Source organism: Carcharhinus amblyrhynchos, chromosome 30 (assembly GCF_965287045.1).
Source record: "Carcharhinus amblyrhynchos chromosome 30, sCarAmb.v2.hapA, whole genome shotgun sequence".
NCBI lineage: Eukaryota > Metazoa > Chordata > Chondrichthyes > Carcharhiniformes > Carcharhinidae > Carcharhinus > Carcharhinus amblyrhynchos.
The window spans coordinates 33,828,429-33,972,607 of record NC_137353.1 but is presented as its reverse complement, the minus strand read 5'-3'; the positions used below and the strand labels follow the sequence as shown (position 1 = coordinate 33,972,607).

At 48.5% G+C, this 144,179-nt stretch overlaps 1 protein-coding gene and 1 pseudogene across 1 annotated transcript; both read right to left on the bottom strand.

Annotated features, from left to right (window-relative positions):
• Positions 1-32,348: 32,348 nt before the first annotated feature.
• On the bottom strand, positions 32,349-32,483 carry LOC145360359 (U1 spliceosomal RNA; annotated as a pseudogene).
• A 7,002-nt stretch (positions 32,484-39,485) lies between these two features.
• Positions 39,486-139,347, bottom strand: alpl (alkaline phosphatase, biomineralization associated). The gene is made up of 13 exons (XM_080215506.1): positions 139,236-139,347; positions 126,457-126,568; positions 100,261-100,392; positions 92,574-92,693; positions 89,296-89,411; positions 88,616-88,790; positions 84,543-84,718; positions 71,406-71,546; positions 68,160-68,229; positions 64,870-65,004; positions 49,986-50,177; positions 41,370-41,489; positions 39,486-39,803 (listed from the first exon to the last, which is right to left on the bottom strand). The coding sequence occupies exons 3-13, from the start codon at positions 100,319-100,321 to the stop codon at positions 39,520-39,522; spliced, it is 1,590 nt and encodes a 529-aa protein (XP_080071632.1). The 5' UTR covers positions 100,322-100,392; positions 126,457-126,568; positions 139,236-139,347; the 3' UTR covers positions 39,486-39,519.
• Positions 139,348-144,179: the final 4,832 nt, after the last annotated feature.

The window sequence follows — 144,179 nt, the reverse complement described above, 5'->3', positions numbered from 1 at the left end:
TCAAATTATTTCTTCCATCCATTGACCCTGTCCACACTATCTGCTGCCTCAGAAAAGCAGCCAGCATAATCAAGGATCCCACACACCCCAAACATTCTCTCTTCCACCTTCTTCCATCGGGAAAAAGATACAAAAGCCTGAGGTCACCTACCAACCAATTCAAGAACAGCCTCTTCCCTGCGGCTATCAGACTTTTGAAGGGACCTACCTCACATTAAGTTGCATTTCTCTACATCCTAGCTATGACTGTAACACTACATTCTTCACCCCGTTCTTTCCTCCTCTGTATAAGGTTTGCTTTGTCTGTATGCAATGCTTTTCACTGTATACTGATACATGAGACAATAATAAATCAAATCAAAAAAATTAAGGCACGAACTGTGACGAAGGAGAAGGGAAAATGTGGGATCAGTCAGAAAAACATTGGCACATTCAAGTCTGGAGATAGCAATAGTACAGTCAAGGCGAAGGCAGTGGTTCAGTGGTATTGTCACTGGATCCAGAGACCTAGGATAGTGCTCTGGGGATCTGGGTTCAAATCTCACTGTAGCAGATAATGAAATTTGAATTCAATAAAAATCTGGAATTAAATATCGTAAAAGCCCACCTGGTTCACTAATGTCTTTTAGTGAAGGAAATCTGCCATCCTTACCTGGTCTGGCCTAAGTGTGCGCCCAGACCAACAGCAATGTAATGACATTTAATTGTCATTGAATCATAGAACCCTACAGTGTAGGAAGAGGCCCTTTGAGTCTGCACCGAACACAATCCCACCCAGGCCCTACCCCCATATCCCTACATATTATACCCATTCATCTACAAATCCCTGGACACTAAGGGGCAATTTCTTAGCATGGCCAATCAACCTAACCCGCACATCTTTGGACTGTGGGAGGAAACCGGAGCACCCGGAGGAAACCCATGCAGACACGAGGAGAATGTGCAAACTCCACACACAGACAGTGACCCGAACCAGGAATCGAACCCAGGACCCTGGAGCTGTGAAGCAGCAGCGCTAACCACTGTGCCACCGTGCCGCTCAGTAAACAGAGTCACATGCAGGCCAGACCAGGCAAGGAGGGCAGATTTCCTTCCCTAAAGGACATTAGCGAGGCAGATTTTCTTTCCTTCTGACAATCAACAATGGTTTCACGATTGTCACCATTAGACTTTCAATTAATTTATTTTATTTACACTGAATTCAAATTTCACCATCTGCCCCGGTGGGATTCAAGCCCGAGTCCTCACGGCATCACCCCGGGGTCTCTGGATTACTGGTCCAGTGACAATGCCACAATGCCACCATCTCCCCAGGGGTCAGCAAGTCTGACAAATTACTTGCACGATTCAGTTACCACAATCATTCCAGGATTAAAGTACTTCGTTTTGTTAATAAATCTGCTTCATTTAATATGAGGTTGGCCTTTGAAGTTTTCAATCAGTAATTGGGGCAGAAGTGAAGTTTTTTTTGGAAAGAGACCACAGCTACTTCGACATCAATCAGACCCTTCATTTAAAACCCCCAAATCAGAGCGAACGCTTTCAAAATGAGTTAAACAGCAATAAACCATTCCTAATGAATACTAACAGAGAGATCTTTCAGAGTTTCTTCGCATCAGCCCCCCTACTGATGGGAGTCCCCCCGGAGTTTTGGCAGGCAATGATTTTGACAGCGTATACCTTAGCTAATGACAAGAGGAGAGTAAAGATTGTGGTTATAAAGTACAGCGGGCGTTAGTGGTTCCTCATGTTGAACTTGGCAGCGACTTCATAGCCAGGACAAGTCCTCAGTGCATCAGTTGCGCAATGGCGAAACCCCTGCCAAGAAAACACATACAGCCTTTATACCTTCAGCACAACTTGTGAGGCAAATGGGGTTATCAAAGAGATATTGCCGGTCAAAATCTGCTGCGGGGAAGGATCGTTTTGATTTGCAGCGAGGGGTGGGGAATATTCGCTGTCCTCCTGTTGTACAACTCTCTGCTGATGTTCACCTCAACAGCGACCAATTTGCGACCTTGGCTGCCTCATGAACTGACACCGTCTGGACCACGATGGTGGGTGAGGCGAAAGTGCTTCTCAGATGGTTTAGAAATATTTCGACACGGACGTTTGAAAATCGTTGTCAACTGGACGGCGCCGGGGGCACAGCAGTTGGCACCGCTGCCTCACAGCGCCAGGGAGCCGGCTCGATTCGCAGCCTGGGGTCACTGTCTGCGTGGAGTTTGCACATTCTCCTCGTGTCTGCCTGGGTTTCCCCCCACACGCCAAAGATGTGCGGGTTAGGTGGACTGGCCACGCTGAATTGCCCCTTAGTGTCAAGGGGGTTGTTGTTGGTGCAGACTCGATGGGCTGAATGGCCTCCTTCTACACTCTATGATTCCCCAACAACCTCTGGAAATTCCATTAATTAAATCAATCAGGGAGTTACGCCATCACATGGAATCCATGTCTCTTCTGAATACATCGGGTAGACAGTAACACAGGTGATAGCAAACCAACAGTAGGCCATTCAGCCCCTTGAGCCTGCACTGACTGCATTCCCACCCAGCCCCTATCTCCACAACCCCCCGGATACTAAGGGGAAATTTAGAAAACATTCAAAGTCTCTTCTTCCACTGCCATTTCAGGAAGAGAATTCCAAAGACTCACAACCCTTTGAGAGAAAAATATTCTCCACACTCTGGTGGTGCTGGATTCTGGGGGTCTGGGGGAGAGCCACCAACCCCTCAACAGAGAAGGGTGCCGTCCCCCACCGCCCAAATAATGGGTCAACCGCCCCCCCCCCCCCCCCAACTCAATTGTGCATCAACAAGGCATCAACTCACTCTCAAGCCAGTTTCAGTCATGTGATGACAGTATCCATTGTCCACACAACAGATTGGCAGCAGAGGTAATTTCCAGACAACAGGGGATGAAGTTTATCCCATCCGCAGGCTAGCTATTCTGAAACGTCAATTTGAAATCCCATCTTGATGGGGCCAGCCCATCTGGCAGCGGTTGTTAGTCTCTGCCATTGAAATGGTGTGAAGGAATAAATCAGTCATTTGTATTTGAAGCAACTTCCCAGAGATATGTTCAGAACATGCCTGTCTCTGTAGGTACTGAAACCAGAAAAGTGGTCGTTTGACTCTCCGGAGTCCGTTTAATGAACGTTTAGTGTCCATTTTCCATGCTGCTTTTTTAAAAGTGAAGTGGCCTTCTCCCAGTAAGCATGTGTGTTAGCTTTTATTGGGAGAGGGATTGAATTTTGGAGCCCTGAGGTCATGTTGCAACTGTACAAAACTCTGGTGCGGCCGCACTTGGAGTATTGCGTACCGTTCTGGTCGCCGCATTATAAGAAAGATGTGGAAGCATTGGAAAAGGGTGCAGAGGAGGTTTACCAGGATGTTGCCTGGTACGGTGGGAAGGTCTTATGAGGAAAGGCTGAGGGACTTGAGGTTATTTTCGTTTGAGAGAAGAAGGTTAAGAGGTGACCTGATTGAGGCATACAAGATGATCAGAGGGTTAGATAGGGTGGACAGCGAGAGCCTTTTTCCTCGGATGGTGATGGCTAACACGAGGGGACATAGCTTTAAATTGAGGGGTGATAATTATAGGAGGGATGTCAGAGGTAGGTTCTTTACTCAGAGGGTAGTAAGGGCGTGGAATGCCCTGCCTGCAGCAGTTGTGGACTCGCCAACTTTAAGGGCGTTCAAATGGTCAGTGGATAGGCATATGGATAACATTGGAATAGTTTAGGTTAGAGGGTCATTAGATTGGTTCCACTGGTCGGCGCAACATCGAGGGCCTGTACTGCGCTGGAATGTTCTATGGTCAGTTCTATGTTCTAGGACAATGGTGCCAACCTGACAGGGGTGTTATTCCTCTGCCTTCTATCCTGTCCCATTATCTTATAACAAGATTGAAAATTGCAATTAAAAATAATCACATATAAGTAGTAAAGCAATGAATTCTGCAACATTTACAAATATACAACAGCTGAGGATTATTGAAAATAAGCACAGGAAACTAGGGCAATAGATGGATCACTACAGAAGAAGTCTTACAACAGGAAGATAAAGCAATTAACTGGTATCTTCGATAGTGAAATGAAACCCTCTCTGATTTCCTTTTCCCATACCCAAGCCACGTATTACATACGGAATGTTTTTTTTTCATAATTGCACCAAACTCCCGCAATATCTGACACAGAAGTCATCATTAATTTACAACACCCATGAATATTTAACTTACTGACCAAAGGAACTAACAGCCTAATCAAAAGCAAATACATCAAAAAACATCATCCCGAGGAACATCTCTGTCTTATCAATTAAGGATTTGCGGCTCGTGCGAAACTTCACGTCCTGCCGATGCGGAAAGGCCTCGCTTACTTTTTTAAGATTAATTTACGGGTTGTGGGCGTTGCTGGCTGTGTCAGCATTTATTGCCCATCCCTGGTTACCCAAGGGCAGTTGAGTTAACCACATTGCTGTGGCTCTGGAGTCACATGTAGGCCAGACCGGGTAAGGACGGCAGATTTCCTTCCCTAAAGGACATTAGTGAACCAGATGGATTTTTCCAACAATCAACAATAATTTCATGGTCATCATTAAACTTTTTACGTAACTTAAGAACTAGGAGCAGGAGTAGGCCATCTAGCCCCTCGAGCCTGCTCCGCCATTCAATAAGATCATGGCTGACCTTTTTGTAGACAGCTCCACTTACCCGCCCGCTCACCATCACCCTTAATTCCTTTACTGTTCAAAAATCTATCTATCCCCGCCTCAAAAAGGTAGCCTCAACTGCTTCCCAACCCTTTGAGTGAAGAAATTTCCAGATTTTTATTGAATCCAAATATCACCATCCGCCATGGTGCGATTTGAAGCTGGGTCCCCAGATCTTGCTCTCTGGATTACTAATCCGGTGAGGATACCACTACGCCACCGCCTCCCCATAATGCCCAATTTTCACCCCTGCCAATACCGCTGCTCCATCACTGGCAGTTCTGTGTGTTTAAGGTGGCACATTGTCTCATTGTGGGCAAGCCATTACAGGTATCACTTCCCCTTTATGTGTGTGTGCCAACTTATGGGCCCAATTATTTGCCCCGTCGCAAACCCTACCCTTGTCCTTGCCATCCTTTGGTTTTTGCCTGTTTGAGAAATGGGACGCTCTGTTACAGTAAGAAGTCTCACAAGACCAGGTTAGAGTCCAACCAGCTTATCTGATAGTAATCTCACAAGCTTTTGGAAAAGGTGTTCCTTCATCGGGTGTGTGGAAGGTTCTGATCAGAGAAGGGCATATAAAGTCACACACAGTTTACAGAATACCGATTAGAATGCAAGTCTTCACAGCTAACCTGCTATTCAAGTCTTAAAGATACAGACAATGTGAGTGGAGATAGCATTAGCACAGGTTAAAGAGATGTGTATTGTCTCCAGCCAAGACAGTAAGTGAGAATTTACAAACCCAGGCAAGTCATGGGGGATAGATTCTGATGAAGGGTCGGCAAGGCTCGACAGATGCTGAGATTCTCCAGCATTGTTTCAGGTTCCAACAACTGCTGCATTTTGCCTTCATCGGGATGGATTCTTGATCAACACGGGGTGAAAGGTTATAATTAGCAGATGGGAATGTGGATTAAGGTCACATAAGAACATAAGAACATAAGAAATAGGAGCAGGAGTAGGCCATCTAGCCCTTCGAGCCTGCCCCGCCATTCAGTAAGATCATGGCTGATCTGTTGTGGCTCAGTTCCACTTTCCCGCCCTCTTCCCATAACCCTTAATCCCCTCGCTTATCAAAAACCCATCAACCCGCGTCTTAAAAATATTTAGCGAGGCAGCCTCCACCACTTCAACGGGCAGAGAATTCCAGAGATTCACCACCCTTTGAGTGAAGAAGTTCCACCTCAACTCCGTTCTAAACCGCCCCCCTTTTATCTTGAGGCTGTGCCCCCTAGTCCTACTGTCTTTTTTGAGCGGGAAGAGTCTTTCCACCTCTATCCTATCCATCCCATTCATCATCTTATACGTCTCAATGAGATCTCCTCTCATTCTTCTAAACTCTAACGAGTACAAGCCCAGTTTATTCAGCCTCTCCTCATAGCTCAACCCCTTCAACTCCGGTATCAGCCTAGTAAACCTCCTCTGCACTCCCTCCAAGGCCAAAATATCTTTGCGCAGGTGCGGCGCCCAAAACTGCACACAGTACTCCAGTTGCGGCCTCACCAATGCCCTATACAGCTGCAGCAAGACCTCCCTACTTTTATATTCAATCCCCCTCGCTATGAAGGCCAGCATCCCATTCGCCTTCCTGACCACCTGCTGCACCTGCAAGCTGGGTTTTTGCGACTCATGCACAAGGACCCCGAGGTCCCTCTGCACCGTCGCCTGCTGCAGTTTTTCGCCTCGTAAGTAATAGTCCTTCCTACCATTTTTCCTACCAAAGTGGACCACCTCACACTTGCCAACATTAAATTCCATTTGCCATTTCCTGGCCCATTCGCCCAGCCTATCTAGATCCTTCTGCAGACTCTCCACACCCTCCGCACAATTTGCCGTTCCCCAATCTTGGTGTCATCAGCAAATTTCGACACTCTACACTCGGTTCCCTCCTCAATCAGAAAGTCACAATCAGAAAGTTGTGATCTTATCCAATGGTGGTGCAGGCTAGATGGGCTGAGTGGCCTACTCCTGCTCCTAACTCCTATGTGCCCCGGCGCTATCGTTAATGGGATTTCCTGGATGGAGTGAGGAATCCAGCCCAATGAACCTCACAGCCTGACTGCACTGGCATTCAGTTTGATGGCAGGTGGACTTTCAATATGCAGTGCGCGTAACCCAGTAGCTCTGCGACTTGTACCCTTTGAGGACGTCAGCCTACATTCTTGTGCCACACAAAGAACTGTGGGCAGCACGGTGGCAGAATGGTTAGTGCCGTTGCCTCACAGCGCCAGGGAGCCGGGTTCGATTCCAACCTAAGATGACTGCCTGTGTGGAGTCTGCACATTCTCCCCGTGTCTGCATGGGTTTCCTCTGGGTGCTCAAGTTTCCTCCCATAGTCCTAAGAAGTGTTGGTTAGGTGAATTGGCCGTGCTAAATTGCCCCTTAGTGTCAGGGAGATTAGCAGGGTAAATACTTGGGGTTACAGGGATAGGATCTGGGTGGGACTTTTGGTGGTGCAGGGTCGAATGGCCTCCTTCCGCACTGTATGGTTCTATGAGAGCCATCAGCAGCCTAATACAGCTGTATATCCCTCCTGGTTACTCTCTGCTGTGTAAGCGCCTGCAGAGTTAACAGCTGCTCCATATGACTCTGACCTGAGCTGCTCTGTCAGATCACTTTCTCTGCAGCCCCTACACCAGATGTCTTCATTCTGCACAAGAAGCCAACTATATCAGGGGTTTCAACGTAATAATCCAGAGATTAACCTCCAACAATCGCAATTTCTAACATTTATTACCCAATATCACTCAAAATGGATTAGCCAAGAATTTACCCATTGATGGATTTTTACTGCCCCTTATTCCAACTAATCCATTCACATGCAGAACACTGAGAAGTTCCTCAAAGATGTGTGATACTATAATACCTAGAATCATAAAATCCCGACTATCTGTGTGGAGTCTGCACATTCTCCCCATGTCTGCGTGGGTTTCCTCCAGATGCTCGTTTTCCCCCCTCAGTCCAAAAGATGTGCGGGTTAGTTGGGTTGGCCATGCTAAATTGCCTCTTAGTGTCCCAAAATGCAGAACAAAGGTGCAGAAGGAAGCCATTCAGCCCATCAAGTCTGTACCTAACTCTCTGAAAGAGTATTCCCCCCCCAAGCCCCTCACCTCTATCCCCGTACCCTCGTACATTCAGCTTGGCCAATCCATCCAACTTGCACATCTTGGGATTATGCGAGGAAACCAGAGCACCCAGGGAAAACCCACGCAGACATGGGGAGATTGTGCAGACTCCTCACAGACAGTGACCTCAGTTGGGAATCAAACCCGGGTCCCTGGCGCCGTGGGGCAGCAGTGCTAACCACAATGCCACCGTGCCGTCCTTATAAATTTTTCTTTATCACACAATGTACAATGGAAAGTAATCAGTCCCTGCGCTACAATGATATTCATCAAAAAAGACAGCGGGGATTTTCCCCAAGGACTCTTCACCGAAACCAACAATCCAAGAATTTCCTACATTTTAAATTCCCAGATCTGAATTTGCCTGAATCCTGAAGACATCTATTAAAAACCACGAGAATAGAACTTGTCGCTGTGATTCCAACACCCGCTTTTTGCTCTGTCTCAGGCGATTTTCATTCCTCCCAACACTGCGTCTTCAACTACCGAGATCACAAACTTCAGAATTCCCTCCCTACACCTTTCTGTCTAGCTCCCTCCCTCGCTCTCTCGTCTTTTAAGACGGTCCACCACCTTGAAGAAGCTTTTGGTGAGCGCTGCTAATGTCTCCTCGTTTATCCCAATGTCAATTCTCTTATCTCATTGCAACATGTCGGTGTGAATTTAGGATGTTGCTGTTAAGTGGTTTGTCACCCTACAGGGTCTGACTGGGGATTTCCTGCGTGGCTACCAGTGCAGAGGCAGCAGTCTCGGTCTGAGCGGACGGTGCAGTTCTTTGCAGCAATTAAATCAGACGCTGGGTCCACTCTGGAAGGTAGTCTGCTTACGGAGGGAAGTTGTGGTCTTCAGCAGGGGAAGGCTTGGCAGGAGCGAGGAATGTTGCTCAGTCTGGCCTCGGCCAAATTAAAAGCAGCATTCAAAAAGCTGGCTGGCCAACTTTTGCAATGTCTAGCACCAAGCTCGCCAGGATACTTGAGGTCAGCTAACCAATGTGCCCAAGTCGACACAGCTCCCGGACTTCCCTCTCTTTGGACAATGCTCCTTCCCTTCCTGAAGACGATGGCCTCTTCATTGAGGCAGCCTGAATCCACCTTCCCCGTAACAGCAAGACAGTCCCTCCCTCCTCTCCCAGACCCAGTACTGTCCAGTACTGCGGACAATGGACCCTGTGCTGCACAGTACACAGTCCCACCCTGTTAGAAGGAAGGCTTGCGTTGACATGCAGTCTTTCCTCAAGACCTCCTGGTGAATTTGACAACTGATGGAGTATTTTTTGCAGTGTAGTCGCTGTTAGAACGAGGCAGCCAATTCGTGCAGAGCAAGCTCCCACAAAGAGCCAACATGATCTTGAGGCTGGAAGACTCCCTCCAGAAACAGAAAAAGGGATTTTTTTTGGAGGGAGGCAGTTCCGGGTTTCTACTGATGCAGTCGCTGGAATTGGGCGAGAGGCGGACGATGGCGAAGCTCTTAGACTGATTGGTGTAACAAATTGTCCCTAAATTAGTCTCCCCTCAATGTGGAGTGCCATAAGCATAGACAAGGGTCATGGGTGGAGGGGGGACTCATAATATTAAAATGGCAGCGTGGGCTCGTTGGGCCGAAGGGCCTGTTTCCCGTGCTGTGTTGTTCTTTGTTCACGCTGAACTTAAAAGTCTGCACCGCCCATTCCGCTAACCCATCCAATGAAAGGTGATAGTGTCCCAAAGCGTGGCACGGTAGCACAGTGGGTTAGCACTGCTGCCTCACAGCGCCGGGGACCCGGGTTCAATTCCGGCCTTGGGTCACTGTCTGTGTGGAGTTTGCACATTCTCCTCGTGTCTGCGTGGGTTTCTTCAGGTGCTCCGGTTTCCTCCCACAGTCCAAAGAAGTGCGGGTTAGGTTGATTGGCCATGCTAAATTCTCCCTCAGTGTGCCCAAAGAGGCACCGGAGCGTGGGAATTAGGGGGTTTTCACAGCAACTCCATTGCAATGTGAATGTAAGCCTACTTGTGACATTAATAAATAAACAAATTCCACTGTGGAAATAAATGGTAAGATCACAGCCATACGAATCAACACTGGCCAAGTGTGGTTAACCTGTCACAGGGCGAATCCTCCAGTCCCCGCTGTAACCTGGAAATACTCGGCTTGGGTAATCATGCGGAGTTTGCATGTTCTCCCCATGTCTGCGTGGGTTTCCTCCGGGTACTCCGGTTTCCTCCCACAATCCAAAAGATGTGCTGGTTAGGGTGCATTGGCCATGCTAATTTCTCCCTCTGTGTCCCCAAACAGGTGCCGGAGTGTGGCGACTAGGGGACTTTCACAGTAACTTCATTGCGGTGTTAATGTAAGCCTACTTGTGACACTAATAAATAAACTTTAAACTCCTGGACCGACCAAACTTACTACAAGCAGGGTCAGGCAGCGGGCGATCGAAGGGATTGTCCGACCCAACTGTCTGCCCCTGTACCGCAGTTACACTTGCGGTCAGATGTCCCTAGAGAGGGAACATGCAGTGTCCAGTCGAAGCATTCCCTGACCGATGAGTACTGCTGGGCCTAGTGTGTATTATTGACCCTTTTAATCACATTTCAGTTTGGCCATGCTAAATTCTCCCTCAGTGTACCCGAACAGGTGCCGGACTGTGGCAAGTACGGGATTTTCACAATAACTTCATTGCGGTGTTAATATGAGCATATTTAAGAACAAAGAACAGCACCGCACGGGAAACAGGCCCTTGGGCCCAATGACCCTGCGCCGCCATTTTAACATTGTGAGTGCCCTCCTCGACCTATGACCTTTGTCTACGCCTACTGGACTCCACAATAAAGGAACCATAACCAGATTGAGGGACGACTAATTTAGGGACAATTTGTGACTAAAAAATAAACTTTAAGCTTCAGGGAAGGAAATCTGCCATCCTTATTTGGCCTGGCCTACATGTGACTCCAGACCAACAGCCATTGAGTCTCAACTGCTCTCTAAAACGGCCGAACAAACCAGTCAGTTGTATCAAACAGAAAAAAAATGACTGACTAACCGAAGCAGAACATTTAGCGAGTCAGCGGCATGTGGAAAGAAAAAGAAAATATTGGTGTTTCCAACATAGCTCTTGAATATAATCTAGATTCCAAGCCTGAAATATTAAATATTCTGCTTTCCTGATACAAGCTGCCAATTTGCCGAGCGTTTCCAGCGTGTTTATGTTTTACAGCCGGAGTAAGGGTCGCCGGCGCTGTGCCTTTTGGAAAAGTGGCAGCCAAGTCGAACACAGCAAGATCCCACAGATGATCACCATGAGATGGTGCCCAGATCATCTGTTCTAAAAGGTAAGTACGTGCTCAAACTGTCGACGGGATTTTACAGCCCCGCTCGTCCCGAAACTGCAAAATCCCACCCGAGGTCATCAGACATAAGGACATAAGAAATAGGAGCAGGAGTAGGCCATCTAGCCCTTCAAGCCTGCCCCACCATTCAATAAGATCACGGCTGATCTGAAGTGGATCAGTTCCACTTTCCCGCTTTCTCCCCATAACCCTTAATTCCCCTGTCTATCAGAAACCTATCTACCCGTGACTTAAATATATTTAGCGAGGTAGCCTCCACCACTTCAACGGGCAGAGAATTCCAGAGATTCACCACCCTTTGAGTGAAGAAGTTCCTCCTCAACTCCGATCTAAACTGCGCCCCCCCCCCCCTTATCTTGAGTCTGTGCCCTCTAATCCTGCTATCCTTTCTAAGCGGGAAGAATCTCTCTACCTCTACCCTATCCATCCCCTTCATTATCTGATCCACTTCAGATCAGCCACGATCTTATTGAATGGCGGGGCAGGCTCGAAGGGCTAGATGGCCTACTCCTGCTCCTATTTCTTATGTCATTATGTCTCTATAAGATCTCCCCGGTCGGGGGTGAGGTGGAGTCTTGAGGATCTGGGGCAGAGAGGCTGGGGGGTTGGGACTGGTTAGGGGTGCGGTGGGCTGGGTAAGAGTCTCCATAGCCCACGGCAGGGTAAGGGAAGGGGGGGGCAGATAGCCAGGGAATGAGGACAGGCCCCTGAAGGTGTTCATCAGGTGGAGATGCTGGCGTTGGACTAGGGTAAACACAGTAAGAAGTTGTGAGACTTCTTACTGAGCTCAGTAAGAAGCTCACCGGGGGGATGGACAGTGTGGGTCTGTACTGTAGAGAACCTGAAGTTAGAAGCAGTTTTAACTCAGCTCACTTCTTCTGGCCAACTCTTGCCAGAAGTTAAGGGTTTAAATCACATTTTCGGATGGATTCTGGATGAAGGGCCTGTCGGAAGTTTGCGTTCACCAGGCAATTGCCATGCAAACCTTACTTCCAAAGCAGGGGGCTGTTCCCCAACATCCCTCAATTGCACTGCCCTGGAACTCAGAAGCTACAGCCCAATATTACCTCGCCCGTGATCCGATAACATGCCACCTCGATTCACAAGTGAAGAATGGACCTGAGTAGGTCCCTGAAGATAATGAAGCCAGTGAGCGTTAGAATGGTATCTCAGCAAGCTTGATGATGGAGACAGTGAATTGTGAATCCCAGGATTCCCCGGCCTCTCCCGTGACCGGGATTGTCCGATCTCGCTTGCGGCTGGGATTCCCCAGTCTCGTTGCAGTGAAGGGAAATCTGGCTGAGCGCCTGGTTCTTGTTGGCAGAGGTGGCCGGCATTGGAGAATCTAGATTCCGAGCCCTTGCGTCCCAGCCCATTTCTCCATTCTTACCGGGGAGGAACATTTCAAAGCCTCTCAGACTCTGCAGATCCAAACATTCTGAATGCCTCAGCTAACTTCCTGCTTGTTACATTACCAAGCACATGCTGGGCAAACGGCAAGCAAACCACATCAATAAGGAACGAGCAACTAGCAGCAAGACAAACAATCAAAGATTTGACCAATTAGGAAACAGCACAAAAAGTCACCAATCAAATATTCCTTCACACTGTTCCTAAAGACCATTTTCTCCCTCAATGAGATTTGTCAATAAAGCTAAAAACACAACAAACACATCAAAATGCAAACCATATTGAAAATTCTCAAAAGTTTCGCTTAACTTACCAGGAAAATTTGAGGGTTTGAGATGCCTCTGGGCTTTTTCTCCAGTATTGTCCTGTATTTATATCTGACTTTGAGATAGAACCATAGAACCCTACAGCGCAGAAGGAGGCCCTTCGGCCCATTGAGTCTGCACCGAACACAATCCCACCCAGGCCCTACCCCCATATCCCTACATATTATACCCACTAATCCCTCTAACCTACACATCCCAGGACACTAAGGGGCAATTTCTTAGCACGGCCAATCAACCTAACCCGCACATCTTTGGACTGGATAGGAATAGAATTTCAGTTGAATATGTGTACGTGTCTGTGTGCATGTATGTCAGTATGTGTGTGTGTGTGTATGTGTGCATGTTTCCATGTCTGTCTGTGCGTATGTGTTTCTATGTCTGTGCATGTGTGTCAATGCCTATATGTGTGCATGTGTGTGTGTGCGTGTGTATGTTTCTATATCTATGTGTGTGTCAGTGTCTGTGTGTGTGCGTGTGTGTGTGTGTGTGTGTATGCATGTTTCCATGTTTGTCTGTGCGTGTGTGTTTCTATGTCTGTGTACGTGTGTCAATGTCTATATGTGTGCTTGTGTCCGTGTGTATGTTTCAATATTTATGAGTGTGTCAGTGTCAATGTCTATATGCGTGTGTTTTCCAAGTCTGTGCTTGTGTGTGTGTGTGTGTGTGTGTGTATGTTTCTATGTGTGTGAGTGTGGATGTGTGTGTGGATGTGTGTGTGTGTGTGTGTGTGTGTGTGTGTGTTCCTATGTGTGCGTGTGTGTGTGTGTGTGGATGTTCCTATGTGTGTGTGTGTGTGTGTGTGTGTGTATGTTCCTATGTGTGTGTGTGTGTGTGTGGATGTTCCTGTGTGTGTGTGTGTGTGTGTGTGTGTGTGTGTGGATGTTCCTATGTGTGTGTGTGTGTGTGTGTGGATGTTCCTATGTGTGTGTGTGTGTGTGTGTGTGTGTGTGGATGTTCCTGTGTGTGTGTGTGTGTGTGTGTGTGTGTGTGTGGATGTTCCTGTGTGTGTGTGTGTGTGTGTGTGTGTGTGTGTGTGTGTGTGGATGTTCCTGTGTGTGTGTGTGTGTGTGTGTGTGTGTGTGTGTGTGGATGTTCCTGTGTGTGTGTGTGTGTGTGTGTGTGTGTGTGTGGATGTTCCTGTGTGTGTGTGTGTGTGTGTGTGTGTGTGTGTGTGGATGTTCCTGTGTGTGTGTGTGTGTGTGTGTGTGTGGATGTTCCTGTGTGTGTGTGTGGATGTTCCTATGTGTGTGTGTGTGTGTGTGTGTGTGTGTGTGTGTTCCTATGTGTGCGTGTGTGTGTGTGTGTGTGTGTGGATGTTCCTGTGTGTGTGTGTGGATGTTCCTATGTGTGTGTGTGTGTGTGTGTGTGTGTGTAGATGTTCCTATGTGTGTGTGTGTGTGTGTGTGTGTGTGTGTGGATGTTCCTATGTGTGTGTGTGTGTGTGTGTGTGTAGATGTTCCTATGTGTGTGTGTGTGTGTGTGTGTAGATGTTCCTATGTGTGTGTGTGTGTGTGTGTGTGTGGATGTTCCTATATGTGTGTGTGTGTGTGTGTGTGTGTGTGTAGATGTTCCTATGTGTGTGTGTGTGTGTGTGTGTAGATGTTCCTATGTGTGTGTGTGTGTGTGTGTGTGTAGATGTTCCTATGTGTGTGTGTGTGTGGATGTTCCTATGTGTGTGTGTGTGTGTATGTTCCTATGTGTGTGTGTGTGTGTGTGTGTATGTTCCTATGTGTGTGTGTGTATGTGTGTGTGTGTGTGTGTATGTTCCTATGTGTGTGTGTGTGTGTGTGTGTATGTTCCTATGTGTGTGTGTGTGTGTGTGTATGTTCCTATGTGTGTGTGTGTATGTGTGTGTGTGTGTGTATGTTCCTATGTGTGTGTGTGTGTGTGTGTATGTTCCTATGTGTGTGTGTGTGTGTGTGTATGTTCCTATGTGTGTGTGTGTGTGTGTGTATGTTCCTATGTGTGTGTGTGTATGTGTGTGTGTGTGTGTATGTTCCTATGTGTGTGTGTGTGTGTGTGTGTGTGTGTATGTTCCTATGTGTGTGTGTGTGTGTGTGTGTGGATGTTCCTATGTGTGTGTGTGTGTGTGTGTGTGTGTGTATGTTCCTATGTGTGTGTGTGTGTGTGTGTGTGGATGTTCCTATGTGTGTGTGTGTGTGTGTGTGTGGATGTTCCTATGTGTGTGTGTGTGTGTGTATGTTCCTATGTGTGTGTGTGTGTGTGTGTGTGTGTATGTTCCTATGTGTGTGTGTGTGTGTGTGGATGTTCCTATGTGTGTGTGTGTGTGTGTGTGTGGATGTTCCTATGTGTGTGTGTGTGTGTGTGTGGATGTTCCTATGTGTGTGTGTGTGTGTGTGTGTGTGTGTGTGGATGTTCCTATGTGTGTGTGTGTGTGTGTGTGTGTGTATGTTCCTATGTGTGTGTGTGTGTGTGTGGATGTTCCTATGTGTGTGTGTGTGTGTGTGTGTGTGTGTGTGTGTGTGTGTGGATGTTCCTATGTGTGTGTGTGTGTGTGTGTGTGTGTGTGTGTGTGTGTGGATGTTCCTATGTGTGTGTGTGTGTGTGTGTGTGTGTGTGGATGTTCCTATGTGTGTGTGTGTGTGTGTGTGTGTGTGTGGATGTTCCTATGTGTGTGTGTGTGTGTGTGTGTGTGTGTGTGGATGTTCCTATGTGTGTGTGTGTGTGTTTGTGTGTGTGTGTTTGAGTGGTGCAGACTCAATGAGCCAAATGACCTCCCTCTGTACTGTAGGGATTCTATGGTTCTCTAATGTCAGAAGCTACACCGTATTTACATTTAGCTTCCAGTGCACAGTAACTTTGTCACATTCAATAAATCCAATTAGAAATCTACTCTCTCACATCTTCTCATATTTTTTTAGAATCACCTGAACATTATGGTAATACCGTCTGCCCATTTCCCTGAGCCACAAGCTCTGAATCCCAAAGCTACTGAAACATCTGTTCTACACATTGGTTTGAAGTGAAATAAATTTTGTGTCAGTGTTGTAGGAATCACTGCATAAGTAAGGAGACATTCCAGCCTAGCTCCATCCCAATTAACATTGAAAAGATACAATGCCATTAGCATACCACATCTAGCACCAGGTTAGAGTCATTCTTTTATTTCAAGCAACAAAATCATATCAAAGACAGACTATTTCTTCACGAGTGCTATGTTTGCAAGAGAAAAAGTTTTAAAGTTTATTTATTAGTGTCACGAATAGGTTTACATTAACACTGCAATGAAGTTACTGTGAAAATCCCCTAGTCACCACACTCTGGTGCCTGTTCAGGTACACCAAGGGAGAATTTAGCATGGTTAGTGCACCTAACCAGCACATCTTTGGATTATGGAAGAGGACTGGACCACCCATAGGAAACTCACATAGACATGGGACGAATATGCAGACTCTGCACACATCCTCTTCCCTGCGGCCATCGGACTTTTGAATGGGCCTACCTCGCATGAAGTTGATCTTTCTCTACACCCTAGCTATGACTGTAACGCTACATTCTGCACCCTCTCCTTTCCTTCTCTGCGAACAGTATGCTTTGTCTGTATAACGCACAATTCTTCACTGTATACTAATACAAGTGACAATAATAAATCAAATCAGAATCAATGACCCAAGCTGGGAATCGAACGCAGATCGATGGTGTAGTGAGGCAGCAGTGCTAACCCACCATAAAAAGTCTGGGTGGGATTTGAACCAGCAATCTTCCAGAGCACTGGGCTGCTAGTTCAGGGACATTACTACTAGACCGCCACCTCTTGCTATGGGGGTATGGAGACAAAACCAATATTCACTGTTTGCAATGGTGGTACAAACTGCTAACGTTTCTTTTTGAGTGTTATGATGTGCTGTTGTCAGAAAGACAAGAAATGCAGAGCATCGTGATGTTGTGAAATAATAAAGAAGGAAGCTCCGTTAAATTGGGAATAGCCAACGGCTGCACCAAGACGTCTACATCTTGCTCATCAGAAAGTTACTTCGCCATATGCTCAGAAACATCTTACTCCCACATTTCCTCTTCTCAATCTCTTTCTCATTAATCACCGTCTTTAAAATTCAACTCACAGTATCTCCGTCTTTGGCATTTTTTGCCTAATTACTCTTTCTGAGGGTCCCAACAAAATAACTTACATTTAAATAGCACCAGTAATGTAATAAAACAGAACCTGCTGGAAAATCTCAGCAGGTCTGACAGTATCTGTGGAGAGAGAGAATAGAGACAACATTTTGAGTCTGGATAACCCTTTGTCATAGCTTAAGACAAGGAAAATAGGATAAGATTTATACTTTAGGGATTGCAGGGGGGGGATGTGGCTGTAATTAATAGGGATGGTATAGGTAAAATGAGAAAAGGGAGATAAATGGTGGTGATAAAGACTAGGAATGGTGCTAACAGCATCCATTATGAGCTCATTCCAATCTCTTAATGGATGCTATTAGCACCATTCCTAACCTTTATCATCACCATTTACATTCCCTTTGTCTTTTTCTCAATGCCATCCCTCTCAATTATACCTCCCTCCCCACCCTTACAGGATAAATCTCATCCTATATTCATTGTCTTTAGTTCTGACGAAGGGTGCCCACTTTGATTTTCTTTGGGTAGGGGGGGTTTTTAGTTCAGATGGGCAACATGGTCGGTACAGGCTTGGAGGGTCTGTAATTTCTGTGCCGTAATTTTCTTTGTTCGTTGTTGTTTTTAGCTCTGACAAAGGATCATCCTGACTCCAAACATTGGCTCCATTCCCTCTCCAAGGTTATCCAGCATCTCCTGTTTCCAATTCCAGCATTAACAATATTTTGCTTTCATTCCAATGTAAGGAAACACTCTGTGGGACTTCACAGAGGAATTAACATGATATAAAAATGACACCAAACCGCATAGGGAGATGTTGGTTCAGATGATCAAATGCTTTGTCAAAGAGGCAGATCTTTAAAAGAAGCAGAGTGGCTTGCAGAGAGGTGTTTGGGACCTGGGTAGCGGAAGGCATGGCCAAAAACGTTGGAGTAGCTAAACATGTGGCCATTCAAGAAGCCAAAATTCAAGGAGAGCAGATATCTCGAGGTTTACGGGCTATTGGGAGAGTAAGGTGACAGAAAGGATAGATGGGCGGCACGGTAGCACAGTGGGTTAGCACTGCTGCTTCACAGCTCCAGGGTCCTGGGTTCGATTCCCGGCTCGGCTCACTGTCTGTGTGTGGAGTTTGCACATTCTCCTCATGTCTGCGTGGGTTTCCTCCGCATGCTCCGGTTTCCTCCCACAGTCCAAAGATGTGCGGGTTAGGTTGATTGGCTGTGCTAAAGAATTGCCCCTTAGTGTCCAGGGATGCGTAGGTTAGTGGGTATAATATGTAGGGGTATGGGGGTAGGGCCTGAGTGGGATTGTATTTGGTGCTGACTCGATGGGCCAAAGGGCCTCTTTCTGTGCTGTAGGGTTCTATGAAAAGCGTGGAAGGATTTGAAAACAAGTTTCTACATTGAAGCCACTTAATATTCCCAATCCAAATGCAATCTGAATGAGGTCCACATCTAAACCAACCCTGACCCAAATGTTTTATCCTGATGATTGATCAGGTGATGGTTGGTTAAGTAAGGGGGCTGAAAAAGTGGGGAAATATGGAGCTGTTCATTTTGGAAGGGAGAACAAAAGAACAGAATATTATTCAAATGGAGAAAAACTGCAGAAAGCTGCAGCACTAAGGGAAGTGTGGGGGGAACTCGTGCCCGAAACACAGAAAGCTATCACAGGTACAGCAGGTAATCGGGAAGGGTAATGGAATGTTGGCCCTTATTTCAAGAGGGCTGGGGTGTAAGGGTAAGGGAGTTTTTTTTGCAACTCTACAGGGTACTAGTGAGACCACATCTGGAATACTGTGAGAGGTTTTGGTCCCCTTATTCAAGGAAATATTTTATGGGAAGCAGTACAGAGAATGTTCACGAGGATGATCCCGGTATGGAGGGTTTATCTTATGAGGAACGGTTAAACAGGCCAGGACTCATTGGAATTCAGAAGAATGAGAGGCGATTTCATTGAAATGTACAGGATTCTTAAGGGGCTTGACAGGGTAAACGCTGAGAGATTGTTTCCTCTCATGGGAGAGTCTAGGACCAGAGGGCAGAGTCTCTGAACAAAGGGACACCAATTTAAGACTGGTGAGGAGGAAATTTCTTCTCTCTGAGGGTTTGTGAGTTGTTGGAACTCCTCGCCACAGAGAGCTGCGCGACAGGTTCATCAAATCACAGAATCGCTACAGTGCTGAAGGAGGCCATTCAGCCCATCAAGCCTGCACCAACAACAATCCCACCCTAGCCTTAACCCCGTAACCTCACTTATTTACCCTACTAGTCCCCCTAACATTAAATGACAATTTAGCACGGCCAATCAACCTAATCCGCACATCTTTGGACTATGAGAGGAAAGTGGAGCACCTGGAGGAAACCCACGCAGGCACGGGGAGAACATGCAAACTCCACACTAAGGCTGAGATAGAGTTTTGATCAATAAGGAAATCAAGGCTTTCAAGGAAAGGGCAAGGAAGTGGATATGAGGGATGTTGGGATCAGCCATGATCCTTTTGGATGGTGAAGCAGGCTTGAGGAGCTGACTGGCCTACTTTTGTGCCTCTTTCTTATGGACCTTATGATCCCTTCACTGGGAGTGTAGATCACCGATAGCATCTCAGACAATGCAGCAGTTCCTCAGCACTGCACTGGGGCGTCAGCCAGGATTGTGTAATCTGATATTATCGGGAGTTAAAACTCAGAAACTTCAAAGTGTTCATTTTGTGTGACCCAGAGACGAGGCCAAACAAACTCTGGCACGTAGGGTGAACTGTATTCAGTAAATTTCCGAGAGATATACAATGCAACGTTAACCTGATCTTACATATCATGAAAATAGTTCAAATGTCTACCCATTTATTGTCATTAAACAAAAAGGCCGACTTGCATTTTTGTAGCACCTCTCCTGGCCTCAGGACATCCCAAAGTAATTCACGGGCATCCAAGTACTTTTGAAGTGTAATGAATGGTGTAATGTGGGAAACACAGCAACATGTCTGTGTACAGCGAGCTCCCATAAATAGCAATATGATATTAGAATTATCGATGCCCTACCCTGCAGAAGGAGGCCATTTGGCCCATTGAGCCTTCCCCAACAGAAACCCCACCCAGGCCCTATCCCCATGTATTTACCTTGCATCCCTCTGACGCTAGGGTCAATTTTAGCACGGCCAATCCACCTAATCTGCACATCTTTGGGCTGTGGGGGGAAACCGGAGCACCCGGTGGAAACCCATGCAGACACAAGGGGAATGTGTAGACTCCACACAGTAAGAAGCCTGACAACACCAGGTTTATTGTGTTTACCCCAGTCCGACGCCAGCATCTCCACATCTAGACTCCACACAGGCAGTGACCCGAAGTCAGAATCAAACACGAATGCTGTGCAGGCGGCAATGCTGACCAGCTGTGCGAGGGTTAAATATTGGCCAAGCCATTTGAAGAACCTCACTGTAGGATTGCTTATATCCACCTGAGAGGAGGTAGGACCCTTAACACCCCAACCGAGAGGAAGCGTTCCCAATAGAGTGGCACTGGAGGATTTATCAAGCGCAGCACGGTGGCACAGTGGGTTAGCACTGCTGCCTCACAACACCAAGGACCTGGTTTGATTCCTGGCTCGGGCGACTATCTTTGCGGGATCTGCATGTTCTCCCCGTGTCTGTGTGGGTTTCCTCCCACAGTCCAAAAGTTAGATGCATCGGCCGTGCTAAATTCTCCCCCCGTGTTCCCGAACAGGTGCCAGAGGGGATTTTCACAGCAACTTCATTGCAATGTTAATGTAAGCCTCCTTGTGACGCTAATAGATTAATTTTATAAGATCAGGTCAAGTCTCCGCAGTGGGACTTGAACCAAATGACTGTCTAACCCCGGGGCAACGGCACTGCCATTTGACCTACCGCTGATAATACAGCTGGCTCGGGAGGCAGCATGGTTTATTTTGCATGGCGAATGACTCACACAAGATCCACAATGTGTTGTAAGATCGTATCGTTTTATGGCAGCGAGGAAGGTGAGAAATAAAACAGTAATTTTATCTAATACTTTCCCCTGTCTGTTCTGTGTTCCTGATGGAAGGAATCCATCATACTCTGCACCCACACACTAACAGCAACACAATGTGGGATCACACAGCTCCGACGGGGACTCGCAACCCATTGTACCTCTTATCAGATCTTTGCTCGCCAACCACTCTCAGTCCCCTGCTGTATCCCCCTCAGTCGGGCAGTATTTCCCTCTTTTGAAAGTTATTATTGACTCTATATTTTTGTCCCAGCGTATTCCAGATCTCAACTCATCGTGCAAAGAAATCCCCCTCATTTTCCCTCTGGGTCTTCAGCCAGTTACCTTAAATCTCTGGTTACCAACCTGCCTGCCAGCAGAAACAATTTCTCCCTATTTACCTTCAAACTGTCAAGGAAAATTCGTTCCGAAGCCCACTTTCGCACATTCTGAATTCTAATTAATCTTACCAAGTTTCATTTTCCATCCGCTAACAATCGTTTCCTTTATCAGTTCATTCTTCCCCCTCTCCCCTCGTCAAGACGGCTGTCTTTAACTTGGCCTTCTTGGGTCTTTTTGCTGTTTTTCTTTCCCCCTCCTCCCCCCACCTCTATTTGGTTTGCTCACTCTTCCTTCCACTCCCTGGGCCAGACCTTCAACACAACAAGAAGAAAAGTGACCGTGTGACGTGTTCGAGTTTACGCTCTGAGACGGTCAGATCAGGATGCGGCAAACTGGGCCCCACTTCCTCTCGTTAATCCGTGCAGTGGCCAGCTCTGCAAATGGCTAGATTTGGTCGCCGGCCTCGCTGGGGCCAGTTGCAAACCGGTGACTCAAAAGAGCCTCAAACGTGGCAAGGAGAAGCCACAAATATTGGAAATCCAGAATAACAATGTAGGTTGGGATATTCTGGCCTGGTTGCAGAGAGGCGCGCTGAGGGAGATGTGGCGGCCATTCCTAAAGTCCATCAACTTTCGGTGAGAGGGGAAAACCCTGGCGGAGTAGAAAATCTTGGCATAGGGTGGAGTGGGAAAATCCTGACCATAAACGACCGCAGGAGAATGTATTACCCAGAATCTGTCATGCTATTCAGACCAATGGCCTACACCAGTCTTTACACTTCACACACATTTCCTCAACTCACCAAACATAATGTTCTATTCTTTATTCCCTGAGATGTTTACCTCGTTTATGCTGAAATATATCTGCACTATTCAGCTTAACTGCTTCTTCAGAGCAAGAATCACAAGATCCCTACAGTACGAAACATCGTGAATGTAGCCCAGCCCATCACATCTACAGTACCCGGCAAACCTGTGATCGCTACCATTTAGGAGGACGAGGGCAGCAGTTGCCTAGGGAACACCACCACCTGGAGGTGGCGTTTGCTACCAGATAAACCTGTTGGACTTTAACCTGGTGTTGTGAGACTTCTTACTGGATTCTCCTCCAAGCCACACACCATCCTGACTTGGAAATACATTGGCTGTTCCTTCACTGTCTCTGAGTCCAAATCCTGGAAGTCCCTCCCTCACAGCACTGTGGGTGTACCTGAACCACACGGACTGCAGTCTTTCAAGAACAAAGAACAAAAACAGCCCGGGAAACAGGCCCTTCGGCCCAACGAGCCCGCACCGCCATCTCAACACCACCAGTCCCCCTCTCCACCCACGACCCCTGTCTAATGTTTTATGGCCATCCAGATTGAGGGAAACTGATTTAGGGACAATTTATTCCTGCCAATCAGCCTAAGAGCACATCTTTGCGGTGCGGGAGGAAACCGGAGCACCCGGAGGAAACCCACGCAAGCACGGGGAGAATGCGCAAACTCCCACAGACACCGGCCCAAATCCATGTGTCTGCCCAGCAATCAGCGATAGTCACTGAGCTGTCGTCTTGCCCAGTATCTGGTCCAGTTTAGGCACACACTAACGACATGAAGCACTAGGCCAATCTCGAACAACCAAGAGCAGCCCCAGTGCGACCCATCGCGTGTATGCCCCTCGTTGGACAACAAGAAGGCAGCTCACCATCACCTTCTCAAGGGCAACTGGGGACGGGCAATAAATGCTGACCTGCCAGCGGTGCCCATGTGCCAGGAATAAATATTTTAAAAAGATAAGGGAAATCTTTGACAGACACACACACATGGAAGAAGGAGAAAGCTGAGATGGCAAGGCCCAAATAGTGGAGCAGGGGATACGTTAGAATTGAACAGTGGGGTTATGAGGAAGGAGTGGGGTAGGTGCAGCTCCCTCACACAGCTTGGTGGTGGGGCGAGGGGGCTGCTTATAAACTTTATAGGCCCTCATGCGTACGAGGCCTGGTTTGCAATGCTAGTGTTTTAATCCTGACCACTAACAGAAAAGCTTTTGATAACAGACTACACTTTACTTTTATTGCATGGTTTTTGCAAAGTTGTCAGATATTTTATATTTTCCATTGGATTATAACTTCAGATATCTCAGACCTTACTTTTTTTTATATATTTATATATATATAAATAAATATATATACGGGCGGCACATTTTGTTCGGATACTCGGATCGCCAGACCAGACTCTGTGTCAGAAATCCCTCCCAATGGCTCTGTCTTCTGGAGCGCTGTTGGGTAAGATCGGAGCAAGGGAGAATTCCCCACTCAGTCCAAGCACTGGATGCCAGCTGGGAATCCCAGCAGTGCCCCAAGTTGGGAATCGAACCCAGGTGCCTGGCTCATGTGAGGCAGCAGTGTAACCACTGTGCAAACATGCCGCCTCTCAGGACGCACAGGGGAGAAGGGAAGGAGAGGGTGCAAGATGTAATGTCACGGTTACTTGGGGGAGAGCAGTAGTCTTGGCCAGTTCACATGACCATCCTTACACCTTTACCAAAACCAGCCCTCCTGCTCATTTATCCCCTTTGCGGGGCTGAATTAGTCTCTGGAGTTTATTTACAGCGACCGTTCAGACCCTAGGAAATGAGGCATTTCTTGGAAATGAAGGTTCGGTGCCAGATTTTAGCAGCTGCCGTAATCAAGGATTCTTTGGGCACCTTTTCTGAAAACATTCATTCTCTTTTCCTTCCCGAGGGGAAGCAATGAAGGCAGCTGCGAGAGAGAGAAACAGAGAGAGAGAGAGAGAGAGACAGGGCAGGACGCTACAAGTGCAGGAAGGTCCGAGAGAGAAAAACAAGCAGAGAGTCTTGGCAGCTCAGTAAGAGTTTGCCAATCGACGCTTAAAATGTCCAGCCCTTCCCCAGCACCGAGCACCAACTCCCCGGCAATGATCAAACTCAGCATTCATTCGTATGAGAGGTTTCACTCCAGGACCAGCCATGGTTTGTAAGAATCTGAAGCCTCCCTGCGTGTTTGCTCTGTGTCTGGGTCGCACAGGCACCTCCATTATACCTGCTGCTCTTCACTGCGTTAATATTTTGCATTCTGATCCTCAGTGTCGTTCTCTGCTGCTCACCGCAGCCCATTTCCCCGAGTTTGCTTTTCAAATTGTCTGAATGGCCGGTTTGTTGTTGTTGGCTGGCTGCTGTTTTCGTTCCCAGTCGGCCGCTCCGTCTGTCGAAAGCACCAAGAGCTGATCCCTGAATCCCTCCCTCTTTGGGGAAACTTGGCATTCCCCACAGTCGTTTCTTTGGATCGGGCTGGAATTTTAATAAAAAAGCTTGAAGCCCATCGAGTACAAAATCAAAGAGGCTAAACCTCTGGCCCAGCAGGAATGCAAGCTTGGGGAAGACAGAGCAAAGTGGGTCTTTCTTCCCTTCAAAAGGGGTATGAACCGCACCCCCGCCCATGGACAGGGCTTTCAAACACGGTCTAACGTTCTGATACGATCCCCACAGAGTGCAGTGTCTTACAGAGGGGGCTGGACCACCAGGGACGGTCGGAGGGGAAAGTCCCAGCCTAGCTGGACAGGCACGCTCCCATAGAACAGCACAGAAGGAGGCCATTCGGCCCATCGAGTCTGCACCGATTCTCCAACGGCATCCCCCACATAACAGGTTCGATTCCCGGCTCGGGTCACTGTCTGCGTGGAGTTTGCACGTTCTCTCCGTACCTGCGTGGGTTTCCTCCGGGTGCTCCGGTTTCCTCCTACAACACCCAGATGTGCGGGTTACGCGCATTGGACACGCTAATTTGCCCCCTAGTGTCCTGGGATGTACTAATTACAGGGATTAGCGTGGTAAATATATAGGGTTACATAGAACGTAGAACCCTAGAGTGCAGAAACAGGCCTTCGGCCCATCGAGTCTGCACCGAACACAATCCCACCCTGGCCCTATCCCCATATCCCTACACATTTACCCGCTAATCCCTCTGACCTACACATCCCAGGACACTAATGGGCAATTTTAGCATGGCCAATCAACCCAACCCACACATCTTTGGACAAGGATAGATCTGAGATAGGATTGTTGTCAGTGCAGACTCGATGGGCCGAATGGCCTCCTTCTGCACTGTAGGGTTTCTATGATTCTATGAACCCAATATATTTACCCCTCTAATCCCCCTAACCTACACAGTTGGGGACACTAAGGGGCAATTTAGCAAGGCCAATCCACCTAACCTGCACATCCCTGGTGTGTGGGAGCGGAGAACTGGAGGAAACTCACACAGACACGGGGAGAACATGCAGACTCGCAACCCCCAGCTGACCTGGCTGGAGGGCGGGTGAAAGAATCAATGATGACTCGCCTCGTGCCTCAGACAAGGTCAAAGATCAAAGGTCAGAAACTCCCTGGTTGCTGGGGTAACCAGTCGGCCTGTGGTTTTTTTTCAGGAATCATTCCATAATTTTTCCTTGATTCTGACTTTGTGGATTGTGGGAATTTCTGGTCATTCGTTGCCAATCCCGAACTGAACGGAGTGACTCTCTTGGCCGTATCACTGGGGCAAGTCAACCACGTCGCTGGGGGTGTGGGGTCACGTGGCGCAGTTCCTTCACTGAGGGAGAGCGGTCAACAAACGACGATAGTTTCACAGTCACATTTGCTGAGACTAACTTTACATTCCGGATTTATTAACTGAATTTAAACTCTACCAGCTTCCCTCGTGGGATTTGAGCCCAGGTCCCCCGAGCATTAGTCTGGGCCTTTGGTGTAGTGCCGTTACGTGGTCATGATGTGGAGATGCCGGCGTTGGACTGGGGTAAACACAATAAGAAACCTCACAACACCAGGTTAAAGTCCAACAAGTTTATTTGATAGTAAACGCCACTAGCTTTTGGGGTTTGCCCCTTCGTCACTCACCTGGCAAACCCCAAAAGCTTGTGGGTTTACTATCAAATAAGCTTATAGAACACAGAACACTACAGCACAAACAGGCCCTTCGGCCCACAAGTTGCGCTGATCATATCCCTACCTACCAGGCCTATCTATAACCCCCAATCCCATTAAATCCCATGTACTCATCCAGAAGTCTCTTCAAAGACCTCAGCGAGTTCGCCTCTACCACCACCAACGGCAGCCGATTTCACTCACTCACCACCCTCTGAGTGAAAAACTTACCCCTAACATCTCCTCTGTACCTACTCCCCAGCACCTTAAACGAGTGTCCTCTCGTAGCGACCATTTCAGCCCTGGGAAATAGCCTCCGAGAATCCACCCTATCTATTCCTCTCAACATTTTATAAACCTCTATCAGGTCGCCTCTCAACCTTCGTCTCTCCAGGGAGAAGAGACCGAGCTCCCTCAACCTATCCTCATAAGGCATGCCTCCCAATCCAGGCAACATCCTTGTAAATCTCCTCTGCACCCTCTCAATAGCTTCCACATCCTTCCTGTAGTGAGGTGACCAGAACTGTGCACAGTACTCCAAGTGGGATCTGACAAGGGTCTTATAACTTGTTGGACTTTAACCTGGTGTTGTGAGAATTCTTACTACTGCCATTACCACAAGCTACCATCTCACCTTATTTTGACTGTTCGCCCCTCAGAGACACCTTCATATCTAGGATAGTGTGTGGGAGACATGGGGGATTTTCCAGCTCTTACTGCAGGGTGGATTTTCCAGTCCTGCCAATGACACAGCAGCAGGAACGGAAGATCCCTCTGCCAGCCAGTGGCGGGGCCACCTCTGCCACTGTAAGATACACCTCGGAGGTATGGAAAATCTCTCTGGTAGCCTGGGCATCTCCTCATGCTTCTGCCTCTTGTTTTCTTTGAGTGAGCAAGTGCAATGTGACTGTTGGCCACCAGGGGAGCCCTGAGCCCAGCCTCACATCCTCATGGCCGCCAGCAGCTTGGCGTTTCACCAGAGTTGGTCACCCTGCTAGAAGCTCCTTGCCAACGAGCGGCCAGAGGCCAGCAGGAATGCAAGCTTGGGAAAGACTGAGCAAAGTGGGTCTCTCTTCCCTTCAAAAGGGGTCCATGGAGAGGACTTTCAAACACGGCCTAATGTTCTGATACAATCCCCACAGAGTACAGAGGGGGCTGGATCACCAGGGAAGGTCGGAGGGGAAAGTCCCAGCCTAGGTGGACAGACACGCTCCCATAGAATCCCTACAGCACAGAAGGAGGCCATTCAGCCCATCAAGGCTGCACTGAATCTCCAATGGCATCCCCCACATAACAAGTTCGATTCCCGTCTTGCGTCTCTGTCCGTGTGGCGTTTGCACGTTCTCTCCATACCTGCGTGGGTTTCCTCCGGGTGCTCCGGTTTCCTCCTACAGCACAAAGATTGCTGTAGACGTCTCCTCTAGTTCCTCTCCCCTCTCCCATCGCCACTAGAGTCACTGGCGTTAGCAGGTGGTCTCTCCACAATGGGGTAAAAAAAAAGTCTTCCAATGGCATCTCAAAAGAGAGATGCCTTCATGGTCCCCAATCTTGGGTGGCAGTGCCCACTTCTATCAGATCGGCTTGTGTTCTGGGGCTCGGAGCCTCACCTACCGCCCCGAATTTGATGGCGGACAGGGAAGTGGCTGCACTCCATGGGACCACAACCGTGGGCTCGCTACTGCTAAGTATTGGGATCGGTCCCTTTCTGTGTCATGCGCCCAAGGGTAATGATGACGCTGTTCAAATATTTTGTTTTAGCTGCCTTGAGGCAAGATGGCAAGGTCACGGGGAGATCACAGGGTCTCCGATGAGTTCAAGGCCAGGGAGATGAGGAGTGGCTACGGGACTGGGAGCCTGTCCAGAGAAGACGATGTGGAGATGCCGGCGTTGGACTGGGTCACCAGGTTAAAGTCCAACAGGTTTATTTGGAATCGGTGCGCTGCTCCTTCGTCAGGTGAGTGGAGAGGTCGGTTTCACAAACATTGCATATATAGATACAGGTTCAATTGCAAAGATAATTACAGATTGGAATGTGAAGAATGGCTGGGAGATGGATGAGTGAGCTGATAAGGACATTTAACACAGGAGTGAGATTGGTCAGACAACGGAAAATTCAGCATCCTCTCCAAAAAGGAGAGGTCAGTTTGACTCAGGAACATTGGGGCAAGCAGAATCGACAGCAACTTTTAAAAACAAACTGACAAAGTATTTGAAAACAAAAAAACTCTCTGTGTTTGCAGGGGTGTTGCGGAACCTGGGTGATGAACCGGCAGTGAGCTGATAAGGACATTTAAGTGGATCCAAGTGGAGAGGATCTCCAAGAAGATTGCGCATATCGACACAGACATCAAGTTTTTACAGAACAGTCTGTGCTTTATATGCTGTGTCTGAGGCCAGAACTCTCCATTCACCTGACGAAGGGACTAACCCCGAAAGCTTGTGCGTTTACTATCAAATAAATCGGTTGGATTAAAACCTGGTGTTGTCAGACTTTTTACTAAGGACATTTAACACAGGAGTGAGATTGGTCAGACAACGGAAAATCCAGCATCCTCTCCAAAAAGGAGAGGTCAGGGTGACTCAGGAACGTTGGGGGCAAGCAGAATAGATAGCAACTTTTAAAAACAAACTGACGAAGTATTTGAAAACAAAAAAACTCTCTGAGTTTGCAGGGGTGTTGCGGAACCTGGGTGATGAACCGCCAGTAGGTGTCGGCTCGAGTCGATGTCCTGAGGTTTCGCTCTGGGGAATACACTTTGTCTGCCAGCCAATACCTGCTTTCCTTTAGGGTGTTACCAAGCCAACAACACAGACCTGTGTACAGTTAAAACATCTGCACTCACTGGGCCTCTGAATGCCAGATGTGGTTACATTTGACCGCTCCATATAGAATGAGAGCATTCTGTAATATAGAAGGGGACCATTCAGGGCCATTCTACCCATGTCAGCTGTTTAAGTGGTCAAGACACCTAGTCCCCATTCCCTGTGCCGATCACTATCACAGTATATGGTGACCAGGAAGATTCTCTTGTCTTGTTTTATTTGGATATTTATGCAGGCAGTCCACCTCTGGAGAACCCACTGTGTGAGAAGATATCCCCTCCCATCTGGCCCCACTTATTGTCAAATCTACGCCCCTCCTGTTGAATTGCGTTAATCATAGGTCCCTACAGTGCAGAAAAAGGCCCTTCGGCCCATTGAGTCTGCACTACTCCCATATCCCTATATATTATACCCACTAATCCCTCTAACCTACCCATCCCTGGCAATTTCTTATCACGGCCAATCAACCTAACCCGCACATCTTTGGACTGTGGGAGGAAACCGGAGCACCCGGAGGAAACCCACGCTTATTTTTTTTAAATGATTTTGGAATCGTAGAACCCTACAGTGCAGAAAGAGGCCCTAATGGATTACCCTTTCCTCCCCTTCCTCTTAGCAGTGGGCAGTATCACAGGCCTCGCGACTGCCTTGATGTTAAAACACAATCAACGCAGGCCTCATGCTCCATTTCATACCCTCGCCAGCCACCCTCCTCTACCTCCTCCCGCCCCCCCCCCCGCGGCCCCCCCCACTCCACCCGCCATCCCCAACCCCCACCCCTCCCCCCGCATCCCTCAACCACACAATAAACGCACTGTGGGTGGGGCTTTCCGGCTGCGTTCACCCGGACACTGAGGTCATTGGGCCTGTCCGCCCCTTGCCCGTTTCAAGTCCCGTGGCGGGCGCGAGGGGAAAATTCGCCCCTATGCATTTAACCGCTTGCAGCGCAGAACCAGAATACTGCTGAACAAAGAGACATAAAGGCATAGAAACTAGAAGCAGGAGTAGGCCATTTGGCCCTTTGACCCTGCTCCACCATTCATTTCGATCATGGCTGATCATCAAATTCAATATCCTGATCCTGCCATCCCCCCATATCATAGAACAGAGAAAAACTACAGCACAAACAGGCCCTTCGGCCCACAAGTTGCGCTGATCATATCCATACCTACTAGGCCTACCTATAACCCTCAATCCTATTAAGTCCCATGTACTCATCCACAAGTCTCTTAAGAGACTCTATCGAATTTGCCTCCACCACCACCAACGGCAGCCGATTCCACTCACTCACCACCCTCTGAGTGAAAAACTTACCCCTGACGTCTCCTCTGTACCTGCTCCCCAGCACCTTAAACCTGTGTCCTCTCGTAGCGACCATTTCAGCCCGGGGAAATAGTCTCCGAGAATCCACCCTATCTATACGTCTCAACATCTTATAAACCTCTATCAGGTCACCTCTCATCCTTTGTCTCTCCAAGGAGCTCCCTCAACCTATATCCCTTGATCACTTTAGCCCGAAGAGCGATATCTAATTTCTTCTTAAAATCAGGCAACCTTTTAGCCTCAACTATATGCTGTGATAGTGAACTCCACACATTCACCACCCTCTGGGTGAAGAAATTTCTCCTCACCTCAGTTCTAAAAGGTTTAACCCTTATCCTCAGACTCTGACCCCCTAGTTCTGGACTCTCCCCACCATGGGGAACATTCTTTCTGAATCTAGTTTGTCTAACCCTGGCATGGAGGGGCTGGGGTACGAGGAAAGGTTGGAGAAACTGGGACTGTTCTCCTTGGAAAGACAGGGATTGAGGGGGGACATGATGGAGGTATATAAGATACTGAAGGGAATAGACAGGGTCAATAGTGAGAGACTGCTCCCTAGATTGGTAACAAATACAAGAGGACATGATTTAAGGGTGAGGGGGGGAGAGATATAATTTGGATATGAGAGGAAGGTTCTTTACGCAGAGAGTTGTGGGGGTATGGAACGCGCTACCGAGTAGGGTGGTGGAGGCGGGAACGTTGGACTCGTTTAAGGTTCAGTTAGATAGGCACGAGTGAAACGAGGATGGAGGGTTATGGTAGGGGTTATTGAATAAGGGTTAGAACCTCGGGAGAGACCGGAAAGGCAGGCTTGTGATTAACGTTTTTGTCTTTTTATTCCGCAGGTGGAGGTCCACCTCGTTGTCAAACGAGGGGCATGCACACGGTGGGTCGTGCGTGGGCTGCTCTTGGAGGTTCCGGGAGTGGCCTAGCACTTCATGTCGGTGTGTGTGCTTGATCCTGGACCGGTAGACGGGCGCCGCAACAGCTCAGTGACTAGCACTGCTGGCTGTGCAGATACATGGATTTGGGCCTGTGTCTGTGGGAGTTTGTGCATTCTCCCTGCGGATGCGTGGGTTTCCTCCGGGCGCTCCGGTTTCCTCCCACACTCTTAGGCTGATTGGTTTTACCAAATTGACACTATTCTCCCCTGAATCTGGCTAAGTCAGGGGTTCTATTCGTAGACACGCAGGGTAGAATAGGTGTAGGGTGATGCGGCGGCGCGGGCTTGTTGGGCCGAAGGGCCTGTTTCCCGTGCTGGGTTGTTCTTTGTTCTTTGTTCTTAACCCTGTTAGAGTTTTATAAGTTTCTATGAAAAACCCCTCTCACTCTTCTGAACTCCAGTGAATACAATCCTAACAGACCTAATCTCTCCTGATATGACAGATCTACTATCCCAGCAATCAGCCTGGTAAACAGTCACTGTACTCTCTCTATAGCAAAGACATCCTTCCTCAGATAAGCACACAAAGCTCCAGGTGAGGCCTCACCAATGCTCTGTACAATTGCAGTGAAACATCCCTATCACTTTATTCAAATTCTCTCGCTATAGAGGCCAACATACCATTTGCCTTCTTTATTGCCTGCTGTACCTGCGCGCTTACTTTCAGCGACTGATGCACGAGGACTCCAAGATCTCGTTGAGTTTCCACCACTCTCAATTTACACCCATTCACATAATAATCTGTCTTCCTATTATTGCTACCAAAGTGGATAACCTCACATTGATCCACATTACACTGCAGCTGCCACGCAAATGCCCACACACTCAGCCTGTCCAAATCACACTGAAACATCTCTGCATCCTCCTCACAGCTCACCCCCCAACCCAATCTTCTGCAAAGTTGGAGATAATACATTTGACATGCCGTCAAAACTTTTTATCCTGCACTCATCAGGACATATGCAAAAATGCCAAATTTGAAAGCAAATGAGACTGCGTGGGAAAAGTAGGGGCTAGCTTCCCATAAATTTTGCAGGCAAGTGTTTGGGGACATCGCAGGTGTTAGCACACCCGAAGTGCAATGGGCTAGCCTCGTCCTGGGCGAACCACCTGCTTGATCGTGGTTTCACCCCTGCCAGGCAGGAGTTTTGTTCCCTTTGAAATTTGCCACTCTGCCAGAATCCCTCACTCGAGAGGAAGACATAGAGACTTAGAGAGCTGCCCCACCCTGGAGGTTTTGGTGGAGCTGTATAAAATACTGGTTAGGCCACAGCTAGAGTACCATGTGCAATTGCGGTCACCACATTATAGGATTGTACTGGAAAGGGTGCAGAGGAGATTCACCAGGAGGCCAGCATAGCGACACAATGGTGAGCATTGCTGCCTCACAGTGCCAGGGACCAAGGTTCGATTCTCGGCTTGGGTCACTATATGTGTGGAGTCTGCATGTTCTCCCCGTGTCTGCGTGGGTTTCCTCCAGGTGCTCTGGTTTCCTCCCACAGTCAGAAAGATGTGCTGATTGGGTGCTAAATTCTCCCTCGGTGTACCCGAACAGGTGCCGGAGTGTGGTGACTGGGGGATTTTCACAGCAACTACATTGCAGTGTTAACGTAAGCCCACTTACAACTAATAAATAAACTTTACTTAATACATCATCACCCAACCCTAAAGTGTTGTGTCGAGGGTCAGTGCCAAGGGAGATTGGTTGGGGAAAATGGTCGGCCCTGTGTCACAACTTTCAGCTTTCATGTATTCCTAGATATTTTCCCTATACAACTCACATCTTGTGAGTTGAGACATAAAACACACGCTGTAATCACACACTGGAATATAAGCAAATCAGCTTTCTTCACTTTGTACCCTCCTGGGTGGCGTGGACGGTTGAATTTATAAATATATCCATGCACTGAGCTGCAGTCACTTCCAATAAGTCATCGTAAATCCTAATCAGATAATTTGGTGTTTCTTATTACACAGTGCCTGCTAGCTATCATTAAGATTCCTCCAGAAGTGTTAGCTTGAGCTGGTGTCATTACTGGACTGCATAATTAGTTAGAACTTCATCAAGAGTGGTATCTCAACCCACGGGCTGTGTTAACCTGAAGGAAATTCTGGTGTTATCAACAGATCAAAGTGGACTCCAGAAACAGGGACTGTATACCTAAACCGACCATGAATTATTCAGCAGAAATAACCTTGAAGGAGAAACTGGAGACGAACATGAGGGAGCTCCGTGATATTATTCTACATCATTGTTAGGAGATGAGCTTCCCTGGCGAGACCAGCATTTATCGCCCATCCCTAGCTGACCTTGAGGAGGCGGCAGTGAGCACAGTGGGTGGCACGGTAGCACAGTGGGTTAGCACTGCTGCTTCACAGCTCCAGGGTCCTGGGTTCGATTCCTGGCTTGGGTCGCTGTCTGTGTGGAGTTTGCACATTCTCCTCGTGTCTGCGTGGGTTTGCTCTGGTTTCCTCCCACAGTCCAAAGATGTGCGGGTTAGGTTGATTGGCCATGCTAAGGAATTGCCCCTTAGTGTCCTGGGATGCGTAGGTTAGAGGGATTAGTGGGTATAATATGTAGGGATATGGGGGTAGGGCCTGGGTGGGATTGTGTTCAGTGCAGACTCGATGGGCTGAAGGGCCTCCTTCTGCACTGTAGGGTCCTGTGAGCTGCCTTCTTGATGCAGTTTGTCCGGGGTGCATGGGGATCTTTGATTATGCTGGCTGTTTCTCCAAGGCAGTGGGAAGTGTAGACGGAGTCAATGGATGGGAGGCTGGTTTGAGTGATGGATTGGGCTTCATTCACGACTCTTTGTAGCTTCTGGTGGTCTTGGGCAGAGCAGGAGCCCATACCAAGCTGTGATACAACCAGAAAGGATGCTTTCTATGGTGCTTCTGTAAAAGTTGGGTGAGAGTCGTAGCGGACTTGCTCACAATTAGGAAGGGAGTTCCAGGGTTCCAATCCTGCAATTGCCACATTTCCAATGTTCAGGCAGTGAATCATATAAATCATAGAAAATTACAGCTCAGAAACAGGCCCTTCTTGTCTGTTGCCGAACCATTTTTTGCCCAGTCCCACTGACCTGCACTTGAACCCTATCCCTCCACACCCCTCTCATCCATGAACCCGTCCAAGTTTTTCTTAAATGTCACATGTAGGCCAGACCAGGTAAGGACAGCAGATTTACTTCCTTCAAGGACGTTAGTGAACCAGATGGGCTTTTTCAATTCAAATTTCACCATCTCCCGTGTGGGGATTCGAACCCAGGTCCCCAGATCTTGCCAGTCCTGCATTGATTTTTGTGGGATCCTGCTGTGTGCTAATTAGCTACAATGTTTCCCCTATGTTACAGATACTGAATTGGCTCTACGGGACTTTGTAAGAGGCTGAGGTTATAAGATGTGTATCTAATTGTAAGTTCTTTCTGTTTCTCTTTCATTCCACACTTGTTTGCTGATGTCTGCAACTAGGCCTCCGAGGCTACGATACGGTCATGGTTCATAGAAGTACGACGCCATTTGGCCCATCAAGACTGCACTGGCTCATACCCAGGCTTAACCTGCAACTCCACATATTTACCCCATTAATCCCCCTAACCTACACATCTTGGGGCATTAAGGGGCAATTTAGCATGGCCAATGGACTGTGGGAGGAAACTGGAGCACCCAGAGGAAACCCACGCAGACACGGGGAGAACATGCAAACTCCACACAGAAAGTGGCCCAAACCAGGAATCGAACCCACTCCCCTGGCACTGGGTGGTTGTTGTGCTAACCACTGTTGCCACTGCGCCACCCATAAATTTAGTCTGAGCAAAGAACACACAAACGGAAATCCAGGGCGGGATTTTCCGGTTGCGGTCACCCCAAGGCCGAAGTCAACAGACCTTTGAATCCATAGAATCCCTAAAAGGAAACCATTCGGCCCATCGAGTCTGCACTGACCACAACCCCACCCAGGCCCTATCCTCATAACCCCATGCATTCACCGTAGCTCGTCTCCCTGACACTAAGGAGTAATTTAGCACGGCCAATCCATCTAACCAGGGCATCTTCGCCTGGTCCGTGTCTCACCCGTTGCGATTCCCGTGGCGGGCAAGACAGGAATCTCCACCCACGGGGTCATTGGACTGACCCTGAGGAGACAGCTGCTTCCAATTGTTGGGGGGGAGGGCACCGCTGCAGACTGACCCATACACCTGGCCAATGAGTGGGCATCTCTCTTGAGCGGTTCCTCAGAATGTGGCTCCAGACTCTCAAGTGTGAAACCTGAGGCAGCCCCTGCCCTTCGGACTGGTATTGAGAGGGTGTTCGCCAAGTGTTTCCGGTTCACGGGCTCCCGAGACTGCCCTATCTGTGGCCTCCTGGAGTCCGGGGACCATTTTGTGTTACAGATTGCACCCCCTTTTCGATTTTCTCAAACACCTTTCACTGACGTTTCGGTCGCACCTCAGTCCCACGCTCCTGATCTACGGACCCCCGGTGCGGAGAGGGGAGGGTGGGGACGCCGACCTCCTCGTGAACCTGCTCCTGAGCCTGGTGAGGCGTGCCATCAATAGGTCCGGGCAGCGGGCGATCGGGGGGGGTGGGGGGGGGGAGGGGGGCTGTCCGTCCTGACTGTCTGCCCCTCTACTGAGGCTACGTTCGCGGCCAGGTGCCCCTGGAGAGGGGGCATGCAGTGTCCGCGGGCACGGTTGAGGCCTTCCGTGCCTGCTGGGCACCGCAGGGGCTGGGATGCGTTATAGACCCCGACAATCACATTTTGATTTGACGTGTCTTAAGTTTCCTTCGTACTTTTTGTTTCTGTTTGGACCATTCCCCCTTTCTTTTGGGGAGCCATCCCCTTTTACTTTGTCCCAATTTAGTTTGAGTTTGGTTACTTGGTTTGACTTAAAAGAAGCTCCAAGTGTTGAACTGAAAAACCTTGCACTTTGAACTAATCATTTGCACTTTCGGGTAAACTGTTGACAAGAAATAGCCTGAGATGAGCAGGTCAGCAAGAGCCTTCTCCCCAGTATCACAGCATCTTTATCCTCCCAGAAAATATTTAATATTAAGTGAGTAAAGTCTTAGCGATGACTAAAAATTAAATAAACACATTCCAAAAGGCGTTGGATAAAACAGTGAAAAAATTTTTATTTTACAAAAAGATTTCTGAAAGTTCGTACAAGACATTTTTGGAGCACAAGGGAATGATTACAATTGAAACCAATATTTAAAGATGATTCATACAATTTGTTTTACATTGAATCAAACAACTACTGTGCTCTTTCTCCTCCTCCGGGTAGAATCACAGCTTGGCATACACGCTCAAATCTGCAACTTCCCCCAGCCTCTCGTCAACTGGCTAAGGGGTTCCCATTGGATTCTCAGGCCAAAGGGCAAGGCAGCAGCTCCGAGGTAATCAGATTCAAAACTCCAGGCAGAGTGGTCTCTCGAATGCGCCATCGGAGGTGCCCTGGGCAATCATGGGTATTGGCAATGCTTGCCAAAATTGGCACCTCTGACACATCTGAATCACCCTATTTTCATCGCCACCCACAAGCCCCAGGGGGGAGGAGAAACAATACACAGTGACAGTCACCCGGCCTCAGGTAGGCCACAGCCCTCCAGCCTCAGGTAGGCCTCAGCCATCCAGCCTTAGGTAGGCCACAGCCACCTGGCCTCAGGTAGGCCACAGCCACCTGCCTTCAAGTAGGCCACAGCCACCTGGTCTCAGGTAGGCCCCATACATCCGGCCTCAGGTAGGCCCCAGCCACCTGCCCTCAGGTAGGCCCCAGCCACAGGGTCTCAGGTAGGCCGCAACTACCTGGCCTCAGGTAGGCCCCAGCCACCTGGCCTCAGGTGAACCACAAACATCTGGCCTCAGGTAGGCCCCAGCCCCCTGACCTCAAGTAGGCCCCAGCCGCATTGTCTCAGGTAGGCCGCAACTACCTGGCCTCAAGTAGGCTCCAGCCACCTGGCCTCAGGTGAACCACATACATCTGGCCTCAGATAGGCCTTAGCCTCCTGACCTCAGGTAGGCCTCAGCCACCTGGCCTCAGATGAACCACATACATCTGGCTTCAGGAAGGCCCCAGCCACCCGGCCTCAGATAGGCCACATACATCCAGTCTCAGGTAGGCCCCAGCCTCCTGGCCTCAGGAAGGCCTCAGCCACCTGGTCTCAGGTAGGCCACATACATCTCTGAGCAACTAGTTTGGGTCACTTACATACAGGCTTTTTGATGAATTTGAAATGTGTTTTTCCTTCTGGAATGGAGAGATACCCCACTCACCACTCGGGCAAACCAGTGCCCAACGCCGAAATACTTAAAACTTCATAAAAATAAAGAGGAGACGTGCAGACACAAATAGCTCGCTGGCTTAATTTTGATATTCAAACTGCTCTTTGTGCGGGAGTGATTCAATATGGCTTTTGAGGAAAAGTACATCACTCATCTTTAAAATTGTCTTCTGTAATTCTAACTTCCGTTCTCCGGTCACCCAGAGGCTCTCCTGGTTGTCTGATCCCTTCAGGGTTTTGACCCAGGATGTGAGAAGATGGCAAAACTCAGGAGGAGCGAATGTATCACTTCTTCTCCGCATTGGACCCTATCGCTGTCGGGGGATCTGTACTGCGGTGGGGGGAGCTGGGGGGGGGGGGGGGGGAGCAGAGACATGGGGAGCGGGGGGGGTCGGAGGGTCACATTTTATCCATAAGGGGTATTTAAGATCGATGGCCCTTGCGAGACACGCAGAGCGTTGGCTAGCTTGGAGAATTAGCTGCTATAACCAAATTCACTTCCTCCGTACCTCACACGCTTTGGATAATTAGCAACCGAACATCTCTTCAGCGGGCAGCTTCGCCCACCTTTTTAATTGGCGTCAGACGCAAGTGAAGGCCATTCCTTGCGTTCAACTTCCATAGCTGAAGGTCAAACGCGTTGACCCGACCAGACGTTTGTTTACAGCCCCCAGAGACTAGGCCGGGACACGTGAAGTGGATTGGCGTGACTCACAACTGGGTCAGTCAGCCGTGATCAGGGGGTAGCCAATGAGATTCAACCGTGGCATCGCCTGATGCACTTTCTCAAGATTCGGCCCACGATGTTTAAAGTTCTTTTCTTTTTCCCGTAGAGTTTATTTACAAGTCACAAGTAGGCTTGCAATAACACTGCGATGAGGTTACTGTGAAAATCCCCTCTGTTCTGGTACACTGAGGGAGAATTCAGCACGGCCAACGTACCTAACCAGTCTTTTGGACGGTGGGAGGGAACTAGAGCAACCGGAGGAAACCCACGTGGACACGGGGAGAATGTGCAGACTCTGCACAGACGGTGACCCGAACCGGGAATCGAACCCAAGTCCTTGGGGCTGTGAGGCAGCAGTGCTAACCCACTGTGCCACCGTTGGGATTGTGCATGGGGAATTAGCGTTGGGGGGGGCAATGCTTTATCTTATCAGTTGGGTCCTTCTGACGGGGACCAAGAATTGGATTAAATCTGTTCTTTTTCAAACGGAATTAAATGGTTCTTTAAGGAAAGTGCGATGACACTTTCACACAGGGGAACGTGAGATTCTGTAGCTCGGTGACAGACAGGGTCCGGTGCCATCATTGCGAATCGATCCTGGCTATGAGCTTTGCCATGACTCACACGGCGTCTATTTGGGATTTACGGGGTAACGGATTTAAGAATGGACCTTTCCTTTTGTGGAGTGTGGCGTGAAGAGCCCACATGTGGGCCACCGCGTAACGCAGGGTACATCTGTTCATCCATCCCCAATCTGGACATCATCTCAGCTACCCGTCTGCTACAAAGCGAGGGAGGCACCTCTGTGGAGCACAGAGCCACTACAGGGCAGGACAGAAAGAAGCAGTTGCCACTAAGAGTTTACCTTTGTATGTTCCTATGCAGTTAGCTAGTGGTTTTTGCTTAGTTTAGGGGTTTTTTTCTGTTGTTGTCGCGGGCCTGAACAGGAGTCTGGTGGTCGGGAAGGGGAGAGGGAGATGGTCATGTCACTCCATAGAGCAATGTGATTGGGAAAGGGAAGCGTAATCAGGGCCATCACATTGTTCCATAAACCACAACCATTGCATTGATAAGAGGAAGTGTGGGGGAGGAGGTGGGGGGGGTGGGGGGGGGGGGGATCGCTGATTACAGGCACAGACCACCCTGAAGCCATTTCCGGGCAAATAGTCCTCTAGATACAGGACAAGAGTGAGAGCAACGCTAACAACATGGCGGCGACAGCGCCCTCGGGGGCCCCTGCGCCATTGTCACAGGGCCTAGGCTGCTGGTCAGCGCAATGGTTCCTATTTTCGCCAATGCAGGCCGCGTACGCCATCACGTGCGCAATGTAATTCTGCTCGTGCACACTGTGGAAGAGGTGGGCCATCGGCCCCTTGGCAAATATGGCGACGTCTTCTCCCCCGTGCGTCTCATGTTTCAGCGGCACCGCTGACTGCGCCAGGTAGTTGTTGTCGACTGAGAGGGAGAGGCGGAGGGAGCGTGCAAGAGGAGGACGGAGAGGAAGACATGAGAGAGAGGAAGGAAGAGTGGGGGAGTCAAGGCGAAGAGAGAGAGGAGGAGGGTGAGGGGGAGGGAGAGAGAGGGCGGGTTGGAGAGAAGGGAGAGAGGGAGGAAAAGATAGAAGGAAGGAGGGAGAGAGAGGAGTGAGAGGGAGAAGGAGGGAGAGAGAAAGAGGGAGAGAGAGAAGGAGGGAGAGAGAAAGAGGGAGAGAGAGAAGGAGGGAGAGAGAAAGAGAAAGAGGGAGAGAGAGAAGGAGGGAGAGAGAAAGAGAAAGAGGGAGAGAGAGAAGGAGGGAGAGAGAAAGAGAAAGAGGGAGAGAGAGAAGGAGGGAGAGAGAAAGAGGGAGAGAGAGAAGGAGGGAGAAAGAGAAAGAGGGAGAGAGAGAAGGAGGGAGAGAGAAAGAGAAAGAGGGAGAGAGAGAAGGAGGGAGAGAGAAAGAGAAAGAGGGAGAGAGAGAAGAAGGGAGGCAGAAAGGAGTGAGATAAAAAGAGAAGGAGGGAGAGAGAGAAGAAGGGAGAGAGAGAGGAGGGAGACAGAGGGAAGGAGGGAGAGAGAAAGAGAAGGAGGGAGAGAGAGAGAGAAGGGAGAGAGAAAGAGAAAGAGGGAGAGAGAAGGAGGGAGGAGGGAGGCAGAAAGGAGTGAGATAAAAAGAGGAGGAAGAGAGAGAAGAAGGGAGAGAGAAAGAAAAAGAGGGAGAGAGAGGAGGGAGAGAGAAAGAGAAAGAGGGATAGAGAGAAGGAGGAAGGCAAAGAAAAGGAGGGAGAGAGAAGAGGGAGGAGTGAGAATGGGAGATATAAAACAGCAAAGGAGAAGGTTAGAATTCACTTTATCCCCCACAGCTACACAAATAACAATCTACTGAATATAATTAATACCCTAAATTACTGCATCATCCCTCACAGCATTTTTCTATTCATTCCTGGATGTGGGCTAGGTCCAGTGTTTATTATCCACCCTCAGCTACCCTTCGGAAGGTAGTGGTGAGCTGCCTCCTTGAACCATTGCAGTCTGTTGTGGTGTAGGTACACCCACAGTGCTGTTGGGGAGGGAATTCCAGGGCTTTGCCCCAGTGGCAGTGAAGGAACAGTGATACATTCCCAAATCAGGGTGGGTGAGTGTCTTGGAGGGGGAAGTTGCAGGTGGTGGCGTTCCCCATGTGTCTGTTGTCCCCTGTGCTCCTGGGTTATAGTGGTCATGGGTTTGGAAGATGCTCTCTAAGGAGTCTCGGTGAGTTGCTGCAGTGCATCTTGTAGACGGTACACACGGCTGCTACTGTCCAGGGAGGGAGGGGGTGTTGAAGGTGGTGGGTGGGGATACACTCGGAGCAAGTGGGGGGGGCGAACCATGGAAAGATGTGTCGACCTCCAGCGGGATTTTCCAGGTTCGAAAGAACGCAGGTGGAAAATCCCACCTTTAGAGTCACACTGTGAGGAACGTGAGCTCCCACTTTCCCTGGGCCTATCCCACTTCACACAATAAGATCATCCCAAGTAATTTTGAGAATATTTCCCCAAAACTCACAGTTCTCGTTGTTTGAAATATTTGATCGCTCTCCATTCTGCATTGAGTAACCAGGCCCGTTTCCGTACAGAATCGAAGTGAATGGTTTCATGTCCACATCACTTAAATATGGAGCAAGACCTGAAAGAGGAAATACAGATTGAAGAAAGTGGCCTCTGACGCTAAGGGGGGGGGGATTCTTTGGCCACCCTGAGGAGTGGAAATGCCCTTAGTCAGCAACAGGGTTTTCCAGTCCCGCCGCTGTCAATGGGATTTCCCACTGACTGCCCCCCCAATGCCAGAGAGACCTGCAGTGGAGGGGGTGTGCCATTGGCGGGATTGGATGATCCCGCTGGTGTGGATATTCTGACTCAGGTTGCACAATGTAATTCCAACCTTCCTCTTTCTCGTGTTCCGTATCTCCCGTCCTCTCTTCCTCCCTCTCCCGTTCCTCCATTCTCTCTTAGGATCCCTACAGAAGGAGGCCACATTGAGTCTACGCCAACCACAATCCCACCCAGGCCCTATTGACACTGAAGAACAATTTTGGCGTGGCCAATCAACCTAACCTGGACTGTGGGAAGAAACTGGAGCACCCGGGGGTGGGGGGCGGGGGGGGGAGGGGGAACACGTGGACACGGGGAGAATGTGCAAACAGGCCAGTGACCCCCAAGCTGGGAATCGAACCCGGATTGCAAGACACTGTGTCTTCCTCTTCTCTCTCCTGATGCAATCTCCTGAGAAGACAAACAGGTCCCACAAGCAATTTCCTTTTGACAATGCAGACCTGACAGGGTCATGTTAAGCTACAGGCCCCTACAAAGCAAGGCCTCAGAACTCTAGGTTGGTCTACACCCAGAGCTTGAAGACCAATGATCACTGGATGTTTTTAAGGCAAATAGATAGATTCTTGCCTAACGAGGGAATCAAAGGGGTCTGGGAGGGTGAGCAGGAGAGTGACATTGAATCAGATCATCCGTGATTTTATGAAATGGTGCAGCACGATGGAGGTTTCAATCCATACATGTGCGTGTTAGCATTGAATCCTCTGACTTTCCACTCAGTCAAAAGGTCCTTTCTCCCTCTCCCAAACCTAATATTTTTATAACTAACAAACAAAAATGTTCAGGGAAAATGAAAGGAAAAGTATGTTTTATTTGTCCCTCTCTCCTGGAAGCTCTGCGGTGATTAAGCTTCAGGTCCGGTTGCTGTGTTTTTGTTGTCTTTTGGCTCCCAGGGTGTTGGTGAGACAACACCTGGGGTACTGTGTCCAGTTTTGGTCGCCCGATTTGAGGAGGGATGTGGCGGCATCGGTGGAGATTCACCAGATCGACTCCGGGGATGAAACATAGAACATTACAGCGCAGTACAGGCCCTTCGGCCCTCGATGTTGCGCCGACCAGTGGAACCAATCTAATGACCCTCTAACCTAAACTATTCCAATGTTATCCATATGCCTATCCACTGACCATTTGAACACCCTTAAAGTTGGCGAGTCCACAACTGCTGCAGGCAGGGCATTCCACACCCTTACTACCCTCTGAGTAAAGAACTTACCTCTGACATCCCTCCTATAATTATCACCCCTCAATTTAAAGCTATGTCCCCTCGTGTTAGCCATCACCATCCAAGGAAAAAGGCTCTCACTGTCCACCCTATCTAACCCTCTGATCATCTTGTATGCCTCAATCAGGTCACCTCTTCACCTTTTTCTCTCTAACGAAAATAACCTCAAGTCCCTCAGCCTTTCCTCATAAGACCTTCCCACCATACCAGGCAACATCCTGGTAAACCTCCTCTGCACCCTTTCCAATGCCTCCACATCTTTCTTATAATGCGGCGACCAGAACTGTACGCAATACTCCAAGTGCGGCCGCACCAGAGTTTTGTACAGTTGTAACATGAAACAGTTGAGATACAAAGGCAGATTAAACAGATTGGGGTTCTACTCGCTGGAGATTAGAAGAATGAGTGGGGATCTGATCGAGGGTATATAAAATACTAAAAGGAATTGACAAAGTAAATGTAGACCGAGTGTTTCCTTGTATGGGGCAATCTCGAACAAGAGGGCACAGGTATAGGTTGAGAGGCAGTAGATTTAAAACTGAGATGTGGGGGAACTACTTCTCCTCACAGAGGGTGGTGAATTTATCGCTGCCCCGCAGCACAAGGGAGCCTGGATTGTTGAATGGTTTCAAGAAGGCGATAGATATATTTCTGATTATAAAAAGGGATAAGGGGAACAGGCGGGGAGGTGGATTTGAGACCAGGGAGAGATCAGCCATGATCTGATTGAATGGCAGAGGAGGCTCGAAGGGTTGAATTTGCCTCCTGCTCCTAATTCCTACGTTCTAACGCTTCACACTTGAATTTTGGAAAGATCAAAAATTCATTGTGTTTAAGTGTTCTGATCTTGGGGGGCAAGCGTGGCTGGAAAATTCTGTTGTCCAAGGGCATTGCCTATAATTAATCAGAAAGGTCCACATACAAGCCAAACCCTCCACTGAATCAGCCTCGAGGTTTCCAAAGCCCTGGATTAATAAATAACCTGTCGCACCATCCCCTTTTTGCTGAGAGAGAATAATTCGTTTTATTTGACTCTCGATAGTCATGATGTGGAGATGCCGGCTTTGGACTGGGGTAAACACAGTAAGAAGTCTCACAACACCAGGTTAAAGTCCAACAGGTTTATTTAGTAGAACGAGCTTTCGGAGCACAAGGAAGGGGCAGCACTCCGAAAGCTCGTGATTCCAGATAAACCTGTGGGTCTTTAAGCTGGAGTTTGAGACTTCTTACTGTTCGGTCGAAATGCCATCCCTCCACTCTCACTTTCCCACTTTATCACCAGCTGATTCAAAGTTGCTTGAATTTTGGACTCTGCCTTCCTATGAATTTAAACATCTCCTAGCCAAAGTATTAAGATTTCCTTCTGAACACATGGTGGGTCACTGAACACTGAACTCTGAACTCTGAACTTTTGCGTGATCGTGCGACAGAGGTGTCTTTTCCGATTTTTATTTCCAGCAAGGACAACCTAGAAATTCACTTAAGCACCTCTCACGAAGGGCTTGGTCGCCGATGAGCCTTTTTCTGTTTGAAGTGTAGTCACCGCTGTAACGCAGGAAATGCAGCAGCCGATTTGTGCACAGCAAGTTCCCACACAGCAAGGTGATAATGATCAGGTAACCTGAAGTAGAGTGGGTTGAGGGATAAATATCGGCCAGGGGACAAGGGAGAAATCCCCGGCTCTTCCGCGAAATCATGCCCGCGTGAGTAAAGGAAATTTGGCACGTCCGCTATGACACTCACCAACTCTTACAGATGCACTCTTTCTGGTTGTATCACAGCTTGGTATGGGCTCTTGCTCTGCCCAAGACCGCAAGGAACTACAAATGTAGCCCAATCCATCACGCAAACCAACCTCCCATCCTCTGACTCCATCAACACTTCCCGCTGTCTCGGAAAATCAGCCAGCATAATTAAGGACCCCCCACGTACCCCGGACATTCTCTCTCCCACCTTCTCCCATCAGGAAGAAGATACAAAAGTCACACACCAGCTGACTCAAAATCAGCTTCTTCCCTGCTACCGTCAGACTTTTGAATGGACTTACTTTGTATTAAGTTGATAAGAACATAAGAAATAGGAGCAGGATAGACCATCTAGCCCCTCGAGCCCGCCCCACCATTCAATAAGGTCAATATGATCTGATAGTGGATCAGTTCCACTTTCCCGCCTGCTCCCCATAACCCTTAATTCCCTTATCGATCAGAAATCTATCTACCCCTGACTTAAATATATTTAGCGAGGCAGCCTCCACCACTTCAACGGGCAGAGAATTCCAGAGATTCACCACCCTTTGAGTGAAGAAGTTCCTCCTCAACTCTGGTTGCTCACAATAGGCTGTAGATCTGCCCAAACCTCAGCGGCGGATCGTGTGGGGAGTAGTGGTGGCAATGCCAGCGTTGCCAGGAGGGGTTCTGTGGCACTTGCCAGGGCTCCAGGAGAAGATGACTGAGATCCATGGACCCCTGGAGTAATAGGTCTGGGGTCTTAGGCTGGGAGGGTTTGGGTAAACCTGGAAGAGGGCTGGCGGGCACAGGGGGAAGGGTTTAAAAGAGGAAGGGTGGGGTTGGGGCGGGAAGGACGGGGGAATTCAATCTAAGGAGGGCTGCCCCACAGCCGGCAAATGGAAGCCCCCAAAAGTGACCCCTCCCCCATCCTCCTTTCCTGACTTTGAGTGGAAAAAAAAATCGGCCTTCCCTCTCCTGGCTGGCTACCCACGGCAACCATCTCATGGTGCGGACAGTGTGTTAGCAACTGCTTTGTAAAGAAACATAATTGGTTCTTGATTTAAACATGGCGGGGGCCCAGATGGAAATCCTGCCTGGCTCCCGTGTTGTGAGTTTGGGGGTGGGCAGGGGGTTGGCTGTTTGGGCACCCGCCCACCTGCAACCCCTCCCTCCTCCTCACCACCCCACCCCGAGGGGGGATTAACACACCTTCAGGGGGGTAAGTAAAATTTAGCCCAATGTTCAGGACCAGGGCATTGTGCAGTTTGATCATGGCTACCTCGATCTTGTGTCCCCTGATTGAGGGAGGGGGGGGGTGGTTTCCATTAGGTCTCCCCCCCACCAATTGAGGGCCTCACATTCTATCAAGTACGTCGTTTGCTGCTCAGGCTTGCCTGGGCTCAATGAGTCATTTTAGCACTGTTGCCTCACAGCACCAGGGACCCGGGTTCGATTCCCGGCTTGGGTGACTGTCTGCGCACGTTCTCCCCGTGTCTGCGTGGGTTTTCTCCGGGTGCTCCGGTTTCCTCCCACACCCCAAAAACGTGCTCTTAGGCTGATTGGTGTAACAAATTGTCTCTAAATTAGTCTCCCCTCAATCTTCTCCAATAGGCGTAGACAAAGGTCATGGGTAGAGGAGGGCACTCACAATGTTAAAATGGCGGCGCGGGCTTGGTGGACTGTGCTGTGCTCTTTATGTGAGGGTTAGGTTAATTGGCCGTGATAAATTGCCCCCTTAGTGTCGCGGGGGTTAACAAGGTAAGTACGTACGGGGATAGGGCTGGGGTGTGAATGCGGTTTAATGGGCCGAATGGCCTCTTTCTGCATTGCAGGGATCCAATGATTCTAGTTTACGCGGTGATACCCAGTCAGGCATAGTGGTCCGACCTGTTCGCCTTGCACAGAACCAAAGAGGCATAAATCTACCCCATCGCCCCTCACTTCACTGACCCCAACCAGGTGAATGTGAAAGAACGATATCCAACGTCCAAAAGATATTAGAAAAATGTGCAACCCAAGATTACACTGAGCCTTTTCTCAGGCAAAGGCCTGAGACAGATGTTAGGGTCTTTAGACATGGGGCCAGAATTCACATCCCTCGCAAAGGCAAGCCATCTCCCAGAGCACCCCAGCACTGGGAACTCACTCAATGTACATTATCGGGAACATTAAAGAGAGTTGAAAGAACAACCATTGCTGCCACAGCAGAAACCGAGCGTAGATATGTTTCTATTGCCAGCGTTCCAGCAAGAATTCATAACCCTCTGATAGCCAAGTGCTTGGGGTTGTGAGGTTTGAGTTACTGGAGTGTAACCCGGGATAATGTCCTGCTTGGAACACAACCAGTTAATTTGTGGATTGCGAGAAAGCATAAGTCATCTGACAAAACTCTCCAAAACTTCAGGAATGATGCACGTTTGTTGACGGGTTATCCCGTGGGATTTTTATTCCCAGACCGATCATTCTCCGCTGCGCACGCGACCCAAATGGTTTTGTTCAGGTCGTGAGTTCGGGACTCAACACACGCAGAGCACATTGGCTTCAGGTCAAGGTTGGTCTGAATGGGAGTGCGGGTCCTGACAGAAATAACAGGCTGTCCTTTCACCCCAGCCCTGCAGTCTGAGTTCCTACTCGGGAATTATTAAATTGCCTGCAGAAAAGCCATGATTGAATCACCCTGCCTCTCACTCATAAGCAATGTATTCCAGATGGTAACCTTTCACTGAGTATAAACATTTCCCTTCATGTTTTCTTTGCTCTTTCTGCCAATCCTCTTCAATCTGTTTCCTCAGTCTCTCAATCTCTCTGTCAGTCTCTCTGTCAGTCTCTCTGTCTCTCATTCTCTCAGCTTTTCTGTCAGTCTCTCAGCCTCTCAGTCTGTCAGTCTCTCTGTCAGTCTCTGTCTCTCATTCTTTCAATCTCTCTGTCAGTCTCTCTGTCAGTCTCTGTCTCTCATTCTTTCAATCTCTCTGTCAGTCTCTGTCTCTCATTCTCTCAGTCTCTCTGTCAGTCTCTCATTCTCTCAGTCTGTCAGTCTCTCTGTCAGTCTCTGTCTCTCATTCTTTCAATCTCTCTGTCAGTCTCTGTCTCTCATTCTTTCAATCTCTCTGTCAGTCTCTGTCTCTCATTCTTTCAATCTCTCTGTCAGTCTCTGTCTCTCATTCTTTCAATCTCTCTGTCAGTCTCTGTCTCTCATTCTCTCAGTCTCTCAGTCTCTCATTCTCTCGGTCTCTCATTCTCTCAGTCTCTCTGTCAGTCTCTGTCTCTCATTCTCTCAGTCTCTCAGTCTCTCATTCTCTCGGTCTCTCATTCTCTCAGTCTCTCTGTCAGTCTCTCATTCTCTCAGTCTCTCAGCCTGTCAGTCTCTCAGTCTCTCTGTCAGTCTCTCTGTCTCTCAGTCTCTCTGTCAGTCTCTCATTCTCTCAGTCTCTCATTCTCTCAGTCTCTCTGTCAGTCTCTCATTCTCTCAGTCTCTCAGCCTGTCAGTCTCTCAGTCTCTCTGTCAGTCTCTCTGTCTCTCAGTCTCTCTGTCAGTCTCTCATTCTCTCAGTCTCTCATTCTCTCAGTCTCTCATTCTCTCAGTCTCTCAGTCTGTCAGTCTCTCAGTCTCTTTGTCAGTCTCTCAGTCTCTCAGTCTCTTTGTCAGTCTCTCAGTCTCTCTGTCTCTGTCTCTCTGTCTCTCTGACTCTCAGTCTCTCTGTCGTCAATGGGAACAGTTTCTCTCTCTCAGTTTGAAGCTCTCGTGATCTAGAATGTTTCCCTTATATCCCCTCACAATCATCTCTTCCCTCAGGAAAACTGTCCCACTTTCTCCCAAAGTATGTCCCTCATCCCCGGAACAGTTGTCAAGCAATGGGATTTTACCATGGACCCAGGGTACAAAATAAAGCCTATTCCCAAATTCCCCACACCCACCTCAAACTGTGCAGTCCCCAGAAAGAGACATTATACACAATGCTCCTGGCAACGGGCAAGGACATGACATATTAATGAAATAAAGCAGCAGCACCTCAATTTGAAAATTATCATCCTTGTTTCCAAATCTCTAAATTTTCCCTCCCCCCCTCCGTCTCCATAATCCCTCTCTGCCCTCCCCATCTCTATAACCCCCCCTCCATCTCAATAATCCCCCCTCCATCTCAATAACCCCCCCTCCATCTCTATAATCCCCCCTCCATCTCTATAATCCCCCCTCCATCTCTATAATCCCCCCTCCATCTCTATAACCCTCCCTCCATCTCAATAACCCCCCCTCCATCTCTATAATCCCCCCTCCATCTCTATAACCCCCCCTCCATCTCTATAATCCCCCCTCCATCTCTATAATCCCCCCTCCATCTCTATAATCCCCCCTCCATCTCTATAATCCCCCCTCCATCTCTATAATCCCCCTCCATCTCTATAATCCCCCCTCCATCTCTATAATCCCCCCTCCATCTCTATAACCCCCCCTCCATCTCTATAATCCCCCCTCCATCTCTATAATCCCCCCTCCATCTCTATAATCCCCCCTCCATCTCTATAATCCCCCTCCATCTCTATAATCCCCCTCCATCTCTATAATCCCCCCTCCATCTCTATAATCCCCCCTCCATCTCTATAACCCCCCCAATCTCTATAATCCCCCCTCCATCTCTATAACCCCCCCTCCATCTCTATAACCCCCCCAATCTCTATAATCCCCCCTCCATCTCTATAACCCCCCCAATCTCTATAATCCCCCCTCCATCTCTATAACCCCCCCTCCATCTCTATAACCCCCCCAATCTCTATAATCCCCCCTCCATCTCTATAACCCCCCCTCCATCTCTATAACCCCCCCAATCTCTATAATCCCCCCTCCATCTCTATAACCCCCCCAATCTCTATAATCCCCCCTCCATCTCTATAACCCCCCCAATCTCTATAATCCCCCCTCCATCTCTATAACCCCCTCCCCATCTTTATAACCAGCCCCCCACTCCATCTCTATAATCCCCACTATCTCTATAGTGCCCTCTCCATATCTGTCATCTCCCTCACCATCTGTGTCATCAGTCCCCTGCCCCTCATCTCCTCCAAACCCCCTACAATTGTATCTCCTCCAGACTTGCCGTCTTGTACACCTTGTGCCACTCCACTGTTACCAGCCAGTTGCCAGTCCCCATTCTCTGCCATTCCCGCCTCACATTTCTCCATCTCTCCACTCTTTCTTCTTCTCCTCTTCTTAAAACTTATCCCGTTCACAGAGCAGTTGTCAATCTGCCCTAACATCTCCTTGTGGTGGCTCAGGTAATTAGTTTGACCAGGTTTCGAGGGTGTTTTGTTACAGTAAAGGTTCCATTGAAAACCACCAGTGACTTACCGAATATATTGCTGCCACGGAAGGTGTAACCACCAAACGTGAACACATGGGAGTGGTCAGCGGTGATGACCGTCAGCGTATCGGTGTCCCTGGTTAAGGTGCCGGCCCTACCAATGGCTTTGTCCATCTCCACAGCTTCGTGCAGAGCCATCTTGGCTTTCCCTCCGTGGTGTCCCTGGTCTATTCTGCCACCTTCAGGGAGAAACGTTCATTCACTATCTCGGGAACCAGGAAACAAACACTTTGAGGTTTCTATGTTAAAAGAAGCTGAGTACCAGCCCTTGATGTGAACACAGGAGAAATAAATAATGATATCATGGAATCAGAGGTCATAGAATCCTACAGTGCAGATGGAGGCCATTCAGCCCATCACAGAACATTACAGCGCAGCACAGGCCCTCGATGTTGCGCCAACCAGTGGAACCAATCTAATGACCCTCTAACCTAAACTATTCCAATATTATCCATATGCCTATCCACTGACCATTTGAACGCCCTTAAAGTTGGCGAGTCCACAACTGCTGCAGGCAGGGCATTCCACGCCCTTACTACCCTCTGAGTAAAGAGCCTACCTCTGACATCCCTCCTATAATTACCACCCCTCAATTTAAAGCTACGTCCTCTCGTGTTAGCCATCACCATCCGAGGAAAAAGGCTCTCACTGTCCACCCTATCTAACCCTCTGATCATCTTGTATGCCTCAATTCGGTCACCCCTTACCTTTTTTTTCCCTCTAACGAAAATAACCTCAAGTCCCTCAGCCTTTCCTCATAAGACCTTCGTCAGGCAGGTACCAACAGCGATCACTCCCAGGCCTGAATCCCTTAACCCTACGTATTTACCCCGATAATCTCGCTGACACTGAGGGGCAATTTAGCACGGCCAACCCACCTAACCCATACATTGTTGGAGAGGCAATGATCTCACTAGGGAGGGGAACAGAGAATTATCGGCAAAGGGGCTTGTCCTATTAAGGATGTTCATCTTAGGTGGATTGGCCATGCTAAATTGAGTGCAACTGAGTGCCAGTGTTCACTGATGGGATGACAGTTGTTGCTACCTTTTTGATAAAGCTGGGATTTGGAAACCTGTACCAAGCGCTCACGTTTGCAGATGTTTCCAAATACGGATAGACCAGAGGAAAAGACTCAGAAATTACTGAATGATTTAGACAAGGGGTGCAAGTGGATATGTAACAGTGGATATGTAACATTACAGTCATCGCAGGGAGGATTTCGGAATGTAAATTTCAGTATGCACATCCTTTATCTTGGGATCTGCTACTAACTTGATTTGGGGACATCAAGTGAGTAGCAGATCCCAAGGTAAAGAACTTATGGAGTGTCCACGGGATGGTTTTTGGAGTAGTTTGTGTTGGAGTCCACTAGGAAATAGGCATTCCTGGATCTGGTGATGTGTAATGAGGCAAAATTGATCAGGGAACTTACAGAGCCCTAGGGGGCAATGGCCACAATATGATAGAATTCACCTCGCAGTTTGAGAGGGAGATATTGGAATCAGATATAACCGTGCTACAACTGAGTAAAGGAAACTAAAAGCCATGAGGGGACGAGCCGGATAGATTTGATTGGAAAGGGAGCCTTGCAGGCAAGACTGTGGAACAAGAGTGGCAGGAGATTTGGGGGATTATTCAGAAGGCACAACATTGCAAGGAAGGGAAAGCATGTTAGGGAGAGGACAAGGCAACTATTAGCTAAGCAAAGGAAGTCGGGGTAGCATAAAAGCAAAGGAAAGAGCATAGCGTGAGACAAGGAATAGTGGGAAGCCAGGGGATTGGGAAGACTTCAAAAGCAAGCAGAGGACAACTGAAAAAAAAATAAGGGTGGAGAAGATGAAATATGAGCTCGCAAGTAATATAAAAGAAGATTGAACATAGGACATAGAAAACCAAAGCACAAACAGGCCCCTCAGCCCACAAGTTGCGCTGATCATATCCCTACCTACTAGGCTTACCTATAACCCTCAATCCCATTAAATCCCACGTACTCATCCAGAAGTCTCTTAAAAGACCCCAACGAGTTCGCCTCCACCACCACCAACGGCAGCCGATTCCACTCACTCACCACCCTCTGAGTGAAAAACTTACCCCTGACATCTCCTCCGTACCTACTCCCCAGCACCTTAAACCTGTGTCCTCTCGTAGCAGCCCTGGGAAATAGCCTCCGAGAATCCAGAAATTGCTAGAGTTGTTTTTTAGATATATAAAAAGTAAGAGGAAGGCAAGAACGGACATTGGGCCACTGGAAAATGAGGCTGGAGAAGTAGACAAAGAAATGGCAGGGGAACTGAAGGGGTACTTTGTATCAGTCTCCATGGTGGAAGACATTAGTAACATGTCAGAACTTCAACAGAGTCAAGGGGCAGAGGTAAGTACAGTGGCCATCGTTACGGAGAAGGTGTTAGGGAAGGTGAAAGGTCTAAAGGTGGATAAATCATCTGGTGTGGATGGACCACACCCTAGGGTTCTGAAGGACATAGCTGAGGAAATTGTGGAGGCATTGGTGGTGATCTCTCAGGAATCACTGGAGTTGGGGAAGGCCCCAGAGGATTGGAAAAAGGCTAATGTAACGCCCCTGTTAAGAAGGGAGGGAGGCAGAAGATGGGAAATTATAGGCCTGGCCTCAGTGGTGGGTAAGATCTTGGAGTGCATTATTAAGGACGAAATTGCGGAGTACATAGAAATGCATAACAAAATAGGGCTGAGTCAGCATGGCTTCATCAAAGGGAGGTCATTTCTGATAAATCTGTTAGAATTCTTTGAGGGGGTAACAAAGAAGTCAGACAAAGGAGAGCCAGTGGACGGGATTTATTTGGATTTCCAGAAAGCCTTTGACAAGGTGCCTTCCAGGAGGTTGCTAAATAAGCTAACAGCCAATGGTGTTAGAGGCAAGGCACTGGCACGGATAGAAGATTGGCTGACAGGCAGAGAGTGGGGATAAGGGGCACCTTTTCAGGATGGCAACTGGTGGCCTTGGAGGGAGTGCAGAGGAGGTTTACGAGGCTGATACCGGAGTTGAGGGGGTTGAACTATGAAGAGAGGCTGAATAGACTGGGCTTGTACTCGTTAGAGTTTAGAAGGATGAGGGGGGATCTTATTGAGACGTATAAGATGATGAAGGGGATGGATAGGATAGAGGTGGAGAGGCTCTTCCCGCTCAGAAAGGACAGCAGGACTAGGGGGTACAGCCTCAAGATAAGGGGGGTGCAGTTTAGATCGGAGTTGAGGAGGAACTTCTTCACTCAAAGGGTGGTGAATCTCTGGAATTCTCTGCCCGTTGAAGTGGTGGAGGCTACCTCGCTAAATATTTTTAAGACGCGGGTAGATAGGTTTTTGGCAGGCAAGGGGATTAAGGGTTATGGGGAGAAAGCGGGAAAGTGGAACTGATCCACTTCAGATCAGCCATGATCTTATTGAATGGCGGGGCAGGCTTGAAGGGCTAGATGGCCGACTCCTGCTCCTATTTCTTATGTTCTTATGTTATGTTCTTATGTGACTAATGACGCATCTCAGGGGTCAGTGTTGGGATCACAACTTTTCACTATATACATTAATGATCTAGAAGATGGGAACTGAGAGCATGGTTGCTAAGTTTGCAGATGATACAAAGATATGTAGAGGGACTGGTAGTGTCGAGGAAGTGGGGAGGCTGCAGAATGACTTGGACAGGCTAGGAAGGGGGCGAAGATGGAACACGATGTGGGAAAGTGTGAGGTAGGCCACACTAGATCTTTGGTAAGAACAGTTGAGTCATAGGCGGGTAACTGTAGGCCGGTTTGTTAACCTCTGTATCAGGGAGAATGCTTGAATCTATCACCAAGAAAGAAATAGCGAGACATCTGGATATAAATTGTCCCATTGATAAGTCGGAGCATGGGTTCATGAAGGGCAGGTCACGTTTGACTAATTTGTTGGAATTCTTTGAGAACATTACACGGACAATGGGGAACCTGTGGATGTGGTGTACCTGGATTTCCAGAAGGCATTTGACAAGATGCCGCACCAAAGACTGCTACATAAGATAAAGGTGCACGGTGTTACCAGTAATGTATTAGTATGGATAGAGGATTGGTTAACTAACAGGAAACAAAGAGTGGGGGTAAACGGTTGCTTTTCTGGTTGGCGATCAGTGACTAGTGGTGTGACTCAGGGATCAGTGTTGGGACCCCAATTGTTTACGATTTACATAGATGATTTGGGGACCAAGTGTAGTGTGTCAAAATTCACAGATGACACTAAGATGAGTGGCAGAACAAAGTATACAAAGGGATATAGATAGTCCAAGTGAGTGGGCAAGGGTCTGGCTGATGGAGTACAATGTTGGTAAATGTGAGGTCATCTATTTTGGTAGGAATAACAGCAACAAGGAACTATTATTTAAGTGGTAAAAAATTGCAGCGTGCTGCTGTGCAGAGGGACCTGGGTGTCCTTGTATAAGAATCACAAGGCGTTGGTTTGCAGGCGCGGCAGGTAATTAAGAAGGCAAATGGAAATTTTTTCCTTCATTGCTAGAGGGATGGAGTTTAAAAACAGCGAGGTTGTGTTGCAGCTGTATAAGGTGCTGGTGAGGCCACATCTGGAGTATAGAGTATTCCTTCATTGCTGGATAGAGTGTTTGTGAAAAGGGTGTTTCCACTAGCGAAAGAGACCAGAGCTCGAGGGCACAACCTCAGAGTGGAGGTTCGCTCATTCAAAACTGAGGGAATTTCTTCAGCCAGAAGATGGTGAATCTGTTGACCTCAGAAAGCTGTGGAGACCGGGTCACTGAGTGTCTTTAAGACAGAGATAGATAGGTTCTTGATCAGTAAGGAGATCAAGGGTCACAGGGAGAAGGCAGGAGAATGGGGATGAGAATCACATCAGCCACAATTGAGTGACAGAGCAGACCCGATGGGCCGAATGGCCTGATTCTGCTCCTATATCTTATGACTATGGCAGATGGATTGTAATACAGACAAGTGTGAAGGCCTAAATATTTGTAAGGAAAATAGACACCATGGTTGCTACATGCGCAATGCTGAATCAGCCAGCAATGAAAATGCAAGAGACCGATATAGAGTTGGCAGTGTTTTCCCCCAGGTATTATCTTCAATTATCCAAGGGCCACCAAACCACAGCTGATGCAGTGATTTTAATACAGGGGTAGGCCGCAAGCCTAATTCACCTGCAATGACGGTCAAAATCACATTGCATTAGAATCCTACAGTGCAGAAAGAGGCCCTTCAGCCCATCGAGTCTGCACCGACCACAATCCCACCCCGGCCCTATCCCCATATCCCTACATATTTACCCACTAATCCCTCTAACCTACACATCCCCGGACACTAAGGGACAATTTAGCATGGCCAATCAACCTAACTCACACATCTTTGGACTGTGGGAGGAAACCGGAGCACCCAGAGAAAACCCACACAGACACGAGGAGAATGTGCAAACTCCGCACAGACAGTGACCCGAGCCGGGAATCGAACCCAGGTCCCTGGAGCTGTGAAGTAACAGTGCTAACCACTGTGCTACCGTGCCACCCATTGTTCAGGACCTCACACTAGCCAACTAAGCTAAACAGGGCGTCCTAATTCAAAACTAAGCACGTCAAAACAATATCCAACAACCATTACTGAAACCAATGGGATCCTGGGAACATGAACCAAAACGGGAGCACAGGGGTGGCACGGTAGCACAGTGGGTTAGCACTGCTGCCTCACATCTCTAGGGTCCTGGGTTCGATTCCTGGCTCGGGTCACTGTCTGTGTGGAGTTTGCACATTCTCCTGGTGTCTGCGTGGGTTTCCTATGGTTTCCTCCCGCAGTCCAAAGATATGCGGGTTAGGTTGATTGGCCATGCTAAGAAATTGCCCCTGAGATGCTTAGGTTAGAGGGATTAGTGGGTAAATGTGGGGGGTAGGGTCTGGGTGGGATTGTGGTTGGCGCAGACTCAATGGGCCAAATGGCCTCCTTCTGCACTGTGGGGTCTCTATGAATCCATGAACAGAAAGTAATGAGCGGACTTTGCTCAGCCTCTCATTTCCTTGCAGCTGCCTGAGGTTGGCAAAGGACAACCCTGTCCTCATTCTGCCGTGCCACCCAGTACCTGGCATTTTGCCAAAACTATCACAATCATCTCAATTCCATCTTTTTCAAAGAAGCTCCCCGCTTTCCTCTCACCCTTCCTCCACACACGTTTACCCTCACTCAATCACTGTGATAGTCAGCCAAGTGACCACTAACACTGGAGGCCATTCAGCCCCTTTCAACCTGTTTCACTTTTCGATTAGATCACAGGGTCAGAGAGCCACTCGGGAAGGGTTTAAACTAGTTTGGCGGGGAGTGGGACCCAAGGCAGTCGGGAGACAGAAGGGAGGGTTGAGGACAGCACGGAAATTAAAGACAGCACGTTAAATAGTAAAGGCAGTGTCAGTCCAAAGATGTGCGGGTTAGGTTGATTGGCCATGTTAAGAAATTGCCCCTTAGTGTCCAGGGATGTGTAGGTTAGAGGGATTAGTGGGTATAATATGTAGGGATAAACGCAAGGATATTTTGGCCCTGGAGGGAGTGCAGAGGAGGTTTACTAGGCTGATACCGGAGTTGAGGGGGTTGAGCTATGAGGAGAGGCTGAATAAACTAGGCTTGTACTCGTTAGAGTTTAGAAGAATGAGGGGAGATCTCATTGAGACGTATAAGATGATGAATGGGATGGATAGGATAGAGGTGGAAAGACTCTTCCCGCTCAAAAAAGACAGTAGGACTAGGGGGCACAGCCTCAAGATAAAGGGGGGGCGGTTCAGAACGGAGTTGAGGAGGAACTTCTTCACTCAAAGGGTGGTGAATCTCTGGAATTCTCTGCCCGTTGAAGTGGTGGAGGCTGCCTCGCTAAATATTTTTAAGAAGCGGGTTGATGGGTTTTTGATAAGAGAGGGGATTAAGGGTTATGGGGAGAGGGCGGGAAAGTGGAACTGAGCCACGACAGATCAGCCATGATCTTATTGAATGGCGGGGCAGGCTCGAAGGGCCAGATGGCCTACTCCTGCTCCTATTTCTTATGTTCTTATGTTCTTATGTTCTTATATGCAGGGATACGGGGGTAGGGCCTGGGTGGGATTGGGTTCAGTGCAGATTTGATGGGCCGAAGGGCCTCTATGATTTACCCACCTTGCTTCCATAACCCTCAAAATCCTTATACTAAAAAAAAATCTATCAATCTCAAATTTTGACATTTCCAATGGACCTCCAGCAATAGGAGGGGAAAAGATTCCCATCATCTCGTATGTGGCTAAGTGGTGTCATGGCTGACAGGCCTAGTTCCAAGTTGTGTCCTTTCCCAACTCAGGGGAAATAATTTCTCTCTGTGGATCCCATCGTACTCGAGTAGCTGTGGACTCAATGTCAGAACTGTTCATCAGTCCCCACACGGGACGGTGGACACAACACCCCAACAAGTCAACATCCAGCTCCTCAGCTCTCCCCTTAGCACTCCAAGCGAAAAATCTCTAATGACCCCGGGCTAATTGAGTCGAGTCGGGGAAAGATATTCCCACTACATTCCACTCAAATTAACTTCAGCACAGCTGACACATTCTCATCGGACCAAATGAGACTCCCAGCCAACCAATCACAGAGCATAATACTGACAAGCGTTAACACAGCCTTCACCACCAGTGTGTGCCGATAATATTGTGCCTTTAAGAAGTGTGCTTTAATTATGTCTATTTGTAGCATTTTGTTGGTGCCGTGATGTCTGCAACTAGTGTCCTCTAATTGTTCCTGAAGCAATATAATGGAATCATGCTGATTTATAATCTGGCCTAATGCAGTGTCCTGGGTTTTATGCTCCTTTGGGGATTGCTGAGTGGAGCCTGATTGACAAGTCAGTTGATATGTCTAGGGACAGCTATGCTTCAGAGAAAAGTCCAGCTTTATGATCATTTTCTACTGGAAACTGGTGGAGGCAGGCAGTGACTCTGTCTCTCTTTCTCTCCAGGGGCATGCTGAAAGCTCCAGGACTGGGAAACTTCCGAGATTTAAAGTTTAAAGTTGATTTATTAGGCTCACATTAACACTGCAATGAAGCTACTGTGAAAAATCCCTTAGTCGTCATACTCCAGCGCCTGTTCGGGTGCAACAAGGGAGAATTTAGCATGCACCTAACCAGCACATCTTTCGGACTGTGGGAGGAAACTGGAGCATGGGGGAAACATGCAGATTCTGCACAGACAGTGACCCAAGCCGGGAATCGAACCCAGGGTGCCTGAGGCTGTGAGGCAGCAGTGCTAATCCACTGTGCCATCATGCCACCCCTATTTAACCCATTGTTCAAAGGATCAATTCATAGCAGGCGTACTTGTTTCTGTGCTAAGTCTGAAGAAAGGTGTGCGTCTCTGGGATGGTGTTTAACTTGGAACAACAGAGATAGCTAGCTGTTAAGGAGTATATTGTGTTACATTTGAATTTAGCGATTGGTAAAAGCCATCCTAATTCTTATTATTGGATTTAAACTATGTTCTTAAATAAATTCTGTTTAATAAATGCTCCCAAGAATCATATCTGGAGTGCAACACCTTATTCTCACCCTAATGCCAAAATCAAATGTAAAATTTAGGATCTAGGCTCACTTTACAAACTACCTTGGAGTTTCTGGCCTGGGTCTTAACAATAGGAGGCACTGTGACTTGCAGTGGGGTGCGCGGAAATGTATGGGAAAAACAATTCCGGATAAAATATTGGCCTGGAATCTGAGAATACTTCAACCAGGAACTCTCCTGGTAAATTCAAAAAGTCCGAAAAGAAATCAGAAGTCAAATATTCCGGTTTGCAACCACCCCTTCCCTCAGCCATTCCCCTCATCCCCCCATTTCCAACACAGCTGATGGGGAGGATTGGGATCTGAACTGAATTCTACAGTCTTATCTCTCCTCCCATTCAACAGATGAACCACAGGAATGATGACGATAAGGTATTCCAGCGTCTTTGAGATTCCTCTTGAAGAATTCCGGTCACACCAAACTCTGGGAGTACTCTGCTCAGGGAGCTCGAACCTTTCTCTTTTTGTCCCCAGCTCCTTTTCCATCCAGTTGAACAATCTATTGGGGGATTTCTTGCTCTACACTCCTAGCACAGGCCCTCGCCCACTGGAACGCTATCACATTAAACACACAGCAGCAGGCTGCAATTCAGAATCGTTGAATGGTTTCAAGAAGGAGGTAGATTTATTTCTAATAAAAAAAAGGTGAGGGACAGGTAAAGTGGATTTGAGACCAGAGAGAGAACAGCTTTAATCTGATTGAAAGGCGGAGCAGGCTCGAAAGGCTAAATTTGCCAACTTCTGCTCCTAATTCCCATGTTACTCTTCTACTAACTTGAACCTGTGATATTCCCAAATCTAGTCCCAACCGTTAATAGTCCCAGACCTGAATGCATGGAATTCTTCACCTGATTCCTTGATATTCCTGGCCAATGACATTCGGAATCTTACAGTCCAGCTCCAGCCACCTGACCTGTGATCGTCCCAAAACTAACCTTTTCTTTAATCCGTTCATGCGAGCATCACTGTCTGGGCCAACGTTTATTGCCCATCCCCGAGAACATTTAAGAGCCAACCACATTGCTGTGGCTCTGGAGTCACCTGAGGGCCAGACCGGGTAAGGAGGCAGATTTCCTTCCCTAAAGGACATTCATGAACCAGATGGGTTTTTACAACAATCGACAATGATTTCATCAGAAGACTTGTAATTTCGGATTTGTATTGAATTCAAATTTCACCATCTGCCATGGTGGGATTCGAACCCACATTGCCAGAGCATCACCCCGGGTCTCTGGATTACTAGGCCAGCAACAGGCCTTGGAGGGAGTGCAGAGAAGGATCACTGGGCTGATACCGGAGATGAGGGGGTTAGACTATGAAGAAAGACTAAATAGACTGGGTCTGTACTCGTTGGAGTTTAGAAGGATGAGGGGGGATTTTATAGGAATGTATAAGATAATGAAGGGGATGGATAGGGTAGAGGTAGAGAGATTCTTCCCGCTTAGAAAGGACAGCAGGACTAGAGGGCACAGCCTCAAGATAAGCGGGGGGGCAGTTTAGATCAGAGTTGAGGAGGAACTTCTTCACTCAAAGGGTGGTGAATCTCTGGAATTCTCTGCCCATTGAAGTGGTGGAGGCTGCCTCACTGAATATATTAAAGTCACGGGTAGATAGGTTTCTGATAGACAGGGGAATTAAGGGTTATGGGGAGAAAGCGGGAAAGTGGAACTGATCCACTTCAGATCAGCCATGATCTTATTGAATGGCGGGGCAGGCTCGAAGGGCTAGATGGCCGACTCCTGCTCCTATTTCTTATGTTCTTATCACTGTGCCATTGCCTTCCCATGAAGGTCCAGTCTCAATTCATGGTCCTCCAACTGACACCTGAACCAACTTCATTCTCGACTCCCCACCATGTGTCATCTTCCTGGGAGCTTCTAACTTCATGTCCCACACCATCGCTAAGAGGACCTATTTCCACATGTATAGTCTCACCCAACAGTGTCCTTGCCTTAGCTCATCCACTGCGGAAGCCCTCGCACATGCCTCCGCTGCTGTTAGGCTTGACTACCCCAGTGCACTCCTGGCTCCTCTGATCAGTGTGTCTGCCGCCAGTGTCTGAACTCACGGTAAGTCCCGTCCTCTCATCGCCTGTGCTCACCAGCCTGCGTAGACTCCCAGACAAGTGTGGGTTTGATTTAAAAATTCTCATTTCTTTTTAAACCCCTGCATGGCCTCGCTTGACGTTCAAAAGAGACGCAGTAGAAATGGTCAAAAGCTTCAAGTTTCTAGGCATCCAGATCACCAACAACCTGTCCTGGTCCCTCCCATGCCAACACTATAGTTAAGAAAGCCCGCCAACTTTCTCAGTAGACTAAGAAAATTTGGCATGTCCGCTACGACTCGCACCAACTTTTACAGATGCACCATAATAAGCACTCTTTCTGGTTGTATCACAGCTTGGTATGGGCTCCTGCTCTGCCCAAGACCGCAAGGAACTACAAAAAATTGTGAATGTTGCCCAATCCATCACACAAACCAGCCTCTCATCCACTGACTCTGTCTATACTTCCCACTGCCTCGGGGAAAGCAGCCAGCATAATCAAGGACTCAGGCACCCTGGACATTCTCTCTTCCACCTTCTTCCATCGGGATAAAGATACAAAGTCTGAGGTCACGTACCAACCAACTCAAGAACAGCTTCTTCCCTGCTGCCGTCAGACTTTTGAATGGACCTACCTTGCATTAAGTTGCATTCCTCTACACCCTAGCTATGACTGTAACACTGCATTCTGCACCCTCTCCTTTCCTCCTCTATAAATGGTAAGCTTTGTATAGCATGCAAGAAACAATATTTTTCACTGTACATTAGTACGTGTGACAATAATGAATCAAATCAAATCAAAGACTTTGCTATTCTCCTGGGTGCAAATTAGGGCACTTTGTTGGAAATACTCTTGTCCCATGTGAAAGTTACTTGACATCTTTATCTAATTTGAAATTAATCTGCCTAAATAGCAAAAATGGTCAGGAATTTCCATTGGAAGTTTGAACATAGACAAATGCGTCACTTTGCGTCAGTGGAGTCAATGTTAAGGTTGTGTGAAAATTGAACGGATTATTTAACATCTGTAATGATTTTCAGGAGGTAAACAACATTAGTGATGTGCGTTCCCAAAGAGCCGCTTGTGAGAAAGGAATCTATGAGTGATAAGTAGCATTCTAAACACACACATGCACCCAATAACTGCGGTTTTTGTTTTTGGAAGATCTTGGCAGAAGGCAATGGACGGGATTTATTATAAACGAGATCATGGATTAAGCCATTGTCGTACCACACTGGCAACAATCAGATGGGACAGATCACCACCAGTTACGGAGCTCATCTAATTTTCATAGAATCAGAGAACTTCAACAGTGCAGAAGGAGGCCACTCAGTCCATCAAGACTCTGGTTGCCTCACTGCAAGAAGGATGTGGAAGCTCGTGAGAGGGTGCAGAGGAGATTTACAAGGATGTTGCCTGGATTGGGAGGCATGCCTTATGAAGATAGGTTGAGGGAGCTCGGTCTCTTCTCCCTGGAGAGGCGAAGGTTGAGAGGCGACCTGATAGAGGTTTATAAGATGTTGAGAGGAATAGATAGGGTGGATTCTCGGAGGCTATTTCCCAGGGCTGAAATGGTCGCTACGAGAGGACACAGGTTTAAGGTGCTGGGGAGTAGGTACAGAGGAGATGTCAGGGGTAAGTTTTTCACTCAGAGGGTGGTGAGTGAGTGGAATCGGCTGCTGTCGGTGGTGGTAGAGGCGAACTCGCTGGGGTCTTTGAAGAGACTTCTGGATGAGTACATGGGATTTAATGGGATTGAGGGTTATAGATAGGCCTGGTAGGTATGGATATGATCGGCGCAACTTGTGGGCCGAAGGGCCTGTTTGTGCTGTAGTGTTCTATGTTCTAAGAGTGCGCCCACCACAATCCCACTCAGGCCCTATCCCTTAACTCCATTTATTTACTCTGCTCGTTCCCCTGACACTAAGGGACAATTTAGCGTGGCCAATCGACTTGGGTTGCCATTGTCCAAGACGACCATAGTCTGTGACTGGGGGTGACTTAACCTCACCACATCTTAGGTGAGCGGCAAGGTTGAGATGGCAAGGAATGTCATGAATAACCTCTTTAATCTCCAGCTGACATCTCATCCAGTGGAAGGTACTGCTGACAGTGCAGCACCCGCTCAGTACTGCACTGAGCATCAGCCTGGAGTGTGCATTGAAGGTGATAGGAGAGGTACAAACCTCAAGGGGGTTGGCGGCGGCTAGTTCTCTGACATTGCAGCATAACACATGATACTCCGGTTGGAAAAGTCGCACTCTGAGATTGATCAGCTGGAGAGCTTTGGACCTCAGCTGAGACTCCGCTGACCATTTAATCATTCACGTTGTTTAGGGCTCTGTGTGACCTGGCTGATAACCGAGGTCCTGTGATCCATCAGAGTGAAGGCCATGACCTGCGATGGCTCGATGAATATTTAATAGGGGTCAGTGGCTGCAGTCAATCTAGTGGTGTTGATTGAACACACTGTAGACCGCTGTGCCTGGCACAGAGCGGGTACGCCAGGCTCAGCTCCCAGTCTGTAGGAGGACCAGTGGCATGGTGGTGGGATTTAAAATCAATTCATAAACTCTGCAATTGAAAGCTGGTCTCAGTAATGGTGACTTTAAAATCACCGTCACAGACCAGACTCGAATCATCGATTCCCTACAGTGCAGGAGAGGCCATTTGGCCCATTGAGTCTACACTGATTCTATCTCACCGAGGCACTATCCCCATAACTCCACATATTTACCCAGCTAATCCCAACTAATACACATAGCTTTGGACACTAAGGGGCAATTTAGCATGGCCAATCCACCTAACCTGCACATCTTTGGACACTAAGGGGTAATTTAGCATGGTTGGACACTAAGGGGTAATTTAGCATGGCCAATCCACCTAACCTGCACATCCTTGGACGCTAAGGGGCAATTTAGCATGGTTGGACACTAAGGGGTAATTTAGCATGGCCAATCCACCTAACCTGCACATCTTTGGACACTAAGGGATAATTTAGCATGGCCAATCCACCTAACCTGCACATCTTTGGACACTAAGGGGCAATTTAGCATGGCCAATCCACCTAACCTGCACATCTTTGGACACTAAGGGATAATTTAGCATGGCCAATCCACCTAACCTGCACATCTTTGGCGTCTGGGAGGAAATTGGAGCAGCCGGAGGAAACCCACACAGACACGGGGAGAATGTGCCAACTTCACACAGACAGTGAGAGACCCGAAGCTGGAATCGAACCCTGGAGGTGTGTGGCAGCAGTGCTAACCACTGTGCCACCATCATCGATCATCAATTGTTGGAAAAATGTTTTTTTCAATTGTGGGAAAATGTGTCTGACCAATGTTCTTTGGGGAAGGAAATCTGCCGTCCTCACCCGGTCTGGCCTACATGTGACTCCAGAGCCACAGCAATGTGGTTGACTCACAAGTTAGTCTCAAAAGCCACTCAATACAAGGGCAATTAGGGCCTTCCCAGCAGTGCTCAAATCCCATGAAAGAGTTTTTTTAAAACGTGTAAGAAAACAGAGAAATAAAACCTAGGTCGGAATTTTCTAACCATTCCCGCCAATGGAAATAACAGGAAAACTTGTTGAATGTGGATGGACCACAAGATCTCCCAATCACAGGTTAATCCACAGGTGATTCGGTCCACCTTGTTGTCCAACAAGAAGCATACATGCGATGGGTCGTGCGAGGGCTGCTCTTGGATGTTCGAGAGTAGCCTAGTGCTTCACGTCATTAGTGTACGCTTAAACTGGACCAACTGACGGGCAACACGACAGCTCAGTGACTATCAGTGTTTGCTGTGCAGATACGTGGATTTGGGCTGGTGTCTGTGGGAGTTTGCGCATTCTCCCCGTGCTTGCGTGGGTTTTCTCCGGGTGCTCCAAAGATGTGCTCTTAGGCTGATTGGTGTAACAAATTGTCTCTAAATTAGTCTCCCCTCAATCTGGTTTCCAATGTGGAGTGCCATAAGCATAGACAAGGGTCATGGGTGGAGAGGGGACTCATGTTAAAATGGCGGCGTGGGCTCGTTGGGCCGAAGGGCCTGTTTCCTGTGCTGTGTTGCTCTTTGTAACCACCATTCCTCCGACCCACACCCCCCAACAAAACACATCACAGTTAGTGGGGAGAGTTGAATCCCACCCTTAGACTATTCTGATAGGTCTTCTTTCAACTTCATTTAGTGTCCCGTTCAACTGTCCCTAAGATCAAGGCTCCACGCAGAGGCACATTTTTACCTTCCACGAGTAGGAAGAAACCTTTTGGATTCTTGCTCAAGATCCTGATCGCTGCTATCACCATTTCTTCGAGCGAGGGGTCAGTGAGTTTGTTCCTCTCCAACTCATACTGGAGGTCACTGGGTTCAAACAGGGCTGGAAGACACAAGAGTGACACAAAGTGAGCGCGAGACACACTCATCCCCATGAGGCAGACGCAGTGATGCATCACCCAGGGACAAAACATTCAGTTATAGATATTCACAGCACAGAAAGAGGTCCTTCGGCCCATCAGATCTGCGTTGGCCACCAATCGATTCTAATTCCATTTTCCAGCACCTGGCATGCACCCCAAGGTCTTCTGTAATTCCTGGCATCCTACCATTCATTGGATACCCCCTTGGTCTTCTTAGCCCTCCCAAAATGTTTCACCTCACACATTTCAGGGTTTAATTCTCTTTGCCACTGTTCTGCCCATTTGACCAGCCCATCCAACTGGAGTACTGTGTGCAGTTTTGGCCCCCTTATTTGCGAAAGGATATATTGGCCTTGGAGGGAGTCCAGAGAAGGTTCACCAGGCTGATACCAGAGATGAGGGGGTTGGCTTGTGAGGAGAGATTGAATAGACTGGGTCTGTACTCGTTAGAGCTTAGAAGGCTGAGGGGGGATCTTATAGAGACGTGTAAGATAATGAAGGGGATGGATAGGGTAGAGGTAGAGAGATTCTTCCCGCTTAGAAAGGAAACCAAAACTAGAGGGTACAGCCTCAAAATAAGAGAAAGGCAGTTTAGATCAGAGTTGAGGAGGAACTTCTTCACTTAAGGGGTGGTGAGTATCTGGAATTCTCTGCCCGTTGAAGTGGTGGAGGCTACCTCGCTGAATATATTTAAGTCACGGGTAGATAGGTTTCTGATAGACAGGGGGATTAAGGGTTATGGGGAGAAAGCGGGAAAGTGGAACTGATCCACTTCAGATCAGCCATGATCTTATTGAATGGGGGGGCAGGCTCGAGGGGCTAGATGGCCGACTCCTGCTCTTATTTCTTATCTACATCATCCTGTAATGTAAGGCTTTCCTCCTCACTATTCCCCCCACCACCAATATCCGCGGACTTACTAATCCTAGATCCCACATTCACATCTCGATCATTCAGGTACACGACAAACAGCAAGGGACCCAGCACCCACTCCTGTGGAATGTTACTAGACACAGGCTTCCAGTCACAAAAGCAACTTCTAACCTGCTACCTGCTGTCGCAAATCCAATTTTGGATCTAATTTGTCCTTGGGATGCCATGGGCAATCCTTCTTGATCAATCTTCCACGTGGGAACTTGTCAAACGCCTTACCAAAGCAAGCGAGGGTCCCAGTAGCGATCCCTGGGCTACACCATTACAAACCTCCCCCAACTCAAAAAATATTTTATCGTTCCACATAACCTCGAGATTGTCCGTGGAGCAGAATTTGCCAACCCCTGCCGGCAGGACGTGGTCAGTCCCCTGCCTTCCTGCCCACATCCAACCTGCCTGCAATCTCCTTTTCATTTGTTCTTTCATCTCGTGGAGTGTGGGCATCGCTGGCAGGGCTGGTATTTGCCCCCTAGTTGCCCCCCTGAGCCGAGCGTCTCGCTGGGCCATTCCAGAGGGTAGTTGGGAGTTGCTGTGGCTCTGGAGTCACATGTAGGCCAGACCAGGTAAGGACGGCAGATTTTAAGGGACATTAGTGAACCAGATGGGCTTTTACGACAATCGATAACTGATTTATGGTGACCATTACTGAGATTTGCTTTATTATCCAAATTTATCAATTGAGTTTAAAGCTGCCGCGGTGAGATTTGAACCCACGTCCCCCTGGGCCTCTGGATTACTCATCCAGTGAAAGTACAACTGCGCCAATATCTCGCCTAAAAGGCCCACCGCTCTTCGCCCAGAGGAGCTTCTTCTAAGGGTGTTTCCTGCCTGTTTTTGAGGCTGGTGGGAGGGGATTGGGCACAGGGGATAATACCTGGCAGGTCATTCTCAGGTGGGTAGTGTGGGCAGGGAAGTGGGAGAGGTTTCCCTCCAGAACCCCCTTTCCAAATCAGATGCCCTCCCTCAACAAGGTCTCGCACCTACCCACAACCCCCTCCTCCCCTTCCCCAGGGCTGACCTTTGCCCCCTGCTGGCCAATCAGACGTGACCCAGCGAGCTACGTCATCACAACACACACGGACAACGGACCGGCTCGGGAAGGCCGTCACCGCCATCTTTATTGGAAAACCAGTAATTGCCAACTCTTCAAACCATGGTCATACGCAGGGAGTGACTCAGTTGTAAAGTTCATGTGGCGTGTGTGCTACAGGATGATGCATCGAGTGTCCCCTCCCCCTGCTCCTTCCTAGAATGAAGGTGAAGGTTCACCATCTCAAAGTTGACTATCTAAAGCTGCCTTCAGCCCACCAACAGGATCACAGTCTTAATCACCAAGGAAGCTCCTCCAGAGGTTCAGCACCGCCGGGGGGCTCAGTGGGTTAGGGTGGAAGCCATGTCCAAGGGAGGAAGAATTAGCCAGGCATCCAATTCCTCTTCCCAATCCAATGGTCCCACCAGATGTGTGGACATTGGAGGTTTTACCACTTACAGTTGCACGGGCACAGGTCCACATAACTGGCACCCTCTGCACCAAGGCCATCCATGATCTTGCTGGACTTGGGGATGGTCCCATGGATATTTGGGGTCAAGCTGGGTCAGTTGGGGGTCAAGGGTCACTCAGAGTGCAGGGAAGGGGATGACTAGACAGTCACCATACTGCACCAATGTGGCGCCAAGCTAAACTGTCCAAGGTAGCTCTCTAATAAACAGTAACGCTTGGCACATTCTGAAAATGTCCGGTTTTCGCACACCTCCAGTTTTTTTGGACAACCAGTTTTGACACACTGAGCAGAATTTTCCAGTCTCGCCCATCACGGGAAATGGTAGTGGGCGGAACAGGACTATGCAAAGGTCCTCGGGCAGGATTTTCCAGTCTCGGGGCGAGCGCGGCAGGAAAAATACAATACACCGGCAAGTCCCACATTGACTCATCGGCACGGAATTCTCCGACCTGCGGCTGGGATTCTCCAGTCCCGCTGCGGTGATCGGAGTTTCGGCTAAGTGTCAAATTCTCTGTTTCTGCAGTAGCGAGGCTTGTCAATCTGGAGAATCCTGGCCTTTTGAAAGCTCATGTCAACAAAATAAACAAAACTCACAGGAGGGTAAGGGAAAGGATTCTATCGGTGCCTTATTTCCTGGATCATAGTCTAACCAGGGATCAAAAAACATTTCATCTCCTTACCCATCAAGTGGTCTACTCTTGACAGGTCAAGGCTTTTAAGTTGCTCCCTGTTCCAGATATAATGTGCATTCTGTGGAAATGAGAGGATCTGTTAGTGTACTGGTACATACGGAAGAATATTTTAATTACACTGGGAGCTGCTTATCAAAACAATGTGTTATCCTGACCTTTCCCTCAAATGGCAGCAACTCAGACCACCAAGCTAGCTCCTGAACATGTTCCAACTGCTTCCAGTGCTACTACAGAAAGGGTTCACAGTGCCTGGGGAGGTTTCTACATGTGCCTTAGCCATGGAAAAATACCCCAAGGTGCTTTACAATCCCGCAAGCAAAAACAGGCTCTACGTCCAAGGAGAAACAATCAGGAAAGACTGTTAGCTCGCTTAGAGTGACGTCTTTGGAAAGGAAGTCTTTGAAAGAATGAGAGGGAGGTTTGATTTTAATTTGATCTGATTTATTATTGTCACGTGTATTAATACACAAGGAAAAGTATTGTTTCTTCTGTGGACAGAGCATACCACTCATGGAGAAGGAAAGGAGAGAGTGCAGAATGTAGAAATTACAGTCATAGCTAGGGTGTAGAGAAAGATCGACTTAATGCGAGGTAGGTCCATTCAAAAGTCTGATGGCAGTAGGGAACAAGCTGTTCTTGAGTCTGTTAGTATGTGACCTCAGAAATTGCATCTTTTTCCCGACGGAAGAAGGTGGAAGAGAGAATGTCCGAGCTGCTTTTCCGAGGCAGTGGGAAATGTAGATCGAGTTAATGGATGGGAGGCTGTTTGTGTGATGGACTGGGCTTCGGTCATAACCCTTTGTAGTTTCTTGTGGTCTTGGACAGAGCAGGAGCCCATACCAAGCTGTGATACAACTGGACGATGTTTTCTATCATAGAATCATAGAACCCTACAGTGCAGAAAGAGGCCCTTCGGCCCATCGAGTCTGCACCGAACACAATCCCACCCAGGCCCTACCCCCATATCCCTACATATTATACCCACTAATCCCTCTAACCTACACATCCCTGGACACTAAGGGGCAATTTCTTAGCACGGCCAATCAACCTAACCCACACATCTTTGGACTGTGGGAGGAAACTGGAGCACCCGGAGGAAACCCACGCAGACACGAGGAGAATGTGCAACCTCCACACAGACAGTGAGCCGAGCCCGGGAATCGAACCCGGGACCCTGGAGCTGTGAAGCAGCAGTGCTAACCCACCGTGCTACCGTGCCGCCCCACATCTGTAAAAGTTGGTGAGGGTTGTAGCTGAGATGCCAAATTTCCTTAGTCTTCAGAGAAAGTGCAGGCGCTGGTGGGCTTTCTTAAATATAGCGGAGTGGATGAAGCAGGAGATCCCCAGGGTGGGACAATAAGCTGCTGTAGGCTCAGTCCGCAGGAGTAAGGAGTGGGGGAAGGGGCAAAGGGCTAGATTCCGAGGAATGGAAGCTTCTGGGCATGTTGTCAGGCTGGGGCAAGGTGGAGCGGCGGGGATGGGGGGTGGGGGGGGATTATAGTGTGCATGAGAATGAGAATTTTAAACATCATGGACTGTGGACCAGATGAGGATCAGGAAGGATGGGTCTGCGGTGGCTTAGCTCACTGCGAACCCACTTAGAATTTTGACTGATAAGAGGCTGAAAGAGGTCCAAAACTTGGCATTTTCTTTCCACAATAGAGTGATATACACAGACCCTGTAACAACAGCATCAACAAATTGTATTGATTGGGCACCTTTAGCGTAACAAAGTGTCCCGCGGCATTCTCAAACAAAGAGGAGTCACGAGGACCTGGATTGGGTTTTACGGAGTCTTGAAATATAAGAGAGAGGGGCAGAGGTTTTGGGGCTAATCGCAGAACTCGGGGCCCAGGCGGCTGAAGGCGCAGTGAACCCTGCTGGAGTGGGGGATGAAGGCAGAATTGGGTGCACGCAGAGCTCTCCGTGGACTTGAGGAGGTTACGGAGCGAGAGGTGAAGTCATAGAGGGATTTGGTAATGAGATTGAACGTTGAGGTGAAACTGGGGGGCCACACAGCTCCGCAAGCACACGCAGTGATGAACGCATGCACCCCCCCTATAATATAAAGGCACAAACTCCAAACCAAATCCAAAATCCTGAGCAAGCAATTCAAAAAACTCCCAATCTATCCGAACACACTCAGTGTTGTTGACTTTTCAATTGGAGACATGATGTGGAGATGCCAGCATTGGACTAGAATGGGCACAATAAGAAGTCTCACAACACCAGGTTAAAGTCCAACAGGTTTATGTGGAATCACGAGCTTTCGGAGCACTGCCCCTTCATCAGCTGAGTGGCCCATTCCACCTGCGGAAGGAGCAGCGCTCCGAAAGCTCGTGATTCCAAATAAACCAGCTGGACTTTAACCTGGAGTTGTGAGACTTCCTAATGCGACTGTTCAGTTGCCAGCAAGGTTGGGGCTGGGGCAGGGGGGGTGGTTTGAAAATCGCGACTCTGTGCGTTACCTCACTCCATTGGGTCCCATAATGCCTCTGAGGAATAGGCCATTCACTTCAGAGAGGCAACTACAGGCTCCATCATGGCTGCCGCGTGCCCTATCCACCGGCAACATGGAGGAGCTTGGTGCCACTAGTTGGATGCCAAGTGTGCCCTCTCCATCATTGAGACATTTTCATTGGAAAATAGTAGCACTATTTACTTCGTAACTATTTACTTCATCAAAGCTCCAGGGCTCCCAAACCCATTTTGAAATTCCAACCCTCTGCATTGGACACAACAGAACTAAACTGTGTTAGTTGTCCAGCTTAGGTGGATTGTCCATGCTAAATTGCCCTGAGTGTCAGGGGGATTAGCAGGGTAAATACATGGGGTTATTGGGGGGGGGGGGGCGGGTGTCAAGCCTGGTTGGGGTTGTGTTTGGTGCAGTCTCGATGGGCCGAATGGCCTTCAGCATTGTGGGGATTCTATGATTCTATGAGACGTTGGCATGTTAATGTCAAAATTAGAAAAGTAGATAGAGTGAGGTCAAAGGGGAAATTGGATTTATTAAAAAGATGGAAAGAGGGGATTGGGGAGTAGGAGGAGAGAGTGAGAATGGCAGCTTGAGCTATCCGTCGTGGGTGCGTATACAACTGGGATCAGAGCTCCCCCCATCACTGCGGCTGGGTACACTTGTTGACAGATTCCACTTCAATCTCTCACTAACTGCAGGAAGAAGGCCCAATTAAACACGTTGGCCCAAATTTACAAAGTTACGGTTGGTGATCCGACCTTTCCCTTTTTCATGTCCTTCCACTCGTTCACCAGATTCCTTCCATCCAGCCGCGTGCCATTGGCTTTCGTGTCACTTGGATACTCAACATCAGCTGTGTCTTTGGGGAACATGTATTTTCTGCCACCTCCCATTATCACCTGGTACACAAAATAGAGATCCATTAGGATGCATGTGTGTTTTATGTATGTATTTTACACATGTATTTTATGCAGATGTTTTATGCGTGTGTGGTCACACTTGTGTTTTACATATTTTTTGTGTGTTTTACACGTGTTTTATGCAGATGTTTCATGTGTGTGTTTTACATGTATGTTTTATGTGTGTGTTTAATGTGTGTGTTTTACATGTGCATTGTATGTGTGTTTTGCATGTGTGTTTATGTAAGTGATTTACATGTGTGTTTTATACGTGCTCTTTGTGCGTGTTTTACGTGTCTTTTACACGTGTCTTTTACACAGGTGTTTCATACATGTGTTTTACACATGTGTTTTATGCACGTGTTTCACACATTTTATGTGAGTGTTTTGCACGTGTGTTTTACATAGCCACAGGAACATACTCACTGGGCGAAATGTTCCAAAACAAATGACAAAGTGTCAGATTCTGACTGAAAACCGACAAGATTTACTAAGATGCTACTGGGGCTTGATGGATTGAGTTGTAAGAAGAGGCTGGATAGACTGGGACTTTTTCCTCTGGAGCGTAGGAGGCTGAGGGGTGGCTGTATGGAGGTCTATAAAATAATGAGGGGTACAGATCAGATAGATAGTCAATATCTTTTCCCAAAGGTAGGGGAGTCTAAAACTAGAGGGCATAGGTTTAAGATGAGAGGGGAGAGGGGCATTTTTTTCACACAGAGGGTGGTGAGTGTTGGGCTGAAGGGCCTGTTTCCATGCTGTAAGCCTCTCTGACTCTAAGTTTCTCTCCAGGAACACAGCCAAGTTTTCTGTCCAGGTCTTCTGACACTTTGTCAAAACAAATCCGGGGTGGGGGGTGGGGTGGATGTTTTGTGCCGTCGCTGTGGCAGAGAGAGGCCTGATAGAACTGGCAAGGTGCCCCAATCAGTGAGAAATCTGAGCTCCCTCCCACTCTCTCCTGGCCATGGAGAACTTCCCCCCACAAGCTGCAGGCTACCCCACCAAGGGAGTATCAGGTCGGGGGGAGGCACTCTCCCCGTCGTCACTCTCCACCCTGCGTTTGCCGGTGGGCAGCTCCCCCCTCCCCTCCCACTACACGTAAGGGGAAGATCCCCCTTTCCCCAATGGAGAAGCGATTTCCCCCTCAGTAACCCCAGTACTGACCCCAGAAATGCCCAGTTACATCACACCACTGGGAGCAGGGGTGGGAGCTCTCTCTCACGCACATCCTTTCTCATGCGTGCTGTCTCCCACCCACGCTCTCTCTTGTGTACTCTGTCAAGCACACTCTATCTAACGCACATTCCTTCTCACACACACTCTCTCTAACGCACATTCCTTCTCACACACACTCTCTCTAACACACATTCCTTCTCACACACACTCTCTCTAACACACATTCCTTCTCACGCACTCTCTAACACACATTCCTTCTCACGCACTCTCTAACACACATTCCTTCTCACACACACTCTCTCTAACGCACATTCCTTCTCACACACACTCTCTAACACACATTCCTTCTCACACACACTCTCTAACACACATTCCTTCTCACACACACTCTCTCTAACGCACATTCCTTCTCACACACACTCTCTAACACACATTCCTTCTCACACACACTCTCTCTAACACACATTCCTTCTCACACACACTCTCTCTAACACACATTCCTTCTCACACACACTCTCTCTAACACACATTCCTTCTCACACACACTCTCTCTAACGCACATTCCTTCTCACACACACTCTCTAACACACATTCCTTCTCACACACACTCTCTAACACACATTCCTTCTCACACACACTCTCTCTAACACACATTCCTTCTCACACACACTCTATCTAACGCACATTCCTTCTCACGCACACTCTCTCTAAAGCACATTCCTTCTCACACACACTATCTCTAACACACATTCCTTCTCACACACACTCTCTCTAACACACATTCCTTCTCACACACACTCTCTCTAACGCACATTCCTTCTCACACACACTCTCTCTAACACACATTCCTTCTCACACACACGCTATCTAACGCACATTCCTTCTCACACACTCTCTCTCTAACACACATTCCTTCTCACACACACTCTCTCTAACACACATTCCTTCTCACACACACTCTCTCTAACACACATTCCTTCTCACACACACTCTATCTAACACACATTCCTTCTCACACACACTCTATCTAACGCACATTCCTTCTCACGCACACTCTCTCTAAAGCACATTCCTTCTCACACACACTCTATCTAACGCACATTCCTTCTCACGCACACTCTCTCTAACGCACATTCCTTCTCACACACACTCTCTCTAACACACATTCCTTCTCACACACACACTCTCTAACACACATTCCTTCTCACACACACTCTCTCTAACACACATTCCTTCTCACACACACTCTCTCTAACACACATTCCTTCTCACACACACTCTCTCTAACACACATTCCTTCTCACACACACTCTGTCTAACGCACATTCCTTCTCACACACACTCTCTCCAACGCACATTCCTTCTCACACACACTCTCTCTAACGCACATTCCTTCTCACACACACTCTCTCTAACGCACATTCCTTCTCACACACACTCTCTCTAACACACATTCCTTCTCACACACACTCTCTCTAACACACATTCCTTCTCACACACACTCTCTCTAACACACATTCCTTCTCACACACACTCTCTCTAACACACATTCCTTCTCACGCACACTCTCTCTAACGCACATTCCTTCTCACACACACTCTCTCTAACACACATTCCTTCTCACACACACTCTCTCTAACACACCTTCCTTCTCACACACACTCTCTCTAACGCACATTCCTTCTCACACACACTCTCTCTAACGCACATTCCTTCTCACACACACTCTCTCTAACGCACATTCCTTCTCACACACACTCTCTCTAACACACATTCCTTCTCACACACACTCTCTCTAACACACATTCCTTCTCACCCACACTCTCTCTAACACACATTCCTTCTCACACACACTCTCTCTAACACACCTTCCTTCTCACACACACTCTCTCTAACACACATTCCTTCTCACACACTCTCTCTCTAACACACATTCCTTCTCACACACACTCTCTCTAACGCACATTCCTTCTCACACACACTCTCTCTAACACACATTCCTTCTCACACACACTCTCTCTAACGCACATTCCTTCTCACGCACACTCTCTCTAACACACATTCCTTCTCACACACACACTCTCTAACACACATTCCTTCTCACGCACACTCTCTCTAACACACATTCCTTCTCACACACACACTCTCTAGCACACATTCCTTCTCACACACACTCTCTCTAACACACATTCCTTCTCACACACACTCTCTCTAACACACATTCCTTCTCACGCACACTCTAACACACATTCCTTCTCACGCACACTCTCTCTAACACACATTCCTTCTCACGCACACACTCTCTAACACACATTCCTTCTCACGCACACTCTCTCTAACACACATTCCTTCTCACACACACTCTCTCTAACACACATTCCTTCTCACGCACACTCTCTCTAACACACATTCCTTCTCACACACACTCTCTCTAACACACATTCCTTCTCACACACACTCTCTCTAACACACCTTCCTTCTCACACACACTCTCTCTAACACACATTCCTTCTCACACACACTCTCTCTAACGCACATTCCTTCTCACACACACTCTCTCTAACACACATTCCTTCTCACGCACTCTTTCTCTAACACACATTCCTTCTCACACACTCTCTCTAACACACATTCCTTCTCACACACACTCTCTCTAACACACATTCCTTCTCACACACACTCTCTCTAACACACATTCCTTCTCACCCACACTCTCTCTAACACACATTCCTTCTCACACACACACTCTCTAACACACATTCCTTCTCACACACTCTCTCTCTAACACACATTCCTTCTCACACACACTCTCTCTAACACACATTCCTTCTCACGCACACTCTCTCTAACACACATTCCTTCTCACACACACTCTCTCTAACACACATTCCTTCTCACACACACTCTCTCTAACACACATTCCTTCTCACGCACACTCTCTCTAACACACATTCCTTCTCACACACACTCTCTCTAACACACATTCCTTCTCACGCACACTCTCTCTAACACACATTCCTTCTCACGCACACTCTCTCTAACACACATTCCTTCTCACACACACACTCTCTAACGCACATTCTTTCTCACGCACACTCTCTCTAACACACATTCCTTCTCACACACACTCTCTCTAACACACATTCCTTCTCACACACACTCTCTCTAACACACATTCCTTCTCACGCACACTCTCTCTAACACACATTCCTTCTCACACACACTCTCTCTAACACACATTCCTTCTCACGCACACTCTCTCTAACACACATTCCTTCTCACGCACACTCTCTCTAACGCACATTCTTTCTCACACACACTCTCTCTAACACACATTCCTTCTCACACACACACTCTCTAACGCACATTCTGTCTCACACACACTCTCTCTAACACACATTCCTTCTCATGCACACTCTCTCTAACACACATTCCTTCTCACACACACTCTCTCTAACGCACTCTTTCTCACACGCACACTCTCTAACACACTCTCTAACACACACTCTTTCTCACACACACTCTCCCACACTCTCTCTAACACACACTCTTTCTCACACACACTCTCTCTAATGTACTCTTTCTCACGCACACTCTCGCACACACTCTCTAACACACACTCTTTCTCACGCACACTCTCGCACACACTCTCTAACACACACTCTTTCTCACGCACACTCTCCCACACTCTCTCTAACACACACTCTTTCTCATGCACACTGTCTCTAATGCACTCTTTCTCACGCACACTCACGCACACACTCTCTAACGCACACTTTCACACACACACTCTCTAACACACACTCTTTCTCACACATACACTCTCTAACACACACTCTCTCCAATGCACGCTCTCTAACACACACTGTTTCTCACGCACACTCTCTAATGCACACTCTTTCTCACGCACACTCTCTCGTGCGTACACACTCTCTAACGCACACTCTTTCTCACACACACACACTCTCTAACACACACTCTCTCCAATGCACACTCTCTAACGCACACTCTCTCTAATACACACTCTCTGATACACATTCTCTCTCAGGCACACTCTCTAATACACACTCTCTCTCATGCACACTCTCTAACGCACACTCTTTCTCACACACACACACTCTCTAACACACATTCTCTCTAATGCACACTCTCTAACACACACTCTCTCTAATGCACACTCTCTAACGCACACTCTCTCTAATGCACACTCTCTAACGCACACTCTTTCTCACACACACACACTCTCTAACACACAGTCTCTCCAATGCACACTCTCTAACGCACACTCTCTCTAATGCGCACTCTCTAACACACACTCTCTCCAATGCATACTCTCTAATGCACACTCTCTCTAACGCACACTCTCTAATACACTCTTTCTCTCATGCACACTCTCTAATACACACTCTCTAATGCACACTCTCTAATACACACTCTCTCTCATGCACACTCTCTAACACACACTCTCTCTAATGCACACTCTCTAATACACACTCTCTAATGCACACTCTCTAATACACACTCTCTCTCATGCACACTCTCTAACACACACTCTCTCTCATGCACACTCTCTAACACACACTCTCTCTCATGCACACTCTCTAACACACACTCTCTCTCATGCACACTCTCTAACACACACTCTCTCTCATGCACACTCTCTAACACACACTCTCTCTAATGCACACTCTCTAATACACACTCTCTCTCATGCACACTCTCTAACACACACTCTTTCTCATGCACACTCTCTAACACACACTCTCTCTAATGCACACTCTCTAATACACACTCTCTCTCATGCACACTCTCTAACACACACTCTTTCTCATGCACACTCTCTAACACACACTCTCTCTCATGCACACTCTCTAACACACACTCTCTCTCATGCACACTCTCTAACACACACTCTCTCTCATGCACACTCTCTAACACACACTCTCTCTCATGCACACTCTCTAACACACACTCTCTCTCATGCACACTCTCTGACACACACTCTTTCTCACGCACACTCTCTAACACACACTCTCTCTCATGCACACTCTCTAACACACACTCTTTCTCACGCACACTCTCTCCAATGCACACTCTCTCGTGCGTACACACTCTCTTAAGCGGCCGTACAAATACACAGTTGAATCAGCTGGAGATACAGTTGAATGAAGGATGCTGAATGAATCTCAGTTTGTTACAACATGAGGGAATTATCAATATCTGCAAAGTGCTCGTACTCCGGAATGTTCACACGCACCGATCAGATAAAGAAACATTATTTCGCTGAATTTCAGCTGGTTTGGGCTGCTGCTGTCTGGGGAATGAATGAAGTTTATTGATACACCAAGTCTGGGCATGTTTAACACTCTCGCTGACTAACACTAAATCACCGGATCATCCCAAAAACCATTCACAATCTGAATGTAATCATCTCTCAGGATCCTGCCAATGAGTGCAGTGCAATATAAACCCAATCTCCCTATAAATGATGATATATACTCTGCAGCTTTTATTGAGTGGATGGGATAAATTCAACAACTGTCAGCACTGGGAATGGAGCGAGGAGCCTCTTCAAATGGCCAGGACTGGACAGGGAATTTCACTTCTCCGTGTGAATGGGAAACTCTGCAGTAACACACAAACTTCCTTTGTCCCTGTAACTTCCCCCATTCATTTGCATCCTTCTCTGCGCACACGTCATTCAGTTCCTTTGTGTGAGGTTTTCCTTTCCCCAAAGGCTTTGCTGTCACTCGCTGAATAACCAGCTCGAGGCCGGAGAGAGCTTAACTCCAAAGGAACCCTCAAAACCAGAAATGGACTACACACTTCACTGCAAATCAAACAGCAGAGGTAGAATAAATGGCACGGGTTATGGACATGATGGGGAGGTGCCAGCATTGGACTGGGGGCCACACAGTAAGAAGTCTCACAACATCAGGTGAGTGATGAGGTCACCTGACGAAGGGGCAAACCCCGAAAGCTCGTGGCGTTTACTACCAAATAAACCTGTTGGACTTTAACCTGGTGTTGTGAGACTTCTTACAGGTTGTGGATACAGGGCACAGGGTGTGGATACATCGCATAGTGTGGATAAAGGGCACAGTGTTTAGATACAGGGCACAGTGTGTGGATACAGGGCACAGGGTGTGGATACAGGGCACAGGGTGTGGATACAGGACACACAGTGTGGATACAGGGCACACAGTGTGGATACAGGGCACAGGCTGTGGATACAGGGCACACAGTGTGGATACAGGGCACAGGGTGTGGATACAGGGCACAGTGTGTGGATACAGGGCACACAGTGTGGATACAGGGCACAGGGTGTGGATACAGGGCACAGTGTGTAGATACAGGGCATAGTGTGTGGATACAGGGCGCAGGGTGTGGATACAGGGCACAGGGTGTGGATACAGGGCACAGTGTGTGGATACAGGGCACAATGTGTGGATACAGGGCACAGTGTGTGGATACAGGGCACAATGTGTGGATACAGGGCACAGAGTGTGGATACAGGGCACAGTGTGTAGATACAGGGCATAAAGTGTGGATACAGGGCACAGGGTGTGGATACAGGGCACAGTGTGTGGATACAGGGCACAATGTGTGCATACAGGGCACAGTGTGTGGATACAGGGCACAATGTGTGGATATAGGGCACAGAGCGTGGATACAGGGCACATTGTGTGGATACAGGGCACAGTGTGTGGATACAGGGCACAGTGTGTGCATACAGGGCACAGTGTGTGGATACAGGGCACAATGTGTGGATATAGGGCACAGGGTGTGGATACAGGGCACACAGTGTGGATACAGGGCACAATGTGTGCATACAGGGCACAGTGTGTGGATACAGGGCACAATGTGTGGATATAGGGCACAGAGCGTGGATACAGGGCACATTGTGTGGATACAGGGCACAGGGTGTGGATACAGGGCACAGTGTGTGGATACAGGGTGCAGGGTGTGGATACAGGGCACAGTGTGTAGATACAGGGTGCAGGGTGTGGATACAGGGCACAGTGTGTAGATACAGGGCACAGTGTGTGGATAAGGGCACAGGGTGTGGATACAGGGCACAGTGTGTGGATACAGGGCACAGTGTGTGGATACAGGGCAGAGTGTGTGGATAGAGGGCACAATGTGTGGATACAGGGCAGAGTGTGTGGATACAGGGCACAGGGTGTGGATACAGGGCACAGGGTGTGGATACAGGGCACAGGGTGTAGATACAGGGCACAGGGTGTGGATACAGGGCACAGGGTGTGGATACAGGGCACAGGGTGTAGATACAGGGCACAGGGTGTGGATACGGGGCACAGGGTGTGGATACAGGGCACAGGGTGTGGATACAGGGCACAGGGTGTTGATACAGGGTAGAGTGTGGATACAGGGCACAGGGTGTGGATACAGGGCAGTGTATGGATAGAGGACAGAGTGAGTGAAGTTATAACCAGGTATACCATTGGGACAGATCACTGCCCGATTCTGGGTTAACGGTGGGAGGGGTTTATGGGGTCACAAGGCAGGAGTCACAGACAGGGGCGAGGGGGTGGGCAGGAGTTTGCTGGAATCTTTCAAGGAAAATATTAAATCATCTCCGGGGTTCCAGGGCCACCGGTTAAGCAGCTCAGAGCAGCGCCCATGGCACCCAGGGGCTCAGGGGGCACCCTGGGGTGCCGTCCTCTGGGACTTTGATGCCAGTAGAGATAGGGGACCTCACTGAGGTATTGAAATCAGACTCCTATCTGTTTTGACCGTGTGAGCAAGGTGTCCGTCCAGGGGTCAGCGAACATTCGGGTCAGACCCACCTCTGGGGCGGCTCACGGAAAGCAGAATATTTTTTAAGATTTCCCACCCCCCCGCCTCCCCTCCACCCCCTTCATTGCCCAGGACGCACAGGTAAGTGGACAAATAACCACCCCCACCCCTCTCCTCCGGGCAACCCAAATCTCAAAGCTCCAATCACAGGCTTTAACTGAATCTCCATCGACATTCTGGGAAAGGCTCCGCTGGCAACTCCCAGCGTCATTCCCGGGAGCGAGACAGCAAACACGCTTAGCACCGCACAACATCCCCCCCGCCCAAACCCGCCCAACCCCGCGAACCCCCCTGTAGTTGGCTCTGATACAACAGCATTCATCTCTTTTCAATTCTGGAACAGGAATCACAGGCTCTTCCCTGCAGTGAGAAGGGTTCGCAAATCCATAGAACCATAAGGGTGATGGCTAACACGGGGGGGACATCGCTTTAAATTGAAGGGTGGTAATTATAGGAGGGATGTCAGACGTAGGTTCTTTACTCAGAGGGCGTGGAATGCCCTGCCTGCAGCGGTTGTGGACTCGCCAACTTTGAGGGCGTTCAAATGGTCAGTGGATAGGCACATGGATAATATTGGAATAGTTTAGGTTAGAGGGTCATTAGATTGGTTCCACTGGTCGGCGCAACATCGAGGGCCGAAGGGCCTGTACCGCGCTGGAATGTTCTATGTTCTATACATGGCCATTCAGCCCATCGAGCCATGACAAAACCCCCGACCTCCCACCTAATCCCATTCACCAGCACTTGGCCCATAGCCCTGAATGTTACAATGAGCCAAGTGCTCATCCAGGTACTTTTTAAAGGATGTGAGGCATCCCACCCCCACCCCCCTCCCCCTGCCCCGGCAGCACATTCTGGACCCTCACCACCCTCTGGGTAAAACAAGTTCTTCCTCAAATCCCCCCCTAAACCTCCCAACCCTCACCTTGGATTCAAAGTATTTTTTTAAAAGAATTCCCACTTTGGCGTGGTGAGTGTAAACAAGGGTTTAGCAGGAGAGAGGCAGGATCATTCCTTTGGGAATATTACTCTGCCAAGATCCTCTTTCTATCAGCTGGCAATCCTCCAGTAACACTGCTGCCTGTGGAGCCCAAAGCAAAGGGCCCACCTACCCACACCGAGGATAGGCACTGTCACCTCTCTCACCACATCTCAACAGCTGGGGACAGTGAGGAATGTAGGAGAGGTACTATCAATATAAAACACTGTAAAAGATTATGCAGTAACCCCCGTGACTCACATGGGGAATGCCTACCTGACCTCCCTGTGGGACTCCTGGAAAATGAGTTCCCGTGGTAATAGGCCCAACCAGGTGGAAATCGTATTCTGAGCTTATATAAAAGCAGACCCCTGAGCGGGTCCAGTGCTGTACAGTCCCAGATGGGACACATGTACATGTTTCACAGGGTTGTGGTTTCATTTTTGCTTTGATAAATAAAGTGTCGTAGAATCTCCATGATGCAGAAGGAGGCCATTCAGCCCATCGAGTCAACACCGACAATCGTCCCACCCAAACTATCCCCTTAACTCCATACATATAAGAACATAAGAAATAGGAGCAGGAGTAAGCCATCTAGCCCTTCGAGCCTGCCCTGCCATTCAATAAGATCATGGCTGATCTGTCGTGGCTCAGTTCCACTTTCCCACCCTCTCCCCATAACCCTTAATCCCCTTGCCTGTCAAAAACCCATCAACCTGCGTCTTAAAAATATTCAGCGAGGCAGCCTCCACCACTTCAACGGGCAGAGAATTCCAGAGATTCACCACGCTTTGAGTGAAGAAATTCCTCCTCAACTCCATTCTAAACTGCCCCCCTCCTTATCTTGAGGCTGTGCCCTCTAGTCCTACTGTCCTTTCTGAGCGGGAAGAGCCTCTCCACCTCTATCCTATCCATCCCATTCATCATCTTATACGTCTCAATGAGATCTCCCCTCATTCTTCTAAACTCTAACGAGTACAAGCCTAGTTTATTCAGCCTCTCCTCATAACTCAACCCCCTTAACTCCGGTATCAGCCAAGTAAACCTCCTCTGCACTCCCTCCAAGGCCAAAATATCCTTGCGTAAGTGCGGCGACCAAAACTGCACACAGTACTCTAGCTGTGGCCTCACCAGTGCCCTGTACAGTTGCAGCAAGACCTCCCTACTTTTATATTTATATTTACCCTGCTAATCCCCCTGGCTCTAAGGGTCAATTCAACATGGCCAGTTGTCCTAACTCGCACATCTTTGGACTGTGGGAAGAAACCCGAGTACCCGGGGGAAACCCACGCAGACATGGGGAGAACGTGCAGACTCCGCACAGACAGTGACCCAAGGTGGGAATCGAACCCATGTCCCTGGAGTTGTGAGGCAGCAGTGCTAACCACTGTGCCACTGTGCTGGCCATGTCTTGCCTTTCTGGTTGCCTTCTGAATGATTACAGGTCTTAAGGAGAGAGCAGCATTGCGGTGATAAATAGTGGATTAATGGCCCAGATACACAAGTTCAAAGCTCACCATGGAAGCTTGGAGAATTTAAATTCAATTAATTATTAAATCTGGAATAATGCGCTAACCTCATTAATAATGGAATTACAAGTAGGTTCTCCAAGATGGGGAAGGTGCTGTCCAAATCTAACCCTGCCAGTGAGTGACTCCAGACTCAGAGCCAAGCTGGCAGACTCTGACCTGCACCTCCTAAAAACTATAGCACGACATAGAGAAGGGATGTCTGTGGGGCTAACACACACTCACACACACACACCCAAACACACACCCATACACACACCCACACACACACCCATACACACACCCACACACACCCACACACACACCCACATGCACCCACACACATCCACACACATCCACCCACACACACCCAAACACACACCCACACACACACCCAAACACTCACACTCACACACATGCCCACACACCCACACACACACCCAAACACTCACACTCACACACACACACCCACACACACACCCACACACACCCACACAGACCCACACACACACCCACACACACACCCAAACACTCACACTCAGACACACACACCCACACACACACCAAACACACACCCACACACAGACCCACACACACACCCACACACACACCACACAGACCTACACACACACCCACACACCCACACACACACCCACACACACACCCACACACCCACACAGACCCACACACACACCCACACACCCAAACACACACCCACACACCCAAACACACACCCACACACACACCCACACACCCACACACACCCACACAGACCCACACACACACCCACACACCCACACACACACCCACACACACACCCACACACCCACACACACCCACACAGACCCACACACACACCCACACACCCAAACACACACACACACAGTTTATGAGATTGATAAGCTGATTAAAAGAACAAATCAGAAACTGATCGAATGTGAATGGATCGGGAATTCACACGTTCCACGAGAAGTGGGGAAGTGACATTACTCTGGGATTAGCACAGGAATAGCCGGATCAGACTGCAAAATATAACACAGCAGCCAGCGGGACAGAGTGTCCTGGGGGAGACGGCAGGACAGACAGTCCTGGGGGAGACAGTGAGACAGAGTGTCCTGGGGGAGACAGTGAGACAGACAGTCCTGGGGGAGACAGTGAGACAGAGTGTCCTGGGGGAGACAGTGAGACAGACAGTCCTGGGGGAGACAGTGAGACAGACAGTCCTGGGGGAGACAGTGAGACAGAGTGTCCTGGGGGAGACAGTGAGACAGACAGTCCTGGGGGAGACAGTGAGACAGAGTGTCCTGGGGGAGATGGCGGGACAGACAGTCCTGGGGGAGACAGTGGGATGCACAGGCCTGGGGGAGACAGTGAGACAGAGAGTAATATGGTACTATTAAAGATTAGAGGAGATGGACAAAGCGACTGGTGCATGAACAGCACAGAGGTCAGGCTGAATGCAGCACGGAACTCACATATAGACTCAGTACGTGGTACGGTTGGACAAGTTACCTCAATCCCGGGAATATTATAGACAAGTTGTTCAGCGATATCTTTACAGCCTTGTTCCAGTGCCTCAATTGGCATCTCCGCGTCTGAGTACCAGTCCCTATTCACCGTGTGAGCGTAGGTGGCACTGGGTGTGGCATGTTGTACCCGCGTGGTGGTTACCAAACCTGTGGATTTACCTGCAGGGAAATTAAAACATAAAGAACGATGAGAAAGCAGCAATGAAATGATCCCGGAATTCTTCAAACTTCGGAGTCTGGCCTGTCCCATTTTTAAACAGCTCCACCGTTAACAGCTGTGCTTTCCACTGCCTGGGCTCCAAGCTCTGCGATTAGTGCCTAATACCTGTACCACCTCGCTGTACTGCAGGAACCACCTCAACCTCACTTCCACATCTCATGGTAGCAGACACATGGGAAAACCACCTCTCCAAGTTCCTCTCCAAGTCACTCCCAGCCCTGACTTGGAAAAATATCATCACTGGGTCAAAATCCTGGAACTCCTTCCCTAACAGCACTGTGGGTGTACCTACATCTCAGCGACTGTGGTGGTTCAAGAAGGCAGCTCACCACCATCTTCTGCAGGGCAATTAGGGATGGGCAATGAACGCTGGCCCAGCTAATAACACCCATCTCTTATGACTGAACTTAAAATACCTTTACATAGAGCAGTACAGCACAGTTCAGGCCCTCAAAGTTGTGCCGAGCTATGTGCAAACCCAAGATCGAGCTGTCCCACTCCCTATCATTCTGGTCTGCTCCATGTGCCTATCCAATAAAAATTCCTAAAGTGTCCAAATCCATCACATCTCGCAGTCCATTCCACACCCCAACCACTCTCTGAGTAAAGAATCTACCTCGCACATCCCTCCTATATCTCCCACCATGAGTTATGCCCCCTAGTAACGGCTACATTCACCCGAGGAACTTTCTATTTTAGGTTGATTTATTAGTGTCACGAGTAGGCTTACATTAACACTGCAGTGAAATTACAGTGAAAATCCCCAAGTCGCCACATTCCAGCCCCTGTTTGGATACACTGAGGGAGAATTTAGCGTGGCCAATGCACCTAACCAGCACGTCTTTCAGACTGTGGGAGGAAACCGGAGCACCCGGAGGAAACCCACGCAGACATGGGGAGAATGTGCAGACTCCACATAGACAGTGACCCAGGCTGGGAATCGAACCCGGATCCCTGGCGCTGTGAGGCAGCGAAGAACAAACAAAGAACAAAACAGCCCGGGAAACAGGCCATTCGGCCCAACGAGCCCACACCGCCATTTTGACATTATGAGTCCCCCCTCCACCCATGCTGCCTCTGACAAAACATCTGATGATCTGTCCAATATTTGATGTAGTTTGAGGCCAGATTTTGTCTGGTAATGTTGCTGTCAAGTACCTTCACTATATAAATGTGTTGTGCTAATTGCCTTCTGAAATACAGCGCTCACTTCACTGAATGGACACAATAGATGAATCACTCGGAGTGACATACCTTCCCCAATCAGGTAACTGGCACCTGGGTCCAAGTCCCACAGAACTGGACAGCAATGTGCAGGCAAAGTATTAAAGTTAAATCAGGATGTTAAAGTTGATTAGTTGAAAGACAAATGGAGGGAGGCGATGGCCTAGTGGTATTATCGCTAGATTATTAATCCAGAATCTCGGCTATTGTTCCGGGACCCGGGTTCGAATCCCGCCACGGCAACTGGTGGAATTTGAATTCAATAAAAAATACCTGAAATTAAGAATCTACTGATGGGTGTCAGGAAAAACCCATCCGCTTCACAAATGTCCTTTAGGGAAGTAAATCTGTACTCGGTCTGGCCTACATGTGATTCCAGAGTGACAGCAATGTGGCTGACTCTCAACTGCTGTCCAAAGGCAGCCGGGGATGGGTAATAAATGCTGGCCCACCCAGTGGCACACAAATGGATAAAAACAATAGTCTGACAGAGGAGAGAAGGCCGAGGGCTGTCAGACAGATTCCATGGTTTGGATGTCTCAGTTCGGGACTGGATTTGCAAAGAAGGTTCGAGCACTCAACTAAAAATATACATTAGCGCAAGCGACGAGAAGAACTTTTTAATAGGACTCCACTCGGAATCTCAGGAAATCCCAAAGGCCGAGACCTCCGGCTGCCCACTCCGGCCGGACTGTCTGCTCTCAGCGGCGGCGTTCCCCCTTTGCCGCGGGTCCCCCCGGCCAAGTATGGCGTGGCTCCAATGGGGATTCCCGGTGGCAGCAGCGGGATCAGAGGATCCTGTCGCCGGCGGACGGTGCGCCAATTTCCGGGTCGGAGAATCTCGCTCGGGGTGCTTCCAGCCAATGACGCACCTGGTCAGAAACATGGCGGCCAACTCGTGCACAGCAAGATCCCACAGTAAAACTCCTAAGAATCACTCAGAACTGAGGCCAGGGGATCTAAATATGGAGCATCCTGAAATAGGAGGGGAAGAGTGTGTGTGAGGCCTACGCTTGGTGGCATCAGTACAGATCATCGACTCAAATGGAGGGCTCTAGAGATGCCCTTAGGTGGAGGGTTTACAGGTGTCTAGACGTACTTGTGGGTTCTAGAGATCTCTAGACATCTTGGAGCATTCTGGAGATGACCAGACACCTTGGTGGTTATAGAGATGCTTAATATATCAAAGGGAAGGTTCTGGAGATGTCCGGACAACTCAGGTGGAAGGTTCTAGAGATGTCTAGACATCCTCATTGGTTCTAGAGATCGCTAGACACCTTGGAGCATTCTACAGATGTCTAGACATCATGGAGGGCTCTAGTTATGTTGAATATATCTGAGTGAATTTTAGCGCTTGGCTAGGTTAGAAAGTTTGGGAAAGTGAGGCCACAGAGAAAAACAAGGATTAGAATTTTAAACTCAAGGTATAGTCAGTGACATTGAGTGAGGACAGGGATGAGTCAACCAAACTAGAACACGGGAGAAAGGCCAAGAGAGAATAGAAACTAATGTTTTACTAATTCTTTTATCTTACTAGATTGGGGATTGGGAGTCCAGGGTACAAGATTCCTCCTATCTTAACATGGAGACCTGACCATTTTTCTCTTGAATGGTCAGACTAGTAAGTGGCTATGCTTGAGTTACCCTGTGATGTGAACAGAACAGAGAGTGCTACTCCTTCCAATGATCCAGGCTAATTATCACTGCTTGGAACTCCTCATGGGGGCCTGGGGTTTAAGCTGTATCACAAAAACCCACTCTGCAGGTGCAGCAGGTGATCAAGAAAGCGAATGGGATGCTGGCCTTTATAGCGAGGGGGATAGAATATAAAAGCAGGGAGGTCTTGCTGCAACTGTACAGGGTACTGGTGAGGCCGCAGCTGGAGTACTGTGTGCAGTTTTGGTCGCCGCACTTGCAGAAGGATATATTGGCCTTGGAGGGAGTGCAGAGAAGGTTCACCAGGCTATACCGGAGACGAGGGAGTTAGCCTATGAGGAGAGATTGAATAGACTGGGTCTGTACTCGTTGGAGTTTAGAAGGATGAGGGGGGATCTTATAAAGACTTGCAAGATAATGAAGGGGATGGATAGGGTAGAGGTAGAAAGATTCTTCCCGCTTAGAAAGGATAGCAAGACTAGAGGGCACAGCCTCAAAATAATGGGGTGCAGTTTAGAACGGAGTTGAGGAGGAACTTCTTCACTCAAAGGGTGGTGAATCTCTGGAATTCTCTGCCCGTTGAAGTGGTGGAGGCTACCTCGCTGAATATATTTTAGTCACGGGTAGATAGGCTTCTGATAGACAAGGGAATTAAGGGTTATGGGGAGAAAGCGGGAAAGTGGAACTGATCCACTTCAGATCAGCCATGATCTTATTGAATGGCGGGGCAGGCTCAAAGGGCTAGATGGCCAACTCCTGCTCCTATTTCTTATGTGCCTCAGAATCACAGAATCCTACAGTGCAGAACAGGCCCTTCAGCCCATTGAGTCTGCACCGATGCCCTGACCTACCCACATGATCCCACTTGCCCGCACTTGGCCCATTGCCTTGGATGTTATGACGTGCCGAGTACTTATGTACTCTGTGTGTGACTGTGTGTGATAGGGTATACTAACCGGCATCAACTGCCCATTTCAGGATGGATGTCACCTCGTTGCCAAAGGTGGTATTGCACTGTCTCCGCACTGAAGCCGCACTCACGCCCACTGTGCCTTCATTTGCCTTGACGCCACACAGGTAGGCCGTTGCTGTGCCAGCACTGTCGGGTACCTGAGCGTTGGTGTTATAGGTCTTGGAGGGGAGGGAATGCAAGGGAGAGAGTCAACACGTTGCAATTTGTCTTCCCATCTCAAAGAACCAAATTCACGCAAATCAAACTAAAAAGAAACAAAGTCGCAAAGTTGCAAAGAATAGAATCGGGATTTTAAAAATTGCATTGTTATAACTTTAAATGTTTGACTACTTTGTGCCACTGTCAACAATTCACATCATCCATTTCCAACCAGTTCTTCAGGCAGAATTCCACAAGGAGGAAATATCCATGTTGTCAAGGCCAAGGTCATTTCCTTAACAAGAGCTTGTGTTGGCCTACCTCCATTCAGAAAAGAATCAAGACTTTTCTCCCACTTTATGAAGAGGAAAGTTCACTAAGAAATTTCTGACTTGTGTTGCCAAGAGTGTAGGGCACCGAGAAGCAGGGGGGGATAGAACTCAAATGTGGTAGGTGACCTCCAAGACTGAAGCGCTCTTTGTCACAGTTGGACAACTAACCGACAGAGATGCAGTTCAGAGCTACCTTTGACAGAGCGACGTATGGGAACTTATCCATTTCCAAGAAACCTTCCTCTCCGTTTTGGTTTTGCAACTGGCCTTTCAGAATCCGAGCAGCCGTCACCGTGGGTATCCCCATACCTAAAATACACAAAGAATTCCAGGGAATCAGGCCTCAGCATTGAGCTCACTCCTTCTCTCAGTGTTTGCCCAGATCGTGCTTTCTGCCTCTGAGACGTCATACACACCTTAATCTGAGCTCCAAAATGTGTTGCCCTGCGCGTTGACATCTTAGGTAAAGTTTGATGGTCATTCTTAGTCCTTGGGAGGAAACCAGAGCACCCGGAGGAAACCCACGCAGACACGGGGAGAATGTGCAGACGGTGACCCAAGCCAGGAATCGAAGCGGGGTCCCTGGCACTGTGAGGCAGCAGTACTAAGCACTGTGCCAGCGTGCCAACATACACAGGTCAGTGGAATAGGTGGACATGAAATTTAACACTGGTAAGTGTGAAGTGATTCATTCCGATAGGGAGAATATAGAACATAGAACATTACAGCGCAGTACAGGCCCTCGATGTTGTGCCGACCAGTGGAACCAATCTAATGACCCTCTAACCTAAACTATTCCAATGTTATCCATATGCCTATCCACTGACCATTTGAACGCCCTTAAAGTTGGCGAGTCCACAACTGCTGCAGGCAGGGCATTCCACACCCTTACTACCCTCTGAGTAAAGAACCTACCTCTGACATCCCTCCTATAATTACCACCCCTCAATTTAAAGCTATGTCCCCTCGTGTTAGCCATCACCACCCGAGGAAAAAGGCTCTCACTGTCAAAGGAGAATAAGAAGGAGAGAAAATACAAAAGAGAGAGTACAGTTCGAAGCGAAGTTTGGGGGCAAAATCTGTTGGTACATTGGCTTAGAGTAAAAAGCATGGAGGTTCTGATGAACCCTTTTGGACCTCAATTACAGATTTGTGTCCGATTCTGGGCACCATGCTTTCAGAATGATACGAAAGCTCTCGAGAGAAAACAGGAAAGGGGAATGTGCTGGGCATGAGAGACTTTAATCAGGCGGTCAGATTGATGAAGCTGGGTTTGTTCTACTCCGGGAGGAGAATGTTGAGTGGGGATTTGACAGAGGTGTTCTTGAGGGGCCAGGACAAGGTCACGGGAGAAAAAGGGTTATAATTGGTGGAGAGCTCAAGAAGCAGAGGCTTAGGATTGGCTAAAGAACCCCAAAAGCGACATGAGTGGTTAGGAACTGAAGGGTGATGGAGGCAAATCCAACCAGGCCTCTCAATTAGAGAAAGAGGTTAAGGGATTGTAGGGAGAGGGTGGGGACGAGCAAAATTGCTCTTTTTGTGAGCCAGGAAAGATCTGAGGGACAGAATGGGCTACTTCTATGCTGTAGGGTAATAAATGACTTTTCTATGGGCGGAATTCACTGTGCCACCTGCCACGCGGTGGGAGATAGCCTGGCATTGATAAGTGGTGGCACCTTCTGGCCCAGCATTGTCAATGGAGTTCGCGCTGAATGTACCCCTCTTGCCATGGAGCACGTGGTGGGGTTACACCTTCAGTGGGACTGGAAGATCCCACCGGTGTGAATGGCCAGTAAGTTCTGGCCTACGATTCTAGCAGTTCATGAAGAAACACGAAGATCAGATACTCTTACGAAGACATGGGAATCGCCGTTCATGCGATTCTTTTATAGGGCATTGGTGAGGCCGCAGCTGGAGTACTGTGTGCAGTTTTGGTCGCCGCACTTACGCAAGGATATTTTGGCCTTGGAGGGAGTGCAGAGGAGGTTTACGAGGCTGATGCTAGAGTTGAGGGGGTTGAGCTATGAGGAGAGGCTGAATAAACTAGGCTTGTACTCGTTAGAGTTTAGAAGATTGAGGGGAGATCTCATTGAGACATATAAGATGATGAATGGGATGGATAGGATGGAGGTGGAGAGGCTCTTCACGCTCAGAAAGGACAGTAGGACTAGAGGGCACAGCCTCAAGATAAAGGGGGGGTGGTTTAGAACGGAGTTGAGGAGGAACTTCTTCACTCAAAGGGTGGTGAATCTCTGGAATTCTCTGCCCGTTGAAGTGGTGAAGGCTGCCTCGCTAAATATTTTTAAGACGCGGGTTGATGGGTTTTTGATAAGCGAGGGGATTAAGGGTTATGGGGAGAGGGCGGGAATGTGGAACTGAGCCACAACAGATCAGCCATGATCTTATTGAATGGCGGGGCAGGCTCGAAGGGCTAGATGGCCTACTCCTGCTCCTATTTCTTATGTTCTTATGTTCTTTTGTCTCAAGGATGTGTGCCTAAGCAGAGATCCTAATCATTGTCATAATCAGCACTCTGCTGTCCCCCAGGTGCTTAATGCAGCCCACTGCACTCTCACCTTCATGAGCTAGGAAGCTAAACATGGAATGCGCTGTGAAGAAAAATCTTGCTGCAACTGTACAGGGCACTGGTGAGGCCGCAGCTGGAGTACTGTGTGCAGTTTTGGTCGCCGCACTTGCGCAAGGATATATTGGCCTTGGAGGGAGTGCAGAGGAGGTTCACTAGGCTGATACCGGAGATGAGGGGGTTGGACTATGAAGAGAGACTGAATAGACTGGGTCTGTACTCGTTGGAGTTTAGAAGGATGAGGGGGGATCTTATAGAGACGTATAAGATAATGAAAGGGATGGATAGGGTAGAGGTAGAGAGATTCTTCCCGCTTAGAAAGGACAGCAGGACTAGAGGGCACAGCCTCAAGATAAGGGGGGGACAGTTTCAATCGGAGTTGAGGAGGAACTTCTTCACTCAAAGGGTGGTGAATCTCTGGAATTCTCTGCCCGTTGAAGTGGTGGAGGCTACCCCGCTAAATATATGTAAGTCACGGGTAGATAGGTTTCTGATAGACAGGGGAATTAAGGGTTATTGGGAGAAAGTGGGAAAGTGGAACTGATCCACTTCAGATCAGCAATGATCTTATTGAATGGCGAGGCAGGCTCGAAGGGCTAGATGGCCGACTCCTGCTCCTATTTCTTATGTTCTTAAAATGTAGAGAAGTAAAATACGTAGAGACCAGAATTTTACCACCCCGCCCGCTCGCGATGCGAACGGTAGCAGGTCGGGGACAGACCACGGGAAGGTCCGTTGGTCTCGGGCGGGATTTTACAATTTCGGGTCGAGGAAGGCCGTAAAATCCTGCCCAGGATTTCTGGCACAGGAAACTGGTTATCCGGCCCAACTGGCCCCAGTTGGCGACGAGGCAACGGATGACTCAGCAATCCTCCCAAAACACTCACCATCGCCGAGGAAAAGAATAACGTTTTTTGCAACACGAGTGTTGAGATTTTGCAAGTTGAGAGCTTTTCTCAGTGTCTCTTGAGCTTGGTTCCTCCAGTAGGTTGGGCTCATTTCATGCTCTATGATATAGAAAACAAACAACATTTGTATCTTTGCGGATTCGCTGTATTAGACCGAACCAAAATCTCAAGGCCCAAAGTAAAATATTTCGGACTCTCTAACTCTTGTCAAAGATGCATCCATTCCAGGAAAAATTTGTCAAGTGTTACGGAGGACTAATCCTTTGCATTAGTTTCCGGGTAGATTTTCCTCTCAGGAAGGAACCATTCTTCAATTTACTAGAAGGAATGGAACGCACCATCATATTCCAGATGGCCATTCGTTCTGTTGTTGAGAGAACCCATGGAACTCTGCATTGGGATTCCTCACAGTGTTAACTGCTCAGATGAAATGAAATTGGCAATTCCAAAGCTCTTGGATCCACAGCAACACAACTTGATGTTCTTTTAAGTCAGTGTTGAGGGGGGAGCAACAGACACAACAGTGTGGTCTGGAGTAAGAGGAGGGAGTTTTAACAAGAGTTGAATTTGCTCTCTTTGTACCATCCAGCTGGGCCGAGAGAAATTGGCCTTCAAGTCAACCGTCAACAGAGGTTTGGGTTAAACCCCAACCCAGGCATTCAGCTCCTTCCACTGTAATCAAAGGCAAGTGTGAGTATAAAGGAGGGATGCGCGTCCGGGAGAGAGAACGGAATGTAGGAATGTCTTTGCCACCATTTCCTTCCAGCAGAGAAGAGGGAGATTCCTTCACCAAAAGACACTCCATCATAAAAATGATCATACTTACGAGTAAACTCCATTCGATTCTGGGAATGGATTCCACCGATCGCTGTAGATGCAACTCTGAAGCCATTCAAAGAGAGAGAAAAGCAGACGTACACACCTCAGCAAATATTCGCTGAATTTACTTCGCTTGCAGTTTTTATCCCTTTGATCCCACTCCCAGCAGCTCGTCGGAGGACCCACAGTACAGTTCCTGCATGTGGCGCAATTATTACACACGGTAATAATGTGCTATTCCAATAGAGAAAATGCTTCAATGTAACAACCCAGAGGGAAAAAGAAAACAGTACAGCGCGGAGATAGGAATGCTGGCCTTGTGTACTTTAAATTGGAACACCGGTAAAATGGGGAAATCAGAATCAAAAACAGAAAATCTCAGCAGGTCTGACAGCACCTGTGGAGAGAGAATAGAACCAATGTTTCGAGTTTGGATGACCCTTCATCAGAGCTGAGCCAGACTCAAAATATAAGAACATAAGAACTAGGAGCAGGAGTTGGCCATTTGGCCCCTCGAGCCTGGTCCGCCATTCAATAAGATCATGGCTGATCTTTTCGTGGACTCAGCTCCACTTACCCGCCCGCTCACCATCACCCTTAATTCCTTTACTGTTCAAAAATGTATCTATCCTTGCCTTAAAAACATTCAATGCGGTAGCCTCAACTGGGCAGGGAATTCCACAGATTCACAACCCTTTGGGTGAAGAAGTTCCTCCTCCACTCAATCCTAAATCTGCTCCCCCTTATTTTGAGGCCATGCCCCTTAGTTCTAGTTTCACCCACCAGTGGAAACAACTTCCCTGCTTCTATCTTCTCTATTCCCTTCATAATCTCATATGTTTCTATAAGATCTCCCCCTCATTCTTCTGAATTCCAATGAGTATAGCCCCAGTCTACTCAGTCTCTCCTCATAAGCCAACCCTCTCAACTCCGGAATCAACCTAGTGAATCTCCTCTGCACTCCCTCCAGTGCCAGTATATCCTTTCTCAAGTAAGGAGACCAAAACTGTACACAGTACTCCAGGTGTGGCCTCACCAGCACCTTATACAGCTGCAACATAACCTCACTGTTTTTAAACTCCATCCCTCTAGCAATGAAGGACAAAATTCCATTTGCCGTCTTCATTACCTGCCACACTTGCAAACCAACTCCATGTGATTCATGCACAAGGACACCCAGGTCCCTCTACACAGCAGCATGCTGTAATTTTTTACCATTTAAATAATAGTCAATTTTGCTGTTATTCCTACCAAAATGGATGACCTCACATTTACCAACATTGTACTCCAGACCTTTGCCCACTCACTTAGACTATCTATATCCCTTTGCAGACTTTCAGCGTCCTCTGCACACTTTGCTTTGCCACTCATCTTAGTGTCATCTGCAAATTTTGACACACCACTCTTGGTCCCCAACTCCAAATTATCTATGTAATTCATAAACAATTGCAGTTCCAACACTGATCCCTGAGGCACACCACTAGTCACCGATCGCCAACCAGAAAAGCACCCATTTACCCCCACTCTTTGCTTCCTGTTAGTTAACCAATCCTCTACCCATGCCGTAACATTACCGTAACACTGTCCACCTTTGTCTTATGTAGCAGTCTTTGGAGCGGCACCTTGTCAAATGCCTTCTGGAAACCCAGATACACCACATCCACAGGTTCCCCAATGTCCACTGCGCGTGTAATATTCTCAAAGAATTCCACCAAAATTAGTCAAAGGTGACTTTCCCTTCATGAACTCATGCTGCGTCTCACCAATGGGACAATTTATATCCAGATCTCTCGCTATTTCTTCCTTGATGATAGATTCAAGCATTTACCCTACTACAGAGGTTAAGCTAATCGGCCTTGAGTTACCCACCTTTTGTCTGCCTCCATTTTTTTAAACAGTGGCGTCACATTTGCTGTTTTCCAATCTGTGGGAACCACCCCAGAGTCCAGCGAATGTGGATAAATTACCACTATTTCCCCCACCATCTCTTTTAGTACCCTGGGATGCATTCCATCAGGATCAGGAGACTTGTCTACCGTTAGCCCCCATTAACTTGCCCAACACTATATCTTTCATGACCATGCAAGATTGCCTCAATTCTCTCTCCACAGGCACTGTCAGACCCGCTGAGAAAATTACAGCATTCTCTGTTTCTGTTTCCGATTCCAGCAACCGCAATAATTTGCCTTGGTTTGAGGAAATCAGAATACTGTTTTTTTTTTAACCCCTTCTGGGAAGAAACATTTTTTTTTCCCAAGTCAAGGAAGCGGTTAGTTTGCTTTGACGCACAACTAATTCTCACCATGCACAGGAAAAGAATGCAAGAAAGTGGAAATCCCTGGAGACAGCTCGGAACGGTTCCGCGGAGAACCAGGCATGCTTAAGGAGGCAGTGCCACCAGAGGTAGGCACACACCGCCCCGCTCCCAGCAGAGTAAGAGAAATGGCACAGACAAATGGAACATAAAATGAGATAAGATGGACCTCCAAGCTCGGCCTAACCTGGAGGTGGATTGCGGATCTGATTATAGTTTCGCTTTTTCTTGAGTCCAGCTCGCGGGACGTAGCCTATTAAAGTCAAAGAGACGGGAAGATGAAGTTTGATTGAAAGGGATCACTTTTTGACCGCAGGATATTAACAAAAAACACCAGCGCTACAAAGATTAATCAAACAATCTTAAACTGGGCAGTGGCCTTAGGGTGGGTGACCGTGAAGAGGGGCTTTAAGGCTTCTTGACATTGGGATAAAACTCAAGCCTGAATTAAGGGGTGTTACAATCCAAGATAGGGATTCATTTGGGCCTTCATTTTTTGTCCTGCGGCCTGGCAAAGGGATCCTAGAACCATTGGTGGCATTCAGCCCATCGCATCCTTGCTAGCCCTCTGTAGTGGGTACAATGTGTAGGGATATGGGGGTAGGGCCTGGATGGGATTGTGTTCGGTGTAGACTCAATGGGCCAAAGGGTAGGGTTCTAGAGCAACCCAATCAGTTCCTGAAGCTATCCCCATAGCCCGGCAAGTTTATTTTGTCTGATGGGCCACCCAATTTCCTTTTGAAATCACTGACTGTCTGTGTGCCCATTATTCATTACAGAACCCGACCAGTTTACTCCCAGTTGTGGAGTGAATTGATGAAATCGATATCAGGGACAGCCCACAACAGGCGGCCTGTCTGACATTGAACATAGAACATAGAACACTGCAGCACAAACAGGCCCTTCGGCCCACAGGTTGTGCTGATCATATCCCTACCTACCAGGCCTATCTGTAAAGCTCAATCCCATTAAATCCCATGTACTCATCCAGAAGTCTCTTAAAAGACTCCAGCGAGTTCGCCTCCACCACCACCGACGGCAGCCGATTTCACTCACTCACCACCCTCTGAGTGAAAAACTTACCCCTGACATCTCCACTGTATCTGCTCCCCAGCACCTTAAACCTGTGTCCTCTCGTAGCGACCATTTCAGCCCTGGGAAATAACCTCCGAGAATCCACTCTATCTATACCTCTCAACATTTTATAAACTTCTATCAGGTCGCCTCTCAATCTTCATCTGTCCAGGGAGAAGAGACCGAGCTCCCTCAACCTATCTTCATAAGGCATGCCTCCCAATCCAGGCAACATCCTTGTAAATCTCCTCTGCACCCTCTCAATAGCTTCCACATCCTTCCTGTAGTGAGGCAACCAGAACTGAGCACAGTACTCCAAGTGGGGTCTGACAAGGGTCTTATAAAGTTGCAGCATTATCTCCTGACTCCTAAACTCAATCCCTTGATTAATGAAGGCCAGTACACCATATGCCTTCTTGACCACATCCTCCACCTGCGAGGCCGATTTAAGAGTCCTATGGACCCGGACCCCAAGGTCCTTCTGATCCTCTACACTGCCAAGGGTCCTACCCTTGATATTATACTCTTTCATCCCATTGGAGCTGCCAAAATGGACCACTACGTGAGATGGAACGTAGCCTGCAATTGGCTCAGACTTATTGCCACCGCTCAGTTCTGCCTTCTTGTGTGTTTAGACCATCGGCCTGGGCCAATCTGTTCGAAAAGTGTTCTCAACCCCATCGTTTGTAGCCAGGAGTAACAATGCCAGAAACTGGGAGAACATCAACTCCAGATTACCAAGAGGGTTTTATATAATCAAAGTGGGCACTCATTTTGACCAGTTAGAAATGGAGGATTGAGTATCATAGAACTCTACAGTGCAGAAAGAGGCCCTTCGGCCCATCGAGTCTGCATCGAACACAATCCCACCCAGGCCCGACCCCCATATCCCTACATATTGTACCCACTAATCCCTCTAACCTACACATCCCTGGACACTAAGGGGCAATTTCTTAGCACGGCCAATCAACCCAACCCACACATCTTTGGACTGTGGGAGAAAACCGGAGCACCCGGAGAAAACCCACACAGGCACGAGGAGAATGTGCAGACTCCACACAGACAGTGACCCGAGCCAGGAATCGAACCCAGGACCCTGGAGCTGTGAAGCAGCAGTGCTAACCCACTGTGCTACCGTGCCGCCCACAATTAATGACTCAATGCAGTCCAAACCTCTCTTAATTGCTTTGATCATCAGTGGCCTGAAGACTTCACTCCACGTCATCCTGGAGCCAGCATTTATTGCCCATCCCTAAGTGCCCTTCAACTGGGTGGCTAACTAGGCTATTCCAGAATGGATCGCTGTGGCTCTGGAATCACATGCAATCCAAACCAGGTCAGGATGGCAAATTCCCTTCCCTAAGGGACATTAGTGAACCAGATGGGTTTTTATGACAATCAACAATGGTCTTCTGGAGAATTTTAATTCCAGATTTTTATTAAATTCAAATTTCACCATCTGTCATGGTGGGATTCGAACCTGAGTCCCCTGGGCTTTTGGATTACTAGTCCAGCGACAATACCACTGTGCCACCACAGGAATGCAAAGCCTTCCCATCAGTCCCTTTAATGGGTCAAGTTGCCACACTAATGAGGGATTGTCTCTCTCTTTCACCCTCACTACTAGAGAGTTGAAGGGAAAGTCTACATTGAGTTCACCATTGATGTTGGGTATCTATTGCCCCAAACAAACAAAACCAACGCCAGGGTTGGTGGGGGTGGGGAGGAAGCCATGATCCTTTGGTGGAGCTAAAGTTCTCCACTCTCCAGACCACTGGATCCAGCTCATTTGAGAGGGGGGGGGGGGGTGTTGGGATGGGGGCAGGGGAGGCTAGGCCGCTGCAGAGGCTTTGGCACAAACAATACACAAGACAGATGAAACGTGATAACACATGACGTAACAAGATGACCAACATGTGGCGAACAGACAGATGATTCGGAATCACACTGAACAAATATCTTCACATTCTCGTTAAGTCAAAGGAGAAGATTGTGTCAATGTCGTTGGCTCAACCGTCAGGTACATCATGAGAGTTAGATGCAGTGCTGTAGGCTGCCCCCAAAAGAAATGGGCTTCACTGTGAAAGAAAATAGTTAATTTGGTAAGAACATGCTCAAGTGCCAATTATCGTCAATTACAGAATGACAGGTAAGCAAGTTATGTATATACATGATGGACACACTGCTACATAAAGCTGATCTACCCCTGATATTCTCTTGGGTTTAGCATCAATGGTCTCCCCCCACCAAGTGGCCCATGGCCCTCATGGTCTGGCGTTTCCTTTGATCTGCCAATACTGCAACAGGAAGAGGAAAAGTATTTTGCAGAGGATACAAGAATATTTAAGATGGATAGATGTCGTACGCTTCCTGGTGGAGAATGACAGGCCCGAGAAGGGAGGCTTTGAAACAAAACCAAGGCAAGGTCCAATGAATATCTTTATCTCCCAAAGGATGGGGAGAGCTCATGGAATGATACAGAAACACACAAATGGGAACCAGTTTTCGCAAAAGAAGACACAGCTACTACAAATAAACACTGCCAATATTCAATAAACTCTTGGAATATGCGTGGAGTTCCAGTCAAATACTCTGAAAGGGAGCAAAAAAAAATCAATTGTCAATTAGTCTTCAGGAGATTTGGAGGGAACATTGTGAAGATCTTGCTGAGGAAACTCATCCTGTGAAAGATTGTGATTATCAGGTGATCGTAGCAATGAAGAATTGTAAAATCTTACCCAGAGTCTAACCCCCACATTCATATCTGCGGATGTTGCCAGCTCAAGGGTGCATCCGTAGGCGCATGGCTACATCCTTTCACACTGCTTCATCACAACACAATACAGATCGAGCCCTAATCGCTGTCTCCAACTGAATGGAGAATGCCAGTTTGTAGAGATATTCACCGATGGCCGTAAGACGTTAAATCAGCGAATACTGTGCGTACGGACTCAAGCTTCATGAGAAGCAGCACACCCCTTTATAACCTTATAACACATTTCTATACCAAAACATCAAACCAAGGTGAAAAAATAGCAGTGCCCCCACAGTCAACTGTGATGAGCCAACCTGTCAAACGAAAGATTAGTAAAGACAAGGTTAAGAAGGTAAAAGGCCGGAAATATTGGCAACTGAAGGTACAGCCCCTAAAGACGGAGTAGTTAAAATCAGAATGACAGATCTCCAGGGGCTGTAGGACTGGCGGAGATAGGGGCCAAAATTCTCCCATCCCGCCCATCGCGGGAATCGTAGCAAGTGGACGGAAATTTCCAGCCTTGGGCGCGTACGGCCAGAGAATCCCGTCCAGGGAGCCCGCAACAACCGGTTCACAAGATAGCGATTCTAAAATGATTCCATTCCACTGATGCACCATTCAACACAAAACGTTGGATTTTATTTGTAAGCCAAGGGCGAGAATGCTTGTGCAGTGGGTCAATGGTTTTGCTGGGGAGACTTTACCTGGGACAAATCCCCACAGGAGGTGTAGGTTGGCGATGAGAAACAGCAGTGAAACCTTCATGGTATTATCTGGAGTTCCGCTTTCAGTGATCGAATTCCCAGCGAGATGGGGTCAAACTTCTCAGGGCTTCTCTGAAGGAAAAAGAAGGCAGAAAGCAAAAGAAAAAGTCACCCAAGAGATGTCGGTTAACAGGATTAATTAACAAACCGCGTAAATATCTTCCTTCCCTCGCAATAAATACATTTTCAAACTCACATCAATCACTCGAGAGAAAATTAGTTGAATTTTCTGATGATAAGAAGACCTGATTGCAATGTGAACAAGCATGATAACGTTCACCCAACTGTACAAGGTTCTGGTTAGGCCGTAGATCGGAACATGAAGATTCCACGCAGACATCCATCCAAGCCGGGAATCGAACCCCGTTCCCTCATGCTGTGCAGCAACAGTGCTAACCACCGCGCTATCCTCCCCACCTCCCCAAGAGATCATCAACTGTGTAAAACAAACCTTACTTTCAGCTCATTTAAGCATAGATTTTGCTGGGCCACCAACAGGTCACATGACTCACAAGTTGGCTACCATTTTGGAAACTTTTAGCAGTAATTAGAGGGCAAAGTTCAAACCTCAGTGATCGCTGGGAGTTTCCACAAGGGTGAGGATGTATTCAAATCAATGAAACAAGGGAGCAACGGACGGTCTGTCTCCCCAGCCTGGACTTACAACAAAGAATCATTGAAACTCGTTATACCCGTGAAGGTGCGATTGGCCACCATCTTTCTCCTGAGGAGAGCAATGGATTTTGACCAGAGACATAGAGCCCAACTGTTTACCTAGAGTTGACTCATCAATGGGCAACACCACATGACCTGAACTCCTTTGGCCTTTGGAAAAGTCCTGGGCCAGCTGTCTGTCAACACCAAAGCAGGACTCCAGGCTGACAACAGAGACTGTCTCAAGTCTAAAACCTTCAAAAATGGTCAAGGACAGCAGATACATGAGAAATACCATCAACTGGAGGTTTCCTTCCAAGTCAGTCCTCATTGTTTCTTAAAATATAGCAGCCGTTCCATCACTATCACTGGGTCTATGGTTCTATGGGTCAAAATGCTGAAACTCTCTCCCTAACAGCGCTGTGGGTGTACCTACGCCTCAGGGACTGCAGCGGTTGAAGAAGACAACTCACCACCATCTTCTCCAGGGCAATTAGCAATGGGCAATAAATGCCAGCCTAGCCAGCGGCACCCAAATCTCATGAGCAAATAAAGTTAATAAAAAGAGTTCCATTAACTGCGGTGGAGGGATCTGAGGAGTGATCATAAAGGGTTAGAAGATAGTAAATGCAAATGGGAATCTCTATACCGGAGTACCCCTTCAAACTAAAGGGTACAACGTGAGTGAGGGAGCGGGTTCAAACTGGTAAAAAGGCAAGTTAAGGGAGGAAGTTACAGAGACGCAAAACGATAGTAGTTACGTTCAGGAACTTTAATTGGCATCATCGAGACTGGGATAGGAATAGCGCTGAGTTCCTGCTGTATCTTTAGGAAAACTGTCTACATCAGTAAGTGTTCAACAGGATGGAAGTATTGTTGGGTTTGGCCCCAGGTAATTAATAGGTCAAAGTGTTTTTCTTCGTCAAACAATGAACACTCTATTACCAAAAACAGAAAATGCTGGAAAATCTCAGCAGGTCTGACAACATATGTGGAGAGAGAATAGAGTTATTTTCTCTCTCCACAGATGCTGTCAGATCTGCTGAGGTTTTCCAGCATCTTCTATTTTTATTCCAGATTCCAGCACCTGTAGTATTTTGCCTTTATCGCACTATAAAGTTTAGCTGAAGTATGGAGAAGTACGCCGAACAGCCAGAACAAAGCAATGAATTACTGTGGCACGGCAGTTAGCACTGCGACTTCACGGGGACCCAGGTTCGATTCCCAGCTTGGGTCACTGTCTATGTGGAGTTTGCACGTTCTCCCCGTGTCTGCGCAGGTTTCCTCCAGGTGCTCTCTCCCACAAGGATGTGCGGGTTAGGTGGATTGGCCAATGCCAAATTGGCCCATAGTGTCAAGAGGACGAGCTAGGCTAAGTGCATGGGGTTTTGGGGATGGGGATTGAGTTCAGTGCAGACTTGAAGGGTTGAATGGCTTCATAGAACCCTACAGTGCAGAAAGAGGCCCTTCGGCCCATCGAGCCTGTACCAAACACAATCCCACCCAGGCCCTACCCCCATGTCCCAATATATTATACCCACTAATCCCTCTAACCTACACATCCCTGGACACTAAGGGGCAATTTCTTAGCACGGCCAATCAACCTAACCCGCACATCTTTGGACTGTGGGAGGAAACCCATACAGACACGAGGAGAATGTGCAATCTCCACACAGAGAGTGACCCGAGCTGGGAATCGAACCCAGGACCCTGGAGCTCTGAAGCAGCAGTGCTAACCCACTGTGCTACCATGCCGCAGTGCTTCCATCTGCACTGTAGGGATTCTATGATTCTAATCAGAGGAGAGCCAATTTCAGTTGAGTAAGAGAGGACGGTGGAGATAAATTGGAGTTAAAGATTGGCAGGCAGCATTGTAAGGCTGCCTTTAAAGACCAGATAGTTTGGGTAGAGTTGAGGTACATCCTCATGAGGGGCAAAAGATAGGACAAACAAACCCAGCATTCTCTGGATGACAAAAGAGGGAGAGAAGCTAGAATGGAGGGTGCATAGAAGATAATAAAATGAAAACAAGACCAAATATAAGAAGTGTCTCTTAAAGTTTATATATTGGTGTCACAAGTAGGCTTACATTAACCCTGCAATGAAGTTACTGTGAAAATCCCCTAGTCGCCACACTCCGACACCGGATACACTGAGGGAGAATTTAGCACGGCCAATATTCCTAACCAGAACGTCTTTCGGACTGTGGGAGGAAACCGGAGCACCCGGAGGAAACCCACACAGACATGTGGAGAATGTGCAGACTCCACACAGACAGTGACCCGAGCCGGGAATCGAACCCAGGCGCTGTGAGGCTGAGTGAAGGAAAATGGAAAAAAATAAATAAGAGAAGCAAAGAGGGAGCATTGGATAAGCAGACAAGATAAAATGGAATCATTTTATTGGCACGCAGGTCAAAAGGGTGGTGAAATGACTGGGGCTGTTTTGGCAGGAAAAAGAGGATCTGCACAGCCAGGCAGGGAATGTGGCTGAGACGCCTAATAAGTACTGTGTATCTGTCCTCATCAAGGAAAAAGAGGCTAACAATGTTTCAGTGGAACAGGAGGCAGGGGAGATACTGGAGGATATGAAATGGATAAAGAAGAGACATTAGAAAGGTTGACTGTACCTAAAAGTTAAGCAGTTACCAGGACAGATGCATTCAGGATACTGAGCTGAGTAAGGGTGGGAACACACCTGATGAAGGAACACCGTTTCCGAAAGCTTGTGAGATTACTATCAAATAAACTGGTTGTGAGACTTCCTACTATCTCTGGATAATGCTAGGGGATTGAGAATTTCAAATGTCACTGCCTCTCTCCTGCCTGAATAGCAGCATGGTGTCAAAGAGAACAAAGAAAATTACAGCACAGGAACTGGCCCTTTGGCCTTCCGACTCTGCACTGACCATACTGCCCAACTGAACTGAAGCCCCCTACCCTTCCGGAACCGTATCGCTCTATTCCCATCCTCTTCATGTGGTTGTCAAGACGCCCCTTAAAACTCACTATTGTATCTGCTTCCACTACCTCACCTGGCAGCGAGTTCCAGGTACCCACCACCCTCTGTTAAAAAATCTGCCTCATACATCTCCTTTAAACCTTGCCCCTCGCACCTTAAACCTGTGCCCCCTAGTAATTGACTCTTCCACCCTGGGAAAAAGCTTCTGACTGTCCTCTCTGTCCATGCCTCTCATAATCTTGTAGAGTTCTATCAGGCCTCCCCTCAACCTCCGTCGTTCCAATGAGAACAAACCAAGTTTCTCCAACCTCTCCTTATAGCTAATGCCCTCCTTACCATCCTGGTAAATCTTTTCTGTACCCTCTCCAAAGCCTCCACATCCTTCTGGTCGTGTGGCGACCAGAATTGAACACTATATTCCAACTCTGGCCAATCGAAGGTTTTATAAAGCTGCAACATGACTTGCTAATTATTAAACTCAATGCCCCAACCGATGAAGGCGAGCATGCCATGTGCCTTCTTAACTACCTTCTTCATCTGCATTGCCACTTTCAGTGACCTGTGTACCTGTACACCCAGATCCCTCTGCCCATCCCTTAAAGGTTCTGCCATTTATTGTGTATTTCCTATCTGTATTAGACCTTCCAAATTGCACTAGCTCACATTTGTCCAGATTAAACTCTATCTGCCATCTCTCCGCCCAAGTCTCCAACTGATCTATATCCTGTTGTATCCTCCAACGATCCTCTTCACTATCCATAATTCCACCAACCTTTGTGTTGTCCACAAACTTACTAATCAAACCAGTTACACTTTCCTCCCGGTCATTTATATATATATTAAAAACAGCAAAGGTCCCAGCACTGATCCCTGAGGAACACCACTTGTCACAGCCCTCCATTCAGAAACACACCATTCCACTGCTACCCTCTGTCTTCTATGACTGAGCCAGCTCTGTATCCATCTTACCAGCTCACCTCTGATCACCTCCTGTACCAGTCTGCCATGAGAGACCTTATCAAAGATCTTACGGAAGTCTATGTAGACAACATCCATTGCCCTACCATCTGCCAGGTGTTGATTTGCCCTCAATCTTCAGCCCCCAATCTCCATTCTTCAGTTCCTGCTGAATATTGTTGTAAGTGGCCTCCCCCCAGTTTAGCACCTCCACCTGAGGGCTACACTTATCTTTATCAGTTTTTAAGACACATCAGTGTCTTAAAAAGCTTACTGAATTGTGGTCGCTGTTCCCAAACTGCTCCCCTACTGAAACATCGACCGGACTCATTCCCCAATACCAGGTCCAGTACAGCCCCTTCCCTAGTTGGACTATCTACATTCTGTTTCAAGAAGCTTTCTTGGATGGTCCTTACAAACTCTGTCCCATCCACGCCCCTCGCACTAAGTGAATCCCAGTCAATAAAGGGGAAGTTAAAATCTCCCACCTCAACAACCCTGTTACTTTTACACCTTGCCAAAATCTGCCTACATATCTGTTCCTCTATCTCCCACTGATTGTTGGGAGCCTGATAGTAAACCCTCAACATTGTAACTACATTCTTCCTCGACCCATATTGCCTTGCTGTATGAGCCCTCCGAGGTGTCCTCCTGCAGTACAGCTGTGATATTCTCCTTAACATGTAGTGCAACTCCCCCTTCCCTTTTACATCCCCCTCTATCCTGCCCGAAACTCCTGGAATGTTACGTTGCCATCCTTATCCTTCCTTTTTGCAAGTCTCTGTAATGGTAACAACATCATCGTTCCAAGTATTAATCCAAGCTTTAAGTTCATCTGCCTTATTAGATACACTTTTCGCATTGAAACAAATGCGTTTCAGTCCATCGGATCCTCTTCGATCAGCAACCCCACCCTGCCTGCACTTCCTCTGAATCTTAATGGCCCTGCTCTCCAATTCCCCTTCTGTATCCTTTGCACTTACCTGACAAGTCAAAGTGGTTTAGTGCCTCAAAGTCAGAGCTTCTTCAGTATCACACTAAGTGTCATTTTGATTTGCATCCTCAAATCTCTGGCTTTGAGCCATGTCCCCCGAGTCAGACTTTCCTCATTATCACTCGTTCACAGACCAAGATTTTTTCAGTGAGGAATGCGAGTAAACCCATGTGATGCCTCAAGCAGAACCCACTCTTACGTAACGTGAATTATGGAATTTTCTTCATTCTGGACATAGCAGACAACTAATGAAGTATAAAGGGCTAACACTGGGAGGCACGGTGGTGCAGTGGTTAGCGCTACTGCCTCACGGCGCCAGGGGATCAGGTTCAATTCCGGCCTTGGGTCACTGTCAGTGTGGACCTTGCACCTCTCCCCATGGGTTTCCTCCCGGTGTTCCGGTTTCCCACGCAGCTCGGACATACTCTCATCCACTTTCTTCCGTCGGGAAAAACATACAAAAGTCTGAGGTCAAGTACCAACTGACTGAAAAACAGCTTCCTCCCTGCTGCCATCTGACTTTTGAATGGACCTACCTCGCATTAAGTTGATCTTTCTCTACACCCTAGCTATGACTGTAATATTACATTTTCCTTTCCTTCTCTATGTACAGTATGCTTTGTCTGTACAGCACACGAGAAACAATGCTTTTCACTGCATGTTAATACATGTGACAATAATAAATCGGAGTTGAGGAGGAACTTCTTCACTCAAAGGGTGGTGAATCTCTGGAATTCTCTGCCCGTTGAAGTGGTGGAGGCTGCCTCGCTAAATATTTTTAAGACGCGGGTTGATGGGTTTTTGATAAGAGAGGGGATTAAGGGTTATGGGGAGAGGGCGGGAAAGTGGAACTGAGCCACGACAGATCAGCCATGATCTTATTGAATGGCGGGGCAGGCTCGAAGGGCCAGATGGCCTACTCCTGCTCCTATTTCTTATGTTCTTATGTTAAATCAAATCAATCCAAAGATATGTGGGTTAGGTAAATTGGCCATGCTAAATTGCCCCAAATGTGCCATGATAAATGATAAATGTGTGGGGTTAGTTACAGGGATAGGGTATATGGGAGGACCTGGGTAAGATACTCTTTTGAAGAGTCAGAGCAGACAGGAGTCACTACATGCAGCGATTCTACAGTTCTGTGAACACCAAATAATAGCAGACTCACATTGGATGTGAAAGAGGGAGATTCTTACCAAAGTATAAAACATCCTCAGCTTTATTAATACAGACAGAGGTTAGCAGTTCATCTGCATCTGAAATTCTCTTTCTAACTGGTAGCTTTATGAAATTGCCGATCCTTTTTGACTGGCTGAAATTTCAGAGTGGTTTTCAGAGACGACCGTGTACGTGATTGGGAAGGAAATCAAAATTTACGCTGGGACTTCATCGCCCCTGGCCTGCGGGTGCTGCAAACTTGCCTGTGCCAGCCCAGTGCTTTGTCGGCGAACTCCAGAGCAGAGCCACACTCTCAGTCCCACCGCACCAGAGCTGTTTCAATCAATAAAAACAATGCAATTTTCTGCCTCATGAAAACTCAATCCCAGCGGCAAACTGACAGCCCATGACAAAGAGAGAGGCGGGGGGGGGAAAAAAAAACAATCTCACGTTCGGATCACGCTTCAGAACAGCCCAAAGCGTCTCCCAGCCGCCGGAGTAATAATGAGGGGGAGCAGCAAGCCATTTGTGCACAGCAAGATCCAAAAGGTCAACTAACCCAGGTAGCTTGTTCCGACAGAGGGGGCGAATGCAGGCTTGGCTACCTGAGGGACGCCTGCGGGCGATGGGTGTGCGAGGGAGGCTCGGAGAGTTACAGAAGCGTGACACTTACTGCTAGGTTAGCTTCACAAAACCCAGGAATGGGCAGCTGGGTCCTTTCCCCCCCACATCTGCTTCAGAAATCGGCCAGTGGATCCGTCCCACATCTGGAACCGTTCCAGACTGTTGCCTTCTGAAGCTGTTCCTTCGCGTGCTGTTGGGGTGACTATGTCACACCGGTGTGGATATCAGCTGTGGTTCAGTCAGTAGCACACTTGCCTCAGAGTCAGATGGTGTTGGAGGGGTTGGGAGGCTCCAGAGACTCGAGCACCTAATCTAAGTTGGCACCTCAATGCTTTGCTGAGGGATTGCCACTGGCAACACCGTGGCACACTGTTTAGCACTGCTGCCTCACAGCGTCAGGGACCCGGGTTCGATTCCCGGCTTGAATCATAGAACCCTACAGCGCAGAAAGTCTGCACCGAACACAATCCCACCCAGGCCCTACCCCCATACCCAGACACGTTTACCCGCTAACCTACACATCCCAGGACACTAAGGGGCAACTTCTTAGCACGGCCGATCAACCTAACCCGCACATCTTTGGACTGTGGGAGGAAACCGGAGCACCCGGAGGAAACCCACGCAGACACGAGGAGAATGTGCAAACTCCACACAGACAGTGACCCGAGCCGGGAATCGAACCCAGGACCCTGGAGCTGTGAAGCTGCAGTGCTAACCACTGTGCTACCGCCCTAGGATTTGGGTCGCTGCCTGTGTGGAGTCTGCATGTGTGTCTGTGTGGGTTTCCCCCGGGTGCTCCAGTTTCCTCCCACAGTCTGAAGGACACGCTGGTTAGGGTGCATTGGCCGTGCTAAATTCTCCCTCAGTGTATCCAAACAGGTGCCAGAGTGTGGCGAGTGGGGGATTTTCACAGTAACTTCATTGCAGGGTTAATGTAAGCCTACTTGTGACAGTAATAAATAAACTTTAAACTGTTGGAGTTGTTGTTTCTCAGGGGAGATGATAGAGAGAGGTCCTCTCCCCTCACAGGGGAGATTCTCTGGTGCTATTTTGCAGGGCTGTGGCGGTGGGGAGGATTTTTCTTCCCTAGAATCCCTCCATCAACATCATTGAAACAGGTCACCTGGTCATGACCACGGCGCTGCCTGTGGGAGCTTGCTGTGCATAAAATGGCAGACGCAGTGCCCACATTGTAACAGTGAGCACAGTTCAAAAATACTTCACTGGTTTTGGGACATTCTGACTGATGGTGGCGTTTCTGATTTCTTATCATCCTTTTTATATTGGGGAATATTTCTACAGTCACCAAATCCATTTTGTACCATCGTGCGCACTCATGACAACCTCTCATTGTGTAGAGTGAGGCGGGCAACAAGCAGAGAGATGGCATACTCGGGGTGAACCTTGGAAAGTGGAGTCACGTGTGGACAGGGTGGTGAAGAAGGCATTAGACATGCTTGGTTTCATTATTGAGGAGTTATACAGGAGTTGGGATGTCTTGTTGAAGTTGTACAAGAAGTTAATAAGGCCACACTTGGAATGCTGTGTACAGTTCTGGTCACCCTATTATAGAAAAGACATTATTAAACTTGAAAGAGTGCAGAAAAGATTTACTAGGATGCTTCTGAGACTTGATGTTTTGAGTTATGAGAGTTGGGTAGACTGGGACTTCTTTCCCTGGAGGTAGGAGGCTTTAGGGGTGATCTTATAGAGACCGATAAAATAATGAAGGACATAGAATTGCTACAGTGCAGAATGAGGCCATTCAGCCCATCAGGCCTGCACCAACAATAACCCCACACAGGCCCTATCCCTCTAATCCCATATATTTATTCTACTAATCCCCTAACACTAACAGACAATTTACCATGGTCAATCAACCTAACTCGCACACCTTTGGACTGTGGGAGGAAACCAGAGCATCCAGAGGAAACCCATGCAGACACGGGGAGAATGTGCAAACTCCACACAGACAAAGACCCAAGCCGGGAACCGAACCGGGGTCCCTGGCGCTGTGAGGCAGCGGTGCTAATCACTGTGCCACTGTGCTGCCCACAGATAAAGTAGATAGTACACATCTTTTCCCAAAGGTAGGGGAGTCTAAAACTAAAGGACATAGGTTTAAGGTGAGAGGGCAGAGATAGAAAAGGGTCCAGAGGGGCAATTGTTTCACACAGAGTGTGTCTTGGAACGAGCTGCCAGAGGTAGTAGTAGAGGCTCCCTCTACAATTTTGTCTTTTAAAAAGCACTTAGACAGTTTAAATGGGTAAGATGGGTATAGAGGGGTGTGGGCCAAATGTGGGCAATTGGGAGTAGCTAAAAACTGGGCAGCATGGACAAGTTGGGCCGAAGGACCTGTTTCCATGCTGTAAATCTCTATGACTCTGTAACCTGGTTCACCATCTATATTGAGCAGCTTAGAGTTCCCCTCTCAAGCAAGCTACACTACAGCTGTCACCAAAGCTGGCTGCAAGCCAATGGTGTTTACACTGGCAAAGCCATGCCAGTGGGCTCTTTGGCAGTGCCTTCCGTTGCAACCTCACAGCTCACAGCTGACAAACCTGCTCCCACTGAAGGCAAACTGGCAGCTGACTGGCGTCAAGTTGTTCAAGGCATCCATTCTCAACACAATTGTTGTGAACTTGTTGTATCATCGGTGTGTTATTAACTCAATGAGGCACTGAATAAATTACAGTTTGCACCAGCAGTGTGTCATTAAAACGCCAAGATAGATGGCACCAAGTAACTTGTGGTTCAGCCTTGGTAGAAGTGACTGAATCTCCAGACTGTGGGCATGAGTTCCCACCTGGTGCTGCCAAACCCCAGGGTGCCAACAGCAGGTGAAGCTTTCCTTTGACCTTATCGCACTGGAACGTAACATTTTCAATGGGTGCTTTGGTCCTGATCTATCTGGATAATTCCACCCTCAACCCCAGAAGTAAGCAGTGGACTGAGTTGACTGCCAATAGGCAGGGTGATGAGGCAAAGGGGAAGCTCGCTCATTGGACGCAAGGTTCGAGATTAAGCCTTTTAGGCCAGACACCAGCCCCTGCCCCCAGCCCCATGGATCAGACAAATCCTGGCTGGAGTTGGGGGGGTGGTGGGGGGCAGTGGGGGTCGGGTCGTGCCTCGTTTTCTCTAATGAGGGTCTGCGGAACGTAACTTCTCCTCCTGGCCCCCGTCCCCAAGACAATGGAAAATAATGGTAATTAAGTTGATTCTTAGTTAAATTTGGTTAAAATTGAGGGTGAACAGATCTCTTGAAGGAGCAATTGTGCTTCCAATATCACCCAGCAAGTTTAACCAGACTATTTCACGGCACCACGGTGGTTAGCACTGCTTCTTCACAGCTCCAGGGTCCTGGGTTCGATTCCCGGCTCGGGTCACTGTGTGTGTGGAGTTTGCATATTCTCCTCGTGCCTGCGTGGGTTTCCTCCGGGTGCTCCGGTTTCCTCCCAAAGATGTGCGGGTTAGGTTGATTGACCTGGCTAAGAAATTGCCCCTTAGTGTCCAGGGATGTGTAGGTTAGAGGGATTAGTGGGTATAATATGTAGGGATATGGAGGTAGGGCCTGGGTGGGATTGTGTTCGGTGCAGACTCGATGGGCCGAAGGGTCTCTTTCTGCACTGTAGGGTTCTATGATTTCTTTTCTGTCCCTTTATTCATTCATAGAACATGGACATCACCGGCAGTGCTGCCCATCCTTAATTGCCCTTGAAATGAACCGAGTGGTTTGCTTGGCCATTTCAGAGGGTGGTTACACGTGGGCCAGAGCAGGTAAGGATGGCAAATTTCCTTCTCTAAAGGACACGAGTCAACCAGATGAGCTTTTACAGCCATCGATGATAATTGTCACAATTGGATTTATAGTCCAGATTTAAATTCCACCAGTTGCCGCAGTGGGATTTGAACCCACGGACCCAGAGCATTAGCCTGGGTCTGTAGATCGCTAGCCCTGTGGCATTATGGCTCCGCACCCTCCAAGCCACTCACAATCCTGATTTAGAAATATATTGGCCGTTCCTTCGCAGGCGCTGGGTCAAAATCCTGGGATTCCCTCCCTGACGGCACTGTGTGGGTCAACCCACGGACTGCAGTGATCCAAGAAGGTAGCTCACCATCACCTTCTCAAGGAGCAACTAGGGACGGGCAATAAATGCTGGCCCATCCAGTGATACCCGTGTCTGATGAATGAATAAAACAAAACCCGTCTCGCCCCGAATAACTTTGTGAAATTGCAGAGCACCAGCTCCCTCAACAGGGCTCCTTTGATGAAGACACACACAACAAAGCCCCAGGCGAGTTGACAAGACCATCCCAGTTAATAAGGCAAGCAGCCTTGGCTCGGCCCCAACGCTCTTCCCATATCAGAAGGATTGTGTTCAGCTTTGTTACGCGGGCACAGGAGGGTTTAAATCGGTTCGAGCTGCCGACTGAACAACTGCTATTAAACCAGATCAAAGCTGAGCTAAATCTCAGCCAAGTAATTAGTTGCCAGCCCGTATCATTTTAGCGTGGCTGTACCCCCCCCGAGAGATAATGCAATGGGATTAGCCACTAGGCTGCTAATTACACAATGCTACGCAAAAAAATGGAAGCCTTGCCTTTTAATCACACCTTTTAAAATCCCAAGACATCCAAATAAGCCTTTTGAAGAGCAGTCATTGTTGTACCATGCTGTGGGCATGTTGGCACGGTGGTTAGCACTGCCACTTCACAGTGCCAGGGGCCCAGGTTCAATGCCCACCTTGGGTTATCTTCATTCATTCATGGGACACGGGTGTCGCCGGCTGGGCCACCATTTATTACCCATTCCTATTTGCCCTTGAACTGAGTTCTCGCCAGGCCATTTCAGAGGGCGGTTGAGAGTCAGCCACATTGCCGTGGCTCTGGGGTCACACGCAGGCCAGACCAAGTAACGACAGCAGAGGGGTGGCACGGTGACACAGTGGTTGGCACCACTGCACCAGGGAACCAGCTTCGATTCCCGGTTTTGGGTCACTGTCAGTGTGCACATTCTCCCCGTGTCTGCATGGGCTTCCTCCGGGTGCTCCGGTTTCCTCCCACAGTCCAAAAGACGTGCTGGATAGGTACATTGGCCATGTTAAATTCTCTCTCAGTGTACCCAAACAGGCACCAGAGTGTAGCAACCAGAGGATTTTCACAATAACTTAAGTGTTAATGTAAGCCTACTTGTAAGAACATAAGAAATAGGAGCAGGGGAAGGCCATCTAGCCCTTCGAGCCTGCCCCGCCATTCAATAAGATCATGGCTGATCTGAAGTGGATCAGTTCCACTTTCCCACTTTCTCCCCATAACCCTTAATTCCCTTGTCCCTTGTGACACTAATGAAATAAACTTTAAAATTTCCTTCCCTAAAGGGCATTAGCGAACCAGATGGGTTTTCCGACAATGGTTCCATGGTCATCAGTAGATTCTTAATTCCAGGTATTTTTTATTGAGTTCAAATTTCACCGTCTGCCATGGTGGGATTCGAACCCGGGTCCCCAGGACATTAACTGAGTTTCTGCATTAGTAGCCTAGTGATAGCACCACTAGGCCATTGCCTCACCCAGCTGCCTGTGTGGAATTTGCACATTCTCCCCGTGTCTGTGTGGGCTTCCTCTGGGTGCTTCAGTTTTCTCCCACACTCCAAGTTGGGTGGCTCGGCCGTGACAAATCCAGGGATTACATGGATGGGACGGAGGGGAGAGCCTGGGAAAAATATTCTTTCGGAGAGTCAGCGCAGACTCTTGTGCAGCAACACAAGTTACACAAGCCAAGTTACACACAGCAAGTTCCCACAAGTAATAATGTGATAATAACTGGCAGGTTTTGAGACTGATGTCATAGAATCATAAACAGTGCAGAAGGAGGATATTTGGCCCATCGAGTCTGTACCAACCACAACCCCACCCAGGCCCTATTCCTGTAAGCCCACACCTTTACCCTACTAATCCCCTGACACTAGGGTCAACCTAGCATGGCCAATTAACCTAACCGCGCATCTTTGAAGTGTGGGATGAAACTGGAGCACCCGGAGGAAACCCATACAGAGAGGGGGATAACGTGCTGATTCCATACAGACAGTGACCCGAACTGGGAATCGAACCGGGGTCCCTGGCGCTGTGGGGCAGCGGTGCTAACCACTGTGCCACCGATGACTATTGGCCAGGGGAGCGGTCTCCTGCTGTTCGAAGAGAGAACAAACCGGAGTGAGGTCTGACATCTCATTTCAAAGGCGGTACCTCTGACAGTCCGGCACTCCCTCAGCGCTGCACTGTGAGTGTCAGTGTGGGGTGCCGTGGGAATCCACGACTGTCTGCCTGGAGTTGGGCTGAACGAGTTTGTCACTTCCTGAGCTGATGGCGTCCTGGCTGGAATTCTCCGGTCCCGCGTATCCGCTGGCAGAGAGAGCCCCCCCACCCCGCCCTTCGTCCCAGAGCGCCCTGATGTCCACACCCCACTACCCCACCCCACTGAACCCCCTCCCCTTTCCCCAGGGTCAGATCCCCTCCCCCCTCCCTCAGCAGACAATCCCCCCACCCCGCCCCGATCGCTGCCCTCCCTCCATCCCAGATCGGTCCCCTCTGCAGAGTGGCAGCGGGATCCCCCACCACCACCGATCACCCCTAGGCCCCACGCCCTTGGCACCGCCCGATGTCCGACGGGCAGTGCCGGGGCGCCCCCTGGGTACGGCGCTCAGCCAAATCTTCGTACAGGGCAGCGGGACCACACACATCCCAGCGAGGTCGGAGAATCCCAACCCACCAAATCCTTGCCTTCCCTGAAAGCTCGCCTACTCAACATTGACAACACCGGCCTCTTTACTGGTTACTTATTCCATCATTCAGTCACCCTGTTTGTAATAGATTCACCTGAACCCCTGCCCTCGCTCGCTGCCTCATTTTGAAGTGTTGTATTTTGGACCCAGCGTCGGAATAAACAACCTCGCTGTGCGGTCAACCCCGGGCCAACTGGGAGTCAACTCAGGGCCAAGTGTTCGCTCACGCGAAGCACTTTGCAAAATGCCTTCAGCAGTTTGCTTCTGCCTGTCTGTCAGCACTGAAGCTGCCGACCCCCCCACCGCAGCTGCTCCCAATCTGCGCTGCGCCACTTTAAAATGATAGAAATGCCCGAACGGACGGGGTGACTGGCGCAGGCCGACCGGCGGAATTCTCCGGACCCCTTGGCGGGCCACCCGCGGGTGAGCTGGCAAACAACGCGCCACCTCCTGGGGTCACGGGAATAGGGCCTGGGTGGGGCTGTGGTCGGTACAGTCTCGATGGGCCAAATGGCCTCCTTCTGCACTGTTTATGATCCTATGACATCAGTCTCATAAACTCCCAGTTATTATCAGTAAGACCTTACCTGGTGTGGCCTACACGTGACTCCAGACCCACAACTGAATGGCTGACCCTGCAATGGTCTAGCAAGCCACTCAGTCCAATGGGCAACAGCGGTGGTTCAAGAAGTGATTAGACACAGCACTTGGGCAAAGGGGGTCAAAAGATATGGGAGGAAGGCGGGGAAAGGCTAGTGAGTTAGATAATCAGCCAAGACCATAATGAGTGCTGCTGTTTCCATGCTGTAAACTCTATATGACTCTACTCTGTATGGTGTGCTAGCCTTCATTAATCGAGGGATTGAGCTTAGGAGTCGGGAGGTAATGTTGCAACTTTATAAGACCCTTGTCAGACCCCAATTGGAGTCCCCGGCTCGGGTCACTGTCTGTGTGGAGTTTGCACATTCTCCCCGTGTCTGCGTGAGTTTCCTCCGGGTGCTCCGGTTTCCCCCCACAGTCCAAAGATGTGCGGGTTAGGTTGATTGGCCGTGCTAAGAAATTGCCCCTTAGTGTCCAGGGATGTGTAGGTTAGAGGGATTAGTAGGGATATGGGGGTAGGGCCTGGATGGGATTGTGTTCGGTGCAGACTCGATGGGCCGAAGGGCCTCGTTCTGCACTGTAGGGTTCTATGATTCTAATACTGTGCGCAGTTCTGGTCGCCTCACTACAGGAAGGATGTGGAAGCTATTGAGAGGGTGCAGAGGAGATTTACAAGGATGTTGCCTGGATTGGGAGGCATGCCTTATGAAGATAGGTTGAGGGAGCTCGGTCTCTTCTCCCTGGAGAGACGAAGGTTGAGAGGTGACCTGACAGAGGTTTATAAAATGTTGAGGGGTATAGATAGGGTGGATTCTCGGAGGCTATTTCCCAGGGCTGAAATGGTCGCTACGAGAGGACACAGGTTTAAGGTGCTGGGGAGCAAGTACAGAGGAGATGTCAGGGGTAAGTTTTTCACTCAGAGGGTGGTGAGTGAGTGGAATCGGCTGCCGTCGGTGGTGGTAGAGGCGAACTCGCTGGGGTCTTTTAAGAGACTTCTGGATGAATACATGGGATTGAGGATGATAGATAGGCCTAGTAGGTAGGGCTATGATCAGCGCAACTTGTGGGCTGAAGGGCCTGTTTGTGCTGTAGTGTTCTATGTAAATGGCAGTGCAGGCTCAAAGGGCCAAATTCTCCCCTCCTGCTTTTATTTTCTCTGTTCTAGCAATGCCCACATCGCATTAAAACACTACTCTGATAAAATGGAGCTCAGCCAAACAGTGGTTTCCACCTCTGAGGAAGAATTTTTCACCCATTGGGACATTCTGTTTCCCTTTCGTAGTTACAAAGCAGGAATAAATGTTTTAAGCTTTGCCTCAACGCTTCCCCTGGCCAATTGAGGCTGAGGCAAAGACATTTATTTTTAATTTACCAACTGGCACTTGACACTTTGACCCAGAAACAGGAGCCATTGTGAAGGCTGGTGTGCCTGAAGTGGTCATGATGTGGGTATGTTGGCGTTGGACTGGCGTAAACACAGTAAAAAGTCTGACAACACCAGGTTTTAGTCCAACCGATTTATTTGATAATAGACTCACAAGCTTTCGAGGTTTCCCTCTTCATCAGGTGAATGGAGAGTTCTGGCCTCAGACAGAGCATATAAAGCACAGACAGTTTAGAGATTACTGATTAGAATGCGAATCCTTACACCTAACCTGCTGTTCAAGACCTGAAGTGGCCGACAATGTGAGTGGAAGGAGCACTGATCACAGGTTAAAGAGATGTGTATTGTCTCCAGACAGTACAGTAAGTGAGGTTTTGCAAACCCAGGCAAGTCACGGGGGTTACAGATAGTGCGACATGAACCCAAGATCCCTGTTGAGACCGTCCTCATGTGTGCGGAACTTGGCTATCAGTCTCTGTTCAGCGACTCTGCGCTGTCGTGTGTCGTGAAGGCCGCCTTGGAGAATGCTTACCCGAAGGTCAGAGGCTGAATGCCCGTGAACAGCAGGTTAGGTGTAAGGATTCGCATTCTAATCAGTAATCTCTAAACTGTCTGTGCTTTATATGCTCTGTCTGAGGCCAGAACTCTCCATTCATCTGACGAAGAGGGAAACCTTGAAAGCTTGTGAGTCTATTATCAAATAAATCGGTTGGACTAAAACCTGGTGTTGTCAGACTTTTTACTGTGCCTGAAGTGAGCAGGCACGACAAGGCACTGCTATTTATGTACGTCTCATGGAATGAAAGGACTTTGCCTGGTAGGTCAAGGAACATCGGGACAGGTTCAGGAGAGGTTAGCAGCAGCCTTGACAGTCTGACAGTGGGACATACAGGTGACCCTGGCAAGCAATGGTCTGTCTCCAGGAAGGCAAGGGACAAAATGCCCCCGGGAGCAATGCCTGCGGACGGGACAGCAAATATAGGGCTATATTATTTCCATGGCTGTCGCTCCTCTGAATCCAGGCAGGAGTGTTCAAGGAAAACATTAAGCATTAAAGTGAAAACTCTTGTGATGAAAGACTAATTATGCAGAAAGAGCTGGAATATGCAACCCAACCAAATATTATAGTTGGAGTTTTCCAACCGCGTTTGCCCCGAAACTGGAAAATCCATCCCCGGGTCAATGGACCTTTCCATGGTCCATCCGTCACCCGCTACAGATCGCCTGGTGGGCACAATGGGAAAATTCTATAAAGGAAAAAGTAAACCCATGCATACAGGCCTCTGTCCTTTACAGGCACCAAGGGCCTGCCTACCATTTGCATACTTTGAAACTAAGCAAGAGCTTGTGGGAGCAGCCTTTCCCTAGTTCATTCCCCATGGCAATGTCTTGACCAATCAGCGTCGACCTGCATGGTTTGCAATTGATCAGAAACTTGGCAGTTAACTAACAATTCACAAATGCACTTTCATTGACGACGCCTCCACTAATCAGAGTCCTCTTGCCAAACCATCAGCACTCTCCTCTCAGGCAGTATAATTTGATTTTACCTTTACAATTGATATTCTTGTGAACTGACCTGATGAGTGCAAGACAAAAAATTTTGACAGCCTGTCTCTTTATTCAGTAGTGCTCAAAAGTAAACCCATGTGGATGAATAATACCAGACATTGGTGGACAAGTTTGAAAGGGGTTAGGTTAAATGATTCCCTCCCCGTGTCTGGCTCACAAAACTTGATTAAAGTTTACTTATTAGTGTCACAAGTAGGCTTACATTAACACTGCAATGAAGTTACTGTGAAAATCCCCTACTCGCCACACTCTGGCGCCTGTTCGGGTACACTGAGGGAAAACTTCGCATGGCCAATGCACCTAACCAGCACGTCTTTCAGACTGTGGAGGAAACCAGAGCACCCGGAGGAAACCCACGCAGACACAGGGAGAATGTGCAAACTCTGCACAGACAGTGACCCAAGCCAGGAATCGAACCCAGGTCCCTGGCGCTGTGAGACAGCAGTGCTAACCACTGTGCCACCCACGCCACAATACATGCAGGAAGTTGAGGTGGCAGTTGTGTTCAGTGGAGTGAGTTTGCTGCTCTCTGTTTAACAGCTCGATTTCTCATTCTTTAACCCCCGACTGGGGCCACTGGGGTTGCGCTAGAGCTTGCTGCCAAATTGGAGTTACAGGAAGGCCCTCTGCTCTCGACTGCTGAGCTGCTGAATATCCCCAGCATTCTATCCTTCTAATCTGCATTGCTGGCAGTCACCCCATTTGGGGATTTGTTGTACTGTGGATTAGCCGCATTTCCTTGGCTAATCCGCAATAAACCAAATCACAAAATGGGATGACTGTCAGAATTCTGAATCAAAAGCTGGGATACGGTGTCACAGTGGTTAGCATTGCTGCCTCACAGCGCCAGGGACCTGGGTTCGAATCCCAGCTTGGCTCACTATCTGTGTGGAGTTTGCACATCCTTCCCGTGTCTGCATGGGTTTCCTCCGGGTTCTCCCCACAGTCCAAAGATGGGCAGATTAGGTGGGTTGGCCGTGCTAAATTCCCCCTTAGTCTCAAGGGGACCAGTAGGGTAAATGCGTGGGGCAATGGGGGTAGGGCCTGGATGGAATTGTGGTCGGTGCAGACTTGATGGGCTGAATGGCCTCCTTCTACACTGTAGGATTCTACGAACCTCTGATACTGCAGATATTCAAGCGCTTTTCCATTTACATCAATGCCTCTGCTCAATCTCTGGGTGCAGGTAGCCCTCCGCACCCAGGTCTCTGCGTCTTCGGGGAATCAAGAGCACAGCTGCCTCACAGTGCCAGGGACCTGAGTTCAATTCCCGGCTCGGGTCACTGTCTGTGTGGAGTTTGCACATTCTCCCCGTGTCTGCGTGGGCTTCCTCCGGGTGCTCCAGTTTCCTCCCACAATCCAAAGATGTGCGGTTTAGGTTGATTGGCCATGTTTAATTGACCCTTAGTGTCAGGGGGATTCTCAGGGTAAATATGTGGGGTTACACTGATAGGGCCTGGGTGGGATTGTTGTCGGTGCAGACTCGATGGGCCAAATGGCCTTCTTCAGCACTGTTGGGATTCTATGTTTCTATGACTTTGGCATCTCTTTTATCTCTGGAATTCTCTGCCCGTTGAAGTGGTGGAGGCTACCTCGTTGAATATATTTAAGTCACGGGTAGATAGGTTTCTGATAGACAGGGGAATTAAGGGTTATGGGGAGGAGGCAGATAAGTGGAACTGATCCACTTCAGATCAGCCATGATCTTATTGAATGGCGGGGCAGGCTCGAAGGGCTAGATGGCCTACTCCTGCTCCTATTTCTTATGTTCTTTCAGAAGAGACACTGACCAAAAGTACAGCGGCATCCCCAGTGTGGACACAGATCGGGCACAGGACATCATGCAAACAAAACTGCCCCTTCTTGCCCTGTGAGGTTCGCTGTTGTCTGGAATACAGGGACAACAACAGTCAGTTTCTCTCCCAGCCCCAGTCACAAGACTAACTTTGACCAAGCTGCAGTCTGCCATTGTGTAATGAGAGGCTAGGCTCACTGAGACAGAGGTGCCCATGAGGACAGTTACCGTAATGGCCAGTGTGACTGTACCCAACGGGAACCATGGGCACCACTAAAAGTGAGAGCAGTGGTTAAAAAGATCAATATTGGATCCTGATAGCTGAAGCAAGGAGAAGGCTCAATGCTTACAATTAACCTGATGACAAGATAGTCCAATTTAAATTTTTTAAGTCTTATTTATTACGGTCACAGGTAGGCTTACATTAACGCTGCAGTGAAGTTACTGTGAAAATCCCCTAGTCGCCACACTCTGGTACACTGAGGGAGAATTTGGCATGGCCAATGCACCTAACTAGCATGTCTTTTGGGCTGTGGGAGGAAACCGGAGCACCCGGAGGAAACCCACGCAGACACAGGGAGAACGTGCAAACTCCACACTGACAGTGACCCGAGCCGGGAATCGAACCCGGGTCCCTGGCGCCGTGAAGAAACAGCGCTAAGCACCGTGCCGCCCCCAATTGAAACTGAATCCCTTTTAGAGATCAGTCCTGCACTGTGGCTTCACGGTGAGACCCCAACAACTGAGATTTCTGTCTGCGCCAACACGCGGGCAGAAGGTCCCCTCCCATCTGCCTTTCCCTCGGTTGCCTCTGAACCTAACTCTCCGGAGGTGAAGGGTCAGATCTCCGAATACAATGAGCCATCTGCTGCTCAGTCACGCCTTTGCTTGCAGCCGACATTAGAATCACAATGCTTGTCAAGTTTGCTTCTGCTGTGAAGGGTATAGGCCCTTTGAGATGCTCACTGCGGAATAAACGCAAGGTTAACTTAACCTGACAATCGAACAGCTGAGCTGGCCCACAGGCTTTGTGAACACAACAGCACAGAGCTTCAAGCTTTCCTGGCTAGACAAATTCAAATTGTGAGGGGGTCCCAAGCGTTGAGACCTCCCCTTTTGAAAAAGCGCCCACAAAGGACTTGGGCTGTCCTTGGCGTTTGATTTATCTATAAGTAATTGACTCCCCCTGTACGGTCCTTTTACAACTGCGAGTGTTTGTAATGCTACGGAGATACAGACCTGAAAGGATTACTGAGACAAACAGACAGGGCAGTTAAATTAGCATGCAGAGCCTGGCTCCAATAATTCCACGCTCCATCATTGCGTCCCTAAGTCAGCTGCTTCACAGAAACCTTTGAGAAAGTGTTTCACTGCTTGAATCAACAGACTAGAAAGGACAGAGAGGGTGTTAATACCAACACATAAGAACATAAGAAATAGGAGCAGGAGTAGGCCATCTAGTCCCTCGAGTCCACCCCGCCATTCAATAAGATCATGGCTGATCTGATAGTGGATCAGTTCCACTTTCCCGCTTTCTCCCCATAACCCTTAATTCCCTTGTCGATCAGAAATCTGCTCTTAACTTCCTGACTCCTCTTTGAAAGGTGTAAAGCGAAAAGACTCAATTATGTGTACGGTTCTTGAAACTCCCAAAATTGAACACGATGGACAATTCATAGGGCGGCACGGTAGCACACTGGTTAGCACTGCCGCCTCACAGCGCTGGGAACCGGGTTCGATTCCCGGTTTGGGTCACCGTTTGAGTGGAGTGTGCACATTCTCCCCACGTCTGCGTGGGTTTTCCCTGGGTGCCCCAGTTTCCTCCCACAGTCCAAAGATGTGTAGATTAGTGGACTGGCCATGGCAAATGCGTGGGATTACGGATGTTTGGGCAGGGGGAGGGCCTGGTGGGATGCTTGGTGCAGACTCGATGGGCCGAATGGCCTCCTTCTGTGCTGTTAGGATTCTATGGTTCAAATTGCCCCTTAGTGTCCCAAGATGTGCAGGTGAAGGGCGAATGCGCAGGGTTAAGGGGATAGGGCCTCGGTAAGGTGCCCTTCAGACAATTGGTACAGACATGATGGACCATCTGCACTGTAGGGATTCTATGATCCAACCTCCTTGTAGGATAAATCATTCTCCGTTTACACTGGCGAGTAACAGACCTTAATTTAGGCTCTGAATCATGGTGTGTCCTGTCTGCCTTCAAAAAGTTAATCTAACATAAGACAAAATGGCAGCGCGCAAACAAGCAGCAGCTCGAGATGACAGGGGCAATTAGGTGTCTCTCCGAGATATCCCCAGTGTAGCTATGGACAGGATAGGACACATTTAAAAGGCATCTTCATCAGACCAAGGTTAAAATCAGAGATACAAACTTCAATGCTGATGTTCAACTTGCAACCTAGTCCTACACTGATGTGTGATTCTTTTCAAATGTCTTCACTGTGAAGGATGAGGGGGGATCTTATAGAGACGTATAAGATAATGAAGGGGATGGATAGGGTAGAGGTAGAGAGATTCTTCCCGCTCAGAAAGGACAGCAGGACTAGAGGGCACAGCCTCAAGATAAAGGGGGGAGCAGTTTAGAACAGAGTTGAGGAGGAACTTCTTCACTCAAAGGGTGGTGAATTTCTGGAATTCTCTGCCCATTGAAGTGGTGGAGGCTGCCTCGCTGAATATGTTTAAGTCACAGGTTGATAGATTTCGATCGATAAGGGAATTAAGGGTTATGGGGAGCAGGCGGGTAAGTGGAACTGATCCACTTCAGATCAGCCATGATCTTATTGAATGGCGGGGCAGGCTCGAAGGGCTAGATGGCCTACTCCTGCTCCTATTTCTTATGTTCTTATGTTCTGTGCTACCATGATGCTGGAAGATTATATCAGTTTGAAGAGCTTGATGTATGAGGAGCTTTTGAGAACTCGGGGTCTGTACTCAATGGAGTTTAGAAGGATGAGGGCCGATCTCATTGAAACTTACAGAATACTGAAAGGTTTGGATAGAGCGATAGGAGAAGATGTTTCCATTAGTAGAAGAGACTGGGATATGAGGGCACAGCCTCAGAGTAAACCTTAGAACCAAGATGAGGAGGAATTTCTTCAGCCAGAGGGTGGTGAATCTATGGAGTCCATTGCTGCAGAAGGCTAGTGAAGCCAAGTCATTGAGTGTATTTAAGACAGAGATAGACAGGTTCTTGATTGGTAAGGGGATCAAAGCTTACGGGGAAAGAGCAGGAGATTGGGGTTAAGAAACTTATCAACCACAATTGATTGGTGGTGCAGACCTGATGGGCCAAATGGCCTAATTCTGCTCCTATATCTTATGATCAATCCCTGTGCCTGGATTTTAAGGAGAAGGTTAGGCACTGGATCTGTGTATTGAAGGAACACATCGCCCGGGATTCTCCGACCTCGCCCGCAGCTGGGATTCTCCAGTCCCGCTGCAGAGAACGGAGATTTGGCTGAGCACCAAATTCTCCGTTCTCGCTGGCGATCGGGATTGGAGAATCCGGGCCACGACGTTCCCTTCATTAGCTGCACCGTGCACCTCATGGAAAAGGGTGCTTGATTCAGCCAGGAAGGAAATAATCAGTGGACCGAATGTATTTACAGTGAACTTGTAAAAGAATTGGAAAGCAGAGAGGTTTGGACGCAGAATGGACTTTGCTCTCCTCAATTCACAACTCTGCGCCTGACGTGCGCAGTTCCTCAGGTTAATTACAGCTGGAACAGCCAATCCTCCACTTTAAAAGAACAACTTGGCGTATGCATGTAAATCAGATTCTATTCAGGAGCTAAGATTATTTTTGTCACAAAACGCACCATGTAACTTCAGAAACACAGGAGGCGCAATCCACAAAATAGATGTAACTTACAAAGTTTAAAAAATAATGAAATAAATGGGACTTATACATAGACCACCTTTTACAGAACTAAAGCTGAATTGAATACAGGACAAAGAATTGTACAGCACAGGCCCTTTGGTTCCAAGCCTGCGCTGATCATAAAGTCTTAACTAAACTTTAAATAAAAACCTTTTACCCTTACTCGGTCCACATTCCTCTATTCCCACTCTGTTCATGCACCCAACCAGATTCATAGAAGTCTACAGTGCAGAAAGAGACCCTTCAGCCCATCAAGTCTGCACCGAACACAATCCCACCCAGGCCCTACCCCCATGTCCCTCTAACCTGTGCATCCCTGGACACTAATATGCAACATTAGCACGGCCAATCAACCTAACCCACACATCTTTGGACTGTGGGAGGAAACCAGAGCACCCGGAGGAAACCCATGCAGACACGAGGAGAATGTGCAAACTCCACACAGTCAGTGACCCGAGCCGGGAATCGAACCCAGGGACCCTGGAGCTGTGAAGCAGCAGTGCTAACCACTGTGCTACTGTGCCGCTGTGCTAACCACTGTGCTAATATGCCTGTTAAATATTGCTAGTGTGCCTGCTTCCATCACCCCCCCTGTCATTCCAGGCACCCATCACTCTCTGCTTGAAAAACCTCCCTGGCACATTTCCCTTAAACCTTCCCCCTCTCACATTGAACCTCCTTTGTCATAAACATTTCCTGGGAAACAGCCTCTGACTATCCACCCTGTCTTTGCCTCGCATAATCTTGTCGCCTCTAGCAGGTCTCCCCTCCGTCTTTCCAATGAAAACAATCCTAGTTTATTCAACCTCTCCTCGTAGCCAACACCCTCGAGGCCAGGTGAACCTTGTTTGCACTCTCTCCCATCCTTCTGATAGTGCGGTGACCAGATCGGTACTCAGTACTCCCAATGTGGCCTAAGTAAGGATTTATACACTGCAACATGATTTCCCACTTTCAAGAGGGCCACAGTTTTGATAGGTTCCCTTCCTGCGAGAATTGAGAACATGATTTTTGGGATCCTGCTATTTTAAATCTTTTAATCTCCCATCTTCAGATCACCTGTTCAATGAAATATTTCTTTTTTTTCCTTTTTAGACCATGTCAATTGACAGGGAGCAGGGCTAGGAGAGAGGATCAGCCACCAGCAAATAGCTTGCGTCAACTTGGCATCAACTAATTGTGATGAATGAGCCTTTCTCCAAATTTAATAAAGTACATTAAACTCAGGATTTCCTCCTATCCAACTGGATGAGAGTATCCGTTTGGGCCGTGGGATCGTTAGTCCGGGAATATTAAAGCTACACCACTCTCCTCCTTTATTCCTGATCTCTCCATCGCTGCCTTCATCAATCCCCTGGTTGAAATCAGGATTCGAACATGGGACTTGCTCTGTCTCAGCGACCTACCTTACAACGCACTCTTTAGACTGTGGGAGGAAACCGGAGCACCCGGAGAAAACCCACGTAAACACGAGGGGGATTGAGGAGATTCCACACAGACAGTGACCCAAGTCGGGAATCGAACACGGGGTCCCTGGAGTTGTGAGGGAGCTAACAACTGTGCCACCCTCAAAGGGTTGAGTCCTTTTGCTGCTCGGGGAGCTGATATTGTTCACATTTTGCTGAGTTGAGTTAGTATCTAGGCTAAGGACATAGTGGGAAGCTGGCACCAAGATAACTGGCATTGACGTTGGCACCAGATGTCACCCAGATTCCCCTAATGAACCCTGGACGGGATTTTCTGGCCGCCCTCCCCCAAGACTGGAAGACGGGTAGAATCTTCCCCTCCCGCCTACCACAGGAGTCGTAGTCGGCAGGACACCAACGGTGCAAAGATCCACTGAACTCGTGTGGGATCTTCCAGTCTTGGGGGGAGGGCGATCAGAAAATACCACCCAGGGTTCATTAGGGAGAATCTGGGTGACATCTGGTGCCAACGTCAATGCCAGTTATCCTGGTGCCAGCTTCCCACTGTCTCCTTAGCCTAGATACTAACTCAACTCACCAATGTGTGAGCAATATCAGCTCCCAGAGTGGCAAAAGAACTCAACCTTTTGAGGGTGGCACAGTGGTTAGCACTTGCTGCCTCACAGTTCCAGGGACCCCGTGTTCGATTCCTGGCTTGGGTCAGTGTCTGTGTAGAATCTTCTCATTCCCCCCATTGTTTGCGTGGGTTTCCCCCGGGTGCTCCGGTTTCCTCCCACCGTTCAAAAGATGTGCAGGTTAGATGGATTGACCATGGTACGTGTGTGGGGTTGCAGTTACAAGGATGGGGGAGGGAGAGGGCCTGGGTAACGTACTCTGTCAGAGAGTCAGTGCAGACCCAACGGGCTGAACGGCCTCCTTCGGCACTGTAGGGATTCTACGGTTGGGACCTTCTGGCCGTGCTCTCCCCAAAACCGGAAAATCCCGCCCAAGGTCAACGTACATGGTCCGCCTCGTGCCCGCTCTGATTCCCGTGGCAAGCTGGGTGGTAAAATTTGTCCCTGTAAGTGGGATAGTGAGCGATCTCTTTGCTCTGGGGAAATACCAGGTGGAGGTGGCAAGCACGTTTGAGGGAGAATGTATTCCTTGAAGCTGGCACTGCCTGATGTTGGCGGAAGGGGGTGGGGGGTGGGTGGTAAGGGGGCAAGGAACAACAGGCGGTCTCAGAAGGAAAGGCTGGCAACAAAGAAAGTGTGAAGATGCTAACACTTAACGGGGAAATCTCCACATGGAGCAGAGCTGGGCTGGCACAGATTTAATTAAAAAGGAGGAACAAAGCTTACTTCTCTGGTCGTTAGATTGTAATCTTCCTGCGATACAAGCAGTGTGGGTCGCTGTCCCGCGCGTCGGCTGGTCTATAGTGGCAGACGTACAAGAAGGATAGCGATGTTCGGCCTGAAATCAGAACAGAATAGACCTCAGCTCATTGTTCACACAAACCCCGACAGTGCTGCCTGTGTGGAGTTTGCACATTCTCCCCGTGTCTGCGTGGGTTTCCTCCGGTTTCCCCCCACAGTCCAAAGATGTGTGGGTTAGGTTGATTGGCCATGCTAAGAAATTGCCCCTTAGTGTCCAGGGATGTGTAGGTTAGAGGGATTAGTGGGTATAATATGTAAGGATATTGGGGTAGGGCCTGGGTGGGATTGTGTTCAGCGCAGACTCTATGGGCCGAAGGGCCTCTTTCTGCACTGTAGGGTTCTATGTTCTAGTACAGAGAGAGACCATTCGGCCCATCGAGTCTGCACCAACCACAATCCCACCCAGGCCTTAGCCCCATATCCCTACATATTTTACCCATTAATCCCTCTAACCTACGCATCTCAGGACACTAAGGGGCAATTTAAGCATGGCCAACCCACATAACCCGCACATCTTTGGACTGTGGGACGAAACTGGAGGAAACCCACACAGACACGAGGAGAATGTGCAATCAGACAGTGACCCGAGCCGGGAATCGAACCCGGGTCCCTGGAGTTGTGAAGCAGCAGCACTAACCGCTGTGCCACTGTGCCACCCATTGTTGGCCTCGTGTTTCAGTTAAAAAGACCTTTCTGTCTCACTTTCTGCTAATTCCTTCTCATCAAAGAGCACAAAGAACTCCTATTGAAGAAGCAAATGATTTTCAAGAATGACCTGAAATGATTTTCTGCTTGGTGGATTTGGTTATTTTCAATTCAGAACTTCCTTTGTTGGTGGATGTTAACAAAGAGAGCTCCTGGCTGTAATGATACAGTCTGGGATGTATTGCCAAGGGTCTGTGGGCCAGTCGGGTTGGTCAGCAAGGTGCCTGGATAGGGGGTCAAAGAAAACACTGGAGAATGGACACAGTGGCGAAACAGTGGTTAGCACTGCTGCCTCACAGCGCCAGGGACCCGGGTTCGATTCCTGGCTTGGGCCACTGTCTGTGCAGCGTCTGCATGTTCTCCCCATGTCTGCGTGGGTTTCCTTTGGGTGCTCCAGTTTCCTCCCACAGTCCAAAAGACATGTGGATTAGGGGCATTGGCCAGGCTAAATTCTCCCTCAGTGTACCCAAACGGGCACTGGGGTGTGGCGACTAGGGGATTTTCACAGTAAGTTCATTGCAGTGTTAATGTAAGCCCACACTAATAAATCAACTTTAAAAAACTTTACGAAAGAGAGCAGGAAAGTCTCACAAAACAGACACCAGTTCCTGAGATGACATAGACCTGTGGTTTCAAAAATCCTCAGCCGAACAGCCCTGCACCGCAATATAAACCTCAAGTGGTCAATCTTTTGCACTTCAAAAGCCAGGAAGAAACATAGCACATTGACAAAGAGCCACAGCTGTGAACAGGCACACCCTGCAAAATATCTAACTTAGCACGACAGCTCATACATTCTGTTTCACCCATTCCCTCGAATCCGGCGGGATTTTCTGGCCTTTCTCGCCCCAAGGTTGGAAAATCCCGCTCGGGGTCAACAAACCTTTGCATGGTCCTGCCCGCTTCAATTCCTGTGTAAAAATTCCCCCTTGTTTCCCTTACTTCCCTGGCTGTCATTATCTCTCTCAATCTCCATCCACCTTGTGCCCCCTCTCCTTCTCATTCTGTCCCCCATCCTCCATCCCTTCCGTCTCAAATTTTAACTCTTGTTATCTCTTCCCTCCCTCCCTGGCTCTCGGTCCCCCTGCTCTTTCATTGCCTATTTCACCCCTTCACTCCTTTATTCACATTTTCCTGTTCCCTTCCTAGATCTCTTTCCAAGTTTCTCTCTAAGTCATTCCTCTTTCGCCCCTCTCGTTCTTTCTCTCTTACGCTGTCTTTCTCATTTCTCCTCCTTCTCATTCATCTTATTAATTGATTTTGTTCTGAGGAGAGGTTGGACCTGCGCTCAGTGGAGTTTAGGAGAATGAGAGGCGAGCTTACTGAGGCTTATTGGATTCCCAGGGGATTTTATCTGGTTGATGTTAAGCAGTTGCTTCCCATTGTGGGACATCTAGCGTTAGAGGTGATCATCTCAGAATAAAGGGTGGACCATTTAAGATAGAGATGGGGAAGAATTTCTTCTCTCTGAGGATCTGTGGAATTCTTTACCGTAGAAGTTGGGTTGTTAAGTATATTCAAGGTTGAGACGGATAGGTTTTTAATCAGCAAGGGAATCAGGGTTAGACGTTTACAGAATGGGCAAGGGTAATGGGGGTAAGGCAGGAAGGTGGAGTTGAGGATCATCACATCAGATCATTCATGATCTCGTCGAATGGAACAGCAGATTTGATGGGCTGAATGATCTTCTTCTGATGTCAACCCCACGACTCCCCACCCTCACTCCTACCCCTGAACCTGCTTCATCCCCCTGCTGTCAGACTGTAAAACACAAGGCAGGATCTTTGAATACACATAGTGGCACAGTAGGTAGCCTCACAGTGCCAGGGACCAGGGTTCGACTGTCTGTGCGGAGTCTGCACATTCTCCACATGTCTGTGTGGGTTTCCTCTGGGTGCTCCAGTTTCCTCCCACAGTCCAAAAGACGTGCTGGTTAGGTGGATTGGCCGTGCTAAATTCTCCCGCAGTGTACCCGAACAGGCGCCGGGCAGTGGCGACTGGGGGATTTTCACAGTAACTTCATTGCAGTGACACTAATGAATAAACATTAAAATACCCAACTCAGAAAACTAATTCTTCTTTGGGGGTGAATGTACAATTTCGTTGGAAAGCAATATGTTTTAAGTTTATTTCTTCGTGTCACAAGTAGGCTTACATTAACACTGCAATGAAGTTACTGTGAAAATCCCCTAGTCGCCACACTCCGGCGCTTTCGGGTACACCAAGGGCGGCACAGTGGGTTAGCACTGCTGCTTCACAGCTCCAGGGACCCAGGTTCGATTCCCGGCTCGGGTCACTGTCTGTGTGGAGTTCGCGCATTCTCCTCGTGTCTGCGTGGGTTTCCTCCGGGTGCTCCGGTTTCCTCCCACACTCCAAAGATGTGCGGATTAGGTTGATTGGGCATGCTTAAATTGCCCCTTAGTGTCCTGAGATGCGTAGATTAGTGGGTAAAATATGTAGGGATATGGGGGTAGGGCCTGGGTGGGATTGTGGTCGGTACAGACTCGATGGGCAGAATGGCTTCTTTCTACACTGTAGGATTTCTATGAATTTAGCATGGCCAGTTCACCTAACCCACAGATCATTCTTTGCACTGTCCAAAACACTTGTGAGGAATTTGTGGTTTGTCCACTGAACTATCTTATCCATTTGGAAAACTGCAGGGAGCTCGCATCCATAATTTTCCTTGTGCAGTCGAAACATACAAAGCCCAGCACGGGGGATATTTCCCATCCACGCCTCAAACTCAAAAAGAATTTTCAAGTCTCCGTGAATAATTCAGGAAGAAAGTGGAGTCATTTGGAACTCTGCGAGTTTCCTCACTTTGTTGTTGAGAAGAATATCTTTTTTTTGATTTCGGAGACCAGGCATCCAAGAATCCGACTAGTAAGTGGGAAGACAGCTCTCGTGGGATCAGAATCTATTCCTCGCACAAGTGTTACCTCAACAGCCAGCATTTATAACCATAGTTGTGTCTGACATCAAACCATAACAGGCTCCGTACGGCCAGAGAGTGGCAGCAAAATTACGTGTTTCGAAAGTAACATTGTGTGTAGCACTTTATAATTAGCCAAGAATGTTACAGGAGGTGGAAGGAGTAACACTGTCAGCCCGCTTTTCACATAAAGAATCAGCACTGATTTAGACATTTAAAGGAACTCCTGGTGGACGTTGATCTGAACACAGTTGAACAAGAATGTTTGTGTCTCTGAGAGGAACAGTTCCCTGCTTCCCATAACCGGGATTTTCCTTGTATCGTGTCTGGGTCTGCTGTAGATTCGCTGATCGAGATTAACTCCGGTGATTAGTCATTATTAAGGGTGACACGGTAACACAGTGGTTAGCACTGCTGCCTCACAGCACCACGGACCTGGGTTCGTTTCCCAGCCTCGGGTCACTGTCTGTGTGGAGTTTGCACATTGTCCCCGTGTCTACATGGGTTTCCTCCGGATGCTCTGGTTTCCTCCCTGTACTGTACTGTCTGGAGACAATACACATCTCCTTAAACTGTGATCAGTGCTCCTTCCACTCACATTATCAGCCACTTCAGGTCTTGAACAGCAGGTTAGGTGTAAGGATTCGCATTTTAATCAGTAATCTCTAAACTGTCTGTGCTTTATATGCTCTGTCTGAGGCCAGAACTCTCCATTCACCTGACGAAGGGGGTAACCCCGAAAGCTAGTGAGTATATTATCAAATAAATAGGTTGGACTAAAACCTGGTGTTGTCAGACTTTTTACTGTGTTCCTCCCTCGGCGCAAAGATATGCGGGTTAGGTGGATTAGCCGTGTTAAATTGCCCCTTAGCATCCAAAGATGTGCAGGTTAGGTGGATTGGCCATGTTAAATTGCCCCTTAGTGTCCAAAGATGTGCAGGTTGGGTGGATTGACCATGCTAAGTTGCCCCTTAGTGTCCAAAGATGTGCAGGTTAGATGGATTGGCCATGCTAAATTGCCCCTTAGTGTCCAAAGATGTGTAGGTTGGGTGGATTGGCCATGTTAAATTGCCCCTTAGTGTCCAAGGATGTGCAGGTTAGGTGGATTGACCATGCTAAATTGCCCCTTAGTGTCCAAAGATGTGCAGGTTGGGTGGATTGGCCATGCTAAATTGCCCCTTAGTGTCCAAGGATGTGCAGGTCAGGTGGATTGAGCATGCTAAATTACCCCTTAGTGTCCAAAGATGTGCAGGTTAGGTGGATTGGCCATGTTAAATTACCCCTTAGTGTCCAAAGATGTGCAGGTTAGGTGGATTGGCCATGTTAAATTACCCCTTAGTGTCCAAAGATTTATAAATTGGGGGGATTAAAGAGGTACATAGTGGAGTTATGGGAATAGGGCCTGAGTGGGATACTCTGTCAGAAAGTTGGTGCAGCCTTGATGGGCTGAATGGCCTCCTTCTTCACTGTAGGGATTCTATGATTATTGGATCCAGCAGGATGGTAAAAGTGGAGCCAGATAAACCATGGGCTTTTACTCATCTGACAATTCCTCAGATCATCACATTTCAGAACTTGTGACTTAAACTGGCAAGTCAAACTCTGAACCTTGTGGTTTGGTTATAGAGACCTACAACATACCCCAGACTCCCATGTGAGGAATCACACAAGAGAGAGATGGTTCCTTTATGTAGCGCCTTTCACATCCTCAGGACATACCGAAGCCCATCACCGACAAGGGATACATTACAATTCAGGGAAATTCTGCAACCAATCCCTGCCCACCCTCTGAGCCAAGCTTGGCCATGACAAGAACCATCCGCAAGTTTATTAAAGCCACTGCATCAACCCCATTATTAATGGAAGTGGCTGAACAGAATCTCAGCCCTGCAGTACCCGTTTGGAAAAGACACTGGAGGGGATGCTTTGTCATTCACCCTTCCCCACCGTGTACCTTCACCTCACTCAGCACTCCCATCTGAGGCTGAATGTCTGTGCTTCCAATCCCACTCCAGAGACAAGGGCACAAAATCTTGGCTGATATGCCTGTACTCATTGGAGTTTAGAAGGCTGAGGGGTGATCTTATAGAGACATATTAGATAATGAAGGGGCTGGACGGGGTAGAGGCAGAGAGATTCTTTCCACTTAGAATGGAAACAAGAACTAGAGGGCACAGCCTCAAAATAAGGGGGAGTCAATTTAGGACAGAGTTGAGGAGGAACTTCTTCTCTCAGACGGTGGTGAACCTCTGGTATTCTCTGCCCATTGAAGCAGTGGAGGCTACCTCGTTAAATATGTTTAAGTCACGGGTAGATAGATTTCTGGTAGACAGGGGAATTAAGGGTTATGGGGAGCAGGCGGGTAAGTGGAACTGATCCACTATCAGATCAGCCATGATCTTATTGAATGGCGGGGCAGGCTCGAAGGGCTAGATGGCCTACTCCTGCTCCCATTTCTTATGTTCTTATGCCCCAGTGCCAGCACTGAGGGAGTGCTGCACTGTTGGGGATACTGTCTTTCTTTCAGGCGAGACATTAAACCAGAGCCAGATCTGTCCCCGCGAGTGGATGGAACAGAAGTTGGCACAATTTTCCAGAGAATGTCCTGACCAATATGCATTCCACAACCTATGTCACCAAAGACAATGATCTGGTTGTGAGCCTGCTGCTGTTTGTGGGAGTTTGCTTTGTACAAGTTGGCTGCTGCCTTTCCCACAGTCTTACCACGTGTTCTAAAAAGCCACTTGAAATATCCCAAAGCCAGGAAAGGTTCGACATAAATGAAAGTGTTCCTCTCCTCTCTGTGCCCCCTCTCCGACTCGCTACCGACCATTCCCGCGTCTCCTGAACCTCGTTCACCCCAACGCTCCTTTAGCATTCCCACACATCACAAGCGTCATGTCGGACGTAACAAGTTAAGCCAAACTCCTTTAAGTGAGGTGAACCAATTTGTGTGTGGGTGAACACAACACTCGTCAGTGCCAGTGCCCATGGCACGATGCCTGGATTACTATATCTGGCCAAAGGTTCAATGGTTTTGGGTACTTCTCGTCATGTTTTCTCATTTGACAGCCAGATGAAATTTCCTTCGAGAAAGTGGCTTTCTCTTCCATTCAGAAATCACTGCCTTCTTGTCTCCAGCCTCAGTATCCAGTTTGGCATCCTCCTTTTCTGCTTCCAGTGTCAGTTTGTGAGTCCCGTCTTGATGGGATCTTTCGAAATCGGTACCGGCTCCACCAGGGAAGTGATGGCCTGGTGGCATTATCACTGGGTTATTAATCCAGCGACTCAGCTAATGTTTTGGGGGCCCGGGTTCGAATCCCGCCACAGCAGATCAGAATTCAATTAAAAAAAATCTGAAATTGAGAATCTACTGATGACCATGAAACCATTGTTGATTGTCGGAAAAACACAACTGGTTCACTAATGTCCTTTAGGGAAGGAAATCTGCCATCCTTACCTGGTCTGGCCAAATCTGACTCCAGGACCATAACAACTTGGCTGATTTTCAATTGCCATTTCAACAAGGGCAACAACAGATGGTGGCCAGCCTGCGATGCCTGTGTCTCATGAATGAATAAAAAAAACCAACCGAACCTCTTCACGGAACCGTAGAATGGAAAGAGACCATCGTTGCTAGAATGTTGCTTCACAACCATGTGGTGGCACAGTGGTTAGCACTGCTGCCCCACAGCATCAGGGACCCAGGTTCGATTCCCAGCTTGGGTCACTGTCCGTGCGGAGTCTGCACAATCTCCCCGTGGGTTTCCTCCGGACGCTCCGGTTTCCTCCCACAGTCCAAAGGTGAGCGAGTTAGGTGTATTGGCCGTGCTAAAAATTCTAACCTCTCTTTAGTTGTGTTTCTTTTTTCCAACTGTAACTCACCTTTTACATCCCAGAGTTGAATTTGTTTGCGTGGGTGTCTTTTTTATCCCATCGACGCGACCAGTAATTATACTAGTTCTGGGTTCCTTTTCAACTTGCGGCTTTCATAGGTTTTGAGGGCCCAGGGATTCCCCACCAGGCAAGTAGCAGCCCCACAGTGCTAATAATAATTCCTTGTAGTGAGATTGACAAACTCCACCCAGCTAGATAAGTGCAAATTTGCAGAATTGAGCTCCATCTTAGGAGTTGTCAGCAGTGCTTTGAACAGGTCAAGATTACACGAGAAAGTGGAACTATTAATCATTATTAAGATAAAGGGTTATAGGTAAGCCTAGTAATCTGTAAAGTAGGGACGTGTTCGGCTCAGCTTTGTGGGCTGAAGGGCCTGTATTGTGCTGTACTTTTTCTATGTTTCTAACCAACAAAATCGTGTCTTTGCACAGCTCCTTCATCTAGAAAAGTAGAAAAAATGGGTGGCATAGTGGGTGGCAAGGAGAAAAAAAAAATAAACCTGTGTACGTGGGGCTCTGTCCTTCACAGATAGAGGAGCATGTCCACTATTTATACCAGGGGGCGGCACGGTGGCACAGTGGTTAGCACTGCTGCTTCACAGCGTCAGGGACCTGGGCTCGATTCCCGGCTTGGGTGATTGTCTGCGCATGTTCTCCCCGTGTCTGCATGGGTTTCCTCCAGGTGCATCGGTTTCCTCCCACAGTCTTAAAGAGGTGCTGGTTAGGCATGTTCTCCGTGCTAAATTATCCCTCAGTGTACCAGAGCCGGGGTGTGGCGACTAGGGGATTTTCACAATAACTACATTGCAGTGTTAATATAAGCCTAATTGTGAAACTAATAAATAAATAAACAGGTCAAAGCACTCGACAGGTGAAATTAGGAAAAATACTGACATTTTCTTTCAGTGAGAAGTGGGTGGCTTTTATTATCCATTCCTAATTGCCCTTGAGCTGAATGGCTTGCTAGGTCATTTCAGAGGGCAGTTGAGAGTCAACCACATTGCTGTGGCTCTGGAGTCACATGTAGGCCAGACCGGGTAAGGACGGCAGATTTCCTTCCTTAAAGGACATTAGTGAACCAGATGGGTTTTTATGACAATCAAAGTTAAAGTTGATTTGATTTGATCTATTATTGAACTTTTCACTGTGTGCTAATATATGTGACAATAATAAATCAAATCGAAAAGTTAATTTATTAGTCACAAATAGGCTTACCTTAACACTGCAATGAACCTACTATGAAAATCCCCTAGTTGCCACACTCCGGTGCCTGTTCGGGTACATGGGAGGGTACCTAACCCACACATCTTTGCACAGTGGGAGGAAATCGGAGCACCCGGAGAAAACCCACACAGACACAGAGAGAACATGCAGACTCCACACAGACAGTGGCCCAAGCTGGGAATCGAACCCGGGTCAATGATAGTTTCGCGGTCACCACTACTGGGGTCTAACTTTCAGTTCCAGGTTCTATGAACTAGATTTAAATTCCACCAGTGGCCATGGTGGGATTTGAACCTGTGAACCCTGAGCATTGTCCTGGGCATCTGGTTCAGTGACATTACCACCAGGGCACCGTTACCCATTGCCCCCCCACCCCCCACCCCTGCCAAGTGTCCCTGTTGAACCAAAGGAGATGCTGATCCAGAGAGCTGGGTTTTAAGGAGAGGGGAGAAGGGGACTGAGCAGCACTGCGAACATGGAAGTGAATCCTTGAGCACAAGGCGTAGATGCCTTGGCAGCTGCAGGCATCAAGTGTGGCTGAGAAAGAAGGGATGCAAAAGGGAAAAAAAATAGAGCGTGGAATGGGATGACAGAGCTGGGAGGAGGGTGAAGAGACTGGGGGGGGGTGATGCCATGCGTGAAGGGATTTAGAACAAGGTCAACAACCCTAAGCTTGGGACCTCAGGGGACTCAGAGCCGGTGGGGGGGTGGGTGGTCACAGGGATAGACAAACAGTTCTAAATTAAGGAGTGTACATGATAGAGTGTTGGATGAGCTCAAAGATTTTGACAGTGAAGAATTAAGCTTAGGCTGGATGATTGGAAGAAATATGAAATAAGCTAGTCTGGAGGGTTGCCCCAGGGTTCCAGTGGCAGAAGGGTGGAAGCAGTTCATTGGCAAGGGCAGAGCTGCCTTGAGGGCGGCGTTTTGTGGAGGAGAGCGATCACTACATTTGCAAAAGAAGCATAACCCTGGCAGAATGTCAGCTGGCATGGGCACCGTGAGGGGCAGCAGGAAAGGAATTTGGATATAAGCAAGGAAGTTCAGGGAGGGTTTTCCACCAGGACTATCCGTGGAGAAAGCTCTGCGACAAAAGGCGGAGAGAGGGAAAATTACCAAGGCACTTGCACATGGTGCATGCAGCTGCTGAGGCGGAGGGAGGGATTTTTTGCCCACACTCACCCCAAGGCTGGGAAAAGTACCAGAGATCAATGGGTTTTTGCATGGTGCATATTCCGACTGCTATGATTCCCGAGGTGAGTGGGACAGGAAAGCTCTGTGCAGAATGCTGAAAGCATGTGGTTGAAAGCTGAAACCAAAATAGCAGAAAACAAGCAGATCAGATGTGACTGGTTAGTGAACCGAGACCACCTTTCCAGCAAGACTACCCGCCGTTTGAATTCCAGAGTAAATTGCTGAGCTAGGGACACAAGACTTTCTCACTCAAACCCGGGGTGACAGCAACGCAAGAGAGTTAAAGAATAATTTCACCTTTCAGTCTATCTGAAACCACTCTGCCCATCTCTGCCGAACTCAGGCTATCCCCGAGTCCCTCCGCCTCGACACTGGGCTTGATCTTTGGCTAGGGGTTTCCACAGGTCTCTTTACAGCCACTTTCCCTGTCACTGGGCAAGGGTCCCGCTCACAAAAACACAAACACTGCCTTCCAGCTAGATCCTCTCGGAAATGTGGCTGCATGTTAATGATGGTGAACAAATTAGCTCAGAGAGACTCCATAAATCGCGAACCTCCAGATCGTGCTGGTAGGTTTGTGCCACTCTGCCCTTTGCGACTGGCATCTCGCCCTCTGCCAGCCTGCACATTTTAAGATCTCGCTGGATTTGCACATCGCTTTCCCATCAATTCCTCCACAGAAAGTGAGGGCTTCTAATTATCCTTTGAACAACATGCAATGCCAATTAACCTCTCTGCCCCAGGGAGGGAACAATTTAAACTCTTAAGATAGAAATCAAATTATTGTGCGTGCTGGAATTTGAAACAAAACCAGAAAGCGCTGGAAAATCTCAGCAAGTCTGACAGCATCCGTGGAGGAAGAGTAGAGCCAATGTTTTGAGTTAGGATGACCTTTCGTCTGTCACTTTAAACTGTTGCGTCTCTTTCCTGCACATAATCAACTATAAAGGGTCGTGAACTAAGCCCCAGTCCATCACACAAACCATCCTCCCATTCATTGTCTCCATCTACACTCCCCGCTGCCGCGGAAAATCGAGGGCTCCACACGCCCCGGACATTCTCTCTTCCATCCTCTTCCATGGGGAAAAACACATAAAAGTCTAAGTCACATACTAACCAACTTCCCTGCCTTCATCAGACTGTTGAATGGACCTACTTTGCATTAAGTTGATCTCTCTCTGCACCCTAGCGATGACTGTAACACTACATTCTGCCTCCTCTCCTTTCCTGCTCCCCTATGTACTCTATGAACAGTATGTTTTGTCTGTATAGCGTGCAAGAAACAATACTTTTCACTGCGTCCCCAGTACACCCGACAATAATAAATCAAATCAATTCTTGCAGTGCATCGGAACAGGTGCTGGAGTGTGGAGACTAGGGGATTTTCACAGTAACTTCATTGCAGTGTTAATGTAAGCCACTCATAAATAAAACTTAAAACTTTGGATGGAGAATGAATTAAGATTTTGTTTCTTGCTTTTGCATTCTGTCTTATTTTTCGCTCTCACCTGATGCTGTTTCCTTCCCTCTCTGTATTTCCCTATCTGTGCCTGATTTTAAAGTTTATTTATCAGTGTCACAAGTAGGCTTACATTAACACTGCAATGCAGTTACTGTGAAAATCCCTGAGTTGCCACACACCAGCACCTATTCAGGGACACTGAGGGAGAATTTAGCACGGCCAATGCACCCTAACCAGCACATCTTTCAGACTGTGGGAGGAAACCGAAGCATCCGGAGGAAACCCATGCAGACACGGGGAGAATGTGCAGACCCCGCACAGACAGTGACCCAAGCCGGGAATTGAACCCGGGTCCCTGGCGCTGTGAGGCAGCAGTGCCACTCTGATTTAACTCAAATTCACCTCATTTGGTTCTCCATCCTTTCTTTCTTCTTTATCCAATCCTTAAATTGGACAAAGGGGGGCAGACAGATGCCTCCCCCCCCCCACACACACACACCCTTCAATTTCCAATGCATTCCCCCCCTATAGCTGGACGGTGTAACTAATCTCACGCAATTTCAGATTTCTCCCATTTGCAGTTTTTGTTGAATTTTGTTTCATTCTGGCTGGTGAAATTGAGGACTTGTCAGTGAGACATCATGGGCAGAAAGTGAACGAAGGTTTGACACCGAAAGAGAAAAGGCTGGAAAATCTCAGCAGGTCTGGCAGCATCTGTAAGGAGAGAAAAGAGCCGGCGTTTCGAGTCCAGGCGACCGTTTGTCAAAGAGTTTGGCACTCCCAGACTCAGAAATATTAAAAGACTAGGAAAAAGATGTTAGCATATTATATTTACATATATTAAATATTTATATCTGTGGACGGCAATAGATTCAGAGAATCTTTGGAATTAAAAGCGGGAATATTATTGAGAATCAGAGGAAAATGTTGTAGAATTTAATAATCTCAAGGGTCTTTCCCCGAATACTTTAAACTTGTTTCAAAAGATCTATTCCCCTCCCTGTCTCTGAAGAACTGTCTGTTTTCATAAGTCGATTTCGCGAGATATTAAATGAATAATATCACCTGTCACACATTTCCAGCCCAATATTTCATTTCTAAAAATCTATCCCGAACGCTACAAGCATTTCATATCAAACCCTTGGCTGCTTTAAGAGACAGGGACAGAATAATGAAATGGGATTTATTTGGGAATTCAGGTAAGCTGTCAAATGGGAGACAGTTGCAGGAGAAGAGTGACTGAGCAAGTCCATTCAAATATTTGGAAGGGTTAGCAGCAGCAACTCACCTGTCTTGGAGTTAGTCTTGCAGTCAGTCCGCTGGGTGGGTGAGTGAGTGAGTTGAAGTCGGTGTGGACGGTGCTGAGGATCTGATGTGAGTCCTTTATAAAGGGCTGTTTCCCCCCCCCCCCCCCTCCCCTCCTCTCCCTCTCTCACTCAGTGCCGGAGTCTCCCTGCCCTTGGGAAGAAGGAGGTTCCAGCAATGTGCCACTTTGTCTGGGGCTGCCTCTCCCACCCCCCGGCGGTGAATGCTGTGCAAGAGGGACTTGTTCGAAGGCGGAGCTCCATCTGCTGCTCAGCACCGGTGACTGCCTTCACTGGGAGCCCAAAACTCCGCACACACAAGAGGTGAAGCTGCCCCTGTGCTGGCAGCCTCCGGCTGGTCCAAACCCAGACACTCTGCAACCCGGTACCTGCCCTGCTCCTGGAGAGTGTGAGTTGGCGATGGGACACATTCTCTGAAGCTGGAGCAGTCTCAGCTGCTGTCTGTGGTGACGAGGAACCCTGTTCCCCATTCATCGCCATATGAGCAGTCCCCCTCCCCCCCCCCCCCCCCACACACACACACACACACACACACACACATATAGCTGCTAGTCTCACATTCCCCCAGCACAACATGGTCAATTTCTGATTTTGTTCCTCCCTTCCCTCCTCCCCCACCCCCCACTGCCACCTCCCCACCCTCTCCCTCTCTTCCCGCCCTCTCTCCCCCATCTCCAACCTCCATTTCCCCTCTCCACCCTCTCCCCCACTCTCCGACCTCCCTCTCCCCTCTTCCTGCCACCTCCCCATCTCCAACTTCCCTCTCCCCTCCCTCCCCATCTCTCCCCGCCTCTCTGACCTCCCTTTCCCCTCCCCACCCTCTCCCCACTCTCCGACCTCCCTCTCCCCTCTTCCCGCCCTCTCCCCCATCTGCAACCTCCCTCTCCCCTCCCTCCCCATCTCTCCCCGCCTCTCTGACCTCCCTCTCCCCTCCCCACCCTCTCCCCACTCTCCGACCTCCCTCTCCCCTCTTCCCACCCTCTCCCCCCCTCTCCAACCTCCCTCTCCCCTCTCCATCCTCTCCCCGCCTCTCTGACCTCCCTCTCCCCTCTCCATCCTCTCCCCGCCTCTCTGACCTCCCTCTCCCCTCTCCATCCTCTCCCCGCCTCTCTGACCTCCCTCTCCCCTCTCTATCCTCTCCCCGCCTCTCTGACCTCCCTCTCCCCTCTCCATCCTCTCCCCGCCTCTCTGACCTCCCTCTCCCCTCTCCATCCTCTCCCCGCCTCTCTGACCTCCCTCTCCCCTCTCCATCCTCTCCCCGCCTCTCTGACCTCCCTCTCCCCTCTTCCCACCCTCTCCCCCCATCTCCAACCTCCCTCTCCCCTCTCCATCCTCTCCCCCCCCAACCTCTCTCTCCCCTCTTCCCACCCTCTCCCCCCCTCTCCAACCTCCCTCTCCCCTCTCCATCCTCTCCCCCCCGACCTCCCTCTCCCCTCTTCCCGCCCTCTCCCCCATCTCCAACCTCCCTTTCCCCTCCTCACCCTCTCCCCCCCATCTCCGACCCCCCTCCCTTCTCCCCATCCTCCTCCCCAACCCCCTCCACCCTCCCCTCTCCTCACCCCCCTCCCTAACTCTCTCCTCCTCCCCCTTTCCCTTCCCCAACACCCCCCTGTCCATCCACTCCCCAAAACCCCCCTACCCATCCTTTCCACAACCCTCTGCTCACTCCCTAAACCCCCTTCGCATTCACTCCCCCCACCACAAACCCCCACTAGGGCAGGAGTTCACTTCAGTGCAGGGCAAGGTTCCTGAGCATTGTTCCATCAGGAGAGGGTCACGAACCAGGGGGCAGGGAGATTTAAGGTAAGAAATAGAACCACGGAATCCCTGAAGGAGGCCATTCAGCCCATCAAGTCTGCACCGACTCTCTGAAAGAGCATTCCATCCAGGTTCATTCCCCCTGTCCTATCCCCGTAACCCCATGCATTTACCATGGCCAATCCACCTAACCCTCACATCTTTGAAGGATAAGAGAGGAATCTTTTTCCCAGGGGGTGGTGGAAGAGGATGGTTGAGTCAGAAACTCTTGTAATATTTAAGAAGTATTTAGATATTCACTCGTGCTGCCATAACCTCCACGCCATGGAGCAAGCACTGGAAAATGGGATTAGTGTAGACAGGTCTGTGTTGTCTCCATCGCGCCTCATGCAATGTGTTCCAGATCCTAACCACTCGCTGTGTGTAAACATCTCCCCTCACCTTCTTGGAAAGAGTTGCGTGTTGTGGATAAAGGGGAAGCAGTGGGTGGCACGGTGGTTTAGCACTGCTGTCTCACAGTGTCAGGGATCCAGGTTCGATTCCCAGTTTGGGTCACTGTCTGTGTGGAGTTTGCGCATTCTCCCCATGTCTGCGTGGGTTTCCTCCGAGTGCTCCGGTTTCCTCCCGCAATCTGAAAGACATGCTGGTTAGGTGGTTGGCCATGTTAAATTGCCCCTTAGTGTAGGGGAGGGCTATTTAGGGTAAATTCATGAGGATAGGACCTGGGTGGGATTGTGGTCGGTGCAGACTGGATGGACTGAATGGCCTCTTTCTGCACTGTAGCATCCTATATTCTATAAGACTCTGACAGTGGATGTATTGTACATATATTTCCAGAAGGCATTTGATAAGGTGCCACATCAAAGGATAATTGCGCAAAATATAAGCTTATCGTGTAGAGAGAAACATGTTGGCCTGGATGGAAGATTGGCTAGCTAACAGGAAACAGAGAGTAAGCATAAATGGGTCTTTTTCTGGTTGGTGGACTTTAATGAGTGGTGTGCCATAGGGATCAACGCTGGGCCTCAACGCTTTGTAATTTATATAATTTGGATGAGGAGACTGAAGTGTTTTTGCTAAATTTGCTGAAAACACAAAAATAGGGAGGAAAAGTAAATTGTGAGGAGGACGTAAGGAGGCTACAAAGGGACATAGATAGGTTAAGTGAGTAGGCAAAAATCAAGCAAACATGAAATTGTCCGTTTTGGCAAGAAGGATGAAAAGGAAACTTATCTACACGGTGAGAGATTGCAGAGCTCTGAGATGCAGAGGGATCTGGGTGTCCCAGTGCATGAATCACTAAAGGTTTGTAGACAGCCACAATACGTAATTAGGAAAGTTAATAGAATGTTACTGTTCATTGTGAGGGGGTTTGATCACAAACATAGGGAGGCTTTGCTTCACTTGTTCAGAGCGAGAGCATTGTGTACAGTATGGATAACGCGTCTGACTACGGATCAGAAGATTCCAGGTTCGACTCCTGGCTCGCTTGCTATGTTATTGTAACATTAGTTCAAAAACTCCATATTTTTACAGTATTGGCTCTGACTATCATTCATTTAAGAAAGGATGTAAATACGTTAGAAGTTGTTCGGAGAAGGTTTATTAGACTAATACCAGGAATGGGCAGGTTGACTTATGAGGACTTATGGTGGCACAGTGGTTAGCACTGCTGCCTCCCAGCACCGGGGACCCAGATTCGATTCCAGCCTTGGGTCACTGTCTGTATGGAGTCTGCATGTTCTCCCTGTGTCTGCATGGGTTTCCTCCAGGTGCTCTGGTTTCCTCCCACAGTCCAAAGATGTGCAGGTTAGGTGGATTGGCCATGCTAAAATGCCTCTAGTTTCAAGGAGAACAGCAGGGTAAATATGTGAGGTTATGGGGGTTAGGGCCTGGGTAGGATTGCTGTCGGTGCAGGCTCGATGGGCTGAATGGCCTCCTTCCGTACTGTAGAGTCCTATAATTTAAATCCATAAAACAACACCTCTGACAGCACGGCACTCCCTCGGTACTGCTGCACTTGAGTGTTGGCCTCAGGTGTCTGGAATATGTCTTGCACGTGCCAACATCTGACTCAGAAGCCAGGGTGTGCCCAGCAGGTGCCAGGGCTGAACATCTCATCGCTTCCCTGTAGCCACAGGGCCGAAATTGGGAGCTCACCCTGTTGGCAATAGCAGATGTCAGCGACCTACCCCACTCCTCTGAGACACCACCTTGAGGAGCTGTGATACATCGATGTGTTTTCCAAGTTGTGGCGAAATACCTCCCACTCGGAAACAAGGCTTCCAGACAGAGCTTCCAGAGCCACTCAAACAGAAAGAGCAGGTGAGTAAGGAACACTCCTCGAACGCCTTAGCAAAATATTTACTCTCTGATACATTATTGATGGTTGTAAGTCAGAAGTAAGACTGTAATTGAAATGTGGAGACTTCAGCGACCACAAGACTGCAAACCAAAGTGGTTTAGGGATGTCCTCTGAACCTCAAGATTATAGCTTTCCGCTCACTGAGAATTTCTAACGTGGACTCCAGAAAGACAAATGAGAAGTGTCTTAAGGGCAGTTATAGGCATTGCCAAATGGACAAAGATGCGAGCAATTATATGAAACCTTCTGGCAGTAGCCTTGCTTCTGGGAACTTCTGCAGTCGGGGACTACAGAATGTGCCACAAATGATGCCAGCTCAGCAACTTTGTACAGCTTCTATTTAAAGGTCGGGGCTGGTGACTCCCATTCTGTGCTGGTGGGTTTGACAAGAATGCTGTCAGCATGAAGCCCGAGTACCGCCTAAGTGTGGCCAGCCAGCACTAACAAAACAATTGGCCACAGAAATGCTTCCAAGCTCCAGTTTTCAGTCAGAGCAGTGCTGGGGAAAAGCTCATCAGCCTGGAGCGCTGGGCTGAGACCTCGGGACAGTAAGGGTGGGGAGGGAGGGAGGGAGGGAGAGATGGGGGCAAGGGTCTCGGGGAGCCAGCAAGCGACTCCCATGTTGCTTCTTCTTGAGACGCCCCGCCCGCACGGTGGGTTAGCACTGCTGCCTCACCGTGCCAGGGATCCGGGTTCAGTTCCCGGCTCGGGTCACTGTCTGCGTGGAGTCTGCACATTCTCCCCGTGTCTATGTGGGTTTTCTCCGGATGCTCCAGCTTCCTCC

Excerpts from the sequence above, each read along its gene's own strand:
- alpl (XM_080215506.1), bottom strand. The coding sequence starts at position 100,321 with ATGAAGGTTTCACTGCTGTTTCTCATCGCCAACCTACACCTCCTGTGG. Across the intron at positions 68,230-71,405 it reads AGGACATGAAAAAGGGAAAG|AATGCACATTATATCTGGAA; the intron begins GTCGGATCACCA and ends TCATTTCCACAG. Across the intron at positions 65,005-68,159 it reads AAGAGTAGACCACTTGATGG|CCCTGTTTGAACCCAGTGAC; the intron begins GTAAGGAGATGA and ends TGTGTCTTCCAG.